We start from the raw sequence: 112500 nt of genomic DNA on the forward strand, positions 1-112500 counted from the left end.
GCAAGGCACATGATATCACACACAAGTAAACAATCTACAGGACTGCTTGTATCACATGATATCACACAAAAGGAAACACGCCGCAGGACTGCTTGTATTGCACATGATATCACACACAAGTAAACACTGTTTACTTGTGTGTGATATCATGTGCGACACAAGCGGTCCTGCAGCATGTTAACTTGTGTGGGATATCATGTGCAATACGAGTGGTCCTGCAGTGTGTTTACTTGTCTGTTATGTCATGTGCCATATAGGCAGTCGTGCAGCGTGTTTACTTGTGTGTGATATCATGTGCAACACAAGCGGTCCTGCAGCATGTTAACTTGTGTGGAATATCATGTGCAATACAAGTGGTCCTGCAGTGTGTTTACTTGTGTGTGATAGCATGTGCAATACAGGCAGTCCTGCAGCGTGTTTACTTGAGTGTGATATCATGTGCAATACAAGTGATCCTGCAGCATGTTTACTTGTGATATCATGTGCAATACAAGTGGTCCTGCAGTGTGTTTACTTGTGTGTGATATAATGTGCGATGCAGGCAGTCCTGCAGCGTGTTTACTTGTGTGTGATATCATGTGCAACACAAGCGGTCCTGCAGCATGTTAACTTGTGTGGGATATCATGTGCAATACAAGTGGTCCTGCAGTGTGTTTACTTGTATGTGATATAATGTGCGATACAGGTGCCCCTGCGGCGTGTTTACTTGCGTGTGATATCATGCGCAACACAAGTGGTCCTGCAGTGTGTTTACTTGTGTGTGATATCATGTGCGATGCAAGCAGTCCTGCAGCGTGTATACTTGCGTGTTATATTATGTGCGATACAAGCAGTCCTGCAGCATGTTTACTTGTGCTAACTTAACATCTAAATGTCCTCCAATAAGCACACAATTTCTTCTTTTTTAGTCGAGTCATTTAAAAAAGGTAAAGGTAAACATGTTAGGCTATAGGCTATTAGGAACTCGCAGATACACAACAAGTAAGCAAAGAATAGCACACAAACTAGACATACAGTACGTATCAATATGTGTCAACATAAACAAGTACCAGAACATTATAGTTGCATACTACTTACACATACAACGTTTCCAAGGCAGAAGCCTATTAGTAAGATTGTAGTAACAAACGTGTCCGCATCATTCAGCGTACCGCTTCATGGGCTTCATCTTTGGCAATGAAACACACATATTTTAAAATGTATTTCCATGAGAGTCACATGATATTTCCTGGAACTGGATAGAAGTAAATTTGTGCATTTCCAAGACAAACAAGGTTATATAACAAGTCTAAATGTATTCTTCATAATACCGTTGTTATACTGTAGCAATAATAGGTCAAGTACTTCTGACGTTATCGTTGCATATCAGACACACTGCAGAAGCTCCTCTGTACATTTCTCCTGGGGTTGGCTCAAGCCTTGCAGGCAGCTGGAGACAATCCCTGGTCTGAACGGTAGAGAAAGGATGGACTCAAATGCCTGGGGGTGAAGACTTATCCAAACTACTACCACTGAATTACTGGGACCACTACAGTTGTCGCCAAAAAACACAATTTCCACTCCACTTCAACTTAAAGACAGCATGAGTCTGTGAGTGTTTGTTGTCTGCTTTGCCAACTTTCTGGTCTGTTGACGGGGGGAGACTTGGCCACGTTGGCGCCGGAGACCGGCTGCTGGCTCTCTGCCACATTGGGGTCCGCATGAAGAGACCGGAGGAGACGAAGAGGAAGAGACGTCCAAGGGCGTCAGGATGGACGAGCTTCAAAAAGCCTTGGCTGGATGAGCATGAGTCCAACATTTCTGTCTCCTTCGTTCATCCTATGGTCACATATGTCTTAGGTCAGCACTGGAAGTCTTAAAATCAGGTGTTCAACTGGATGGATCGGGATGTCCTTCTTTAGCTGCCGTCTTTTTTTTTTATCATATATTGCTGCCTTTGCACCTGTCAATGTTTACCTTTTGTACGCACATTAAATCAACAAAAAATCCTGACTTTGGAGCAATGTTCACGGACTCTAGTATTTGGCTCTCTATTAGATCCAATGGTTTTCTGTATTGGGACCATGGTTTCAGTCCCACCTTGTTCACTGGTCCTCATATGGAAGCTACTTTTCCTTGTTGATGTCTCAAGAAGGGTGAAAATACAAGAAAGAACACACAGACACACACGCACGCACACACACTCATACACACACACTTTTTTGTATTTTTTACCTTCTTGAGACCTTCGAAAAATGCCTACTTCTAGTATTATAATAAAAGTTGTAATTTTACTCAACACAAGTCACAATTTTACAAGAAACACTCAACATTTGTGCAATATTATGATAAATGTTGGAATTTGACTCAATAACAGACGCAATTTTACAAGAAAAGCTTCAAATGTTGGACATTTTATATAGTAATCGGAAATTTACTTGGCAAAATTATGACAAATGTCATAATTTATCTCAGAAAATGTCACAATTTTACAAGAACAAAGAAATTGGCAATATTGTGATAAAAGTCAGAATTTTATGACAAATGTTGACATTTTGCAATAAAAAGTAACGATTTTATATCAAAAAAAATAATTTTACATAAAAAGTAATAATTTTATAAGAAAATACTGCAATAATACAGAAACAAAGAATACGAGAAATTGTTCCCAACTTTTTAAGAAAAAAGTCGACACATTGTGAGGAAAAGACTGCTTTTAGTTATTTTTTTAATTTTATTTTTGTAATTGGTTTTTAATCTTCATCATTTACTTCTAGTTATTACAGTATGTTTCTATATACATATTTATTTATTTTCTAAATACATTTTGCAAAATCCCTGCTCTTTGGGACCACCCTCATTTTGATAGATTTCACCCCAGGGGTGCAAATGAGACATTCTCTATTAGATGCAATGCTTTTCTGTATTGGGACCATGATTTATGTCATCACTTGTTCACACCCCCTCGTATGGAAGCTACTTTTCCTTCTTGATGTCTCAAGAAGGGTAGAAATAAAAGAACACACACACACACACACACACACACACACACACACACACACCCACACACACACCCACACACACACACACACACACACACACACACACACACACACACACGCACACACCTACACACACACACTTTTTTGTATTTTTTTACCTTCTTATGACCTTCGAAAAATGCCTACCTAATAAAAGTTGTAATTTTACTCAATACAAGTCACAATTTTACAAGAAAAACTCAACATTTGTGCAATATTATGATAAAAGTTGGAATTTTACTCAATAACAGACGCAATTTTACAAGAAAAGTTTAAAATGTTGGAAATTTTATGAGAAGAGTCGTAATTTTATTCGACAAAAGTAACTATTTTATCAGAAAACAATCATTTTGGCAATATCATAATAATCGGAAATTTACTTGGCAAAATTATGACAAAGGTCATAATTTTATTTAAAAAATGTCACTATTTTACAAGAACAAACTAAATTGGAATATTGTGATAAAAGTTAGAATTTCTAATACAAATGTCGCCATGTTGCATTAAAAAGCAATAATTTTACATAAAAAGTAATAATTTTACGTTAAAATACTGCAATAATACAGGAACAGAAAAAAATATGAGAAATTGTTCCCAATTTTATAAGAAAAAAGTTGACACATTGTGAGAAAGACTGCTTTTAGTTATTTTTTAAATTTCATTTTTGTAATTGGTTTTTAATCTTCATCATTTACTTGTAGTTATTACAGTATGTTTCTATATACATATTTATTTATTTTCTATATTTTGCAAAATACCTCCTCTTAGGGACCACCCTCATTTTGATAGATTTCACCACCAGGGGTGCAAATGAGACATTCTCTTTTAGATGCAATGCTTTTCTGTATTGGGACCATGATTTATGTCATCACTTGTTCACACCTCCTTATATGGAAGCTACTTTTCCTTCTTGATGTCTCAAGAAGGGTATAAATAAAATAACTCTCTCACACACACACACACACACACACACACACACACACACACACACACTTTTTTGTATGTTTTACCCTCTTGAGACCTTCAAAAAATGCCTACCTCTAGTATTATAATAAAAGTTGTAATTTTACTCAACACAAGTCACAATTTTACAAGTAAACTCAACATGTGTGCAATATTATGATAAAAGTTGGAATTTTACTCAATAACAGATGCAATTTTACAAGAAAAGTTTAAAATGTTGGACATTTTATGAATCGTAATTTTATCCGACAAAAGTCACTATTTTATCAGAAAACGATCATTTTGGCAATATTATAATAATCGGAAATTTACTTGGCAAAATTATGACAAAGGTCATAATTTTATTCAAAAAATTTCACTATTTTACAAGAACAAACTAAATGGTAATATTGTGATAAAAGTCAGAATTTTATGACAAATGTCGCCATGTTGCATTAAAAAGTAATAATTTTACATAAAAAATAATAATTTTACCTAAAAAGTAATAATTTTATGAGAAAATACTGCAATAATACATAAACAGAGAGAATACAAGAAATTGTTCCCAACTTTATAAGAAAAAAGTCCACACATTGTGAGGAAAAGACTGCTTTTAGTTATTTTTTAAATTCTATTTTTGTAATTGGTTTTTAATCTTCATTATTTACTTCAAGATACTACAGTTTGTTTCTATATAATTATTTATTTTTCAAATACATTTTGCAAAATCCCTCTTCTTTGGGACCACCCTCATTTTAATAGATTTCACCACCAGGGGTGCAAATGAGACATTCTCTATTAGATGCAATGCTTTTCTGTATTGGGACCATGATTTATGTCATCACTTGTTCACACCTCCTCATATGGAAGCTACTTTTCCTTCTTGATGTCTCAAGAAGGGTATAAATAAAATAACTCTCTCACGCACACACACACACACACGCACACACACACACACACACACACACACACACACACACACACACACACACACACACACACACACACATATACATAATGCAGGTCATTAGGGATGACAGTGCAGTTGGCAGTTGACTGGTGCTATGTAAAGAATGCAAGGCAGTTTCTCACACCAGGATGTTAGTTTTAAGCTGGAAATGAGGTCCCAGTCATACTGACACTATTTAATTTTTTTTTTTTTTTTACCTTTCCACTGACAAGTTTGGTGTCGGTCAAAAAGGTGACAAAAACCGCTGTTTTTCTAAAAGACATTGTGCTTTTTCTTTTTTCATTTGATGAGTCACTCTAGTGCACAAAAAGTGTGTCATATTCGTGTCAAAGACAAGACGTGACAGCGAAAATCACCCGAGGGCGTGACTGCTGACGTCACAGGCGGTAGAGCTCGGGATGCTGACCGCGACGAGAGACGGGATGGAGTCAAGCCGGGAAAGGAAGAGCAGGAGAAGTTATTGAGAGGGAGAGGAAGCTGTAGATCAAGTGCACACATTGGAGTGACAGTAAGAAAGCGAGAGGGCACGGCTGAGGAGTTGCTGATATTCCTAGGAGGTGAAGCCAAACACAATAAGAAGTGATAAACCTGTTTGACTAACTGACAGCCTTGGGCTGGTTAGTGAAAGTAATGATGGCACTAACAGCTCCCTACACACACACACACACACACACACACACACACACACACACACACACACACACACACACACACACACACACACACCACACCAGGAGTTGTTAAACTGCCGATCAATAAACCAGTAAAGAAACGAGCGATATTTTCCAAATTAGACTAAAAACATTAAAGCTGTAAAAAAGCGTTTTATGACTGTAATACAAACCCCGTTTCCATTTGAGTTGGGGAATTGTGTTAGATGAAAATATAAACGGAATACAATGATTTGCAAATCATCATCAACCCATATTCAGTTGAATATGCTACAAAGACAAGATATTTCATGTTAAAACTGATAAATAATTTTTTTGTGCAAATAATCATTAACTTTAGAATTTAATGCGTGCAACACGTGACAAAGAAGTTGGGAAAGGTGGCAATAAATACTGAAAAACTTGAGGAATGCTCATCAAACACTTATTTGGAACATCTCACAGGTGTGCAGGCTAATTGAAAACAGGTGGGTGCCATGATTGGGTATAAAAGCAGCTTCCATGAAATGCTAATTAATTCACAAACAAGGATGAGGCGAGGGTCACCACTATGTAAGCAAATTGTCGAACAGTTTTAGAACAACATTTCTCAACGAGCTATTGCAAGGAATTTAGGGATTTTACCATCTACGGTCCGTAAAATCATCAAAAGGTTCAGAGAATCCGGAGAAATCACTGCACGTAAGCGATGATATTACGGACCTTTGATCCCTCAGGTGGTAGTGCATCAAAAACCGACATCAGTGTGTAAAGGATATCACCAAATGGGCTCAGGAACACTTCATAAAACCACTGTCAGTAACTATAGTTGGTCGCTACATCTGTAAGTGCAAGTTAAAACTCTACTATGCAAAGCGAAAGCCATTTATCAACAACACACAGAAACGCCGCCGGCTTCGCTGGGCCCGAGCTCGTCTAAGATGGACTGATGCAAAGTGGGTAAGTGTTCTGTGGTCTGACGAGTCAACATTTCACATTATATTTGGAAACTGTGGACGTGGTGTCCTCCGGAACAAAGGGGAAAATAACCATCCGGATTGTTATGGGCGCAAAGTTCAAAAGCCAGCATCTGTGATGGTATGGGGGTGTATTAGTGCCCAAGGCATGGTTAACTTACACATCTGTGAAGGCACCATTAATGCTGAATGGTCCACACAGGTTTTGGAGCAACATATGTTTTCATCCAAGCAACGTTGTCATAGACGCCCCTGCTTATTTTAGCAAAACAGGGCCAAGCCACGTGTTGCAACAGCGTGGCTTCGTAGTAAAAGAGTGCGGGTACTTTCCTGGCCCGCCTGCAGTCCAGACCTGTCTCTCATCGAAAATGTGTGGCACATAATGAAGCGTAAAATACGACAGTGGAGACCCCGGACTGTTGAATGACTAAAGCTCTACAAAAAATAAGAATAGGAAAGAATTCCACTTTCAAAGCTTCAAAAATTAGTTTCCTCAGTTCCCAAACGTTTATTGAGTGTTGTTCAAAAAAAATTGATGTAACACAGTGGTGAACATGCCCTTTCCCAACTACTTTGGCATGTGCTGCAGCCATGAAATTCTAAGTTAATTATTATTTGCAAAAAAAAAATAAAGTTTATGAGTTTGAACATCAAATATCTTGCCTATGTAGTGCATTCAATTGAATATGGGTTGAAAGGGATTTGCAAATCATTGTATTCCGTTTATATTCCAATCTAACACAATTTCCCAACTCATATGGAAACGGGGTTTGTACATTATTATTATTTTGCTGTCAAATCCATCTTTTCACTTCGGTTGTCCCAAGACGGCGCCCTGTAGTGGCTGCTGGTTGCAGGTGCTCTGTGCTCTTGTGTGTCCTCTGTGTTCTTGATGTTTCCCTCTTGGTTTCCTGGGTTTCTGCCTCGGTGACTTCTGCGCTGCTTTTTGGTGCTTCTTTGTGGACTTTTGGATCTTCTTTGGGCCACGGCCATGTTCGGTGAAGAGACCAGAGGAGCAAGGGAAGTACGGATGGACGACCTTCACGCACTTCTGGCTGAATAAGCATGGTTTGGCAACTTATCCACGCGAACAGGACATTGGTCGAGACTCGAGAGCTAGTGGGCAGCCTAGAATGAAGTCGGCTCCCTTGGATATTTCGTTGGGTCTGTTCCTGTCTGTGTGGGTGATAGGGTGGTGTTTTTTCTATTTTGTTTTGTTTTGTTGTTTGTCTATGTGTGCAATATGTGTTATTTATTGCTCCTTTTTTTGGGGGGATGTTTTATTTTTGGAACTGTATGTAGAAATGGCGCTGCTAAAGATGGTAAATTTTTGGACACCAACCGGGCACCGGTTTACATAAAATCCATCGGTGCTATGATACGGTCCCTAGGTTGCACGTGACATTTGTACTTTGTCACTTGGTGTCAGGTCCAAACACTGATGACATCTATTAAACAGACAAGAAGCAAGGAATCATGCAGACACAGAGTTCAAATTGTCTCAAATAAGTAGAGACGTTTTTTTTGGCTGTACTCTAGTTACAGATCCAAACTACACTCTAAAGTCCAGCCCAAGTACTTCCTCTATTTATTTGGGAGGTCCCTGGTTTACATCACTAAAGCTGCCGCTGAAGGAAGGGAGAAATCTCAGCAGCTGCAGTTAGACACAATATATGACTATTATCCATCCATCCATTTTCTACCGCTTGTCCCTATGGGGTTGCTGGAGCCTATCTCAGCTGCTTTCGGGTGGAAGGCGGTGTACACCCTGGATAAGTTGCCACCTCATCGCAGGGCCAACACAGATAGACAGACAACATTCACACTCACATTCACACACGAGGGACAATTAGGGTTGCCAATCAACCTATCCCATGGAGCATGTTTTTGGAGGTGGGAGGAAGCCGGAGTACCCGCAGGGAACCCACGCAGTCACGGGAAGAACATGCAAACTCCACACAGAAAGATCCCAAGCCCGGGGTTGAACCCAGGACTACTCAGCACCTTCGTATTGTGAGGCAGAAGCACTAATCCCTCTTCCACCGGGCTGCCCTATATGACTATTAATGAAATGCAAATGTTATGACACTCGTGATATTGCCCTGTCTCTGCTCTGTCAGCGTCACGGTACTCTATGTTCATGCTTGGCAGTCAGCAGGCCGATTCTGGAAACCAACACTGATACGAGGCGAATGGTTTTGCACAGATAGAAATAGTACAACTTAGCACAATTGATAATAACTATAGCAATGGCCCTTACGCATAAGAGTTGTGTGATAATATATACATAATTATTCTAACACTTGGCAACCACTCCAGCAGCACTGAGAGTGGACTCAGTCAAATTACTTTGGGTAATACTGCAATTTTCATTGCCTACCAAAAAATTGACTGAAAGAAATTTACTCAAAAAAAGGCTGCAACGCGTGTAAAGTAGGGCTCCACTTTTCCCAAAAATGTGCTAGCTTGATGCTAATATAGATTGGCTCTGCCATTGACACGCTACTGATCAGCATTAGTAGTTGTTTATCGCGATTTCAACACCTCCGAATTTGTGAATGAAAACTACAACTAAGATGCACGGTACAATCAAACAGCTGGTGCGTAATAAGTACAATACTTACAGTATTAACACGTTTTAGGGCGCAACAACAACAACAAAAACCCACCATAAACTATACACTACTGCCATCTAACGTTTTGGACTTGCAACTCTAAATGCAACTTAATGTCACACTTGCAATGGAGACTCAGAAATGTGATATTAAAAGAAGACATAACAACTGGACAGCAGTTATCATAATCAGCTCATTTTGAAATATGTTAATAAAAAGGGTTAGTGTGCTAAATATTTTATTATCAAAAACAATTATTATTTATAAACACACAAAAAAGTAGTAAAAAATAGTACCGTTGAGTACCTGTATTGAACGATACCCATCTCTATGTCCTTTGTGTTTTTTTTAATTATTTCTCTTTTGTTTTTTTGTGTTTTTACCTTATCTTTATGGACTTTCTGTATCTGCACTACAACCACAAGATATTCCCACTGTGGGATAACTAAAGACTATGGGCTCCAGCAACCCCGCGACCCCAAAAGGACAAGCGGTAGAAAATGGATGGATGGATGATGTCCTATCATAACGGGGTATTTTTTTTCCCAATCAAGACAAACTTTGTGACATTGCTCTCTGATATGATCTCATGGTGGATTTTTATCCTGTTTATGATGTAAAATATGATGCGTCACGGGTGGAGACAGCATGTGATAATCAAGTGAGCTGCATGGTCACACATCTAACAAGTAACTCCAAAGATGTTTGAACATGAAGGAGTGGTTTCGTCTTGTTGTCGTTCACTTCATGTTAGACATTATAATGAAGGTGTGCTAGACACACTGATTCCTTACGAGCAATGCTCCATTAGATCAGAATTGAAGACCTCTGCCAGGACAATACCAATTGAGTTTAGAAAGAAATTGTATTTGACATGTTGCATTATGGTCGCTTTGTGAGGGGCAAATTTTTGTGTGAAGAAGTATACGTTCAATGTCAAATAATGAATGGCAGGGCGCTTTGTATGAAATGTGTGTCACAAACAAATTCCAAAAATGTCAAAGCCAATCAAGACATTTACATATATATGTGTATATGTATGTATATAAATGAATAGGTAAGCAAATATATATAAACAATAAATGGGTTGTACTTGTATAGCGCTTTTCTACCTTCAAGGTACTGAAAGCGCTTTGACATTACTTCCACATTTACCCATTCACACACACATTCACACACTGATGGAGGGAGCTGCCATGCAAGGCGCCAACCAGCACCCATCAGGAGCAAGGGTGAAGTGTCTTGCTCAGGACACAACGGACGTGACGAGGTTGGTACTAGATGGGAATTGAACCAGGGACCCTCGGGTTGCGCACGGCCACTCTCCCACTGCGCCACGCCGTCCCTATGTATATATGGCACTGAATAGGATATGCTATACAGATATAATGAGTATGATTCAATGTGTATCTATTTGTAAGGTTACAGAGATTCTAGTGTTCTTTTTTGTACTACCATTACTTAATAATTTTTTCCTGTATGTATTTTTTATAGATTTTTTATTTTGATTTTATTTCAATATATGACATGCACTGTACGTGTTTATTTCTTTGTTAAGGGCAATGTTAAAAGACAAAATATTGTATAATTTAGTGAAACCATTGCAATTATATATATATATATATATATATATATATATATATATATATATATATATATATATATATATATATATACACATATATATATATATATATATATATAAATATATATATATATATATAGGTGTGTATGTATATGTATGTAGGTTAGGGCTGTGAATCTTTGGACTCTGCACTATTTGATTCTTGGGGGGTAACAATGCGATTCAGAATCGATTCTTGATTCAAAATCCATACTTTTTGATAAGATTGAGTGCCAGCTTTATGATTAACTTCATTCCTCCATAAAATAGACAGAAAGCTCTGATAAATGTATATATTATTTAAAAGAAAAGTGGTTTTGTTTAAAAACATTCTACCCAAACATTTAATAAAGTCAAATACAAACTACAACTAGAAACAAGAGAAGTATCCAACACTTCTCTTTTCTAAAGTAAATCTGTACAGCAAATATGATCATCTACATCAGGGGTGTCAAACTCAAATACAAAGCGGGCCAAAATTTAAAACTGAACAAAGTTGCGGGCTGAGGTTGAACAAATTAACCTTATAATAGGGACCCAAACAAGTTTTGCATTGAATATTGACCAAGTAAGGCTTATATAACTTTATAGTGACATGCAAAATCCAGTTTCAAATAATAATAATTAAAAAATATCAATGGCATATCAAATAAAATAAAAACACATATTTAATGCCTTTTTTCGGCGGCGGGTTTGAGTTAGGGTGGGGTTTGGTGGTAGCGGGGGTGTATATCGTAGCGTCCCAGAAGAGTTAGTGATGCAAGGGGTTCTGGATATTTGTCCGGTTGTGTTCTCCCGAAATGTGTTTGTCATTCTTGTTTGCTGTGGGTTCACAGTGTGGCGCATATTTGTAACAGTGTTAACCTTGTTTATACGACCACCCTCAGTGTGACCTGTATGGCTGTTGACCAAGTATGGCTTGCATACACTTGTGTGTGTGTATGAGCCGCATATATTATGTGAGTGGGCCGGCACACTGTTTTTATGGAAGAAAAGCGGACGTGGCGACATGTAGAGAACGCCAAAAGCAGTGCTTTTACGACCCGCTCCCAATATTATTGTCCGGGTGGAAATCGGGAGAAATTCGGGAGGGGCACTGAACTTCGGGAGTCTCCCGGGAAAATTGGGAGGGTTGACGAGTATGAGTATTAGCGGTGAATGTGGTGTTACGGCGGCGGGCCAGCTCTAAGGTTAATTTGATATTGCTTCAAGGGCCAAATGAAATTACACGGCGGGCCAAATTTGGCCCGCGGGCCAGAGTTTGACACCCATGATCTACATCAACAATATGATTTTTCTGAATGGCTCGGCAGGGCAGAAAAAAAATATATATATATCCATCCATCCATCCATTTTCTACCGCTTATTCCCTTTTGGGGTCGCTGTCATATATATATATATATATATATATATACACACACATCCATACATACATTTTATACTGCTTATCCACCCCTCAATGCAGGCTTTGCAAGGTATATATAGGCCTTATATATATATACTAATGAATATATACATATATATATATACATGTATACATATATATATATATATACATGTATATATACTGTATATTTTTTTATACATATACATACACATATATATATACAAACCCGTTTCCATTTGAGTTGGGAAATTGTGTTAGCTGTACATATAAACGGAATACAATGACTTGCAAATCATTTTCAACCCATATTCAATTGAATGCACTACAAAGACAAAATATTTAAACTTTATTTTTTTTTGTGTGCAAATAATAATTAACTTAGAATTTCATTGCTGTAACATGTGCTAAAGTAGTTGGGAAAGGGCATGTTCACCACTGTGTTACATCACCTTTTCTTTCAATAACACTCAATAAACGTTTGGGAACTGAGGAAACTAATTTTTGAAGCTTTGGAAAGTGGAATTTTTTCCCATTCTTGTTTTATGTAGAGCTTTAGTCGTTCAACAGTCCGGGGTCTCCGCTGTCGTATTTTACGCATTATAATGCGCAACACATTTTCGATGGGAGACACTTATGGAATGCAGGCTGGCCAGGAAAGTACCCGCACTCTTTTACTATGAAACCACGATGTTGTAACACGTGGCTTGGCATTGTCTTGCTGAAATGAGCAGGGGCGTCCATGATAACGTTGCTTGGATGAAAACATATGTTGCTCCAAAACCTGTATGGACCATTCAGCATTAATGGTGCCTTCACAGACGTGTAAGTTACCCATGCCTTGGGCAGTAATACACCCCCATACCATCACAGATGCTGGCTTTTGAACTTAGCGCCTATAACAATCCGGATGGTTATTTTTCTCTTTGTTCCGGAGGACACCACGTCCACAGTTTCAAAATATAATTTGAAATGTGGACTCGTCAGACCACAGAACACCTTTTCACTTTGCATTAAACCAGCTTAGCGGCGTTCTTTGGTGTTGTTGATGAATGGGTTTTGCTTTGCATAGCAGAGTTTTAACATGCACTTATAGATGTAGCAACCAACTGTAGTTACTGACAGTGGTTTTATGAAGTGTTCCTGAGCCCATGTGGTGATATCCTTTACACACTGATCTCTGTTTTTGATGCAGTGCCGCCTGAGGGATCAACGGTACGTAATATTATCGCTTTTGTCCGGTGATTTCTCCAGATTCTCCGAACCCTTTGATGATTTCACGGACCGTAGGTGGTAAAATCCCTAAATTACTTGCAATAACTCGGTGAGAAATGTTGTTCTAAATCTGTTTGAAAATTTGCTTACAAATTGGTGACCCTCGCCCCATCCTTGTTTGTGAATTAATTAGCATTTCATGGAAGCTGCTTTTATACCCAATCATGGCACCCACCTGTTCCCAATTAGCCTGCACACCTGTGGGATGTTCCAAATAAGTGTTTGATGAGAATTCCTCAATTGTATCAGTATTTATTGCCACCTTTCCCAACTTCTTTGTCTCATGTTGCCGGCATCAAATTCTAAAGTTAATGATTATTTGCAAAAAAAAAAAAATATGTTGTCTTCGTAGCATATTCAACGGAATATGGGTTGAAAAGGATTTGCAAATCATTGTATTCCGTTTATATTTACATCTAACACAATTTCCCAACTCATATGGAAACGGGGTATATATATATATATATATATATATACATATATATACATATGTATATATATATATATATATATATACATATGTATATATATAAAATTAATTTTATATATACAGATATATATACTGTATAGTATGTATATTTTTATATATAAATAGATTTTTTAATTGATTAAGAACCGTTACAAAAAATTGCGATACATTCGTATATATATATATATATATATATATATTACACAAATATATATATATATATACACACATATATATATATACACATATATATAGTGTATATATATGTGTGTGTATATATATATATATATATATATATATATATATATATATATATATATATATATATATATATATTATATACTGTACACATGTCTGTGTCTGTATGTGTCTATTTTGGGTTGAACTGTTAAAAAACGTAATGTTTAATAATCAAACAGTTGTATAAATCAAACATGCTGGGTGTACAAAATAATGAAGTACACTTATTACAGATGACACAACCTATTTGTGATGCATCTTGATTAATTGTGAGTAGCAAACTATATAAAGAATGTGATTGATTACGACTAAGTATTTTATATGTTAGCCAGGCCTAATGTTTTATTAAAAAGCAAATTGCAATGAAAATACATTCTCAGATTATAAAAAACAAGTATATGAATGTTCCCACAAGTTAATTTTTTTTTATTGTTTTTTTTCTCAAACTGTGCACTAGTTCAACAAACGTTTTATTTTTCCATGTAAATTAGTTCCCTTTAAAAAGTCCATTATAACAGAAATTGAACAAGATATATATATATATATATATATATATATATATATATATATATATATATATATATATATATATATATATATATATATATATATAACCTCCTTGCCGTGATTTGACATGTAAGAGATAACAATCTAAGGGTTTCCAAACAATGTTTGCTGCTTCACTGAACAATGTGCTTCATTTTAATCCTAAATCAAATCTCTATGCTGGCAAAACAGGAAAAACGTGTTGCTGGCTTCATCTAATGGTTTCAGTGCTACAACAAACGATTTAATTAAGTTGTTTTTTAAGAGAATGTGCGCCTTTGTTTGCGACTTTTTCCAGTTTGATACTGATGTAACGTTTCCGCCTTGGATTGCACACCCGGGAACCCTCAAAGCAACATGTGATAGGTGTGTCTGTTTTATTTGCCAGGGTCACACCTGTCGGGCGGTGCCGCGGAAGGGGAGTCACCCGAGCGCCGGGCGGCAGAGTCGGCATCACTTGATGAATACACGCAATGGCGGCTGTCAATGTAACATGGCTCTGCTTTTGTGTGACGCTAATACGCGGACTTATTTCTTTAACTTTTCCAATAAGTGAGGAGTGTTCGCGCATGCTGGAGTTTACCGGAGTTTACTAGTCTCGTCCCGCTGGAAGTTGACTTTATTTATTCGAGCTCGTCTATTCCGTGAGCGACATTATGGCGCTGTCCCAGATTCAGTGTCTGGACGAGAACCACGTCAACTTGCGGACTAACGAGTCCAAGCCGGACTTCCTCTACAGCGAGGACCAGAGACTCGCGTTGGAGACTCTGCTCCAGGAGGGCCGGCAGTCCCTGGCCAAGTTCCTGCAAGATCGCCAAATGCGGGGCTTCCTCTCGGACCTGGAGCTGGAGGCTCTCACCGCGGCGCAGGAGCCCTATAATCCGGGCCTGGACCTCTACCCGGAGGGCGCCGAGGAGGACGAGCCCCCGCTGTCGCTGCACTACTGGCCGGACTTGTCGGACATGTCCATCCCGCAGATGGACTTGGGCTGGCCGCACTCGGAGGGTTACCGCGGGGTGACGCGCACCTACGTGCACACGCAGCCGCCGATGGCCGGTGACACGCACATCAAGGAGATTGTCAGGAGAATGATCGCGCAGGCGCAGAAGGTAACAGTTTCATTTATTTTGGGATGCCTATGGTTAACATTACTTTAAAACAGCAAATGTTATGCTAATACAAGGAACCATATTATGGTCAAAGTTACGTTTTAGAACTAATTTACGCCTCTGCTTACACTGTACACTTATTTTTTTTTTTGCCTTAAAGTGAAACAGATCGGATATTTTTTGTCAGTCTAAGGCAGTGGTTCTTAACCTTGTCGGAGGGATCTGAACCCCACCAGTTTCATACGCGCATTCACCGAACCCTGCTTTGGTGAAAAATCAAATGTTTTTTTTTTCAATTTCAAGACAAAGTTATATGTTTTTTTTTAATGGTGTACAAAATGAACCGTGCATGAACAAAACCAACAGTGCATGAAATCACAACAAATTATCCATTTCCTACCGCTTATTCCCTTTGGGGGCGCTGGTGCCTATCTCAGCTACAATCGGGCGGAAGGCGGGTACACCCTGGACAAGTCGCCACCTCATCGCAGGGCCACAACAAATTACACACCTGCAAATCAGTGTAACTTCTGCTATGGCCGTATCCATTATACGCCGATATGGAGAAGTTTTTATTTACACGATGAGTCCATACTTGCCAACCCTCCTGATTTTTCCGGGGGAATCCCGAATTTCAGTGCCCCTCCCAAAAATCTCCCGGGGCAACCATTCTCCTGAATTTCTCCCGATTTCCACAACAATATTGGGGGCATGCCTTAAAGGCACTGCCTTTAGCGTCCTCTACAACCTGTCATCACGTCCGTTTTTCCTCCATACAAACGGCGTGTCGGCGCATTCACATCATTTATGTGGCTTTTACACACACATAAGTAAATGCAAGGCATACTTGATCAACAGCTGTACAGGTCACACTGAGGGTGGCCGTACACACTGTTACAAATACGCACCACACTGTTAACACACACCAAACAAGAATGACAAACACATTTCGGGAGAACATCATCACCGTAACACAACACATCAAATACCCAGGACCCTTGCAGCATTAACTCTTCCGGGATCTACAATATACACCCCCGCTACCACCAAACCCCGCCTACCTTAACCACACACCCCCCCTCCATCTCCGAATTCGGAGGTCTCAAGGCTGGCAAGTATGGATGAGTCGGGTGTGTCCTGACTGGCTCCGCCGAACCCCTGAGGCCGACTCACCGAACCCAGGTTAAGAACCACTGTCTACACTTAGTCCTTTAACCCCTTAAACCAGACCTGGGCAAATTAAAGACCGGGGGCCATATGCGGACCGTTAAGCTTTTCAATCTTGCCCGCCGGACATTCTCAAATATTATTTTTTTAGATCTTTAAAGGCCTACTGAAACCCACTACTACCGACCACGCAGTCTGATAGTTTATATATCAATGATGAAATATTAACATTGCAACACATGCCAATACGGCCTTTTTAGTCTACTAAATTACACTTTTAAATTTGACGCGTATGATGACGTGTGCGCGTGACGTCTCGAGTTGGAGGGGACATATTAGCGCAGCACCACTAGCGGCTAATAGTCGTCTCTTTTCATCGCGCAATTATACAGAATTTTGGACATCTGTGTTGCTGAATCTTTTGCAATTCGTTAATAATTAATATTGGAGAAGTCAAAGTAGAAAGATGGTTGTGGGAAACTTTAGCCTTTAACCACACAAACACACGGTGTTTCCTTGTTTAAAATTCCCAGAGGTGAAGCTTTACTATGGATCAGAGCGGTCAAGCGAACATAGATCCCAACCACTTGTCAACCGGCAGGTTTCGGTGAGAAAATTGTGGTAAAAAGTCGCCTCTTACCGGAGATCAGCGGAACTTCTGTCGTGCTGCTGCTGCCGTGACTAATTCCCTCAGAGACTGGCGTCAAGACACCCGTGGACACACCCCTCCGACTATCAGGTACTATATAATCTCACTAAAACACTAGCAACACAATAGAAAGATAAGGGATTTCCCAGAATTATCCTAGTAAATGTGTCTAAAAACATCTGAATCGCTCACAATGCAATCGCCTTTTTCTGCGACTTCCGGTAAAGGCAAGGCTTTATTATTAGCGACCAAAAGTTGCAAACTTTATCGTCAATGTTCTCTACTAAATCCTTTCAGCAAAAATATGGCAAGATCGCGAAATGATCGAGTATGACACGTAGAATGGACCTGCTATCCCCGTTTAAATAAAAAAATCTCATTTCAGTAGGCCTTTAAGATGGAAAATGTAGCTGCCATTATAATGTGCAGTGATGTTTTCTAATGACCGTAAGGCTTGAACTAGACAAAGTATTTCAATGGTTGAAATCTGCACTTTTGGATGACATACCAGTTACTATGGTCATCTAATCAGTTACTATGGTAATTGACGTCACAGCATCTCAGATGAGGCACCAAGCAGTGTGGGTGGGAAGCGTTTCCACAGATGCGGAAGGAGATTTTTTACAACAAAGTTCTAAAGCTGAGTGATACAGTGGGGCAAAAAAGTACTAGAGAACTTTCGAATGTCCGGGTCAGCTGTGATTCGACTTACCGAAAAAATTTGTCCATTTGTCGAAGGAGAGTCAACGAGAATGTGGGCTTCCATGGATGTGATAAAAAAAGGTAGCGTGTGCTTTGTATTACCTGGTCGTCGTGTGAAAACTACGGAAAACAGGGAATGCATTTGGACTGGCAAAGCAGACTATCAGTTATTGTCCGCAATATATGTCGCGGACTCAAAGTCTAGGTCTAGAGTATATAAAGTCACCAAAACGAATGGATAATAAAGATGAAGGCAAGAAAGTGAGGAGTGTCCTGACCAGCTATCTAGAGCCATAGTTTTATCACATTGTTTACAAGTCTAATAAAGATTTGATTAAATTATGATGGCTCAGGTGTGATTCACTACAATAAGGCCCCACAGCACACTGGATTACAGTTAATTGAAATACCATAACACCGGATATTGTTCAGATAAATTCAATTCAAGAACTTGCACACAAAGCTGACGTGCGCATATTCCGCGCATGCGTATTAGGTCGCGTTGCGCCAGCGGACGCAGGATGGAGGGGTCTTCAACGATGGCATTGTTGTGTGTCGACACGGATAAGGTTAGGTGGGATTTACCCTGGATAACCTAATCCAGTTTAGTGAAAACGGGCCTAAACTAGGGCTGTCAAACGTAGGGCCCGCTGGCCAGATCAGGCCCGCTAATTGGTTTTAGCGTGATGAGTTAGCTAAGTAATAAAATAAGCTTTTTTTTTTTTAACGAAAGAAACTGTTGTTCTAAATGTGTCCACTGGATATCACAATAGCAATTATGTTAGGCAAGCAAACGATTAATAACGGGGCCAAGCAAGAGGTACACAGTGAAGGGTGACTGTGGCTCCGCCTCATCGACCCACATGAGACTTAAAACCTGCTGTTGTATGTCTTCTGCTTCGAACACATGGTTATTTGGCACCCTCGTTGCCCCCAAATGTCTCTGTCAAACACCAGAAAAGTGAACTTGACCCTTTTGAAAAAGTTTACATGTTGTGTTTTTTGTACAATTCCAGAAAGACTGTGACTTAAAGTTTAATCCTGGCTTTGTAGATACACCAAGACCAAGTCTAAGCTCGTTGTGTTTTTGAAGCTGCACCAATTTCCTCAGAATGTTCAACAAATTTGAAGTGTTTTGTCCGGAGGATTATTTGTGTTTTGTAAATCTTCATAATGTGCTTGTTCTATTTTTAGCTAAAGTAAAACAAAGAAAACCACCATAGTTGTCTTTATTTTTTAGTTATCATGACATGATTTTACCATTCCAGCCAATTTTGGGAATAGAGTTTACTCCATACGGCCCCTGAGCTAAAATTACTTTAACACCCCTCCAAAGTGCTTCAAATCGGATCTTTTGGCATCAGATTCAGGCCACGTCAGGAGGTATAGTCCGAATTCGGTTGGAATCTGATCTTTTCAAATGTGACTTCAGTCTAATTAAATGCATCCCAAATGCGACTTTTACGTAATTTTTTTGGGCAAGCTACGTCATTCGTGTGCACGAGGAAAGAGGCAGTCCGCCAGGAAAAGTGGGTACGTCATCAGGACATCCGGTTTCGGAGGGCAACATTTTTTTCTGCGGCAAAATTTTCGGTGCATCACTGGTCAATGGTGCACAAATTATAAGTTAATATATGAAAATATATTTTGATTGCGAAGAAATAGCAGAATTGGCGCTGCCTAGTATATGCTTACATGTTACTATGTACATTGTGTAAGTTGTTTACGTAAGTGAGCTGAATAATAAAACTAACGTAGATTCACGCTGATGTCCTTGACGGCCATTAAAATATTACAACTAGGGCTGGGCGATATATCGATATACTCGATATACTCTGTGCGGTATAGAAAATTAATATGTCGTGATATTCGGGTGTACTTTCTCGCGGAGTTGCTTTTAGTTGCAGACATTACACTGCATGCGTTTCCCACTCTTTCTTGTCTCTCCTTTTCACAGAGACGTAAAACACGCGCACCTTTTTGCATACGTCACATGTGCAACGTCACACGCTCCCACAGAGCAGACAGGTAGCAGCAGGGTAATGTTAGCTGTGATGCTAACCATGTGGTGCGGGTGGTAATATGAGAGACAGAAGATGCAAATCTGGTAACAAATGGAGGAAGAATTAATTCCCAAGAAAAACAGCACGGGGTCCATCGCCTGGCGGTGGTTTGGCTTCAAGTGGAAATATGTTGAACATTTATGCTAAGGTAGCATCATTTGAAAAGTCCCCTGCTAGAGCAGTGGTTCTTAACCTGGGTTCGATCGAACCCTAGGGGTTCGGCGAGTCGGCCTCAGGGGTTCGGCGGAGGTCAAAACACTCATCCTGTAAATACAAACTTCTCCCTATCGGCGTATTACGGAAACGACAACAGCTGACTGATTTGCAGGTGTGTAATTTGTTGTGAGTTTATGCACTGTGTTGGTTTTGTTGTCTGAACAAGGTGATGTTCATGCACTGTTCATTTTGTACAGCAGCAAAAAAAAATATGGTAACACTTTAGTATGGGGAACATATTCACCATTAATATAGGTGCTTATTAACATACAAATCAATCAATCAATCAATGTTTATTTATATAGCCCCAAATCACAAATGTCTCAAAGGACTGCACAAATCATTACGACTACAAAATCCTCGGAAGAACCCACAAAAGGGCAAGGAAAACTCACACCCAGTGGGCAGGGAGAATTCACATCCAGTGGGACGCCAGTGACAATGCTGACTATGAGAAACCTTGGAGAGGACCTCAGATGTGGGCAACCCCCCCCCCCTTCTAGGGGACCGAAAGCAATGGATGTCGAGCGGGTCTAACATGATACTGTGAAAGTTCAATCCATAGTGGCTCCAACACAGCCGCGAGAGTTCAGTTCAAGCGGATCCAAGACAGCAGCGAGAGTCCCGTCCACAGGAAACCCTCCCAAGCGGAGGCGGATCAGCAGCGTAGAGATGTCCCCAACCGATACAGGCGAGCGGTCCATCCTGGGTCCCGACGAGCGGTCCATCCTGGGTCTAGACTCTGGACAGCCAGTACTTCATCCATGGTCATCGGACCGGACCCCCTCCACAAGGGAGGGGGGGACATAGGAGAAAGAAAAGAAGCGGCAGATCAACTGGTCTAAAAAGGAGGTCTATTTAAAGGCTAGAGTATACAGATGAGTTTTAAGGTGAGACTTAAATGCTTCTACTGAGGTAGCATCTCGAACTGTTACCGGGAGGGCATTCCAGAGTACTGGAGCCCGAACGGAAAACGCTCTATAGCCCGCAGACTTTTTTTGGGCTGTAGGAATCACTAATAAGCCGGAGTCTTTTGAACGCAGATTTCTTGCCGGGACATACGGTACAATACAATCGGCAAGATAGGCTGGAGCTAGACCGTGTAGTATTTTATACGTAAGTAGTAAAACCTTAAAGTCACATCTTAAGTGCACAGGAAGCCAGTGCAGGTGAGCCAGTACAGGCGTAATGTGATCAAACTTTCTTGTTCTTGTCTAAAGTCTAGCAGCCGCATTTTGTACCAACTGTAATCTTTTAATGCTAGACATGGGGAGACCCGAAAATAATACGTTACAGTAATCGAGACGAGACGTAACAAACGCATGGATAATGATCTCGGCGTCTTTAGTGGACAAAATGGAGCGAATTTTAGCGATATTACGGAGATGAAAGAAGGCCGTTTTAGTAACGCTTTTAATGTGTGACTCAAAGGAGAGAGTTGGGTCGAAGATAATACCCAGATTTTTTACAGAGTCACCTTGTTTTATTATTTGGTTGTCAAATGTTAAAGTTGTATTATTAAATAGAGGTCGGTGTCTAGCAGGACCGATAATCAGCATTTCCGTTTTTTTGGCATTAAGTTGCAAAAAGTTAGCGGACATCCATTGTTTGATTTCATTAAGACATGCTTCCAACTGACTACAGTCCGGCGTGTTGGTCAGCTTTAGGGGCACGTAGAGTTGGGTGTCATCAGCATAACAGTGAAAGCTAATACCGTATTTGCGTATGACGTCACCCAGCGGCAGCATGTAGATGCTGAAGAGTACAGGGCCAAGGACCGAACCCTGGGGAACTCCACACGTTATCTTAACATAGTCCGAGGTCACACTGTTATGGGAGATGCACTGCATCCTATCGGTAAGATAAGAGTTAAACCATGACAGGGCTGAGTCTGACATAACAATTCGTGTTTTGATACGCTCTAATAAAATATTATGATCGACGGTATCGAAAGCAGCGCTAAGATCGAGGAGCAGCAACATAGATGACGCATCAGAGTCCATCGTTAGCAATAGATCAGTAGTCAATTTTGCGAGGGCTGTCTCCGTGGAGTGATTTGCCCTGAAACCGGATTGAAAGGTTTCACATAGATTGTTAAACGCTAAGTGTTCATTTAGCTGCTCTGCAACCATTTTTTCGAGGATTTTCGAAATAAAGGGAAGGTGAGACACCGGTCGGTAGTTTACCATGAGGTCTGGATCGAGGTTAGGTCTTTTAAGAAGAGGATGAATAACCGCTTTTTTGAATGCTAGGGGAACAGTGCCCGAGGAAAGTGATAAGTTTATAATATTTAGCACTGATGGACCTAATAATACAAAAAGCTCCTTGATAAGTTTCCCAGGAAGTGGGTCAAGTAAACATGTTGTTTGTTTTATTCCATTTACACGTTGTAACAATCCTTCTAATGTTATTTCATCAAAACGAGAGAAACTATTTTGGATATTTGCAGTATTCGCCGTATATACAGTCGTATCTGTGTTACTATAACCCAGTTGTAGCTGGGACGCATTGTCTTTAATCTCCTTTCTAATAAGTTCAATTTTCTTATTAAAGAACTTCATAAAGTCATCTGCCGATAGGGGGGAGCTACTGGAAGGAGTCCCTTGTTGGGTTAGCGATGCTACTGTACTAAACAAAAATTTTGGATCGTTTTTATTAATGCGGATGAGATTTGAGTAATAATTAGTTTTAGCTAAGGTAAGCATGCATTTATAAGTTATTAAACTATCACTCCATGCTTGATGGTGCACCTCAAGTTTAGTCGTGCGCCATTTGCGCCATAATTTCTGAGCTCTAGTTTCTTCAGTAAACCATGGCGTACGCCTTTTTGGAGCCTTTTTTAACTTCAGCGGTGCTATACTATCAATGGTTTTGCGCAGGGCGTTGTTAAAGTTGTTAGTGAGGTTATCAATAGAGCCCACATACTTTGGGAACGGTGCCATTACCGAGGGCAGTAGGTCCGCAAGAGTCGTCGTTGTGGCAGCATTAATGTTGCGGCTGCTATAGCAGTTATTATTATTATTAGCTTGCCGAACATGAGTCTGAACTTCGAATTTTATAAGGTAATGATCGGACATTACTTTAGTATACGGAAGTATCATAACTTTGGAAACGGTGATACCTCTGACAAGCACTAGGTCTATCGTATTACCGCTGCGATGCGTCGGTTCATTTATTATTTGTGTAAGACCACAGCTGTCAATTATAGTCTGGAGCGCCACGCACGGTGGGTCCAATGGGGTATTCATATGGATATTAAAGTCCCCCGTTATAATTATATTATCGGCGTGCGTCACTAGATCAGCAACAAACTCTGAGAATTCACTAATAAAGTCCGAATAGGGCCCTGGGGGGCGGTAGATAACGGCCAGGCACAGAGGCAGAGGTGTGGCAGACTTCATAGAAAGCACCTCAAACGATTTATATTTATTATTTAAGTTAGGACTAAAGTTTAAGTTTTCGTTGTATATTAGTGCAACACCCGCTCCCCTTTTAAGGTGACGGGCAATATGCGCATTCGTATAGTTAGGAGGGGATGCCTCATTTATCGCAAAAAAGTCGTCTGGTTTAAGCCAGGTTTCGCTAAGACCGATGACGTCTCTAATGACCTCATTGACTAATAACGTTTTGGGGGACAAAGATCTGATGTTTAGAAAGCCCATATTATAGGTAGTGGGCTGTTTTAAGGAGTTGTTGATAAAATTATCCGTAGTAGCAATATTAATAATGTTGCGTTTATTATGCGCAGTGTACTTAAAATAATTACGACCATATCTAGGAATTGATATGACGGGAATTTTCAGATTGTCTACTTGGCGCTGCGATAAACTGAACGCATCATAATTTGCCACCTCAGTAGAACGCATGTCTAACTCTGACGTAGTCATAGACACAGCAGAAATTAGTAACATATTGGCTCTTAAATAGTCATTAAAGGCCTACTGAAATTAGATTTTCTTATTTAAACGGGAATAGCAGCTCCGTTCTATGTGTCATACTTGATCATTTCGCGATATTGCCATATTTTTGCTGAAAGGATTTAGTAGAGAAAATCGACGATAAATTTTGCCACTTTTGGTACTCCCTGAAAAAGCCTTTCCTTTCCCGGAAGTTGCAGACTATGACGTCACATGTTGACGGCTCCTCATATATTCACATTGATTTTAACGGGAGCCTCCAACAAAAACAGTTATTCGGACTGAGAAAACGACAATTCCCCCATTAATTTGAGCGAGGATGAAAGATTCGTGTTTGAGGATATTGATAGCGATGGACTAGAAAAAAAAAAAAAAACAGTTAAAAAAAAAAAAAAACGCGATAGCATTGGGACGTATTCCGATGTTTTAGACACATTTACTAGGATAATTCTGGGAAATCCCTTATCTTTCCATTGTGTTGCTAGTGTTGTAGTGAGTTTAATATTACCTGATAGTCGGAGGGGTGTGTCTACGGCCGGGTGTTGACGGCAGTGTCTCAAGGGAGTCGACGGCAGCTATGGACGGCACAAGCTCAGCTTTTATCCGGTAAGAACTGACTTTTGAACCACAATTTTCTCACCGAAACCTGATGTTGACATTTGGTCTGGATTCATGTTCTCTTGACCGCGCTCTGATCCATAGTAAATTTTCACCTCCGGGAATTTTAAACAAGGAATCACCGTGTGTTTGTGTGGCTAAAGGCTAAAGCTTTCCAACTCCATCTTTCTACTGTGACTTCTCCAATATTAATTGAACAAATTGCAAAATATTCAACAACATAAAATACTGTGTAATTATGTCGTTAAAGCAGACGACTTTTAGCTGTGTGTGTGCGTAGCGCTCACACTTCCTAAAACCCTGTGACGTCACGCGTACACGTCATCATTACACGACGTTTCTAAGACGAAACTTCCGGGAAATTTAAAATTGTAATTTAGTAAACTAAAAAAACCGTATTGGCATGTGTTGCAATGTTAATATTTCATCATTGATATATAAACTATCAGACTGCGTGGTGGGTAGTAGTGGGTTTCAGTAGGCCTTTAAGTTCTTAATAATGCCTTATTCGGCATGGTCTTATTATAACCCTAACCCTCTAACCCTGACCCTAACCCTAACCAAATTACTCTAAATTAAGTCTTTGTTACTTAGAACAGTGGTTCTCAAATGGGGGTACTTGAAGGTATGCCAAGGGGTACTTGAGATTTATTTTTTAATATTCTAAAAATAATAACAAATCAAAAATCCTTTATAAACACTGTATATTTATTGAATAATACTTCAACAAAATATGAATGTAAGTTCATAAACTGTGAAAAAAATATACAACAATGCGATATTCAGTGTTGACAGCTAGATTTTTTGTGGACATGTTCCATTAATATTGATGTTAAAGATGAATTTTTTGGGAAGAAATGTTTAGAATTAAGTTCATGAATCCAGATTGGTCTTTATTACAATCCCCAAAGAGGGCACTTTAGGTTGATGATTACTTCTATGTGTAGAAATCTTTATTTATAATTGAATCACTTGTTTATTTTTCAACAAGTTTTTAGTTATTTTTATATCTTTTTTTCCAAATAGTTCAAGAAAGACCACTACAAATGAGCAATATTTTGTACTGTTATACAATTTAATAAATCAGAAACTGATGACATAGTGCTGTATTTTACTTCTTTATCTCTTTTTTTCAACCAAAAATGCTTGCTCTGATTAGGGGGTACTTGAATTAAAAATTTTTTCGCAGGGGGTACATCACTGAAAAAACGTTGAGAACCATTGACTTATAAATATGTTCCCCATACTTAAGTGTTACCAAAAACATAGAACTTTGTCTTGAATTTGAAAAAAAAAAACATTTTTCACTAAAGAAGGGTTCGGTGAATGCACATATGAAACTGGTGGGGTTCGGTACTTCCAACAAGTTTAAGAACCACTGCGCTAGAGAAAGAAGAGTGCTTGAAACTGTGCATGTCAACATCTCTGGCGGGTGCCACACCAACAAAATGCAGAAGCAACTATTTCCACATCAACACAGTATGAAAAAAAAAAAATCAACACAGGAGATAAAGTCCGCAGGAACCTACCACATTTCTGCTTGCTGTACATATCCTATGAAGTCAGACCACTGTTTCAATGTCCATTTCTCAGATAATATAATTGTTGATGCCTGAAGTGCTGATATAGACCAAACCTAACACCCCCACACCAACCCCCTCCACATACCTCTCCCCGGATTGTAAATAATGTAAACAATTCAATGCATATGCTCTGACGATTAACTTGTGTGATGACTGTATTGTGCTGATAGTATGTATTTGTACCATGGATTGATTAGCGTGGACTCCGACTTAAAGAAGTTGAAAACTTATTCAAATGTTACCATTTAGTGGTCAATTGTACGGAATATGTACTGTACTGTGCAATCTACTACTAAAAGTTTCAATCAATCAAAGCGAAGGACATCCATCCATCCATCCATTTTCTACCGCTTATTCCCTTTCGGGGTGACGGGGGGCGCTGGCGCCTATCTCAGCTACAATCGGGCGGAAGGCAGGGTACACCCTGGACAAGTCGCTACCTCATCGCAGGACATACACTATTCAATTTCCTATTATGCAGCTAATTTTTATTTGCCAGTTATTGAAGTATCTTTTGTGACATCATGCACAAAAGTGCACTTCATCTGTTTTTTAAATATTGTAGTGGCGTTCTGAACCAAAAGTACACTTTAATTTAGTGTTGTTTTGATCAGTCACCCTGGTGACATCATGCACAAAAGTGCATGTATAGCTTGTTTTAAAATGTCTCTGACAATCTTGCACTTTCTGTTTTGGAAATTACATGAATGTTTGTGCCACTGCTAAATAATTGTTTAATAAATACAGTTTTGGTAAATTGACTTAGTTGTGATTTCCCTCTCCGCATGAAAGTTTAAAATTAGCATATATAAATGCAGTATGAACAAGAATGCTTTAATGTAGACTCGAATCACCATACTGCTGTGATCATATGCATCAAGTGTTCATTCAAGGCTAAGGCAAAATATCGAGATATATATCGTGTATCGTGACATGGCCTAAAAATATCGAGATATTAATTAAAGGCCATATCGCCCAGCCCTAATTACAAGCCTCCCAAACATATTACACTATACACAGCCGTGGTCAAAAGTTTACATACACTAGTAAAGAACATGATGTCATGGCTGTATTGAGTTTCCATCAATTTCTACAACTCTTATTTTTTGTCATATAGTGATTGGAGCACATACTTGTTGGTCACAAAAAAAATTCATGAAGTTTGGTTCTTTTATGAATTTATTTTGGGTCTACTGAAAATGGGACCAAATCTGCTGGGTCAAAAGTATACATACAGCAATGTTAATATGTGGTTACATGTCCCTTGGCAAGTTTCACTGCAGTAAGCCATCCACAATCTTCTGGCAAGCTTCTGGTTGAATTTTTGACCACTCCTCTTGACAAAATTGGTGCAGTTCAGCCAAATGTGTTGGTTTTCTGACATGAACTTGTTTCTTCAGCATTGTCCACACGTTTAAGTCGGGACTTTGGGAAGGCCATTCTAAAACCTTAATTCTAGCCTTATTTATCCATTCCTTTACCACTTTTGACGTGTGTTTGGCGTCATTGTCCTGTTGGAACACCCAACTGCGCCCAAGACCCAACCTCCGGGCTGATGATTTTAGGTTCTCCTGAAGAATTTGGAGGTAATCCTCCTTTTTAATTGTCCCATTTACTCTCTGTAAAGCACCAGTTCCATTGGAGGCAAAACAGGCCCAGATCATAATACTACCACCTAGGGCTGGGCGATATATCGATATATACGATATATCGCAGGTTTGTCTCTGTGCGATATAGAAAATTACTGTATCGCAATATTCGATTATATGTTCTCACACCATGGCTTTAAGCTGCGTGCATTACATTACTGGCGTGTCTCATTCCTTCTCGTCTGTCCTTCTCACAGAGACGTAAAATAAGCCCTCCTTCTTACATACGTCACATACTGTCGCGCATGTAGCGTCACACGCTCTCGCCGAGAGCTAACGTTTGCATGGCTAACGTTAATTGAGGCAGGTCGAGTTGCTTTTAGCTGCAGGCTTTACACAACAGGCATTTCTCACTCCTCCTCGTCTCTCCTTCTCACAGATACGGAAAACAAGCCCACCTTCTTACATACGTCACATACTCTCACATACTCTGTCTAGCGTCATAGCTCTTGCCGATCAGCAGAGGTGTGGACTCGAGTCACATGACTTGGACTCGAGTCACACTCGAGTCATGAATTTGATGACTTTAGACTCGACTTGACAAAATGTAAAAAGACTTGCAACTCGACTTAGACTTTAACACCAATGACTTGTGACTTGACTTGGACTTGAGCCTTTTCACTTGACATGACTTGCTACTTTCCCTAAAACCCAACGATTAAAAAGTTATTCAGGAGCGCTCCGTATCTTTCATTTTGTACGTGTGTTTGTCAACATGTGTGAGATGACAGCCTGTGCGCTACCTGTCAGTACAACAGCCAATCAAATTACATCATGTTGTGTTCGTCACACAGCATTCATCCAATCAAATTGCAGAAAAACCAACGAAGAAGAGCTTTCAAACAACAGAAGAATAAGTTAAGAAAATTATGCCATAAAGTGTTTCGTTCGGGTATTAAAAGTACGACTTGGTCAACAAAACAGGAATTACCGGAAACAAAACATGCGGTTGGAAGATTACAGACGGAGACGCATCAATTTACAACTTCGTTCGACATTTGAAGTTGCACAAAGAAGGGTAAGTTTTGAATGTAAGCTAGCGTTTATTGGCTGAGTAACGTGACTTTTATTTGCTGTGTAGTTAAATCAGTGAGGCTGTAAACTCACTGCTAACGTTATAACCATAGACATCTTATAAGGGTACGCAGCATCGAGCACTACTGCCTATTGCCGCAGACGAGACGCGGGGCCGCCATCTTGGAGTGGTGATCCGCTCCACTCAGTGCAATTCATTTGGCAGGAGCAATGAACTGTCAGTGCATTTCATACATCTTACCTCACTGAATACCACTTATATTCACGTGTTTTTTGTCATACGTGTAACTATGATAAAGGACAAATGTCTTGGCGTGTTCATAATTTGCTTAACAGAAATAGAATATTCTTATATGTTATAAGTGACCAGACGTCTGAGATCAAAACTGGGAATATAATCCCAGAGAAGGGGAAAAAAAAAGTCAGCTATTTTGAAGTTGAAGAAACAATATGATTAGGTTATATATACATGCATATATCCTACATAAACAATGTATGAATACATTAGATATCTATATATCTTACGGACCTATAGACCAGATGTTCTTAAATGGGGGTACTTGAAGGTATGCCAAGGGGTACATGATATTTTTTTTAATATTCTAAAAATAGCAAAAATTCAAAATCATTTATAAATATATTTATTGAAAAATTATTCAACAAAATATGAATGTAAATTCATAAACTGTGAAAAGAAATGGAACAATGCAATATTCAGTGTTGACAGCTAGAATTTTTTGTGGACATTTTCCATAAATATTGATGTTAAAGATTTCTTTTTTGTGAAGAAATGTTTAGAATGAAGTTGATGAACCCAGATGGATCTCTATTACAATCCTCAAAGAGGGCACTTTAAGTTGATGATTATTTCTATGTGTAGAAATCTTTATTTATAATTGAATCACTTGTTTATTTTTCAACAAGTTTTTAGTTATATTTACATTTATTTTTTTTTTAGAAATAGTTCAAGAAAGACCACTACAATCGTGCAATATTTTGCACTGTTATACAATTTAATAAATCAGAAACTGATGACATAGTGCTGTATTTTACTTCTTTATCTCTTTTTTCAACCAAAAATGCTTTGCTCTGATTAGGGGGTACTTGAATTAAAAAAATGTTCACAGGAGTTACATCACTGAAAAAAGGTTGAGAACCACTGTTATAGACTTTATCTCTGTTGCTGCAACAGCAGAGAGTTTATTCTGTCTTGATACTTTGTATTGATATTTTCTATTACATTCTTCCTTTAAATGATCATGTTTACAGTGATTGTTTTATATGTATTTTTCATGTATGTTGCTTTGGATAAAAGTGTCTGCCAAATACTTAAACATACATAAACACCTGAAAGTCTTTATGTCAGCTAAGACCACCAATCTGTTTCACTGGATTCAGAATAAAACCAAATTCTGTCTTACTCAACAAAGTTAGTATTTGAATATTGTTACTTGAAGACTTATCCGTGGTTACAATAAAATGAGAATGCATCATAATCAATGGTGGCTGGTGAATTTAGTTTTAGGTGGGCCTGAAAGTTTGTAAACCAAATACCTGTAGGGGTGTCATCCTCCCCCAGAAGATTTCTTTGTGATTTTCACATACAAATATTGTAGTTCTTTGCTCCTGCTTAACTCTGTGGTAATATTCTTTTCACAAAATACAACCAATAGTTTGTTAATGTAAATTCTTACTTGTGAAAAGTAATCCTCCAATTCCTATTTTCAACAGTCCGCTCAATTGAGCCGGAAAACGCTGAATACCAGCCCAGCATCTTTGTTTTCTACCTGTCAAATGTTGGTTTAGGCTGCTTGCCGGCTCCTCATCACCAATTCAAGATGGCAGCCAAATTGCTTGCGTCACAGCAGCCAATTCTGCGTCTACTTATAAGATGTCTATGGTTATAACGTCATTGCAAACACGGCGATCTGTTGCGTCCACTGCAGATGCTACCTTATTCATACTTATTGTCAAGTGATTTTTTTTTAAGCAGGGTCGCATGAGGTACCTACACATAACGTTACGTTAATGAATGTATCACACACAGTAACGTAACGTTTAACGGTGGTCAGCAGCACCGCGTATTTTAGCCACCTACAAAAAGACAAACATAGTCAAATAAAGGTCAGTTAAAATGTATACTATATTAAGAATATGTGTACATATTCCATAGAGCCCTGACATCTAACAAGTACCGCACTGTTCATTTTTATGTTCATGTATTTGTTGTTTTTCATGTGTACGCACACATAAACACATACAGTATGAGATGAGATCAATGAGATAAGGTAACAACATGACATAAACTGCTGATGAACTAGTTACAATGCAATATTCCATGGAAATACAATGTTAACACTTTTGTGCAAATAAGTACAGTTGCACTTGTTTTTTCAAATGTGTTTATACTGTAAAGGAATGAGTTAAATGTTTAGAAGAACTGGTTAATTGTGCTATTATGAAGTGCAATGTCAGCACTGTTTTTTTTTTAGTAATAAATACATACAGCGTTTTAAAAGCATACACAATCTGTGTACATATATTAGTCTGTGGTTAAAAATACTTGAAATGACTCGAAACCCAAAATGCAGGACTTGGGACTTGACTTGAGACTTTCCAGTATTGACTTTGGACTTGACTCGGACTTGCCTGTCTTGACTTGGGACTTGACTCGAGACTTGAGGGCAAAGACTTGAGACTTACTTGTGACTTGCAAAACAATGACTTGGTCCCACCTCTGCCGATCAGAGAGATAGCAGCATGGCTAACATTAGCAGAGGCATGTCGTACAAGCAGAGCAGAGCTTGTGACAATACAAGAGAGAGATGGTGCGAAACTTATCACAAATGGAGGAAGAACAATACATGCCCAACATAAAGAGTAGGGGGTCCATCATCTGGCGGTGGTTTGGCTCCAAGTGGGAAGATATTCAGCAGACAACAGCAATATGCTTTTCAATGTATATACTATGATGATTAACCTGTGTGATGACTGTATTATGCTGATAGTATATATTTGTACCATTTAGTGGTCAATTGTACGGAATATTTACTGTACTGTGCAATGTACTAACAAAAGCATCAACCAATCAATGCAAAGTATACAGCAGAAGTGTTACTACTAAAAGGTAGCAACACTAACAATTTGTTATTTCATTTAAAAAGTCACCCGTGAGAGAATGAAGAGTATTTAATACATACAGTTTTGGTCAATTGACTTAGTTGTGATTTCCCTCTCTGCATGAAAGTTTAAAATTAGCATATATTAATGCAGTATGAAGAAGAATGTTTTAATGTAGACACATTGAATCATCATACTGCTGTGATTATATGCATCAATCAAGGCCAAGGCAAAATATTGTCATATATATCGTATATCGCAATTTGGCATAAAAATATCGCGATATTAATAAAAGCCGATATCGCCCAGCCCTACTACCACCACCATGCTTGACGGTAGAGTTGTGTTCCTGGAATTAAAGGCATCACCTTTTCTCCTCCAAACATATTGCTGGGTATTGTGGCCAAACAGCTCACTTTTGGTTTCATCTGTGCCCTGTGCGTGTCTCCACTGGAGTCTGATAAAGACCATATTTTACTTGCAGAGCAGACATTCAGCTGGAAAAAAATGCTATTTCATAAAAAGTCAGATGTGTGCCACTTTGGCCTCCAACCAAAGTGGTACACATCTGACTTGAAACCGGTATAATCAGACACGTATTGTAAAGACGATTCCAGTGATATAAGTATCATTTTCCTGTGAAAAATGTTTGGATTTCAAGTACATAAGCACCCTTTGAGAAAAGAAGAGGAAAATTGAGGAAAAAAAATATTATTTCTGTCAGCAGTAATTGCCACGCAAGTCCCAAAAGAAAATTTGGAAATTCAGGAATACATTTCCTGCAACTTGGTGCATCATTACACTATATTTTACCTTAAGATTTACGCTCATCCACCAACCTATTTTAGCTCTTTTTGACACTCACCTGTCCCGTGTAATGTACCACACTATTTTTATTAAACCATTTACTCACGTTCTTACCATTGAAAATGTAATTTAAAAGTCTATACCATGCATGCAAAGAACTCAGAAAACAGTTCCCATTTGGCCACTGTAAAAAGAATTACGTTAAAACTACAGCAAGCAATTGTTAAATAGCAACAGTAAAACCGTGAAAATCCAACACGCTGCATACCAAGAAACAGTAAATAACCTGAATGACTGGGGGTCTAATTTGTAGAAAACCCATGACTTTACTGTGAAAATAATGAAACATTGTCACAAACATGCAAATACTCTGAAATACTTGGTGTTATTCTGTCTAAGTAAACATTTTTGCAAATTGTACATTCAAATGTACGGCATACCTTTACCTAACTTTTGGCTAACAACATGTTTTCTCATATTTTTGTGGGATTGGGGGGTATATGCTTTACTGTAAACTACATCAAAATGAACCATGCTGTGTGTTGAAGTGTGTTGGAACTGGCATATAAGGCTCATTTTTTTATTAGCTCTCTTGAAGGAACATGTTGCAGAAGGCCGTGTTGTGAGTTGTCCAGTGAAAGGTTGTACAATTACTTTATAGTTAAAATCCTCAGGTACCGCTCACATGTCTCGGAAACACAGTCATTTTGAAAATACTAGTATTGATGACAGAAGGTCCTTGGTTCGATTCCTGGAATAGGGGTTTTCCTGTTTGGAGTTTGCATGTTCTCCCTATGAATGCGTGTGTTCCCGCCTGGTACTCCGGCTTCCTCCCACCTACAAAGACATGCACCTTGGGATAGGTTGATTGGCAACACTTAATTGGCCCTACTGTGTGAATGTTGTCTATCTGTGTTGGCCCTGCGATGGATGGGTTTTACTACGGTTCATTATTATATCGTAACGCCCTTAGTCTGTAGCGTAAATGCTAATGAGCTGTGCGTATGGCTTCTTGAAGCGCTGTCGTGACTTTTATCAACTTTTCACATAACACTTTGGGCGGGGCTAGCAGTAGAGACGCTGCTCCGACCGAAACTGGTAAGGAGTCGTCTCTGGTTGTCTATTGTCACGGATATTTGCGTCATGTTAATCCAGTTAATATGCTCACAGCTGATCACCATAATTGACCTGAAATTAATTACGATATTTGATCACGATCATATCTCCAGCCCGAGTGAACAGCAAAGGTAAGTATAACCTAAATAATCTACCTGAATAACTACTTGAATAAGAGTAAGTAGTCAATGAAAAAAACTACTTAAGTACTAAGTAACTGGTGACTAACTTCTGATTTTTTTATTTTTTTTTATTATTATTGGTAATTGCACTACAACCGTAATGGGTGTGTTTGTTTGTGTGTGTAAGGTAAAGAATGAGAGACTACTAAAGTATGCACTACAAAAGATCCACATTTTACAACTTAGCGAAACATGTTTGGTCATGTTGGTCGTGCAATTCTTGTACGTTGAAATGTGAACATTTCCTCTGACACACATGAGGATATAAATGTTTAGTTTTTTTTATACCTTGTCAGTGAACATTGAAGAGTTATGACGTCATATTACTTTTTACAGTGTGTGGTTTGAGTGCGGTCATGTGACTGCCAGGCTCTGTTTGATTGGCGAAAGGTCACTCGTGCTTGCTTTAGATTGGTGAATCGGAATCAAGAGACAGAAGTGTCTCTAATGGGCCAAAGGAATACTGTATGTCTTGCCAGCAGCAATCAATAGGCTGGAAGTAAACATATTGATGATTGGGGTCGGGTACCGAATTTGTTACTTTTATTGGCACTAACCGAATACTGTCAGTACTACCGGGTATCGATTCACGTAAAATCTAACAGTGCCATATTTCAATACCTTTGTTGCACGTGACGTCACATCTGCTGTCCTTCTAAGTAATGTTGCATTTTTTAACACCAACAAAGAAAGTGTGGCAGTAAGGCTCCACTCTTCCAAACTGTGCTAGCCTTATGCTAATCTATTGTACAATAGATTTGCCATGGACAGGCTACTACTAGTGTTATAATTTTTACATGGTGATTTCATCACCTCCAAATTTGTTCATGAAAACTACAACCAATATGAATGTTTCAATCAAACAGATGATGTGTGATAAGTACAATACTTCCAGTACAAACACTTTGTAGGGTGCAATATAACACATTCAGCTTCATAGAAAAAGCTACTTTTCAGTGCTGCCATCTAATGCCTTGGAAGTACAACTGCATTGCAGTTGAGACTCAAATGGAACAGAAATATAATGAGAACGTTAGCATGCTAGCTTTTTTTTCGCTGGTGTCTTTCATATTATCATGCTAACATTTTATGCTAGCTTTTTTGCTACTCTCTATGTCTACAACAACAAATACTGCATTTTGATATTTCTTCTTACTTTTCCAGTTAAAATTGCACTTTTTTGTCTAATTCTGCAACCATACACCTTAGAGTCATATAACTTGGAATGTGACACGTTTACTGTTAGGGTGCTAATGGTAGCATGCTAGCACTTAACAAGTGTTAAAAACCAAGTTATATAACTGAAGGTAAACGGTTACAAAATCAGCTAAAACAGCTAGCACTTTAATGTTAGCATGCTAGCAAGCTAACTTAAACATGCTAACAGTTAGCATGTTTGACATACCAAGTTATGTCTGTAAGGTGTATGACTTTTGCAGCCCTTTGAGACACTCATGATTTAGGGCTATAAAAATAAACTTTGATTAAATGATTGATGGCTGCAGAATTAGAGAAACAAGTGTAAAACTTGCAAAACAAGGTTTTCCCTTTAATTTTAGCGTGCTAGCGTGCTAACATTGGCACACTGAAAGTTAACAAGTGTGAAATTCCAAGTTATATGACTTTAAGGTGTATGGTTGCGAAATTAGTGATATAACAACATGAAAAAATACAATTGTATTATCAGACAATAACATTTATCAACACACGTACAAAATTCATGAAAATTGGTACTTTTGAGTACCTGTATCAATTCACAGGTACCGGGAATTGGTACCGTATCGGTTCAAATGTGAACAGTGCCCACGTTAGCAAAACAAATGTGGTGTTTCTTCTTCACAAAAATACTCAAGTAAAAATAAAAAGTTTAGGACTACTCTGACGAGTGCAAATAACCCCAAAAGTTACCAAATTAAAGGTAACAGAGTTAATTTAGTGTGTTACCCCCCCACCTCTGACGTTCGACGTACAAGTTTAAAGTGCGAATTCCATTGCTTTTTTTGGAAAATCATTGAACTATTGTGCTCCTCCTCTCATGAGGCAAAATAAACAGCACATAGTGTAGGACAGTGGTTCTCAAATGGGGGTACGTGTACCCCTGGGGGTACTTGAAGGTATGCCAAGGGGTACGTGAGATTTTTTAAAAATATTCTAAAAGAAGCAACAATTCCATATGAGTTGGGAAATTGTGTTAGATGTAAATATAAACGGAATACAATGATTTACAAAACATTTTAAACCCATATTCAGTTGAATATGCTACAAAGACAACATATTTGATGTTCAAACTGATAAACATTTTTTTTTTGCTAAAAATCGTTAACTTTAGAATTTGATGCCAGCAACACGTGACAAAGAAGTTGGGAAAGGTGGCAATAAATACTGCTAAAGGTGAGGAATGCTCATCAAACACTTATATGGAACATCCCACAGGTGTGCAGGCTAGTTGGGAACAGTTGGGTGCCATTATTGTGTATAAAAGCAGCTTGCATGAAATGCTAAGTAATTCACAAACAAGGATGGGGCTAGGGTCACCACTTTGTAAGCAAATTGACGAATAGTTTTAGAAAAACATTTCTCAACGAGCTATTGCAAGGAATTTAGGGATTTTACTATCTGCAGTCCGTAAAATCATCAAAAAGTTCAGAGAATCTGGAGAAATCACTGCACGCAAACGATGATATTACGGACTTTTGATCCCTCAGGCGGTACTGCATCAAAAACCGACATCAGTGTGTAAAGGATATCACCAAATGGGCTCGGGAACACTTCATAAAACCACTGTCAGTAACTACAGTTGGTCGCTACATCTGTTAGGGCAAGTTAAAACTGTACTATGCAAAGCCAAACCCATTTATCAACAATATCCTGAAACGCCGCCGGCTTGGCAAGGCCCGAGCTCATCTAAGATGGACTGATGCAAAGTGGAAAGGTGTTCTGTGGTCTGACGAGTCTGCATTTCAAATTATATTTAAAACAGAGGACGTGGTGTCCTCCAGAACAAAGAGGAAAATAACCATTTGGATTGTAATAGGTGCAAAGTTCAAAAGCCAGCATCTGTGATGGTATGGGGGTGTATTAGTGCCCAAGGGATGGGTAACTTACACATCTTTGAAGGCACCATTAATGCTGAAAGGTACATACAGGTTTTGGAGCATATGTTGTCATCCAAGCAACGTTATCATGGACGCCCCTGCTTATTTCAGCAAGAAAAGTGTTACAAGAGCGTGTCTTTGTAAAAAAAAGAGTGCGGGTACTTTCCTGGCCCGCCTGCAGTCCAGACCTGTCTCCCATTGAAAATGTGTGGCGCATTATGAAGAGTAAAATACGGCAGCGGAGACCCTGGACTGTTGAATGACTGAAGCTCTACATAAAACAAGAATGGGAAAGAATTCCTTTCAAAGCTTCAACAATTAGTTTCCTCAGTTCCCAAACGTTTTTTGAGTGTTGTTAAAAGACAAGATGATGTAACACAGTGGTGAATATGCCCTTTCCCAACTACTTTGGCACGTGTTGCAGCCATGAAATTCTAAGTTAATTATTATTTGCCCCAAAAAAAAATTAAGTTTATGAGTTTACACATCAAATATGTTGTCTTTGTAGAGCATTCAATTGAATATGGGTTAAAAAGGATTTGCAAATCATTGTATTCCGTTTATATTTACATCCAACACAATTTCCCAACTCATATGGAAACGGGGTTTGTATATATATACATATATATATATATATATATATGTATATATACATATATATATATATATATATACATATATATATATATATATATATATGTATATATACATATATATATATATATATATACATATATATATATATATATATATATATACATATATATATATATATATATACATATATATATATATATATATATATATATATATATAATATATATATATATATATATATATATATATATATATATATATATATATATATATATATATAATGTATTGAAAAATAGCAACAATTCAAAAATCCTTTATGAATATATTTACTGAATAATACTTCAACAAAATATGAATGTAAGTTCATGAACTGTGAAAAGAAATGCAACAATGCAATATTCAGTGTTGACGGGTAGATTTTTTTGTGGACATGTTCCATAAATATTGATGTTAAAGATTTTTTTTTTTGTGTGTGAAGAAATGTTTAGAGTTAAGTTCATGAATCCAGACGGATCTCTATTACAATCCCCCAAGAGGGCACTTTAAATTGATGATTACTTCTATGTGTAGAAATGTTTATTTATAATTGAATGACTTGTTTATATTTCAACAAGTTTTTAGTTATTTTTATATCTTTTTTTCCAAATAGTTCAAGAAAGACCACTACAAATGAGCAATATTTTGCACTGTTTATACAATTTAATGAATCAGAAACCGTTGACATAGTGCTATATTTTACTTCTTTATCTCTTTTTTTCAACCAAAAATGCTTGGCTCTGATTAGGGGGTACTTGAATTAAAAAAATGTTCACAGGGGGTACATCACTGAAAAAAGGTTGAGAACCACTGGTGCAGGAGGTCTGAAATTGGCCACTAATAAGGATAGTAATAGTCATCTAACCTTTGATTTTACCTAACAAGGAACGCGCTAATTAGACCTCTATATCTCTAAAATAATATATAATAAATAATAATAAAATAATATACAATAAATAATAATTATAACAAATATGTATCACCGTTACTTATAAGGGTTACAAATACGTATATTTCCAAATCATACACAAACAAGGAGGTCGTGTAAGAGTCTGTCTTTCCTTGCTTTCATTCCAATTGAAAAGATCCAGAAGATTTGATCTTGTCGGTTTTAGGGTCAGAGTACGGACTGAAGTGACTCAGTAAGACAGTGCACCGAGTCTTATTGGGGTCTGAAAGAAGCGTGGAGCTTGTCCTGTGTGACATGAGTGCGCATTGTGGAGACGTGTGACATACAGTCACGCTATGTTTCATACCTTAGCGACATGAGTGGCCCGTCTGGAACACCCTTTGGGCGTTTTAAAAGCTGACAGTGAATACAAACGTAAGCACCAAGCTGTGAGTACGTGGATTAAAATTCCTTCATTAATGTTTTTACCTTTCTTATTTGAACAGGAACCGAAACCTGTGGAACCGCTTGAATGTTGTTTGTTTTAGCATAGTAAACACTGTGTTGTGCTAGGTGTGCACTGTCTGTGTTTTGTGTTTCCCAAGGTAATGATAAGCTAGTTTCTTGTGTGTTTGCATGTACAGGTCATTGCAGTGGTCATGGACCTCTTCACCGACGTGGACATCTTTCAAGATCTGATCGATGCTGGTTACAAGAGGAAGGTTTCTATCTATATCCTGTTGGACAGCACAACAATACCTCATTTCCTGTCCATGTGCCAAAGGGCCAACATGCACGCGGGACACCTCAAGGTATGTATCGTTTTGAAAAAGGATGCACGAGGGGTTGGGCAATATGGCTAAAAACTGTATCACGATATAAGTGTTTTGTATTGGTCCATAACGATAATTATTGATTTATTTATTTTTTGAAAAATAAGAACCAGGAGCAAAATAAAATAAGAAGCATATATATTTTAAATCCAACCTTCCTCTGATTATTATCCTCAGATACCAGGGCAGAAAGGGAATGTCAACACAAGCATGGAAAACACTCAAACAATATAAAAAATATAAACAAAATAGTAAAATCACATTGAACACACAAAGTGCTAAAAAGGAAGATGTAAGAAATGGTTAGTAAAGTGTAAGAAAATAGTGCAAAGTGTGACAAAGTAAAAATAGAGAAACCTGAGAAGATCTATTTTCTGCAGGTCTAGTGCTAGGAAGTTACAGCTGTGCTCTAAAGGGTGAGCACGGCTAAGGTGGTGTGGTATTAGCGGTCTTAGTGGGGACGAGTGCCTTGCATCATTTACAGACCACATTGGTCTGACTACGGACTGTTTTAAAAACTCCCAAAAAGTGCCATAGTGTCCGGGTGACTTTTCCTCTTTTATCCACAATTTCTTCATTTTGACTTTCTCTTCTCACTCCATGCAAAGAATCAACCGCCAATCAACTAAACTTGATAGTTGATACTGTTATCGTGTCACTCCCACTGATTGGTGATCACTTCCTGCGTTGCTCGGCTATCAGAGATGCGAGTGCCTTGCTTTGCAGCTTCCGCTTTCTTCCATCCATCCATCCATCCATTTTTCTACCGCTTATTCCCTTTCGGGGTCGCGGGGGGCGCTGGCGCTTATCTCAGCTACAATCGGGCGGAAGGCAGCGTACACCCTGGACAAGTCGCCACCTCATCGCAGGGCCAACACAGATAGACAACATTCACACACACATTCACACACTAGGGCCAATTTAGTGTTACCAGTCAACCTATCCCTAGGTGCATGTCTTTGGAAGTGGGAGGAAGCCGGAGTACCCGGAGGGAACCCACGCATTCACGGGGAGAACATGCAAACTCCACACAGAAAGATCCCGAGCCTGGATTTGAACCCAGGACTGCAGGAACATCGTATTGTGAGGCAGACGCACTAACCCCTCTGCCATCGCTTTCTTCCAACGAAAAAAAAAATCCAACGTTTTATTGAACACATTTCTTTTTATTAGGATTATGTGTCTATGGCAATATAAATGAAAATCACCCTAAGATGTACTAGGTAAAAAACACAGCTTTGTGATCTGGTCAGCAGACTTAATAAACAATGGCAACATTGTAAGGCTCCAATATTGATGGAACACTAATGTTAACCAAAATACTAAATTTAGAAAAAATGTTTTTTTTAGTTCTGAATGAAGTTTTGTTATGCACAAAGACAATAAATCTTGTTGTTGGTGCTAGGGATGGGGACGGCATAGCTCGGTTGGTAGAGCGACCGTGCCAGCAACTTGAGGGTTGCAGGTTCGATTCCCGCTTCCGCCATCCTAGTCACTGCCGTTTTGTCCTTGGGCAAGACACTTTACCCACCTGCTCCCAGTGCCACCCACACTGGTTTAAATGTAACTTAGATATTGGGTTTCACTATGTAAAGCGCTTTGAGTCACTAGAGAAAAGCGCTATATAAAAATAATTCACTTCACTTCACTTCACTTGACATGGTTTGGAGCATGTGTGGTACCAAGATCATGGGTGCAGATGGCACTGGGGCCAGGGCAAAGGATCTACCTCAGATTCATAGTGACAGCAATTCTCCCCCCCCCCCCCCCCCCCCCCCCCACCCCCCCCTTTTCTGTCATTAGATGACACATCGCCTATAAAACAGATTAATAATGTTAGGTTATTTAGACTAATTTACATTGCAGCGCAGATACAGTCCGGTGTTTGCATGCTATACCCCAATTTAGCGTTAAGGTGTACATGAACGTCGGAATTTCAATCAGGGTGCTAAAAAGACCTGGTAGCTTTGCTTGTGGAAAAGGAGAGATACCGCCACTAAAGCATGTTCAGTAGTTTATTAACTAGCGCTCACAACATGCAATCAAGAAGAGCTGCCATACGTCACTTGGCAACAGACGCCACCTTTTGAAGGCACACACTCACGCACTCTGATCTCATGAAACATCTCTCAATGGCATGCACAGCTACAACTTATCACTTTGTTTTGACTTACTTCCGTCATTTTAAATTAAAAACTTGGACAGGGCTAAAACTCCTTTATAATATCCCTGTGTCCAATGTTTTTGTTTCGATTGAAACAAAAAAAAAAAAAACTATAGGACTGATTAATATTGTGGTGTATTTTATGTTGATTGTATAACAAGTGGTTATAGAGATAGTATACTTATTTTTTTTCTCTCTAATTCAAAAGGTCAAAGCATTAGAAGCCATGTTTATTAAGTTTATTTCATGAGATGTCCAGGGCATACCCTGGCTTCTGGGATAGGTGCCACCACTCCCTCCCACGACCCCATGAGGGACAAGAGGTTGAAAATGGATGGTTGGATGGATATTTGTAAGAACCACAACTGATATATGGTAATATACATGGTATCCTAGGCTGGTAAAAGGTAGAAAAATGTCATACAACCGTAATACAATCCTAACCGTGGATTTTGTGAACCTTTCCACCCCTAGTTGGTGCTACAACACTATTCTCACAGTAATATCATAGACAATATGATATCAACATCATATCTTGGGTTGGGTACCAAATGTAGTACTTTTATAAGTACTGCCCGAAATTATTCCAAACTACCTGGCATTGATTTACATAAAATCAAATGACACCATCGTCTGATACTTTTGTTGCATGTGACGTCATGTCCGGTTGCAGACTCACAAGCACTTGGCTGGGAAACAAGCAGCCAAGCACTCAGAGTGGACTCTGCTGGACTGCCGCTAGGAAATGTTGTTTGCCAATATACCAACAGAGTAAGAAGAAAGCATTCAAAAGTACAGTAATGCTCCACTTTTCAAAGTGTGCTAGCTCGATGCTATTTTACATTGGATTTGCCGTAGACATGCTACGGATTAGCATTAGGGATTTTACATGGCGATTTTAACACTTCCATATTTGGCTATGATAACGAAGATGTGTGTTACTTACAGTATTAACACTTTTTAGGGCTGAACAAAAGACAAGACTGGCAAAGTCTACTTAATAGCAAATTGTTATGCAGAATAATTTGTTCTTACCTGTTGGTACCATTTTTTGTGTATTTGGGATCCGCATAAGTCCCAAAAGGTAAAATATGACAGTTTAAAAAATAAAAAAAATACCACTAAAATTAATTGGTAATCCAAAAGGATCCCAATCATAAACGTGTTGAAAATAGGTCATACATTTTTTTACTTTCAACACTTAAGTCTCTAGATCAACTCCAGATTTAGCTGTCGATTAAGTTTTAATAATTTTTTTCTTTTTGTTTGTTTTATGTTAATTTTGTCAAAGTAAACTTGTTTTTTTTAATATATCAAATGCACAAAGATTTCAATATTTTCTCCAAAAAATGTTCGAAGTGGATTATTTGATGATTGGTAGGGCAATAATAAGTCATAACAATATTGATTTTATTTCATTATTATTTTTTGAGCAATGGCAGTTTTAAAGAAACAACAGCCTGCGTGGCAGCTTTGTGTTACTATAGTGTCAACATTTCAACTTTTTCTGGTTACATTTTCCCTGTTTGCTCTTATATTCCACTTTTTTTCGTTAATAGTAGTTTTAGAATGTGCCGCAGGCCGTGCCATTAGCTGCGGGCTGCAAATGGCCCACGGGCCATACTTTGGACATCACTGCACTATATTATTGCTATCAAATATTTGAGCTTGACAAAGCAGTTAGGGCGTTGTCCCCAGTAATATGTCAGTTTACAAAAAAGTGATATTTCTATCAATTTCTACTAAATGTTTGTGACAACAGGCCCCAGAAACAAGAAAATACACACACTCACAGTGATTTTCATTAGAAGAATTAGCAGAATTGTCTTCAAGTTGGGACATGTGAGACTAAGGCGTAGCAAAACTGATGTTAATTGTTTGATTGAGAAACTATGTATCATCAACTCGCTGCCAAGGCCCCAAATAGATTTTTACTGAAGTGAAAATACATTTATGGAGTGAAACTATTTGTAATCTATGTGTGTGTAATATTCAGTAAAATAACAATATACATAAAACCCTTAAAAAGGACAAGTTATTTATTTGCATTTTATTATATTTAGGAACACAAGTATTTGCTGGGAATGTTTACTGTAAATTGGACTATTTCGTAGCCTTGGTAGTACCAAAATTAGGGCACAGGGCTGTTGCTTGAAAAAAACACAAACACACACACATTTTCTTCTACCATTTGGTGTGCTGGGGGAACGAAAGGCGAGCACAAAGGCAGCCTGACAGACCCTCAGAGCCATCTGCTTCTGGATTGTCAGCAAAACGACAGAAAAGGCCACAGTCTCATGCGGCACCCTGTACTGCACTCTGTAAACCAACACATGACTAGTGAGCGAGGCGCTCTAAGCTTGTTGGCAAGTTTGTCGTTTTTCTGACTGATTCGCTTTTGTGGCTTCTGCCTTAACCAACTCTTAGGCTTCTCACAATTTCCAGCTTTTTGTAGCATTAAGTTTTGTTTACAACATTTTACACTAGCAACAGCGTGAGCAAGATTAATACAGTCCACACAATTAACACAAAACCTTTAATTTTGATGCAGTCTGTTGTCAACGTTTTTCAAAGTTCTTTGAATTATTGTTGATTCTAGTAATGTGCCGATCAATCAGTCAATTCTCGAGAAAAACTGTGTGATTTACGTGTTGCCTGTGGCCGACAGTATTTAATTTTAGTCCCCCGGCTGACAAGCGGCTAGCAACTAAACTGTGTCCCAATACAAAGTGTGGCGCCACTCCCCCAAACTACTTATAATCCACTAAACTGTGTTTTTCTTGGATCTTAAATGGGACCTATTATGCAAAACCAACTTTTTGTGCCTGTTTTCGCGTCTTTGAAATCTGCATAAGTCCCGAAAATGTAATCAAACCATGGAGGCATCGCAGAGATATTTATAAAATAATCTTGTCAAATTCCTTCATATTCTTCCAAACGAATGGTTTAGAATTTACCCAATGTTTTTTTTCCAATTGTGATAACGGGTATCTCCAAATATAGTTCACTATGTAGTCAAAAATCATAATCTGACTCTTAAGTATAATTATCAAATAACATTATCACTGCAGTACGAGGTTTAAAGCCAAAATCAAACAGCTATTAACAAGAAATTAACAAATAGATTAACAGGAGTCACAGATATGATTATATAACAGCTGTTGGTGTATTATCATAGTTAGTAAACAATATGTTATTTTCTACAATTATTTTTTTGTTGAGTTATTGTGTACTGTTGACTTTGTTCTGATCAAATAATTGTATGCAACAAAAGATAATAAGGAACTAGTTTAAATAGTGTGTTGATATTGCTACACTGTCAATAGCACTCACTACAAATGCGTTGAAAAATTGTCAAGCAATACATGGGATTGGTATGAATACCAGTATTAGCCGATCTGACTCACAGAATAATGGTATCAGAATCGGCAGCAAAATAAACCCTGATCAGAACATCCCTAATTGTTATATAACAATGATTTCAAAAATGTTATTTTTCTCCGGAAGGTTAACTGTAAGAGCCCAGTGGTGTTTGACTTGACGGGGTCATGTGATTTGTAATGGTGGTTCTTTGGTCTACATGTTGCATAGATTATGTTTTACGGATCATCTTGTAGTAACTGTCTGACCGTCTCTTCAGGATGCCTCGTTTTGTGGTCGGTCTTATTTATGTGCCATGTTGTAGTTTTTAGTGCTTCCATATGAAATCTACTGACAGTTATAAATTGGAATTATACGCTGCTTTGTATTAGAAATGGAAACAGCGGAGGATGCATGTGCATGTACGAGCCAGTCTGCCCCACAACAAAAGGATAGAAGAAATGAAGGAGCTTATTGACTAAAGTGTCAGACTAAATTTGTACTTTATATGGAGATATCCGCTGATGTCACACTCGGGAAACAGTCACCAAATTGGGCAAATTCCAATTTGCTTGTTTGGAGGATTTTTTAAATAAAAATCTCTACCATGCCTCCATAGTTTGATTTCACATTTTCGGGGATTTTCCCAAATACACAAAAACAGGTAGCAATAGGTAAGAAATGTTGGTGTTGCATAATGTGGCTAATTTAAGGTGTTTCACTGTATTCCTGGTTGAGTCCGCAATCTGTGCAGGTTGAAGGCTGAACCCCATGTGCTGCCTAGATTCTTAGTAAAACAGAGACGTTGTTAGTATCAATCAAAGTCTCTGTCCGACAGGCGTTTCACTCTTGCATCTCTACATGGCATCGCAGTGAGTTTTATGGAGCACAGGGAATTACTTCATAAGTAAGTGCCAATTATGACCAGAAATAGCAATAGTGCTAATCAATCCATCTTGTCATGTCGGCATAGCCGATGAAACGAGGCAAAGGGAGGTGTAACAGCCTGATGAGAGCATTTATAATGAGCTGGAAGTGGAAAAACGTTGTAGAGCAGCTCTTTCTGAAGCTTGGGAATATGTTTATACAAATGCATTTGTGTATAATTGGCCAATTCAACAGCTCATTAGGTGAGTCAGTTTTCAATTGCAGCGACACTGTGACCAGAGCTCGTAAAGTGGCTTTATTTTGCACCACATTCTTCCTTGAACGGCCAAAGACTTCGAAAATGACTTTTGCTGATCGTAACTAATCAGTCAAAGGGATGCACAAAGGGGAAGAGAAACCTGTGAACATAAAGAGAAGTTCCAACACATGACCCAGTGAATCAGACAGAGATAACAAGCCCAAGCTTGAGCTATGAAACGTCTTAAATGCAATGGATTTGTTTTCAAGACACATCACCTCAGAGACTGCTTCCACAGTGATCAGGCCCACACAAATTCTACAATCATTCCAGATCAACAGGAGTGAACAAGCAATTCATTATGGAATGTGGAAGTTTGAAAAGAGTTGAGCCAAACGTCGACCTGTTGCTTAATGTGCAATACAGCAGTCAAATGCTTCAAATCGATTTCTCCCCATTAGTAAATCAGTAAAACAAAACGAACACTGACGTAGGTAAATTCACAGTAGCAGTGGCTATTTAACCAGCTGGAAATAAACAAAAACAGTAGAATTTGATTATTTATGTCCGCTTATGTATAAACAGAGGTGGTTTATTTCCAGCTATTAAAAGAGAATGATGAACAGCTTGTGTTAAAGTCTGCTAACTTCCATCCATCCATCCATCCATCCGTTTTCTGTTGCTTATTCCCTTCGGGGTTGCGGGGGGCTCTGGAGCCTATCTCAGCTACAATCGGGCGGAAGGCGGGATACACCCAGGACAAGTCGCTACCTCATCACAGGGCCAACACCGATAGACGGACAACATTCACACTCACATTCACACACTAGGGCCAATTTAGTGTTGCCAATCATTCTACCCCCAGGTGCATTTCTTTGGAGTTGGGAGGAAGCCGGAGTACCCGGAGGGAACCCGCGCAGTCACGGGGAGAACACGCAAACTCCACACAGAAAGATCCCGAGCCCGGGATTGAACCCAGGACCTTCGCATTTGTTTATACTTAGTTTTAGAGATTAGAATCCCAATATATTTTTTTCTGGTATTTCAAGATTTATAATTTTCAAGAATCAATTAAAAAAAGGCTGTCTAAGCGTCATCGCCCAAAATGAGCGATTGTAACCTAAAAGTTGTTACCATATTTTTTAAACCAAATAATATATTGCAGGGATCAATAAGAATCAAGTATCGTGTCGAATCACGAAATAATTCCGAATCGAATCGCCACCACGTTAGGGCTGCAACGATGAGACGACATCGTTGAGTTTGTCGCCGACAATTATATTTGTCGACAACAGTCGTGATGTCATCACTCATGTTTTTACGGACGGAAGTGGGTCACTCGCAAAAACATCGCCAGTGATAACGTAAAGAGTGAAGATATTTCCTTTTATTCTTGTTCTAAACATGAATACCTTGCTCATTTTGCAAAGCGGACCTTGTTTTTATGGCAGTGCATCTGTGATATGCCAGCATTTAAAGCGGAGACATGATGTCGGACATTTGGAGGTAAGATTGTTAGCGTCTACCTTGCTAGCTAGCTAACAAGAGTGGGACGAAGATGTGTGAAAAATAACTTAAACCAAAGTCAGCCGGCTAAACTGTCTACATCAATTCAGGTACGTTTTAAAGCAGCGTCAATTTGCAATGCAGTAAAAAAGGCACTAATCAAATAGAAAAATCTACATATTGAGTTTAATAATTTTCCTGAGGGAATCAATAAAGTACTATCTATCTAATAGAGTGCTAAAACTGCCAAGAGTTAATCAATAGTCAACATAGCAGTGTGCAGCTTTTTAAACATCTCAAATTGCTTTTCTTTTTGAGGAAGTTAGATTTTGTGTCTTCTCGTTTGTTTTCATTGCTGCTATTTTAACTGTTTTTTTAAATACATAAACAAGGTTCATTTTCTTTTAGCAATTTGCCTTTCCTTTCTTTTAAATGGACATTTTAATAATCATTGTAATTGTTTTAAGAGCTGAATGAGTAGCCCAGCATAAATACATATTTATGAAAGAATTAGTCATCTTCGTAAAAACACATTTAGAAGTCGGTGGAAAAATTATTGCCATTAAATATGTGTACACTTTATTATCCAATGCGTCGACTAATCATTGACTATTTGACTATCAGAATAATCGACATACACCCTATGACTTGTAATTAAATCTTGGGTTGTTGTAAGATTCCCATGCCTATTTGGTATGTACTAGTACAGAAGTTTTTACCCTTTTTGATTTGGGGCCCAACTTTTCTAATACACTCATATATGAACATTGAGTAGGTAATTTTCTCTTACAGTTTTAAAGGTCTAAACTTTGTCAAATGATATGAACCCATGTGGTAATCACTTTTTACACATAAACCAGCACAAAAAACAACAGGGTTTTTGTCAGGCTGATTACATAGCATACTAATCAAAGACGTGACTAAGAAAACCTGATGAAACTGTTACATAAAGAGTAAAAATCTTAACTTTAGTCAAAATGATTTCCTGTAAACATTTTTCCATGGCATTCGCTCCACACTTCTTCTGATTGACTTCTCCTCAGTCAACTGACTATTCAATTACTGCCACACGTGTGAAAGTGTATTACATTTAAATACCGCTGAAGACCACAGCTGAGATACAGATATTTTTAGTTGCCCTCTCGTGGCCTTATGGCTAAGAAACACTATACTAGCATATACTTAGCGGTTTGACAGCCAAGTAGTCGTGATTTGGTGATTTTTGTGGGTTTTTATTTGTACGAAGAATGTCAAACCTTTGATGACTCTCTCATTTTCTTAACATAAAGCATTATGACCAAAAATCTGAGTGTGTGTGTGTGTGTTATAGCACCTTCGGGTACGATGCACAGAGGGGTCAGAGTTCAACACTCGGTCATGCACCAAAGTCAAAGGTCGACTTGGCCACAGGTTCATGTTCATCGATGGAGACAAAGCTGTGTCGGGGTCATTCAGGTCAGCATACTTGATGTGTGTGTATCTGTGTGTGTTTGTGTGACTGTGAGACAAATAATGCGTGTCTAAATGTAATTTTGCATAATCTACATATTTGACAGAGAGGCTGTGAATGTATCCTGTTTTGTATAAATACAATTCTCCTGTTATTTTCTTTTTTTAAGTAGCTCGATTGTGACATCATGTTAGACCATTGCAAAGACTTCAATATGTGGGGTAATACTTTATATCTTGACAGGTACATGATATCTGGCAATTTTGAAACCTGTAAATCAAATTGTCAGCACTTAACTGTCTAGACAGTCTTAAATGTTATTGTCAGCTCTTTTATAATATAAATGTTTGTGTTTTCTAAATGATCTATAGTTTCACCTGGATGTCTTCACGACTGGACACAAATCTTGTCACCGTGATTACGGGACAAGCAGTGGAGGCCTTTGATCATCTTTTTCTCAACCTTTATATGAGCTCCAAATTTGTAGATCTTCGGCAGGTCACCACAAACCCTGAGCCGGCGCCTGACCCTCTCCCACAGCCAGTCACTGTAACCCTTCCTTCCGCGACTATTGCAAGAAAATTGTTCAACCCCAAGTATGCCTTACTGTTTGGGGAAAATGCAAGTCCCTCCCCCTCTGCCATCCAAAACAGCCCCAAAGAGTCAGAGACACCGGATGTCCCAGATACCAAGAAGAGGCGACAAGGAAGGGGGAGTCAAGAACCTGGAGAAGTAGAGGAGTTCATCCATCCGGGACTTATTAATTTAGAGAAGGCTTACTTGATTAACTACCTTCCTACCTGGCCAGAGCCGGACCCACCAAAAGATGTAATTGGGTTTATAAACATCATGGATACAAGCAAACCGACTCAAGTGCATCTGCAACGCTCTGAGAGGTTTGAAACCAGTCAAGCGATCCGGTTCAGCAGTCCTTTCAGCAAGTCCAGTGAAATCCTGCCTGCGGTTGCAAAGCAAAGCGAGGCATCTTTAAAAACTGAGGAGAAGACAAATCCTGCATCATCACAAAACATAATTAAAGCTGAACAGCCTGGATATGACACAGTACAATTCAGGGATCCCACCAGTACCAAAGCTGAGAAACTTCAAGTACTATCATCTGCATTAACCAGACAAGATGACGGTCAACCCACGAAACACACAGCCTCTCAATTTAGCAACGTAGAACGCACTAAACAAACAAAAACTGACAGTTCTAATACCGAATACAGGGCATGTGCGATAGAATCAAATAAGACAGAAGCCCCTCAATTGAAAAGCTCTGTTGATTTAAACTCAGGAACCAAACACACGCAAACTAACACAGCAATGCCACTCATGCAAACTCTTCATACCCAGCAAGATCGCACTTCTGAAAGTGTCACATCTTTAGCTGTCAATAATCCCGCTTCTACAACTAACAGTGTGGCTTCTGATGCCTCTTTGTCCGCAAAAAACACCTCCTCGACACGCTCTGCTCTTACCTCCCGCTTTGAAACCGTCCAACACCACTTATCCTTATCCTCAAGCTCAACTCCTGCAACCCCGACACCTCACACTGCCCATTCAGTTACCAAAGCTGGCGACACCAGCGACGGCCCGGTAACGTCAAACACAGGTACGTCTAATATGCCTGACAGCCTGACTAGAACGAAAGCAGCCGGCCCCAAGTCCACTGGAGAAAACAGGCAACTGATACCTGTAATGCTAAAAAACAGTAATAAAGAAACTGGTGTGCAGAAATATGACAGAAACAAAAAGGACAAAGAAGCAGTAGGAGGAACCCCATGTGTCTCTGCGAACACAAAACAAAGCCAATCAGAGGCCACTTTTGCACCAACTAAAGACAGTACTTCTGATGAGCTGAACTCTGTAGACGGCGGAAGTACAAAGCCACAAGCAGATCAGGCAGCCACAGTAGAGACGAAGACCAGAGCAACAGCACAACCGATCACTCGTTCAAAGTCAGCAAACATTGAAAATGAAAAAAATGCTGACAAAAAAACGTACCAAGTAAGAGAGAACAAACCTCAAAAAATATCATATTCAGAAAAGCCTTCGCTGAGTATGTGGGAGAGGATTCAGGCACAGACACTTGACACATCCAGCAAAGATGTCAAAGCCACAAAACTTCGTGATAATTCAACAAATTCAAAAAAGAACGCCAGAGAAGCCTCCCATGATACTGCGCAGAAAAAAGAACTCTGTCATGCAGTCGAAAAATCCCCAAACTTACATTTGCCAGATGTCCGATCATCAGAGAGAGAATCGTGGTCAACACCGGACTCACCCGCTAGGACTCCAGACCTTCAAACCTCAACGTCAGATATGAGTGATGGGTATCTCTCATCGAAGGATGACTCCAATCTGTCTACGACTTCTGAAGAGTATCAGGAATGTAGCACCTCTCCAAACCATGAAAGGGTGTTTGAAAAAGCATTACAGCAAATCCCCGGTACAACAGACACTCATACCAATAAACCCCAAGCAAATCCTCCTAGTTCAGACAACCCCAGTTTATTTTTCATTGACTATAGCCCTGTGGTTGCTTTATTTGGTACCAAAGACAAGCATATACCGAAAAATGAAACTCAGGCCCTTGATAAGAAAGTGAACAAATTGGACAAGGAGGAAATGAGAAATAAAGACAGTGTTATCCAAAAACTGGATGAAAAGGGAAGGAAATTTAGGTCTGAACGAGATTCCAAAGGGAAGGATAGAAGGAATGGTGAGGAGTCAAAGACAACTAGTTCACCGAAGACCACTGAAAAAGAAAAGGAGACCCAAGCTCAAACTCCTATAAGGAAGCGGGCGTTACATTTGTCAACAACAGGGACACCAGTGCACAAGAACAAGACCTCAGAAGTCAAAACTGAGAAGGCAGGACCCAGCAATGTGCAGAACAGAGATGGCTTAGCCAGACAGGTTGATGGTCAGAAGGTACGAACAAGCCGTCCTACAGCACTGTAAATTATTAAGACATATACATTGATACTGTACTTCAAAACACTTGCATCTCAGATCAAGGTTGTTCATTGAAATCATTTTTAATCTACCCCACCCCCAATAAAAAACAAAAAACAGCACAATGTAACATGCCTTTTAAAAAGAACAAGTAACTTTTAGACAATAAATTAAAGAAAACAAAAAACGGCCACAGTGGTTTTATGAATTAATGTAATAACAGTACAGCATTTACCTTGGAGAGCGACACGGTGAAGTTGGTTTCACGTTGGTTGGTGGATATTTGCCTCCGTAGCTACAGCAGCAGTTCACCCTCAGTGTGCCCCGACTGCTCCGTCATGGTGCGGAGAGCTGGCACGGTAAATGCTGCTCTGAATGCTGGTCATTTATACTTAGGAGCAATGTTCCCTCTAAGGTGCGCGCCTGCACAATTATGTACTGCTCCCGTGTCCTCCGCGCATGAAAAATCTAGGTAGCGCGCAAAATTCTAATCCAAAATCCAACCTAAACACTGAACAAAATAAACACATGATTTATTCACTGCTACGTTGTGAGTTGCAGGTGACAACAAGTGGTCACAACAGATCAAACAATGACGTCTGACGTCGCATCAACAATCATTTTATTAAATAAAACTGATTGATGGATGGCTGTAACCAGACTAAAACAAAGATCAGCAACAATGCTACTATTTAGTAAAAATGGTCACCTTCTGCCATAATTGCACCAAAACAAACTAAGTGTTGTATTGACAGAAGCCGCTCTTTTTCATTTGCGCCAAAATACGCACACTTGGCTCAGCCAGTGATGCGTTTACGGCCACAAAAATCGTCGGACAACTCCAACAACACATATTAACTATAACTGCCAGGTGGACACAATAATGCGGTTCACATGCAGCCAATCAATGTCCTCAACAGCGTGTTATGTGTGCGCGTTGCTGTTTTCTAGGTTAGCTTATAGCAGCAAAACCAGTTAAAAGAGTTAAAGGCCTACTGAAATGAGATTTTCTTATTTAAACGGGAATAGCAGGTCCATTCTATGTGTCATACTTGATCATTTCGCGATATTGCCATATTTTTGCTGAAAGGATTTAGTAGAGAACATCGACGATAAAGTTCGCAATTTTCGGTCGCTAATAGAAAAGCTCTGCCTTTACCGGAAGTATGTGCGTGTGACATCACGAGTTACAGGGCTCCACACATATTCACATTGTTTTTAATGGGAGCCACCAGCAGTAAGAGCAATTCGGACCGAGAAAGAGACAATTTCCCCATTAGTTTGAGCGAGGATGAAAGATTCGTGAATTAGGATATTAATAGTGAAGGACTAGAAGGGGAAAAAAAGAAAAAAAAAAAAGCGAAGGCTCTGGGCGGCGGCAAATTCAGCGTTTCAGATGTAATTAGACACATTTATTAGGATAATTCTGGAAGATCTCTTATCTGCTTATTGTTTTAATAGTGTTTTAGTGAAATTTTAAAGATTGTAAAAGATCGTAAAGACATACCTCCAGGTCGGATTGCTGTGGTGAACACGAAGTGTCTCAGAGAGAAGCCGAGGAGCCAAGCTCACAGCTGCAGGATGACGAATAATCCAATGATTTCTTCGGTAAGATATATATCACAATTTCCCCATCCAAAAACATGCTGGTTGACATAGAAAAAACATGTTCGCTTCACCGCTCCGCTTCACACCAAACAAAGAAACATCGGCTGTGTCTCGGTGCTAAAGGCAGCTGCAATCCATTGCTTTCCACCAACAGCAGTTTTTTGTAGTCTCCTTTATTAAATGAACAAATTGCAAAAGATTCAGCAACACAGATGTCCAAAATACTGTGTAATTATGCGGTTAAAGCAGACGACTTTTAGCCGCGAGTGGTGCACCTGCTAATATTTCCTGACAGTCAGTGAGGTCACGCGTACGCGTCATCATTCCGCGACGTTTTCAACAAGAAACTCGCGAAAAATTTAAAATTGTAATTTAGTAAACTAAAAAGGCCATATTGGCATGTGTTACAATGTTAATATTTCATCATTGATGTATAAACTATCCGACTGCGTGGTCGGTAGTAGTGGGTTTCAGTAGGCCTTTAAATGCTGCATGCTTACTCTTATTTTGGCAAAACAAACAGGCACTACATGTACACACAAACTCCACAATCAGATGTTTGCTTACTTTAGTTTCATATATTAAGAATGTTTATTCATGGATATTAATCATGAAATGCAGTTACTAGATTACACAAATGCTAATAAAAATATAATAATGTATTTTACGGACAAAGGGTTGTACACTGTATCCCATGCTTGTGCTATAGCAAACATCTCATTGTGCAGAATGTGAATGTATTAATGTCAACTAAATGTGATCTCTGAAAGGGGTCCATGTCTCAAATTCTTACATAGTGCATCCCCCACCCAGACATTCAACATAGAGCTCATTAAAAACAAGATTTATTGTTAGTGGTCCAAATATTTTATTTTAGATAAATAATATATATTTCTATAATAAAACATTTAACTTATGTCCGCTTTGGGAAAGTTGTGATGCTTGTGTGGTGACATATTGCTCACATGTGGTCCACTGAATGCTCAGGGAGTTTGTGCGTTTGTGCAGACACGTGAAACACTAGAGGGAATATTTCTTAGGACAGTGGACTTCTACGGTATCTCCTTCCAGCTGATTCTCCGTCAAACACACCATCAGCAGCGTCTCCATATTTTCATACTGAAATGCCTGCCGTTTAGATGTTATTTTAACCCCCTTGAATGGCAGAAAAGGTAGCTCTTGCTTCAGTATGATGCAGATTGGCAGTGCTACACTTGAACTGCCTCGCCAAATAAGAATGTATATCATCAGCTTCTTCTCTGAAGCACTTTCTCCATTCCAATGGTTGGAAAATGAAGATATGTTGATCACTAGCTATAAGCTAATGCTAGCGAGTGAGACCAGGTGGCTCTCACGGGGTTTACAACTCGTTGCTAGTTCAAACAACAAACGGCGCAAGAGCAGTGTTTGGAGAGATGTATGGTCTCAGTCACCTGTTTAAACTCTGCACAACGGCCACTTCACTCATTTTTATTCCATTCGCATGCGAAGAGCTCTCCTGTGGGTGGGCATGTGCGACAAATATGCGCACACATAAAGGCATGACAAATTAAACCAAACTAAGATTTAAATCTGTGCGGTAGTGCTGTGCGTTATGGACAGGAATATACATCCAAATATAGGTAATATACAGTTGAAACTCTAAACATGGAAGTATCGCCCAAAATGTTATTTATGTCAGAAATTCAATGTCAAATGTGAAACTAATACGTGACGTAAACTCATTACATGCAAAGTAAGATATATCAAGCCTTAATTTGTTACAATTATAATGATCATGGTTTACAGTTTTTGAAAACCCCAAATTTTCCGAGAAATTCTATTTGAGGTTTTCATAAAATGTATCATTTAAATATATCAAAAGAAGGCTTGAAATATCATTGGCTTATGTCAATTGTTAGTTTCACCTTGTAAATCTAATTGCTGCAATAAACAAACCTTTGCACTATGTTAACGTGTTTTAATTTCACCCATAAATCATTAGATATAATTATTTCTTAGAATCATATACATACACATATATCTACATATATATACACAACTATATATATATATATATATATATATATATATATACACACACAACTATATATATATATATATATATATATATATATATATATATATATATATATATATATATATATATATATATATATATAAATCTGATGATTGAGGGAACCCCTTGTGAAACAGTTCTGTAGAGATGAAGTAGTCTCGTGATTTTTACATACATACATATATATATATATATATATATGTGTGTGTGTGTGTGTGTGTGTGTGTCTGTGTATGTATGTATGTATGTATGTATGAAAAGAATGCCAATTTTGGTTATCTTTTGTCTATAAATCAAATATTTCATATGTAAAAAGGACAAAACAATTGAAAAACAACAAAGTACTTTTCATGTAAATACCAGTCCTTGTTTTCAAAGGTGTATAGCTCATATCTACCCATATGAATGTGGAGATGAAATATGTAATTTATTGCGAGACTGCTTGTCACTTTGTTCGGCTTGTTCGGTTGTGTTTTTCTTTTCATCACGTTAGTATTTTGTCGCATTTTAACACCAGCTATTTGTATATGGACACAATTAATCGGATTAATAGCCTAACTGGAATAAAATCGCTTTATGTAAACACGGCATTTGGAAAAAATTCTGACCCGATCACACACGTTCAAATCAAAATGTCCTTCCAATCGAGTGGTTAAGGCCGATAGTCATTTGGATTGGAGCACAAACACTTTTTCCTCCTGGGTCAGCTATACTTTGGTGATAGAGGAGGGACTAAACTTTATCGTCTCAGAACGAAGCGATTGTCTTGCTACTGTCTTCTCCATTCAACATTTACAGGAGTATCGTTAAATACTGTTGAGTTTTTTAAGACGAGCAAAAACAAAAGTATGGCCTGGAGCGCCTCGAACTGCTCCATTTCAAAAAGAGAGGTAAAACAAAGATAACAAACAGAAGGAAAAAATGATAAATAAATAACGTGACATTGTCGAACAAGCAGAAATTCACAGAGCTATGTTTGTTTAAAGTGGAAGTCACTGCTTTTTCGTCTTCTACTTTGGTTTCCAGTATGTGCTGCACATGTCAAAATAAAGTATTATGATTTAAAGTCTGATAAATTAAAAAAAACGCACGTCATAACTAGGGGTGTAACGGTACATGTATTTGTATTGAACCATTTCGGTACGGGGGTTTCGGTTCGGTGCGGAGGTGTACCGAACGAGTTTCCAGATGGGCATATTAAGTAGCACCGGGCAGGTCCTCTTTTGCTAGCATGCTAGCGGCGACCGGGCTAGGATAGACTGACCTTACGTCCTCTTTTCACCGGACATGTCCTCTTTTGCGGGACGGTCAGGGCAGAGTTTCTTAAATGCCTCAAATGTCCGGTATTTTGAGTTATGGTTGTGTGTATCAACAATGTACATTCAGGGTTAAGAAGAGGTTAAAAACAAAACACATTATGCGCACAACAGTAGCATTCGTGAGGGAGGGGCAGAGAGCGAAAGAGTTATGATAAACGCGTATGCGTTTCCAGGCTCTGCTTTTTATCCATTGATTTATCAGATTGAATTTTTTATTATCTACAGTAGGGGTGTCAAAAGTGTGCCCAGGAGGTCATTTGCGGCCCACAGCTAATGTTTTAAAGGCCCACGGCACATTCTAAATATACTATTAAAATAAACAAAAACATGACAAAAGTGAAATAAAAAAGCTTGAAGGTTAAATGTAATTTAGAAAAAATTGCAATGTTGACTAGTAAAACAAAGCTGTTTTTTTTTCTTTCAAACTGTCATTGCTCAAAACATAATATTGAATCAAAATCAATGTTATTATGAATTATAGACCTATCCAAGGTTACGATTACTTCACATCAAATATTCCACTAAGAAAAATATTTTTGGTGGAAGATTTAGCAAATTTGGTAAATAAATAACCCAAAAAATTATATTTTGTTGTTTTCTTACTGTACAGAAAATTAACCGAACTGTGACCTCTAAACCGAGGTACCTACCCAACCGAAATTTTTGTGTACCGTTACACCCCTAGTCATAACCAGATCATTTTTTTCAGGGATCCAAGTATACATTAGCATTCTAATCCAAAATCTAATCAAATTAAATAAATTTTGCCCATGTACAGGCAGTGCTAATATCGCAAGCAATGAATCTTTGGCGGCACGTTTAGCAGATTGGCCTACCGTTGTTTGATCTGTGTTTCACTTTTTTTTAATCAAAAACAAAATAATTCCTCTTTTTGGTAAAAAATGTTGTTCGTTTAGCTTCCATTCTGCTCTCGGTCTGTGCAATGTTAACATCCATATTCTTGCCGGCTCTTGACGCAAATTCCTTTCAAGTGGTGTAAAAAAAAGCTCCCACAATATATCAGTGTTAAGTGTTTAATTAGTCGCAGCCCAGAAGTTAAAATTACGATGTGGCTCATAGAGGGATTTCTTACAATATGTCGTACTGTGATATACTGTATATAATCGCACAGCACTACCGTGCGGAAGTACTTACGATGTTTAACTTCAAATTGTGATGTACTTGTAAACCTGTTCTATTAAATCACTAATGGTGACACAAGCTAAATAGTTGTGTTCTTAATATACATTTTCAGTCATTTTAGAACACAACAAAAAGCCAAGAGACAGCTCGTATAGTATGAGCAGTAAGTTGGGGTAGCACTGTATATAATGCATGTAAAATAGGGTTTGACTGCAATGTATGCATCAGAAGCGCGTCACTAATCCGCGACATGACACTTTGTCATTATTCAGTTTTAAACAAGGAGACGAGTGTGTAAAAGTAATGCTCAAAGGCCTACTGAAATGAGATTTTCTTATTTAAACAGGGATAGCAGGTCTATTGTAGGTATCATACTTGATCATTTCGCGATATTGCCATATTTTTGCTGAAAGGATTTAGTAGAGAACATCGACGATAAAGTTCGCAACTTTTGGTCGGAAATAAAAAAGCCTTGCCTTTACTGGCAGTCGCAGACGATGACGTCACAGGGGTGAGGGCTCCTCATGTCCTCACATTGTTTTTAATGAGAGCCTCCAGATGCAAAAGCCATTCGGACCGAGAAAATGACAATTTCACCATTAATTTGAGCGAGGATGAAAGATTCATGGATGATGATATTGATAGCGAAAGACTAGAAAAATAAAAATAAATAAAAAATAAAGTAAAAAAAAAAAAAGGTGATTGCATTTGGACGGATTCAGATGATTTTAGACAAATTTACTAGGATAATTCTGGGAAATCCCTTATCTTTCTATTGTGTTGCTAGTGTTTTAGTGAGATTAAATAGTACCTGATAGTCGGAGGGGTGTGTCCAAGGGTGTTTTGACGCCAGTCTCTGAGGGAAGTCGACCGCAGATACATGGACAGCGCAAGCTCAGCTGATCTCCGGTAAGAGACGACTTTTTACCACAATTTTCTCACCGAAACCTGCCGGTTGACAAGTGGTCGGGAACCATGTTCGCTTGACCGCTTTGATCCATAGTAAAGCTTCGCCTCCGGGAATTTTAAACAAAGAAACACCTTGTGTTTGTTTGGCTAAAGGCTAAAGCTTCCCACCTCCATCTTTCTACTTTGACTTCTCCATTACTAATTGAACAAATTGCAAAATATTCAGCAACAGAGATGTCCAGAATACTGTTTAATTGCGCGATGAAAAGAGACGACTTTTAGCCGCAAATGGTGCTGCGCTTACATGTCCTCTACAGTCCGTGACGTCACGCGCACGCGTCATCATTCCGCGACGTTTTCAACAAGAAACTCTGCGGGAAATTTTAAATTGTAATTTAGTAAACCAAACCGGCTGTATTGGCATGTGTTGCAATGTTAATATTTCATCATTGATATATAAACTATCAGACTGCGTGGTCGGTAGTAGTGGGTTTCAGTAGGCCTTTAATGAAGCATTCAAGCGCACCCTGATACAATAATAATGAATGTGTTAAAGATTGATAGTTTCACATTTAGTGACATTTCACGTCAGTTAAACTTATTGTTGACTTGAGACTCTAAGAATAGAAATAGTCTGTTCTAGTGAAAGATTTTTTTCCTAAAAAAAAAGGGTTTCCCTTCTCCATTTGCAACAATGCTGTTTGGTCTGTTAGCACTGCATTTCTGGCATGACTATAGAAATGTAAAGTGCGCTGTCTCCTTTGCTTTTTGCAGCAGCCTAAAGCAACAGCCAAGCCCTCTCGTCTTGTCTCAACTCCAGTGGCCAAAGAAGAAAAGAAAGTCTCCCACAGCTCTTCACATGTCTTTGACTATTTATCGTCTTTCCGTAAAGCCTCTTCGGAACAACCGCCTTCATAAGCAGCTCAACGCGAGATGATTTTCCGGTAGAGCCGGACAGTTGCATCACGTACATGCGGCAGGGAAAGCCAAAACTTGCCTAAATTCCCAATGTACCAAAAATGCTATTTACTGCACAGGAAAACAGACATGACGGAAGTTTAATTTTTTGCCATCATTGGCTGGTTGGACAACAAAAAACGCTTGAACTACAAGACAAGCCAACTGCCTGCGCCTCAGAACAAGAGTTCCGCTATGAGTGTGAATTCTACTTTCACACCACAATTCGCTCTAGGCCCGGATCCCTAAAGACGATGAAATTGAATACGGTGTTATGTGCACTCCACCCTTCTACCTCCGTTTGACCACTTAGGAGGAGTTCAGTAAAGAGATGAACCTGCTTATGTGTAGCTGTTCACATGCTCAGACTGTCTGACAGGTTATGCTAGACAGTTGAGGAAGAAGATGACACACCTAAGAGTCACTCTCGGTTGTACCAGACCCAAGGTCTATTGTACTGAACACCATTTTCACAAGGACTTTAATTGCCTTCTTGCTTCATGCTCCGGAGGTCTGGGAGCTTCTTCAAGTGCCCAAATATCTTATTTGAGATGTCAAATCAATCCTGTAGAAGTTGGGATTGAATTTATTTAGAGGTTTGGATCAGATAATTAGAATATGCCTTTTCATCAATGTACGTTCACACCGCAATGCCCAATTCAGATGTTTGGTCAAATCGGTGCTTTTGTATCAGGGGTCTCAAACTCAATTTACCTGGGGGCCACTGGATGCAGAGTCTGGGTGAGGCTGGGCCGTAAGTAAGTATTTCTAAAAAAACATATTTTATTTTCAACACAAAATAGAATATAAATCTAAATCAAACAAAAATAGAATCTAAATCTAAATCTAACCAAAATGAGAATTAAGTAATGTGAGGCAATGCAAATTAAACAATAAAAACTGTTATTACTGACGGACAGGTGTCGCGGTGTGACTGCAGCCAGGCACGTAAGAAAACCCTTGTCTCCATGGCAACGTCTCTGTTGCTTTCACTCATTTGCCGCTTTTCCACTAACGCTGGGGTAGACAACCCAGAACGAGGAATGAGCCATTTTGGAGCCAAGTAACAAAAATCGTCTCTGTCTGGTGCCGGAGAGAGAGGAAGGGAGGGCTCGCCGTGGAGTTTACAGTTACGGTAGCACAATTAGCCCCAAACCGACTAACATCACTGCTAACGTGTTACACGTCCGATTCGCCCAGTGACTCTCTGTCTGAGTATCAGCGCTGAGGTCCAGTGCATCACAGTTTTGTATCGTCGCTCAGTCCTTCGGCGGAGTGCTTCGGAAGCTAGCGGACCGCTCGTCACCCCGGCGTCGGGGAGGGAGCGAGAGAGAGAGAGAGAGAGACACACACAGTGACAAAGTTAGAGAGCGAGCAGGCGGGCGAGCAAAGGAGGGACGGAGGGAGTAAGAGCGCGTGCGGGTCTAGTGGAAAAGCGGCAAAATGTTTCTCTGCGTGCATCACGCAAGTGACGTCAATGTTCAGCCCTCGAGAGCCACATACCACACCGTGATTGGTAGATTCCTTCAGCTCTGCACACAATGCTGTCAAGCACCATTCATACAAAACTCGCGGGCCACACTAACATTAAACTTTTATATTATATTATGTTCACACTGCAGGGTAAAATGTCCATTTTTTTATGTTTTTGTTAAATCCAATGTCTTTATTCAGTCATTGAAAAATGCGATGTCTAATGTGAACATGACTTCATGGCATCACATGTGCTGCAGTGTTTGTAAAAATTGCTTCAATTCTACTACGTCTCAGTCCTGGTGGATTTGTGGCAATGTTATGTTGTGCAATCAGAGTCATCATTTTCTGATCTGAATTATTGGGCATAGAAGATTAAGAAGAAAAATGGCTAACACTTTGGCCGCAGTTTGTGGGGCATTAGAATGTCTGCTCCGATGAGCATGTTATTTTCGCATGTTTTCTACTTATTTGTCAGCTACTTACATTGCAACTGACCATTTTGCCAAATAATTATGACGAGTATTGCTATTTGATCATTAATTGGTTGGATGACTGCAGACTGCAGTCGTGTTAGATATACCGTATTTTTCGGAGTATAAGTCGCTCCGGAGTATAAGTCGCACCTGCCGAAAATGCATAATAAAGAAGGAAAATAACATATATAAGTCACATTTTTTGGGGACATTTATTTGATAAAACCCAACACCAAGAATAGACATTTTAAAGGCAATTTAAAATAAATGAAGAAAATAGTGAACAACAGGCTGAATAAGTGTACGTTATATGACGCATAAATAACCAACTGAGAAGGTGCCTGGTATGTTAACGTAACATATTATGGTAAGAGTCATTCAAATAACTATAACATATAGAACATGCAATACGTTTACCAAACAATCTGTCACTCCTAATCGCTAAGTCCCATGAAATCTTATACGTCTAGTCTCTAACGTGAATGAGCTAAATAATATTATTTGATATTTTAAGGTAATGTGTTAATAATTTCACACATAAGTCGCTCTTGAGTATAAGTTGCACCCTGGCCAAACCATGAAAAAAACTGCGACTTAAAGTCCGAAAAATACAGTATATCTGATTTATATCCACTTACGAAAAAAGCTTGGGTGGGATTTGAAAAAGTCTGATTTGCACTGTGACAATTGACATGAAAAACTCAGATAAAGATCAAATGGGCAAAAAAAAATCCAGAATGGAACATTTTCTTAACCAAATTATTTTGTATAGTATATTAAGAAGGAAGACGGAAAGAATGTTGGCTCTCTCAGTTTGTAGGGCATTTGCTTTGATATCTGTTCAGATGATCATGTGGGTGAGGAATCTGAGCAAGGAGTGGTGGGACATTGAAGTGAATTCAAAAACATATTCTTTGCAACTGTTATCTGCTCGTTTGTCGCTTTTTGATGACGCATGAGTCAGATGGACAAGCGTTCAGACTGCAGTCACATCGGGTGCATATCGTCTTTGCAAGAGGGTCGGAGTTGAAAAAAATCGTAACTGTACTATTCACACTGACATGAAAAAAAAAATCTGAAATGGGGCAACACAAATCGGAATGACCTACAATGTGAACAACATAGCCTTAGACTCCCTGGATGGTGTATCTCAGGTTGTGTTCAGACTTGTTGCTCAGCCCTCTTACGTAAAAGAAAGATGGACAGTGCATGTGTTTGCTTGCTATTCACCCTGGCATTTTTAATCAGCAAACCACAAGTTACCAATCAAAAAGCCTATGCAAAACGCTACAGACCGACTGGATCATATTTCCGTGAATAAATGAAGCATTTTTTTAGATTTGAATGACACGGTGTGCACCAGTACGTGTTTTAAAAACATTGCTGTCAGCTGATTATTTTGTTTAATCAGATTACACGTCTGCATTTTGTTCAGAGTGAATTACTGCAAAAATTTTACTTTTAAAAAAAGCCCCAAATATTTTGAAAAAAAATGCAATTTTATTGTCAGAATGTCATATAGTAACATTTTTGTAAATGTTTTACTTGAATACGCGTCATTTGCTAATAGTTATGTCTGAAGTACTGTGGAGGTTTATTTTTAAATTGCCCATAGAGCACACCAGACTCACATGCATTGACCTGACAACTGACTGTAAAGCAACATTGTCATGTAACTGCCCGCAGTTAAAGTAATGTACATTGGGGCAAAAAAGTATTTAGTCAGGCACCGATTGTGCAAGTTCTCCCATTTCAAATGATGACAGAGGTCTGTAATTTTCATCATAGGTACACTTCAACTGTGAGAGACAGAATGTGAAAAAAAATCCAGGAATTCACATTGTAGGAATTTTAAAGAATTTATTTGTAAATTATGGTGGAAAATAAGTATTTGGTCAACCATTCAAAGCTCTCACTGATGGAAGGAGGTTTTGGCTCAAAATCTCACGATACATGGCCCCATTCATTCTTTCCTTAACACGGATCAATCGTCCTATCCCCTTAGCATAAAAACAGCCCCAAAGTATCATGTTTTTCCCCCTTGCTTCACAGTAGGTATGGTGTTCTTGGGATGCAACTCAGTATTCTTCTTCCTCCAAACACGACGAGTTGAGTTTTTACCAAAATGGATACATGGAGGATACAGCAGAGGATTGGGAGAATGTCATGTGGTCAGATGAAACCAAAATAGAACTTTTTGGTATAAACTCAACTCGTCGTGTTTGGAGGAAGAAAAATACTGAGTTGCATCCCAAGAACACCATACCTACTGTGAAGCATGGGGGTGAAAACATCATGCTTTGGGGCTGTTTTCTGCTAAGGGGACAGGACGATTGATCCGTGTTAAGGAAAGAATGAATGGGGCCATGTATTGTGAGATTTTGAGCCAAAACCTCCTTCTATCAGTGAGAGCTTTGAATGGTTGGCCAAATACTTATTTTCCACAATAATTTACAAATACATTCTTTAAAATTCTTACAATGCGAATTCCTGGATTTTTTTTTTCACATTCTGTTTCGGACAGTTGAAGTGTGCCTATAAAGCAAATTACAGACCTCTGTCATCATTTTAAGTTGGACAACTTGCACAATCGGTGGCTGACTAAATACTTTTTTGCCCCACTGTATATACATATGCAAGCAAAATAAACTGCACGATTCATCTGTGTTTACACATGATTTTTGCGGTAATGTTTTGTGATTGATCGCAACTATGACAGCCCTCGTTTTAACCAAAGAAAACAACAAGTGAGAACATGTTAACAGCTTATCTTAGTTACAATTTTACAACTCATAATAAGAAAATGTATTGTTAAAAATGATTACATCAACCAGTGACCATAAACAAATCTGATATTGGCCATAATATATTCACTACAATCATGGGAAACTAATTCCGGTGACTCAGCAGCCCTCGTATTTCGATGTCTTAGTGTTTATCAGCATTTAAATTAATTAGTTGCAAAGAATGCGTGAGATTATTTGATAATTATGATACAATGTAAATATGTAGTTATGTTAACATTTGCTAGCTGCTTCATAAAGTTGTTGTTTTTTTCTAGAAGAATATGTTTTAGTACAGCTGTACAAAAAACAAGGTGGTTTATTATTCACATTCTCTTTAAATAATACCACAATGTAAATAGGATTTTTGAGAAATTGTCTACTAGATATGAATGTGGTCATGGCTACAATATCAAAACTCTTTGTTGTGGTGTTGTCCCCAAGTAGGGAACTGATATGGTACCAATTCCTGATACCAGGGAACTCGACGATACCAATTTGTGTGTTATCAAAATATACATATTTTTGATAATAAATCTAATTTTTCTTTGCAAAATTTAAAAATTAGATGATTTTGATAACTTTCCGAGTCTCATTTAAAGTTGCAAGTCCAAAACTTTGGATGGCAGTAGTGTATAGTAAATGGTTTGTTGACTAGTCAGTTCAGTCTTTGCTGTTGAGTCTTTTGTTGTGCCCTAAAAAGTGTTAATACTGTAAGTATTGTACTTTTTGTGAACCAGCTGTTTTTTTTTTATGTAACATGCATCTTAGTTGTAGTTTTCATTAACACATTTGGAGGTGTTGAAATCGCCATGTAAAATCGATAATGCTAATCAGTAGCATGACAATAGTAAAGCCAATGTATATTAGCATCAAGCTAATGCATTTTCTGAAAAGTGGAGCCATACTTAACTAAATGTTGGAGCGTTTTTTAAGTCAATTTCTTTTTTGGCATTGAAAATTGCAACATTACCTAAAAGTAGTTTTTCTCAGTCGGATCTCAGTGATGCTGGAGTGATTGCCAAGTGTCGAAGTGCGACGAGTAGACAACCCAGGTTCCGTAACATAGCACTGTTGGATTTTATGTGACTTTGTACCTGTTGGACCTGCGGGATTTGGTCGGTGCCAAAAAAGCACGGGATTTGGTACAGATCCTTATCATTATGTTACGTTTATTTACGTCTCTCAATAGATCCATATACACACAGACCAATTGTAACATTAGCAACAGTTACAGATCTCAATTAAGTAGTACTGTTTTTTTGTTTTGTTTTACGGATGTATTTATTGTTCAGAAGTAAATATTTAAAGGGATAACATCCTGACAGGTATAAACAGTTACATTGTATTTGTACAAATTTGGCATCAGGGCTCTCTTCCATTTGAAATTCATTGTGCATTTTACATTTAATGTATATTTAAGTAGGGTCTGGTTTACAGAATGTTCTGTTACTCTATTATTGCTGAAATATATTGTTATTGGCATGATGTCAAAAATAAAAGTTCCCAATGTATTTTCGTCCTTTGTACAAAAAGCCTATTTATATTCAGAATGTTCTTGACAGAAACATCAAGCAGATTGTAAAGACACATGTTCTCCAGATAAAAGCAGGAGCATTTAAAGCTGTGCTAGTTTGGAAAGTGGGAATATGCACAGCCTCTGTTTGCAGGACAAATAAACCTATTGAAGACCTCAATGACTCTTTAATGACTGAAGGATAGTGATGGGAAGTTTGTCTTTTTTTGATTGATTGATACTTTTTTTAGTAGATTGCACAGTTCAGTACATATTCCGTACAATTGACCACTAAATGGTAACACCCGAATAAGTTTTTTAACTTGTTTAAGTCGGGGTCCACGTTAATCAATTCATGGTTTCTTTGGATCGGCTCCCAAGTGGCTCCTCAGATTTTTTGTTACTTAAATTAATTTACTACTAAATTATGTGTAAAATGAATAATGTAAAAACATATGAAATGTAACTAATATATAGTATTTATGTCTTTATATATAAATATATATATATACATATATATATATATATATATATATATATATATATATATATATATATATATATATATACACAGTTGTGATCAAAATTATTCAACCCCCACACAATTTTGGTGTTTTAGCAAGTTGGACATTTATTCCGTATTTTGTTTATAGTCATATCAAATAAAGATGTGTCAAATAGACAAAGGCAACTTAAATTGTAACACTGTTTTTACAAAATACCAAAAAAGGACATTTTGCAGGACCTTCGTCTGCCTCACAATACGAAGGTCCTGCAGTCCTGGGTTCAAATCCAGGCTCGGGATCTTTCTGTGTGGAGTTTGCATGTTCTCCCCATGAATGTGTGGGTTCCCTCCGGGTACTCCGGCTTACTCCCACTTCCAAAGACATGCACCTGGGGATAGGTTGATTGGCAACACTAAATTGGCCCTAGTGTGTGAATGTGAGTGTGAATGTTGTCTGTCTATCTGTGTTGGCCTTGCGATGAGGTGGCGACTTGTCCAGGGTGTACCCTGCCTTCCGCCCGATTGTAGCTGAGATAGGCGCCAGCGCCCCCCGCGACCCCGAAAGGGAATAAGCGGTAGAAAATGGAAATGGATCTCATTAACAAAATTATTCAACCCCCTAGTTACATGCATCTTTAGTACTTACTAGAACACCCTTTGGCAGTAATTACATCCTTCAAACGTGATACATAACCGGACACAAGCTTCTTGCAACGATCTACAGGTATTTTAGCCCATTCCTCTTGGGCAAAGGCCTCCAGTTCATTCATATTCTTGGGCTTGCGTGCTGCAACTGCCTTCTTCAAGTCCCACCACAGGTTTTCTATAGGATTTAGGTCTGGCGACTGTGAAGGCCACTCCAGAGTCTTCCAGCCCTTCTTCTGCAACCACTCTGATGTTGATTTGGAGGTATGCTTGGGATCGTTGTCCTGTTGGAAGGTCCAACGTCTCCCAAACCTCAGCTTCGTCACTGACTTCATGACATTTGCAGCTAATATATCCTGGTAGGAAATAGAATTCATAATGCCTTGAACGCGCTGGAGATTCCCGGTACCTGAGGCAGAGAAACAGCCCCAGAGCATGATTGACCCCCCACCATGGTTAACAGTAGGCAAGGTGTTCTTCTCTTTGTAAGCTTCATTTTTTCTCCTCCAGACATAACGTTGATTCATAGGCCCAAAGAGTTCCAGTTTTGTCTCATCACTCCATAGAACAGTTTCCAAAACCTTTGGGGTTTGTCCAGATGATTTTTGGCATACTGGAGTCTATTTTCTTGTGCCTGGTAGTCAGAAGTGGGGTGCACCTGGGAGTTCTGGCATGGAGGCCTTCATCTCGTAGTGCGCGCCTTATTGTTTGGGACGAAACCTGTGTTCCCCCCTCTGCAATATCCTGTTGTAGTTCCTCAGCTGTTACCCGGGGGTTTTTCACCACTGTACGCTTCAAATACCGGACAGCAGTTGCACACAGCATCCTCTTTGTACCACGCCCAGGTAGTGTGTCCACTGTGCCTTTAGCTTTAAACTTGCGAATTATGCTCCCAACTGTGTCTTTTGGAATGTGTAATGTCTTTGCTATTTTCTTATATCCATATCCTTTCTTATGAAGAGAAATTACCTCCTCTCTTGACTTCTTTGACCACTCCCTGGACTTCACCATGTTGCAAATACACCATTGACCATCTACAAGAAGCTGAGCGTCACAGTCTTTTTCAATCAGTTTAATTGTTGCTCGTTATGTTATAATCACATCTACAGGTGTTTTCAACACCTGATTGAAAATACCTTATTCAAATTCTGTTCTTAAGAGTTATGATCTTCAAGGGGTTGAATAATTTTGTCAATGAGATATTAAGAGAAATGACACTGTTTGATATGTTACAAAATATAATGTAATTCAAGTTGCATTTGTCTGTTTAATGCATCTTTATTTGATATGACTATAAACAAAATACGGAATAAATGTCCAACTTGCTAAAACACCAAAATTGTGTGGGGGTTGAATAATTTTGATCACAAATGTATATATATATATATATATATATATATATATATATATATATATATATATATATATATATAAACATTCAAATTTGGCTTTATTTCAACAGAAAATCTTACTATACAATGAGCATATGTTTCCTATTGCCCTCAAAGAACAATTTTAGAAAGTTAAAATATAAATTAAAGGGCATTGATGGATTGATTGATTGAAAATTTTATTAGTAAATTGCACAGTTCAGTACATATTCCGTACAATTGACCACTAAATGGTAACACCCGAATAGGTTTTTAAATGTGTTTAAGTCGGGGTCCACGTAAATCAATTCATGGTAAACACAAACAGTTTTTTTTGTTGCACTCAAATAATTAAAATTTTCCATAATCAAGAATTGTTTAAGAATGTAATGCAAAATCTTTAACAACATAATATCAAATTATTTATGATTTATGATTGCCAATCCTGGTCTGTGCTTTAAGAAAAATACAAATTATTACTAAAAACAAAACTATCATTAAATGTAGACAGATAAGCCATGTAGCAGGTAAAATACGTCTGTTAAAGATCAAACACAAATTGTAGAAATTTGTTACCAAATTTCAGTTATTTTAATTGCACTAGTTAACAATAGATGGGCGGTCTTAACTCTGCTAATATTTGGCATCAAGTAAAAGCAGCTTTGTGCGTGTCTACGAATCTACATGTAAGGTATCTACATGTTATGTACCTACATGTGCACAGCAGTGGAGCTGGTTAACTTATGAGAGTAGCGTATTTGTTTTTGTGAGAATGGCAACGTGTTGGCTGAATGACGTCAGTGAGTGAGTGGGCGAGTAAAGACAGGGAGAGGTGGCGCATGCACTGCACAGTGGAGTGATGTACGGATTTGGTTATGTCCTGCAAAACTAATAATGAAGCAACAGAATGTCACAAATCAGCGACCTCAAATTCTGACTGGAAAACGTGAAGTGAAGGCTTACTCCCAACAAAAACATTGACCCCGAAGGTAACCTCGGCCCTGTGCTCCTTGACTACATTCTGCACTAGAGCCAAACAGCAGGACATTATTACCTGTCACTCTTTATAACTCCTTGTGCAGATCTGAATGCTTACCATTTGAATGTTTACCTAAGTTTGAAGCAAAGGTGGTAATACTAATCGCCACATTTGGTGAGGCGTGTTTTAAAGCAACACTTGAAGCGCGTTACTTCCTTGTTTAAAGCCTCACCTTCTTTGTTAGTTTTGAAGTTAAATACCTCCATACTGCGCTTCACTGCCCTTATTATAAACCAGTATATTTGTATTGTTTTTGCCATTCTTCCTCTCCAAGATGTTATTGCTTGTATGCACTTTGTGTGTGCGTTTTGACACACTCAACAGCATGCGCCTCAGCTCTGTCGTCACTGCCACAGATGAAAGAACGGTACCAATACTTTTCAAAGGCAGTGTAGTACCGATTTCAATCAATTAATATCCATCTATCTATCCATTTTTTACCGCTTGTCCTGTTTAGGATAACTGTGGGTGCTGGAGCCTATCTCAGCTGCATTCGGGCGGAAGGCGAGGTACACCCTGGACAAGTCACAACCCCATCGCAGGGCCAACACAGATAGACAAGACAATATTCACACTGTTATGTCTAGACTAAGGGGAGGTGACGGAAACTGACACCAGTGGATAGGTATGTTCAATAATTTATTATATATATATAAGTCAATATATAAAATAATAATCAATACTAACAAATAAACTAAGGAAATGAAGTGTGCCAAAACTCAAGAGTGTGTGGTGTAAGACTATGTGTAGAATTTAACTGAAGTGTGTGTTACCACGTGTTGTGTTGGGCGAGAGGAGGAACAAGGCAAGAAGACAGTCCATTGGGCAAGCAGATGATCCAGAGCAGGAGCGAAGAGACAAGATCAGTTTCCAATCTAGAGGTCGAGATCCAAGGGGGCAGTCTGAGAAGCAGGGGAACGACGACAAGGAATGACGAGACACACAGAAACGTCAAACACGGGAACGAGGTAGAATGCCAACTGAAGACTACTACGGCGAGCGATGGCAGGTTGTCCAGGCTTAAGAATGCTTGATAGTCACCAGCAGGTGTGCTGATTACCGGTGAATGCTTGCAGCTGGTGGATGCTGCAGGGCAGAGCCGCACGTGGCGCGTTTCAGGTAAGGGCGAGGTCGTGGGCGTGTCCCATGGTGCTTTCACTTGAGCGCAGAAACAGATGAGCAGCATTGGCAGGTGTCTGAGCCGTAACACACACACTAGTATCGCATTACTTTATTAGTACCCGTATACCGTACATACCTAATATATATATTATTTTCAATAAAAAAGACCCACTTTAATTAGTGAAAAAATACATGATATACCTTAAAATGTGCAATCATGTATATTGAATTTTTTTTTGAAAATAATCTACTAAACATTACATAACTCAACAAAAATATAACTTAAAATGTGCACAAAAAAAACCAATATTGGCATTTATAAAAAAAAAAACAATGGCCTCATCTGTGAGAGTTGGATCCTGTTTCTCCTTTCTCTTATGGTCTGCCTTGTTATGGAGAAGATTCTCTCTAAGGGGACAGATGTTGCTACTATGCACAGTCTACATGTCAAAGTGCAGGTTGTTTGTGGAGCCTGCTCAGTATGACATTTGTACTTTACAAAGTGTGCACGCCGCCTTTCTGGAGTCCAACATTTTAAAATGTGTGTTCAAATTGTACTCCAAATTGTAAAGTGGTAAAATCTTCTTACGCTCCCCTCGTGTCTGTAACCCCTAGCCCCCATGCGCAGTGTACTATCAGTCACACATACAGTACACTGCTACAGCCACACATGTTTACCAATGTGGCTTTAAAAGACAATAGAAAGAAAACACGCTTTCAATCGGGAGCCAGCTCTCTCGATCACTAGCCGGATCCCGTCATTGATTTCAAAGAGTCCGCTCTATTCTGGCTCTTGTTCGGGATGGACCCATCACTACTAAAGGGGTATCAATTACAACACTGTCCACCTGTCGTCTCCAAATTGAAGCCTCAGATTTTTGCTTGTAACGTTTCGACTTCCGAACAAATAAGCAAACCGTATCTCGCTTCATTTAATAATTCATTTCAAAAAGACGTGGAAAGAGGGAGGGAATATTTGTGGAGTTAAAACAAAATAAAAGACTGTTTGCGAGGAGTACGTTAATGACTATGACAAGTACAGACGAATTACGGAAACAGACTTCGTACCCCAGCAAGCTGTAATTGTGATGAGACCGGACTTTTCTAGGAAATAATTGCTAAAGCAGACTTATTTCACAGTGGACAGAAGATCATCTGCTTTTTCAGATGATGTAGTCCTGATGGCTTCATCTGGCCAGGACCTTCAGCTCGCACTGGATCGGTTCCCAGCCGAGTGTGAATCGACTGGGATGAGAATCAGCACCTCCAAGTCCGAGTCCATGTTTCTCGCCCGGAAAAGGGTGTAGTGCCATCTCCGGGTTGGGGAGGAGATCTTGTCCCATGTTGAGGAGTTCATGTACCTAGGAATCTTGTTCTCGAGTGAGGGAAGAGTGGATCAGGCGGACAGGCGGATCAATGCGGCGTCTTCAGTATTGGGAACTCTGTATTGATCTGTTGTGGTGAAAAAGGAGCTGAGCCGGAGGGCAAAGCTCACAATTTACCGGTCGATCTATGTTCCCGTCCTCACCTATGGTCATGAGCTTTGGGTTATGACTGAAAGGACAAGATCACGGGTACAAGCGGCCAAAATGTGTTTTCTCCCTTGTAGATAGGGCGAGAACCTCTGTCATCCAGGAGGAGCTCAAAGCAAAGCCGCTGCTCCTCCACATCAAGAGGAGCCAAATGAGATCGTTCGGGCATCCGGTCAGGATGCCACCCGAATGCCTCCCCAGGGAGGTGTTTAGGGCACGTCCGACCAATTGAGGCCACAGGGATGACCCAGGGAAGACCCAGGACACGTTGGGGAGACTATGTCTTCCGGCTGGCCTGCGAACGCCTCGGGATCCCCCGCGAGGAGCTGGACGAAGTGGCTGGGAAGAGGGAAGCCCGGGCTTCTCTACTTAGGCTGCTGCACCCGCGACCCCACCACAGCTAAGCAGAACAAAATGGATTGTTGGATGGAGAAGATCTACTCTTGTTCAGCAGCGTGACTTTTATGGCATACACACGCACACCCCAGTAAGTGATGCTTCAGTAATCTAAAAGAACTGGTAAGAAAAAGATGTGTATTCTTACTGTACATGATGTGCTTTATTTGTGGCTGCGTTTCCCACCTGGCAAGTTAAATGGAGACAATATTTTGGACTCGACAAAATAGGATGACCTCAATTCTTTGACATTGGCAATGAATCTTAAATCATGGATGACTTCCCCTTAGCAGCTTTGAAGGAGTTCTCAGCACGCTGACTGAGACAGAAGACACATGCCAGCCCCGAGGCGGAACAAGCGAGGACAGATTAACTATCGGAGAAGTTTATCAGCGAGTCTTTTTCACGCTCATCCCTGTCAAGAAAGTCTTATGTAAGCCTGTACTGTTGAGGTACAGTCCCATGATGCTCCATTTCTGTGATGCTCACATCCACACTAATGCTTTTTGGACACTGTTGGGAACAAATATCTATTTTTTTGCAGAACATTTCATTACGCAACAAATTATAACAGTTGAATAAAAGGTTCCCCTTTGTTTCTTTGAGCAACCTTGATGCAGGACAAATACAGTGGGGCAAAAAAGTATTTAGTCAGCCACCAATTGTGCAAGTCCTACCACTTAAAATGATGACAGAGGACTGTAATTTTCATCATAGGTACACTTCAACTGTGAGAGACAGAATGAGAAAAAAAATCCAGGAATTCACATTGTAAGAATTTTAAAGAATTTATTCGTAAATTATGGTGGAAAATAAATATTTGGTCAACCATTCAAAGCTCTCACTGATGAAAGGAGGTTTTGGCTCAAAATCTCACGATACTTGGCCCCATTCATTCTTTCCTTAACACGGATCAATCGTCCTGTCCCCTTAGTACGAAAACAGCCCCAAAGCATGATGTTTCCACCCCCATGCTTCACAGTAGGTGTGGTGTTCTTGGGATGCAACTCGGTATTATTCTTCCTTGAGTTTATACCAAAAAGTTATATTTTGGTTTCATCTGACCACATGACATTCTCCCAATCCTCTGCTGTATCATCCATGTATCCATTTTGGTATAAACTCAACTCGTCGTGTTTGGAGGAAGAAGAATACTGAGTTGCATCCCAAGAACACCATACTTACTGTGAAGCATAGGGATTAGAAACATCATGCTTTGGGGCTGTTGTTCTGCTAAGGAGACAGGACGATTGATCCGTGTTAAGGAAAGAATGAATGGGGCCATGTATCGTGAGATTTTGAGCCAAAACCTCCTTCCATCAGTGGGAGCTTTGAATGGCTGACCAAATACTTATTTTCCACCATAATTTACAAATAAATTCTTTAAAAAACCTACAATGTGAATTCCTGGATATTTTTTTTCACATTCTGTCTATTCTGTCTCTCACAGTTGAAGTGTACCTATGATAACAATTACAGACCTCTGTCATCATTTGAAATGGGAGAACTTGCACAATCGGTGGCTGACTAAATACTTTTTTGCACCACTGTATGCCACTGTTTTATTTGTTATCTTGGATCTGCATGTTTTGGTGATCAGGGGAAGATCAATGGAAAGATAATATATTTATTGTAAAATATAGTCATGACCAAGAGTGCACTGACCTATATATATTTTTTCAAGTTTGATTTTAAGGTTTTACTACTTACGTATAAAATACTAAACGGTGTAGCTCCATCCTATCTTGCTGATTGTATTGTACCATATGTCCCGGCAAGAAATATGTGTACAAATAACTCCGGCTTATTAGTGACCCTCAGAGCCACAAAAAAGTCTGTAGGCTATAGCGCGTTTTCTATGCAGGCTCCAGTACTCTGGAATGCCCTCCAGTTAGAGATGCTATCTCAGTAGAAGCATTTAAGCCCCATCTGAAAACTAATTTGTATACACTAGCCTTTAAATAGACCCCCCTTTAGAACCCCCATCTGCGGTCCCCTCCAAGGTTTCTCATTTATCCAATTGGGTTGAGTTTTTTCTTGCTCTGATGTGGGATCTGAGACGAGGATGTCGTTGTGGCTTGTGCAACCCTTTGAGACACTTGTGATTTAGGGCTATATAAATAAACTTTGATTGATTGATTGATTGACACATGATGTGGCTGAATAATAAACAATCTGAGTATTCCAAGATCAAACACTTCATGAATATGTTAATCCTGATTAATAATACATAGTGGCAGTGAATGAGATCCATTCATCCATCTTCTTCCGCTTTGCAGGGGCAGCATCCCAAACAGAGAAGCCCAGACTTTCCACTCCCCAACCACTTCGTCAAACCCTTCCTGGGGGGATCCTGAGGTGTCCCCAGGCCAGCTGGGAGACATGGTCTCTCCAACATGTCCTGGGTCTTCGCCGTGGCCTCCTACCGGTTGGGTAAATTCCGGCTCAGCCCCTTCTTCACCACGATGGACCGATACAGGGTCCGCATCACTGCAGATGCTGCACCGATCTAGCTGTCAATCTCACAGTCTAATCTTCCCTCACTTGTGAAAAAAACCTTAAGGTACTTGAACTCCTCCACCTGGGGCAGGAACTCATCCCCAACCCTGAGATGGCACTTCACCCTTTTCCAGGCAAGAACCTTTGACTAGGACTTGGAAACGCTGATTTTCATTTCGGTCCCTTAGAGGGGGGGTTGCCCACATTTGAGATCCTCTCCAAGGTTTCTCATAGTCAGCATTGTCACTGGCGTCCCACTGGAATTGAATTCTCCCTGCCCACTGGGTGTGAGTTTTCCTTGCCCTTCTGTGGGTTCTTCCGAGGATGTCGTAGTCGTAATGGTTTGTACAGTCCTTTGAGACATTTGTGATTTAGGGCTATATAAATAAACATTGATTGATAGGTTGATTGGCAACACTAAATTGGCCCTAGTGTGTGAATGTGAGTGTAAATGTTGTCTGTCTATCTGTGTTGGCCCTGCGATGAGGTGGCGACTTGTCCAGGGTGTACCCCGCCTTCCGCCCGATTGTAGCTGAGATAGGCGCCAGCGCCCCCCGCGACCCCAAAAGGGATAAGCGGTAGGAAATGGATGGATGGATGAATGATTGATTTTAGTCCCTTCACACTCAGTTGCGAATTGATCTATAGAGAGCTGAAGATCCTGGCCAGATGAAGCTAGCAAGACCGCATCATCTGCGAAAAGCAGATATCTAATCCTACAGCCAACAAAGCAGATCCCCTCAGCGCCCTCACTGTGCCGAGAAATTATGTCCATAAAAGTTGTAAACAGAATCGGTGACAAAGAGCAGCCCTAGCGGAGTCCAACCCTCACTGGAATTGGGTTCGATTTACTGCCAGCAATGCGGACCAACCTCTGACACTGATCATACAAGGAGCAGACCGCCACAATCAGGCGGTCAGGTACCCCATACTCTTTAAACACTCCCCACAGTAATTCCTGGGAGACTGAGTCAGATGCCTTCTTAAAGTCTACAAAGCACTTGCTGGTTGGGCAAACTCCCATGCATCCTCGAGGACCCTACCAAGAGTATAGAGCTGGTCCACAGTTCCACGACCAGGACGAAAACCACGCTGCTTCTCCTGAATCTGAGGTTTGACGATACAGCGCAGCTTCTTCTCCAGTTCACCTGAATAGACCTTCCTGAGAAGGCTGAGGAATGTGATCTCACAATAGTTGGAATGTGATCTCACGATAGTTGGAATACACCCTCCTGTTCCCCTTCTTCAATTAGAGGAACCACCACACCAGTCTGCCAATCCAGAGGCACCGCCCCCCGTGTCCATGCAATGCTGCAGTCTTGTCAACCAAGACAGCCCCACAGCATCCAAAGCCTTAAGGAACTCCGGATTGATCTCATCGGGATGAGATGTAAGGATGAATACGTGAGAACAGAAGAGTACTACAAAATCCTCCCTTGTTATCTGGAAACATAAATAATCCATAGACTTTGTAATCAAACTTTTTCGATCTGACTAATCTTCATCATTTTTAAAATCCATAAATGTTTTCTATACTGCTTGTCTTAATACATTGGAGCCTATCCCAGCTGGCAACACACACGAGAATTAGCACACTCCACACAGACATGAAAATTCCACACATAGGTGTTTAAACGAAAATTCGAACCCTCAATCTCCTGACTGCGGCCAACATGCTAAGCATTTGACCAATATGCAAGCCATTCTTAAACTCGCTTTTTACAGAACGTTTGTTCTAATGATAGTGCCTGCCATCATTATGCTCGCAGCATGGCTCATGTCAGTCAATGACGGAATGAACGATAAGAACTTTTCTTGATGGATTGCTGACGAGGACGTGAGGAATTGTATGGACTTCTCAGGCTGCAAATAATAATAATAAAAACGGACAATAGAATGTTCGCTTATCTGATGAAAAGACCTCTGAGGATTCTTTTGACCTTAGGTTATTCCCTCTCGATGTGTCCAGGCTTGCCCTAAACTGGTATAATCAAGTACTGGTTATATTTCAAACAGTACTTTGAGAAGTTTAAATTACACACGGTGAACAGGGGTTAGTGCATGTGCCTCACTATACGAAGGTCCTGAGTAGTCCTGAGTTAAATCCCAGGCTCGGGATCTTTCTGTGTGGAGTTGCCTGTCCTCCAAAGACATGCACCTGGGGATAGGTTGATTGGCAACACTAAATTGGCCCTAGTGTGTGAACGTGAGTGTGAATGTTGTCTGTCTAGCTGTGTTGGCCCTGCGATGAGGTGGCAACTTGTCCAGGGTGTGCGCCACCTGATATAGGCTCCGGCACCCCCCGCAACCCCAAAAGGGACAAGCGGTAGAAAATGGATAGATGGATGGATGGATGGATGGTCTTTTTCCAAATGATAAGAGTTTACAACTATAAATACAACATTAAAGGTTCTTATAAAGTTACTGACTTACAACCTTAGTGGTTTTTACAGTTCTTGCAGATATTTTCAAAGCATATTCTCCATATGTTTGAATTAAGTAATGACTTAAAGGGGGAACTGCACTTCACAATCCTTATGTAAGACCAAAACACGTGTTTTTCTTTTTTAATGCATTTTAAATAAACGCGATCAAAAGTAGGCTTGCAATGGAACGGGTTTCGATCTACTCTTCCTATGAAAGCCCTCAAAAAAATATCCAAACACCTCCATTAAGATTGTGAATACATGATGTAAGTATATATGTAATGTAGTAACAGCCACATTTAGAATCACATTTAATATTTACGAGCGCGGCGATGCATTCATTTCCAACAACACTGATTATTAATCACTGCAGACTTTGTGAGAGCCAACAGACATAATAAACACCACTTACTGTACAAGGTCTGCTGTCATGAGGATACAGACTGCTCGAATTTTCATATATTCCCATTTGAAGTGAAAGTTAAAGTACCACTGATTGTCACACACACACTTGGTGTGCTGAAATTACCCTCTGCATTTGATCCATCCCCTTGTTCCACCCCTGGGAGGGGAGGAAGGCAGTGAGCAGCAGCGATGGCCACGCTTGGGAATCATTTTGGTGATTTAACCTCCAATTCCAACCGTTGATGCTGAGTCCCAAGCAGGGAGGTAATGAGTCCCTATTTTATAGTCTTTGGTATGACTTGGCCGGGGTTTGAACTCACGACCTACTGATCTCAGGGGATGAGATTCGTAATACTCGTGAAGAAAAGTGGGGTGAAACCAAGCATCCTTTTCTGTCGTTCTTGCCATTTCCCAGTCTAAATTGGCTGTCTAGGTGTACAAACTTGTCGGAATACGTCCTCATCCTTCTACTATCCAGGTGAGAGGCATTATTTATGATTGAAAATAAACTTCCAAAAGCAAAGAAGCAGCTTACCACTCGATGATGTAAACCAGGGGTGTGAACTCATTTTAACTCAGGGGGCGCATGGAGAAAAACCTGGGCACTCGCGGGCCGGACTATTAAAATCATGGCATTAAAACTAAAAGATAAATACAACTTCAGATTGTCTTCTTTGTATTACTTTGGCCAAAAATAGAACAAACACATTCCGAAAATATCACAACAAAAATATAGAAAAACAACACCGGCAGCGATAAAGTATAGTGGAAAGAAGAAGAAGTAAATTATAAAAATATTTATATAAAATGAATTGTCCCTTTTACTAAATATATTATGAACAACGTAAGAGTTTTTAAGAAAAGTATGTGCAATTAAAACAACATTTTTACTAACTTTAACATTTATTCAAGTGCATTATGCATGTAAAGTGATCAGTGATTGTACAATGTTGCAAAACATTTATTCCCCGTTTTTTTTTAACTTAAACCCATTGTCCTGCATGTTAAAATATATCAAACACATACAAATTTAGAAAGGATTTAAAATCCATTTTACCATTCTGGGAAGCAATTCTAAACACATAAACCGACTCTACACACTTGAAATCTTAAGTGGCAGCTGTTTTAAACAGACATTTGATAAAGTAAATGTGTCCCCTTCCTTGCTAATGCATAAAATATATACATGTAAAAAATAACTCACATACATAACATATATGGCATGCATAGGTAATAATATTTTACTCAACAAAACTCTTCTGTTGTAAATCTGTTACTGACTAGCACTGACTTTCCCAGTAATTACAACAGCAAATATTCAAAGCTGTTTATTGTTATAGTGCAATGTCGAAAGCAGCATTCCATAGGATTTAGTCTTGCCGAGTATTTGCCCCTGAAACTTGGCATCTTTTAGTTTGCACGAGTGCATCAATATCAGTCATCATGTCCTGAGAAGCAGCCAGTTTCAGTATCTCATTTAAGTGCATATGTGTGAGCTTTGAGCAAAGCTTTGTTTTATTATTGTTCATTACTGAGAAGATCTGCTCACAAAGGTAGGTAGTCCCAAACATGGACAAAGTTTTTGCAGCCAGTGCTGTCAGTTTAGGATAGCCTGGTAGGAGATACTTGTAAAATGTGTCCAAGCCCACAGAAGCAAATGTGTCCTTCAATTCTACATCACAACTCAAATCAATGATTTCAAGTTGCATGTCAACGGGCACATCAGAAGCTCTGACTGTGAATGGTGAGCGAAAAACTGCAAATTCTGTCTCAAGTTCGCTAAAGACCTGAAATCGCTTCTCAAACTCCCTCAGCAACCCTGAAATCTTGTCTTTGTACTGTGTCACGTCAGGATTGACGCTTGCTGCGCACACATCTCTGAGACAGGGGAAATGAGCTGGGTCACCGCTTGCCATCTGCCTCTCCCATAACGTGAGCTTTAACCTGAATGCATGCATGCTGTCACAATACTGTTTTACAATTTTTTTGCATCCTTGCAACATTTTGTTCAGATAATTCAAGTGCTCTGCAATAACCATAAATGCAAGGTCCTGCAGCCAAAGTGGACACTGTAATTCCTTAACAGGTTTTCCTTTTTTCTCCATGAATTGTCCGATATCCCCACGTAGATCAAAGAAGTGCTTCAGCACAGCACCTCTGCTTAACCATCTTACTTCAGTGTGGTATGGCAGACCATGGGTAATGTTACAGTCAGTGAGAAAGCTGTCAAACTGAGGATGATTGAGACCTCTGGCTCGGATGAAATTAACAGTTCGGACAACTACCTCCATGACGTGATCCATTTTTAGTGACTTGCAACATAATGTCTCCTGATGCAAAATGCAATGAAATGTCCAAAAATGACATCCCGCATTTGCGGCTTGTACTATCTCTCTGAACTTTGTCACAACACCTGCTTTTTTCCGAACCATTGATGGCGCACCATCAGTAGCCAGGCTTGCGGCGCAGGACCAGTCAACCCCGACACTGTCCAGCGCTCCAACAACAGAGCGGGAAATGTCCTCAGCTGTTGTGGTGTTGGTCATTTGCACCTACCTGAGAAAGTCTCGTCAACTCCACGAATGAATATGGCCAGTTGAGCGACGTCCGTAATATCAGTACTCTCATCAATTGCAATAGAAAATGCCAGAAATGACTCCGTTTTGCGTTTCAGTTGGTTGTCCAAATCTGCCGATAGTTCCGAAATCCTGCCATGGTATTTCTCGTCAAGCTAATATTAGCAAAAGCTTGTCGCTTCTCAGGACACACAATTTTGGCAGGCTTTAGCATACAGTTTTTGACGAACTCCCCCTCGCAGTACGGCTTTGACGCTAATGCTATATGGCTAGCAATTACGTAGCTGGCTTTCACCGCAGCATCACTGACCTCTCGATTCCGGTTCAAAAAAGATTGCTGTTTCCTCACACCCACCAGCATTTCATTTACCTCCTGTTTTCTCAGTTCTCCGTGCAAGCTGTTGTTTTTTTCACCATGCCGAGATTCATAGTGGCGCCGAATACTGTATTCCTTAAGCACCGAAACATGCTGCATGCACACCAGGCACACGGGTTTCTAATTCACCTCCGTGAACATATAGGAAGAGGTCCATTTTTCTGGAAAAATCCGACACTCTGTGTCCACTTTTCTCTTTTTTGACAAAGACATTTCCCTGAAGAGGGTGCGAGAGTAAACAGAATAAGCAGGTAAAGCATAGACCCGACTCAAACACAGCGCCCCTAGCGGACAATATAGGAACTGCAAATTTTAAAGAAAATGAAATTTATTCTTCTTAAATAATGCATGTATTAATGTTTTTATTGATAATATCAATGAGGGATGTTTAATCACTGGTATTTTGAAAGTGTTACTCATATTAAAATTATTTATAAATTCATTTAAAAAAAAAAATAATAATAATAATAAAAAAATGCATATTTATCCCGTGGGCCGGACTGAACCCACTGGCTGTACGTTTGACACCCCTGATGTAAACATTGGCAAACAAACTTGGGATCACAGAGCCGCTATAAATAGTTTGTCTGCGTTAGCGCTTATAATAACAATATCACTAATATGTGTTAATATTGAAGTCACAAAATGTAAATGGAGCATTGTTGCCGGTTTTTGGATAGTTATCGGGTTTTATGGGTGGAATAGAGGACCTCCTATTGGCTCTGTTGTAAGTGCACTTTTTTTTTTACCTTTATTTGCAAGGCAAAATCCATTATTTGCTTCAAAACTGCTTGTGCTTCTTATTTTTGACCCCTGCTGCCCCACAACACATCTCGACATTGGTGAGTCTTTGACGTGAGCAATGTGAAATGGCAAAAACTTGGCATTACACACAACGCCGGCGACGTTCACGGCTATCTTTGCTGTGACTGTCAAGTTGCCAAAGTTTTGGCAGAATAACTTACGATCATGGTTTCAGCACATGAAAGTCTGCTTCCATCTGAGAGGAATTACCGTAATTTCCAGTCTATAAACCGCTACTTTAGTCCAACGCTTTGAACAATGTTGAGGCTAAATTATGCATTTTTTCTGGTGTGACAGAGCGAGTCCATCCCTGAAGCGCTGCAGCACATTCACACACTCTCACACACATACACATGCTTGACTTTCATTCCCTCGCACGTTTTCCCTGCCGCCAAAGCCATTATATTAGGAACACAAGTAATGCCATTTCCCCTCTTTTGTCACTTTCACTTTCACCCATCATGCAATGTTCTGCTAAACCGACTGCGGATTGGTTAAATACATCTTTTTCATGAGCATGTCGCTCACAATGGAACCCAAATATGTTGTTATTATTTTTCTTTATGAGAATAATTTTTTAAAAACATGCTTATAGGCCTTCTTCGTGCAACCAGAAGAAGGTTGTCTAACATTTAAGCTGTTTTGAAAAAGTTTCATTATAATTATTGTACCATTGCGAGAACAGGTTGGAATTGAGAACCATGCTGAATCGAGAATCAATACTAAATTGAATCATTATCCCGGGAATTGGATTAAATCATTAGGTGTCCAAAGAGTTACACTCTCGCAAATATTTCGTGTTACACCGCGGCTATTCGACGTCAAAATATGTACAAAATAAAATTTGTCCCAAAAAATGGTGGCCGTGGCTTAAAAAAAGGTGCACTTTATTACGGTAGCCAGGATGTGAGGAAGTATTTCCACATAGCAGTAGTGATGGAAAGCACGACCACTGCTAAAGCAATGACGCTTGAAGGATCCCCCGGTGCCGACAAATAGAATGCACCCAAGGCTACGATATTGGGTATTACAGGTGTAAAAATGACTATATGGGTGTTGTTAACAATTATTTAAATGGTCATAAAAAGCTTTTTTATGTTCCCCTGTATTAAAGGAACAGAATTTTTGGGAAATTTTGCCAAGCATCCACAATCCTTATGTGAGATAAAAACACACATCTTTTTTCTATGCGTACTAAACAGAGAAAAAAGAAAACTGCTAGTAAGAGCCGGCTAACAATGCAGATACTGGGGATATGATCCTTTTCGCCTTTAAAGCTCTCTAAAACCACTAAAAAATGTATATACATGCTGTAAGTATGTATGGAATGTATTGACAGTCGGGCTGGGCGATATATCGATATAAACGATAAATCGCAGGTTTGTCTCTGTGCGATATAGAAAATGACTATATCGTAATATTCGATTATATGTTCTCACAAAAAACAAGCCCGCCTTCTTACATACGTCACATACTGTTGCGCGTCTAGCGTCATACGCCCTCGCCGAGAGCTAACGTTAGCATGGCTAACGTTAGCTGAGGCAGGTCGAGTTGCTTTTAGCTGCGGGCTTTACACAACAGGCGTTTCTCACTCCTTCTCGTCTCTCCTTCTCACAGAGATGTAAAACTAGCCCCCTTTCTTACATACGTCACATACTGTTGCGCGTCTAGCGTCATACACCCTCGCCGAGCAGAGAGGTAGCAGCATGGCTAACGTTAGCTGAGGCAGGTTGTACAAGAAAAGCGGAGCGGAGCTTGTGACATTACAAGAGAGAGAAGGTCCGAAACTGATCACAAATGGAGGAAGAACAATACATGTCCAAAATAAAGAGCAGGGGATCCATCATCTGGTAGTTTGGCTTCAAGTGGGAAGATTTTCAGCAGACAACAGCAATATGCAAAGTATGCAGCAGAAGTGTTACTACAAAAAGGTAGCAACACTATTAATTTGTTCTTTCACTTAAAAAGTCCCCCGTGAGAGAATGAAGAGTATTTAATAAATACAGTTTTGGTCAATTGACTTAGTTGTGATTTCCCTCTCTGCATGAAAGTTTAAAAGTAGCATGTATTAATGCAGTATGAACAAGAATGTTTTAATGTAGACACATAGAATCATCATACTGCTGTGATTATATGCATCAAGTGTTCATTCAAGGCTAAGGCAAAATATCGTAATATATATCGTAATATATATCGTATATCGCAATATGGCCAAAAAATATTGCGATATTAATAAAAGCCAATATCGCCCAGCCCTAATTGACAGGCAAATTTATAAAAACATTAATTTTTACAATATTTTGGTAATTTTAAGCATGAAAGTAACTTTTTTCCTGGGCACATTGATTTCGCAACGAACACTACGTCTACGACAACAACAAAGAGGGCACTTTTGCTTTCGCTACTACTGATGTCAAACTTTGTGAGCACTTTGAAACATTATTGTGTAGAAATATTGCTGAATGTTTCAAATTAAAACAGGAAACAGTGACTTACAATATCCGCTCTCACTGGGATAATGGGATGGGTGTATCTTTCAGCACTTGTGCTCTCTTTGAGTTGTTAAAGTCAAAATAATCCTCACTCCTCAGATTTAAAAAAAGCTTTTAAATGATGTTGCAATCGTTTTGTACTGCGTTCCATTTGTTAAGGGCCATATAGCATCAAGATTGTAGCTTGTGGATTTTCAAAGTTGACCAATTTCTCATCTTGGTGCCACAACTTTCTACTATACATGTGAGATGTATGATTTATAACCTATCCTAACTCATTTTTGATGGTGAACATAATAAGCAGCTCAAGGTAGCTAGTAGCAGGCTACTTAATAGTGGTCAGAGGAGCAGTGTGAGCAAGGTGATGTATCACTACGCCAGAAAAGTAATTCCTCCTATTCCTCCTACTATAACAATGTGTCTATAGCATGGCTATTAGGCAAGTCAAGGCATGTAAATGGAGTATTGTTGGCATTTTTTTCATAGATCGCCTAAAAATCACAGCAGAGAAAGTGTGAGCCACCTTGCATCTATCTATACTACTATTTTTTTACTATCTCGAAAGCAGATCAAAGAGAAACACGTTTGTCTGTGTTCTACATAGGAATTATGAATGTTGGGCAATTTGTAAAAAAAAATTTAAAAAAATGCAGTTTTTCTTTAATAACCAATTAAACAAAATACACAAAGGATGACTGTTTTTTTGGGTTTGTTTTTTTTGTCCTCACCAGCCACTTAAGGCAAATCATATTGCTGATGTACAGTCTTGGTCAAAAGTTTACATACACTTGTGAAGGACATAATATCATGGCTGTCTTGAGTTTCCAATAATTTCTACAACTCTTATTTATTTTTGTGATAGAGTGATTGGAGCACATACTTGTTGGTCACAAAAAACATTCACAAAGTTTGACTCTTATGAATTTATTATGGGCCTACTGAAAATGTGAGCAAATCTGCTGGGTCAAAAGTATACATACAGCAACATACATGATCAATTTTGGTGATGTAGGAAAGTTAGAGTCAAATCAAATTTGTTTCATGGCATGGCCTCTTAACTTTGTGAGTGATTATGATTGACGACACCCGTTAACTTCTCTGAGGCCATTTGAATAGGGCTCATGTGATGCAGTTGTTAGACTTGGTTACCAACTCGGCAATGGGAAAGTCAAAGGAACTCAGCACAGATCTAAAAAAACAAATCTGTTGTGTTTGTTGTATTCTCCCTGCCTCCTCATCTGGTTTGTCAGTCTTTTTCCCCAGTCTATTGGCCCTCACTAGGCACACCTGCTGCCAATCACGTCCCGGTAGTATTTAAGCGCTTCACCGCCAGCTGGTCCCTGCCGACTATTGTTCCTGAACTCCACTCTGACATGTTCCTCTCGCATTCAGCTACCCTGGTATGTTGCTCTCGTACAATCATGTATTTTGACCTCGTTGTGTTTTTGTTTTTTCTAGCCTCCTTGTTTTGAGGACTAGTTTTGCCACGCTGTGTGCGTCCTGGCCTTATCCCTGCGAGCTTCTGAGAGACTACCTTTGTTATATTTCCCATGGTGTGCACGTTTGCCCCATATTCCTTAGTTACTATTTTGACTTATTAAATATTTTATTTTGTCACTATCGCTAACCTTGCCTCCATTCTCTGCATCTCGGGGTCCACCCTTGAACTATGTATATATATAGATATATATGGCCGTAACACAATAGTCGGCCATGTCTATGGACCTCGCAGAAACTGAACGATTCAGACGGGAATTGCAACAGCAGGCAATTCGTCTGGGGCAACAGGAGGAAAAATTTGGTTTGCTGGGGGCATGTGTCAACGCCATGACTGAACGTCAAGATGCCCGCCTCAACACATTGGAGCAACAGCTCAGTAGTGTACTCACCGCTCTGCAGGCCATGTCTCCGTCCACAGCCGTTCCAGCAGTCCCGCAGTTACCTCCACGTCCAGAGGATACTCCTCCGCCTAATGACACTTCACCAGCATCATGCCCACCGCTCTCCAAGCCAGAGCGCTTCTCCGGCGAGTCCGGTGATGTGCTCCCTTTTCTCACGCAATGTGAGATCTATTTTGAACTTTTACCCGCTTCCTTACCCTCGGAAAGAGCTCGCGTGCCATTCGTGATGACCCACATGAGTGGCCGGGTGTCGGCTTGGGCCACCGCAGAGTGGGTCCGTCATTCACCCGTGTGCGCCTCATACGCCGCCTTCTCCAAAGCCTTAAGGAGCATTTTCCAACATGAGAAGCCAGGGCGTGATGCGGCACGAGCGTCGCTACGTCTGCAACAAGGGCAGCGAAGTGTCACGGACTTCGCTATTGAATTTCGTAAACTGGCGGCGGAGAGTGAATAGTCCACTTCCGCATTGGTGGTTGTATTTTCCCTCGGCCTTGCAGATAGGGTCCGAAGACTAATGATTCCGCTCAAAACTCCCGAGAGCCTCGACGAGCTTGTCGCTATGGCAGTGGAGGTGGAGTCCTGCCTTGTTGACTGGGAAAGGGAGAGATTCCGACGACAAGGGGTGCGCTCCTCGGCGTATTATGGGAGTGGCCATGGAGGACATCAGGTTTCTGCCGCTCCGATACCATTTGTCGATTCCTTGCCGATACCACGAGACGACGAGACCATGCAATTAGGAGGATCTCGCCTCATTCAGGCGGAGAGGGATCGTCGTTTTCGTCTCCAGCTTTGCCTGTATTGTGGAGAGGCCGGTCATCGCTCGAATCGCTGCTCTCTGCGTACATCCCGCCATCGTTCTCAAGCTTCATCAACTCTGCGCACCCAAGCTTCATCACCACCGCGACCCCAAGCTCCACCCACTCGCCGCACCCCAGCAACACAGGTTCCAGTGGCTTCTCCTGCTCCTCTACCGCCATCTACAGGTCAGACTCTGTCACGTCTTCAACTCACTGGCACGCTCACGTGGGATATTACTAAGCACTTTGACATTTGTGCCCTTATTGACTCTGGTTCAGATGACAATTTTATTGATGAAACTCTTGTTAAACGTTTGTCTATTCCCGTTTCTGAATTACACGTATCTAGGGTGGTCCGTTCCCTCAACGGGGGCCGCCTGGCGAGCGTGACTCATCAGACTGAGCCATTAACTCTTAAATTATCTGGTAACCATTTTGAGTCCATTTGTTTTCTCGTCATTCCCTCCCGCTCTGCTCATGTTGTGCTCGGACTTACCTGGCTAACTCAGCATAACCCCCAGATTGACTGGGTCAAGACTAGAGTCGTTAATTGGGGTAATTTTTGTCACACACATTGTCTCCAGTCCGCATGCCCTCGCATCGGGCCCGCACGTATCGTTACCCCGGAAGTCATAGATTTGTCGGTTGTCCCCACTACGTACCATGATCTTAAGGAGGTCTTCAGTAAGGACCGCGCATTGTCCTTACCACCACACCGTCCTTATGACTGTTCCATTAATCTTCCATTAATCTGCCACACTTCCCTCGTCCCGTCTTTATAATATTTCTAGACCTGAACGTGAATCATTAGAGGACTATATTACCACGTCACTCGCTTCGGGTCTCATCCGCCCTTCCAACTCACCTCTAGCCGCCGGATTTTTTTTTGTAGAGAAGAAGGATAAGACACTCCGTCCTTGTATTGATTATCAGCCCCTTAATCTCATTACGATTAAGAATAAGTATCCCCTTCCGCTTCTCAATTCTGCGTTTAACCCCTCACATACTGCCAGATATTTCACCAAATTGGACCTCCGCAATGCTTATCACCTTGTCAGAATAAAGCAGGGGGACGAATGGAAGACCGCCTTTAACACTCCAAAGGGTCATTTTGAATATCTGGTCATGCCTTTTGGCCTCACCAATGCGCCGGCGGTCTTTCAAAACCTCATCAATGATGTTCTTCGTGACATGCTCGATCGTTTTGTGGTCGTTTACCTGGACGATATCCTCATTTTTTCTGCTACCCCCGGACTTCACGTCCAGCATGTTCGTTTAGTTCTCCAACGTCTTCTCGAGAATAGACTTTTTGTCAAGGCTGAGAAATGCGTGTTTCATACTGATTCCGTTCCGTTCTTCGGGTTCATTGTGGAGAAGGGTCAACTCCGAGCAGATCCCGCGAAGATCAAATCGGTGGTCGATTGGCCCACACCCACCACTAGGAAGCACCTCCAAAGATTTTTAGGTTTTGCTAATTTTTACCGCCGTTTTATCCGTAATTTTAGTCAAGTAGCTGAACCACTTACTAAGATTTTTTGTGGACCTCTGAGACACAGAGGTCCTTTGATAAACTCAAGTTGTTGTTTACTTCGGCACCTGTCCTCGTCCACCCTAACGTGTCCACTCAATTTTTTGTCGAGGTTGATGCTTCCGACTCCGGCGTGGGAGCTGTTCTTTCCCAGCGCTCTACCTCCGACCAGAGGCTGCACCCCTGTGCCTTCTTCTCACGTCGCCTGACTCCCGCTGAACGCAACTACGACATAGGTAATAGAGAACTACTCGCTGTTGTATTAGCGCTGCAGGAATGGAGTCACTGGCTGGAGGGCTCGGAGACTCCATTTGTTGTGTTCACGGACCACAAGAATCTGGCATACATCCGCACTGCTCAACGGCTTAACCCAAGGCAAGCCAGGTGGACATTATTCTCCACCAGATTCAACTTTATCATAACCTTCCGACCCGGCTCCCAGAACGGTAAGCCTGACGCTTTGTCCAGGATGTACGCCAGCCCCGAGGAGGAGGTCAAGACTGAGACCATCATCCCTCCTTCACAAGTGCTGGGAGCTATACAATGGGACATCAAGAGTCGCGTGATTGAGGGACTCAAGAAGGTCCCATCTCCTAAGAACTGTCCTCTGGGCCGGTTATTCGTCATTCCTGAACTCCGATCGGAGGTCTTGAACTGGGGCCACAACTCCAAGATCGCCTGCCACCCAGGCATTACTCGTACTGCTTTTCTCCTAGCCCAGCGCTTCTGGTGGCCTACTCTCAAGACCGATGTGATGGAGTACGTTTCTGCCTGTTGCACCTGTGCCCGCAATAAGGCTTCCCATCGGGCACCAGCTGGCCTGCTACGACCACTTCCCATACCCTCCCGCCCGTGGTCTCACGTGGCGTTGGACTTTGTTACAGGACTTCCACCATCTAATGGCAACACTGTAATACTGACAATGGTGGACCGCTTTTCCAAGATGGCACATTTCATTCCCCTTCAAAAGTTGCCCTCGGCACTCGAGACTGCAGACTTAATTACACGCCACATTTTCCGGCTGTGGGGTATTCCGTTGGATGTAGTCTCGGACAGGGGACCACAATTTTCTTCGGCAGTTTGGAAGGCTTTCTGCGATTTGTTGGGAGCATCTCCAAGCCTCTCTTCTGGTTACCACCCACAGACTAACGGTCAGACGGAGCGCACCAATCAGGATCTGGAGGCTGCCATCCTCTGCGTTTGCCACCAGCAGCCAGCCTCCTGGGCGCTCAGTCTACCTTGGATTGAGTACTCTCACAACACTCTCATCAGCTCGGCAACAGGTATGTCCCCTTTCCACTCTGCCTACGGTTACCAACCTCCTGCTTTTCCTTCCCTGGAATCTGAGGTCGCTGTTCCATCCGTGGCTGCCCACCTACGCCGTGCACGTCAAGCCTGGCAGAATACCCAGTCCGCACTGTCACGCACCTCGGAGCGCAATCAGCGTCTCGCCAATCGCCACCGCAGCACAGCACCTGATTACAAGCCCGGTCAGAAGGTATGGTTATCATCTCGGTATTTACCCCCCCAAGTTTCCTCCAAAAAACTGCAGCCACGATTTATTGGACCGTACACCATCAAGAGAGTCATCAACCCTTCAGCGGTTCGTCTTCATCTTCCGGACTCTCTCAAGATCCATCCAGCCTTCCACGTCTCCCTGCTCAAGCCTGTGTCCTCCAGTCCCTTGAGTCCTCCAGAAGTGCCTCCTCCTCCTCCCAGGCTTATCGATGGACATCAGGCGTTCACGGTCAAGGCCATTCTTGACGTGAGAAGAAGGGGCAGGGGTTTCCAGTACCTGGTCGACTGGGAAGGTTACAGCCCCGAGGACCGATCTTGGGTCCCGCGTTCGCTTTTCCTTGACCCTTCTCTCCTCACGGCCTTTTATGAACGTTTTCCCGAGAAGCCAGGTAAGCCGCCAGGTGGCGTCCATTAAGGGGGGAGTACTGTTGTGTTTGTTGTATTCTCCCTGCCTCCTCATCTGGTTTGTCAGTCTTTTTCCCCAGTCTATTGGCCCTCACTAGGCACACCTGCTGCCAATCACGTCCCGGTAGTATTTAAGCGCTTCACCGCCAGCTGGTCCCTGCCGACTATTGTTCCTGAACTCCACTCTGACATGTTCCTCTCGCATTCAGCTACCCTGGTATGTTGCTCTCGTACAATCATGTATTTTGACCTCGTTGTGTTTTTGTTTTTTCTAGCCTCCTTGTTTTGAGGACTAGTTTTGCCACGCTGTGTGCGTCCTGGCCTTATCCCTGCCAGCTTCTGAGAGACTACCTTTGTTATATTTCCCATGGTGTGCACGTTTGCCCCATCTTCCTTAGTTACTATTTTGACTTATTAAATATTTTATTTTGTCACTATCGCTAACCTTGCCTCCATTCTCTGCATCTCGGGGTCCACCCTTGAACTATATATATATATAGAGATATATATGGCCGTAACACAAATCATTGACTTGAACAAGTCAGGAAAGTCACTTGAAGCCATTTCAAAGCAGCTTAATGTCCCAAAAGAGCAACTGTGAAGACAATTGTTTTTAAGTAGAAAGTGCATGGCACAGTTTTGTCACTGCCACGCTCAGGAAGAAAATGCAAGCGATCACCTGCTGCTGAGAGGAAATTGGTCAGGATGATCAAGAGTCAACAAAGAACCCCCAAAAAGCAGGTCTGCAATGAATTGGAAGTTGCTGGAACACAGGTGCCAGTGTCCACAGTCAGGCGTGTTTTGCATCGCCATGGACTGAGAAGCTACCATGCAAGAAGGAAGCCTTTGCTCCAGAAGCGACACCTTAAAGTTCATCTAAAGTTTGCTGCTGATCACATTGGACAAAGATAAGACCTTCTGGAGGAAAGTTCTGTGGTCAGATGAAACAAATATTGAGCTGTTTGGCCACAATAGCCAACAATATGTTTGGAGGAGAAAAGGTGAGCTCTTGAATCTACCGTCAACTAGGGCTGGGCGATATGGCCTTTTTTTTAATATCTCGATATTTTAGGCCATATGGCGATACACAATATATATATCGATATTCTGCCTTAGCCTTAAATTAACACTTGATACATATAATTACAGCAGTATGGGGATTCTATGTGTCTACATTAAAACATTATTGTTCGTACTGCATTAATATATGCTCATTTTAAACATTCATGCAGAGAAGGAAATCACAACTAAGTCATTTGACCAAAACTGTATTTATTAAACAGTTATTAGCAGGTGACTTTTGAAATGATGCTACATATTAGCAGTAATGCTACTTTTGGTAGCAACGCTTGTGCTCCACATTCGACAAATTAAAGTTATCTATTTGACATATTCCCGCTTGAAGCCGAACCACCGCCAGACGATGGACCCTTGCTGTTTTTCTTGGGAATTAATTTTTCCTTCATTTGTTACCAGATTCACACCTTCTTTCTCTCGTATTACTACTCGCAACACTCCGCTAACATCACAGCTAACGTTTGCCATGCTGCTACCTCTCCACACCGGGAGGGTGTATACGTATGTGACGTATGACGTTACAGTATGTGACATGTGTAAGTTTGTGTGCTTGCTGTCTGTGAGAAGGACACACAAGAAGGACTGGGAAGAGCCTGTAGTGTAATGCCCGCAGCTAAAAAATAACTGCGTTAGAATGTATACTCGAATATTACGATATAGTAATTTTCTATATCGCACAGGGACAAACTCGCGATATATCGCGTATATCGATATATCGCCCAGCCAATACCGTCAACAATGGTGGTGGTAGTATTATGCTCCGGCCATGTTTTGCTGCCAATGGAACTGGTGCTTTACAGAAAGTGAATGGGACAATGAAAGAGGAGGATTACCTACAAATTCTTCAGGACAACCTGAAATCATCAGCCCGGAGGTTGGGTCTTGGGCACAGTTGGGTGTTCCAAAAGGACCATGAGCCCAAACACACGTCAAAAGTGGTAAATGAATGGCTAAATCAGGCTAGAATTAAGGTTTTAGAATGGCTTTTCCAAAGTCCTGACTTTGGAAAACCCGACACATTTAGCTGAAATGCACCAAATTTGCCAAGAGGAGTGGTCAAAAATTCAACTACAAGCTTGCCAGAAGTTTGTGGATGGCCAAAAGCGCCTTATTGCAGTGAAACTTGCCAAGGGACATGTAAGCAAATATTAACATTGCTGTATGTATAATTTTGACCTAGCAGATTTGCTCCCATTTTCAGTAGACCCATTATAAACTCATTAAAGAACCAGACTTCATGAATGATTTTTGTGACAAACAAGTATGTGCTCCAATCACTCTATCACAAAAACATTTGAGTTGTAGAAGTGATTGTAGACTCAAGACAGCCATGACATTATGTTCTTTACAAGTGTATGTAAAAATTTGACCCCGACTGTAGATGATCATATTTGCTGTACAGATTTACTTTACAAAAGAGAAACGTGGTATACTTCTCTTGTTGCCTTATTTGTATTTGACTTTATTACATTGATTTATATTATTGTTTGGCGCAGCCGGACCGGAGCAGCAGGAAATAGAAAGAGAAATAAAGGAAGACAGAGGGGGAAATTGCAGACACAATAGGGGGATAAGACAGAGAGACAACGACAACAGCAACAGAACAGCATCGGCAAATCCGATATGAACAAGTATGTTACGAAGAGTAATACCAAAGAAGCACTTAGTGAAGTAAATATTATTAACACAGAAATGACAACGAACATTATTACACTACAAATGGAGCAAAACCAAAACCAATAGAAACAGCACTATTGATAATGAATAATAATAATAATTATGTCTATTATCAACAATACAATTGTTTCAAATGCAACAATACATATGTAATGATAACTTGAAATACAAAAGATAAATGGAGGGGAAGAAAGAGAAGCGAACTGTATGAACCTTGTATATTGTTATAGAAGAGGGGCAACTGTAGCGCACTACATTACAAAAAATAATCGAATGTAGCCTTACAAAATGAAAAGAGTGTTATTTAAAATAGTGTAAAACTGTTGCATTATTACACTGGGAGTTCCTAATACTAAACAATGCATCTGAATCAGACGTAATGATGGAGCTACGTACATTTACAGCATTCGGATATTCGACAATAGTTGCATCTGCAAATAAAGGACTATACTTGGTGTGTGTCTTGCTTGCATGCATGTTGTCTGCATGCGAGCACTACATTCTTGTCTGGGCTGAAGGGTGGAGCCCGGTATGCACGGAAGGTATTTGCTGGGACTGACGAAGGACAACTTGAAAGAAAAGGACGGTAAAAGAAATAGAAGCCATCTGTTATCAAGTAACAGCTTGTGTCAAACCTGCAGAGTGAGGATGAACAATCACACGATGAAGTTTCATTGTCTCTTTACTCAATAATGCCATGTTCTTAAATAGTGCACCACACACACACACATCATACATGTGTTGTGAGTGTTTTGGTTGTAAAATCTTAATTGAGATTTACATTGGAGCCTCCTAAGATAACTATACTTAAACATTAGTTTTGGTGATAATAGAAACTCACAAAGTAGCGTCAGGGACAGTAGTGTCCAAAATAAAAAAAATTCAGAATTCAGTAAACGATTACATTTCTAAACACTACCTTTTTATTACATACAACATTTATATTAATGTCAATAGTGCAAAATAATTACACAAAAGCAAGATCTACTGTTGGCACCTTTTTTCTGAGTTTGAAAACAACAATAAAAACAACTAAACAACGGTTTTGTGATAGAAAAATATAGTTAATCACTGAAGTATACTGATATAATATTTGCATCGATTTGTTTACATTCAAGAGCTCTAGCTTTGCGGTTAGCTATGCATTTTAAAACCCTTCTACATTGTGTGGTGTAGCATGTTAAGCTATTGCTCCAGTACCCCAGTGATAATGCTACAGTTATTTTCCTGCCATGGACGCAGATAGTGATTTAGAAGCTGCACTGTGGAGGGACATTAGCCGCTGGCTTGCTATTAAGAATGCTACATTGCGATGAGGACACTGTTGTTAGCCTGTCACTGTCAAGTTTGCAAAACACTGCCAGAATGCGTCAAGATGCATTAATAATTATAATAATAATAATAATAGATTTTATTTGTAAATAGCACTTTACATTGAGCAAACAACCTCAAAATACTACACTGTATTAAAAAAAAGAAAAGAAAAGAATGATCATTTTAAAAAAGACAATAAAAAAATAAAAACTACAACAGCCTAATAGCTAGAACCAGTATGCATATATCTATAAAAAGGCACATTAGGGCTGGGCTATGTGGCTGAAAACTGTATCATGATATAAGGGTTTTGTATCAGTCAATAATAATAATATTGACATGACCTATTGACAAAAGGATCAGGAGAAAAATATATTAAACGTAAAAAATTGTATTTGAAATGTAACCTTCCTCTGATTATGACCCCTCAGCTATCAAGGCAGAAATGAAAGGAAATGTCAACACAAGCATATAAAACGAACAATGTAAAACACATTGTAAAATCACGTTAACAGCTTAACAACACGCTTTTTAAATGAAGGTGCAAAAATAAGGAATATGTTACAAATGCTTAATAAAGTGTAAGAAAATAGTGCAAAGTGTGAAAATGTAAACATAGAGAACTATTTTCTGCAGGTTTAGTTCCAGGAAGTTACAGCTGTGCTCTAAAGGGTGAACGCCTGAGGTGGTGTGGTATCAGCGGTCTTGGTAAGGACGAGCGCCTTGCATCATTTACAGACCACATTGGTCTGACTACGGTCCCTTTGCAAAAAAAATCCCCAACAAGTGCCATACTGTCCAGGTGACCTTTCCTGGTTTATCTACAATTTTTTTCATCCTCTTCTCATGCAGTGCAAAGAATCAACCGCCAGACAACCAAACTTTATCGTTGATATAGTTACCTGATTGGCTGTTAGCGTGTCACCCACTGATCAGTGATCACTTCCTGCTTTGTCCGGTTACCAGAGAGCGAGTGCCTTTGTTCAGGCAACCAACCTTGCTTCCATACTCCTCGCTTTCTTCCGATAACGAAGGAAAAAAATGTATAGAACATTTTATCGCACACATTTTTCGTTCAATTCAATTACATGTCTATGGCAATACATACTGATATCATTTTATCGCCCAGCCCTAGTGTAGATTGTGTGTTCCCCGCTACCCTTATCGGACTGTGTGATAGCGGTCTCCGGAATACATGTAGCATGCAGCACACATGTAAATACACATTTAGATAGCAACCATCCTCTCTCCCTAAGACCATTTATATGGAGATCAGAGACTTGGCTCCCCAGCAGGCACACACCAATACACAAATACATGTACACCTACACACAGTCCAATATGGTGAAAAGAGCACATCATAGCATTTTTAATGCAGGGATGAGCCATAATGTCCACACTGAGAAATATCCACACAATAAAAAGTGGTCAAGGTTTGTGCCCTACAAAGATGCAAAGACAAGAATGAGCCAAAATTGTCATTGTGACTTCATCTATTCAACTAAGCGCTCCAAGTGCGCATCAGGATAATTCCAGACATGTGATCATCCTTTGGGGGGATGACACACACACACATACACACTGATTAAGTACAGTGATTTCCTCAGATAAAGAGGATATGAATTAGGAGGCTAGTGTGAGCGTCCGCGAATAAGAAAGTTGATCATGACATCCATGTGACGTCGAGCCCTTCTGACACATAGCATGAGTCACGCTTTAATGAGTGCGCTGGCTTTCACTCAGTCCTGTGGGTAATTAGGTTTCCAATTAGCCTGCTGATCATATCCTCACATGTGTCACTTCAAATGTGTCCACAGCAAGGGTGAACAGAAAAATGAAGATGTTACGTTTTATGTCGACCCATTCCTCAGGCTTTGCTTGCTCATAAGGACGACGATGGCGCCCTCTTTCAGAACAGGAAGCAATTGAAATGCACGTCCATTATCTGACTTCTCAGCAATAATTCTAAGGACAGAATTTCTAGGGGCAGTCAGGACGTTGGGGGGATCCAGATTGGTGGCTGCAGGATTAGGTCTCTGTGTTTTGCAGATGATGTGTTTCTGATGGCTTCATCTAGCCAGGATCTTCAGCTCTCACTGGATCGGTTCGCAGCAGAGTGTGAAGCGACTGGGGTGGGAATCGGTACTTCCAACTCCGAGTCCATGGTTCTCACCCGGAAAAGGGTGGAGTGCCATCTCCGGGTTTGGGAGGAGACCCTGCCCGAAGTGGAGGAGTTCAAGTACCTAGGAGTCTTGTTCACAAGTGAGGGAAGAGTGGATCGTACGATCGAATGGCAGATCAGTGCAGAGTCTTCAGTAATGCGGACGCTGTATCGATTCGTTGTGATTAAGAAGGGGCTGAGCCGGAAGGCAAAGCTCTCAATTCTCTAGAAAAGTGTTTTCAGAGTTTCCCTTACATTGGCCTAAAAGTGGGGGTGTGGTTAGGGGCGTGGCTATGGGCGTGATCAATTTAGCATCACATTTGTTGCTATGATACATATATTTATAAACATACTGGGAGTCAAATATATTGTACATACTAACACACATATACACACACACACACCAATTATTCATAAATACAAACGTACATACGTAGGTACCTACACTCCCACATACATACACAAATACAGTACATACCTACATATTCCAAGTTCGTCCATCTACACGCACATTCACAGTACTAACATACACATACTGTACATATACATTCACTGTACAAACATACATATACACATATTGTACATATACATTTTCTGTACAAACATTCATATACACATTCTGCACATATACAAGTACATGTACATACATACACTCATGCACATAATTATATTTCATCAAACATATATCAATGTTGTTGCCCCAGGGCAGTGGTTCTCAAATGGGGGTACGCTTACCCCGGGGAGTACTTGAAGTCATGCAAAGGGGTGCGTGAGATTTTTTAAAAATATTGTAAAAATAGCAACAATTCAAAAATCCTTTATAAATATATTTATTGAATACTACTTCAACAAAATATGAATGTAATTTCATAATCTATGAAACAAAATACAACAATTCAGTGTTTACAGCTAGATTTTTTGTGGACATGTTCCATAAATATTGATATTAAAGATTAATTTTTTTGTGAAGAAATGTTTAGAATTAAGTTAATGAATCCAGATGGATCTCTATTACAATCCCCAAAGAGGGCACTTTAAGTCGATGATTACTTCTATGTGTAGAAATCTTTATTTTTTATTGAATCACTTGTTTATTTTTCAACAAGATTTTAGTTATTTTTATATCTTTTTTTCCAATTAGTTCAAGAAAGATGACTAAAAATGAGCAATATTTTGCACTGTTATCCAATTTAATAAATCAGAAACTGATGACATAGTGCTGTATTTTACTTCTTTATCTCTTTTTTTCCAACCAAAAATGTTTAGCTTTGATTAGGGGGTACTTGAATTAAAACATTTTTCACAGGGGGTACATCGCTGAAAAAAGGTTGAGAACCACTGCCCTAGGGTAAACGGGGTAACATATGGCACACTGACAAAGCTTAACCCATCGTTACTATAACAATCTACAAGATTAATATAGGTTGCCTCTCTCTCTTCCCCGCCATCTTTCGGTATTCCTTTTTTTCTTTTCTTCTATCTCTCTAGTTTTCATTATGTATATGTATTGTTGCATTTGAACAACTGTATTGTTTACAATAGAGGTAAACTATTGGTATTGTTCATGATCAATAGCGCTTTTTCTATTGCTATTTGTATTGCTCCAGTTTTAGTGTAAAAATGGTCATTGTCATTTCTATATTATTATTTATTTCACTAACTGCTTCTTTGCTATCACTTTTACGATCATATTTGTACATATCGTATGTGCTGGTGTTGTTCTATTGTTGTTGTTGTTTTTGTTGTTATTGTTGTGTTTGCTGTTGTTATTTTTGTCTCTCTGTCTAATCCCCCTCTTATCCCCACAATTTACCCCTTTGTCTTCCTTTTTTCCTCTTTCTATCCCCTCCTGCTTCGTCCCGGCTGCACCAAATGATAATATAAATACATTTAATAAAGTCAAATTCAAATAAGGCAACAAGAGAAGTATCCTACACTTCTCCTTTGTAAAGTAAACCCGAACAGCCGATATGGGCATCTACATCAACTATATGATTTGCCTGAGAAGCTGGAAAGGACAAAAAAAAAAACAACGAAAATGTATACATGCATTTAAAACAAATCTGTTATCATTAATTATAGCATGAACATATATTTTCATCTTACATAGTGTCATATTGCTGCTTATTGTACTTTTTTTCCTAGGGATTTCTAGCAATTCTTCCACAGTCTTTCTTTATGAAAAACAACTGGCAACAAGTCTAGCATCTATTATAGACAGTACTGGTGTTTAGACACTCTTTATTCATGTCGCTCCATGTCCGTGATGAAAAGAGATCTACACTTGCTTCGCGCTGCTAGGAGCCTTTCTGTCCTGACATCTTAAATGTTGAATATCGCTGTCCGCGGGTATACTGGGATACATTAAAGTACTGTACACGCACATCACGGACATGCTGCCAACAATCCAGACAACCCCATGTGTTTGGAATACATCCCCAGAACATCTGGTATTGGCAGTGCTGTTCCGGTCATCCAATAACTTTTTTCCGGCAGCCAAATTTTCGGTGCATCACTCGTCAGTAGTGGAGGAATAAAAAACTAGATTTATCCACTGTACTATAACTACCAGCTGGCGCTAATGTCAATGTTAGTGTCTTATGGTGGTAATTTTTCCCATGGTCTTTAAACACACCGCATTGGCGGAAAAGGAGCAAGTGTTTCGGAGTGAAACACGAAGACGCGCGTGCACGGAGGAAATACTTTTTGTAATTGGGGCCAGCTGTTAGCATTTAAATTCGCAATAAAAGCTAAAGAGAGTGTCGAACTTTGTGTTTTCTTCTAGATACTACAATACAGTATATTACTTAGTTTTGTTTTCACGTGAAAACCCCTCATTTTTAAGGTGTGGCGGCTAATATGTTGCCAAATAGATTGAGTGGAAACCCTGGTGATTGTAACAGTATTTGTCACGGCTAAGAATTACAGGTGGAAAAATTATTGATTCCCCAATGCATCATGATTACAACGTGGAAGATTCATTAATTGTTGGACAAATGTCTCATATATTGATTATATACCTGTATGTTAAATTAAGTAATACAGACAGTTCTAAAATGCAGCTAATTTGTCCGCAAAGTTAGTTCTTTGTTTGGTTCCTAACTAAAGATGGGATAACCATTAGTTTATTTTTCACCATTATTGTGTTAGCTGAGTTAGTGCAGACACATACGGAGGCGGGAGGAGGATAGGACAAGCTATGCTAGCCGCGGCGCAAAGCTAGCTCGAATGTGAAGTAGTGAAACAAGAAAAGAATACATGCTATGTATATTTCAACAGAAAGCTAATAGTAAAATTATACCAGAGTAACCGGCTAAGAAAAGGAAATGTTATATATATATATATATATATATATATATATAAAACACATATATAGATACATAAATGCATACATATATATAAATATATACAAACATACATATATATAAATATACAGAAACATACTTATAAATATATGTATAAATCCGTATATATATATATATATATACACATACATACATATATAAACATACATATACATACATACATATATATATGTATATAAATATACATATACATACATATATATATATATATATATATATATATATATATATATATACACACACACACACACACACACACACACACACACACACACATACAATGCTGAAGAAACAAGTGCATGTCAGAAAACCTACAAATTTAGCTGAACCGCACCAATTTGTAGTTGTCAAAAATTCAAGCAGAAGCTTGTGGATGGCTACCAAAAGTGCCTTATTGCAGTGGAAATTGTCAAGGGACATGAAACCAAATATTAACATTGCTGTATGTATACTTTTGACCCAGCAGATTTGCTCACATTTTCAGCATTTTCAGTAGCCCCATAATAAATTCATAAAAGAATCAAACTTCATGATTTTTTTTTGTGACCAACAAGTATGTGCTCCATTCACTCTATCTCCAAAAACTAAGAGTTGTAAAATTATTGGAAACTCAAGACAGCCATGACATCATGTTATTTACAAGTGTATGTCAACTTTTGACCACGACTGTAGATCCATCAATAATCGATTTATAATCAAATTGTAATTGTAATCGAATTGCGAGGGGCCCAAATATTTCTATCTCTACGAGGGATGTGACGATAAACAGTAATAATAATAACCCCGGTAAAACTGCCGAAAATAATCGAAAAACCGAACACTACAGTTAATGACCACACTTTGATAAAGTTTTGGACCGACTAGCGTTAGCTCTATAGCTATCGTAACTGCTGACATGAAAACAAGAGGCATTAACATATTTCCCTATGAAGAAACATCATAGCCCAATATAAACTTATACAAGCACATTACTGTCTGGATAAGTAAGATGGTCACTTTAACATCTGTGCCATCTAAGCACTAAGTGGTGGATCTATACTCCATACTAGTCGTGGTGAAGCAGACACATGTGTCTTTAACAGGAAGTGAGCTTGAGCGACGTCACATAAACCGAAAGTAAAGAAAAGTGAACATCCATTTTTAATTCATTAAAAAAACATTGTAAAATGTGTACTAATTAAAATGGAACAAGAGTAACATGTTTAAACGCTGAAATAAAAATAATAGGGCTGTTAAGAAGCCAGAACAATTTTTAATGCTAAGAAAGTATATTTTTGTTTTATTTTTATTTTGTTTTTAATAAAACCTGGTTAAAATATGTCAGTGTGTGTATGATAATTTTTTAAGCACATTCAACACGATAATAATGGTGATATGAAATGTTTATTCACTACATTCCCAAAAGTATTTGGCCACCCATCAAAATGATGAGAATCAGGTGTCCTAATCAGGTGTATAAAATCAGGCACTTAGGCATGGAGACTGTTTCACAAACATTTGTGAAAGAATGGGTCGCTCTCAGTGATTTCCAGCGTGGAACTGTCATAAAATGCCACCTGTGCAACAAATCCAGTCATGAAATTTCCTCGCTTTTAAATATTCCAAAGTCAACTTTATTATAAGAAAAGTGAAGAGTTTGTGAAGTCAGACACCAAGTGGTAGGCCACGTAAAATGACAGAGAGGGGTTTCTGCACAGTCAGTTGCTACAGAGCTCCAAACTTCATGTGACTTTCCAATTAGCCCACGTACAGTATGCAGAGAGCTTCATGGAATGGGTTTCCATGGCCGACCAGCTGCATCTAAGCCATTGTTCACCAAGTCCAATGCAAAGCTTGGGATGCAGTGGTGTAAAGCACGTCGCCACTGGACTCTAGAGCAGTGGAGACGCCTTCTCTGGACTGATGAATCACACTTTTCCATCTGGCAATCTGATGGACGAATCTGGGTGTAGAGGTTGCCAGGAGAACGCTACACGTCAGACTGCATTGTGCCGAGTGTGAAATTTGATGGAGGAGGAATTATGGTGTGGGGTTGTCTTTCAGGCATTGGGCTCGGCCCCTTAGTTCCAGTGAAAGGAACTTTGAATGCTCCAGGATACCAAAACATTTTGGACAAATCCATGGGATGGCACTTGAAGTTCATATGCGAGTAAGGGCTGGTGGCCAAATACTTTTGGCAATATAGTGTATATCCTTACATCCCGAGTCAAGACAACGCATTAACGCCATGATGCTGAACTAAATAGTGCCCTCAAACGAAAGCAAAAGTGCCCCCTACCATGCCAAACAGGAAACAGAAGTGCAAACTAGAAGTAGAAAACAGGAAATGAGGACGGAACACAGGACTGCAGTGGAAATACTGAAATCTAAATAAGATTAAATAAGGGTGATATTTGCTTATTTGGTGTATGATAAGATAATTCTTATCAGCATATAATATAATTCTTCTCACTAAGCAGATTTTCTGGTAGAGTGTTTTACTTGTTTTAAGGGTTTTGATCCTAAATGATCGCAGTAAGATATTACAGCTTGTTGCTGAGATTTTATGACCTATATTGAGTAAAACATGCTTGAAACTACTGCGATGAGATGGCGACTTGTCCAGGGTGTACACAGCCTTCCACCTGATTGTAGCTGAGATAGGCACAAGCACCCCCCGCGACTCCAAAAGGAATAAGCGGTAGAAAATGGATGGATGGATGCTTGAAACTAGAATATCAACTTTTGCAAAGCTGTGTCATCAACACACACAAGTATAAACCTACTTTTTATGAAATAATAATTTCTTATTTCGAACATGAAAAATAAATCATGACTTTGACACAATTGTGTCCCATATTAAAACAGATGACGGCCAAGGGGACTTTGCTGTTTTATTTTCAATGATACAATAGAAAATACGTACTCGTATAGTAGTGCAGTTGTTATTAGTGAGAATATACTTCTTTTAATTAATTTTTGGGGTTCATTGAGGTTAGCTAATTTTACTTGTTTTGGAAAGTCTTGGCAAACCAAATGTTCTTGTTCTATTGGCAGGTAATTTTGCTTAGTTCAAGTACCCCCTAATGTTTGTATTTTTGTCTTCTTGTTTTTGAACACTGGATTTTTGCAGTGTGTAGAGAGGCTGTCAAAACTACAGCATTACTGTTTCTAAAGGATTGATTTTCTTTTACTTCAAGACCAAAACGAAGATGCTGATGTCAATGAGCCTCCACATGTGTGGCATCCTCGGACCAACGCCAGAATCCTCACGCAGAGAACATCTTTTACTTGCAGGTGGTGCGTTGGTGACTGCAGCCGGTTTATCCAAAGACACAGAAAGCGCTGAAGCGGCATTAAAGCAGTCCCACTCCCAGACACCAATATTTGTGCTGGCACTGCCACACACACTTTAGCTTCAGGCTTCCCACAATTGTACACTTGTATATATCCTAGTGGGTTCAAGCAGCTTCAACTTGTGTGCATTCTGCGGCCTTCATCAGCAAGTATTAAGTCCACATGTCCAAATGTATTATGTGGCACAGGATGAAACAGTGAAACATCCTACATCAGGGGTTTTCAAAGTTATCCAAGCCAAGGACCCCTAACTGGTGGAAAGAAGGAGCAAGGACCCCCTATTTAAATATCTGACGTGATGATGATTGTATTTTACATTCACTTGGTCACAAAGGAACCTTGTTAGTGTGCAATACCAACAATAGTCAAAAATAACAGTATTGTACCGCAAATGTGCTAATCACTAGCTGACAACTAAAGCGCTAACCACTAGCTGGCAACTAGTGCTCTAAACGCTAGATGGCAACTAGACGGTTAATTACTAGATGCAACTAACGCACCATTCACTATCTTACAACAAGATTGCTAATCGGTAGCTGGTAACACAACGCTGAACAATAGCTGGCAACCAGAGAGCTAATTGCTAGCTGAAAACTAGCACACTGATCGCTACCTGGCAGATAGAGTGCTAATTATGAGCTGACAACTAGGGTGCTAATTTGTAGCTTACAACCTGCACGGTAATCGCCAGCGGGCAGTTAATGCACTAATCGCTGGCAGACAACTAGAGAGCTCTAATCAATAGCTGACAATCAGAGCGCTAATTGCTAGCTGACAACTAGAACACTGATCGCTGCCTGGCAACTAGAGCACAAATTACTAACTGACAATCAGAGCGCTAATTGCTAGCTGGCAACTAGCACACTGATCGCTACCTGGCAACTAGAGCACAAATTACTAGCTGACAACTAGGGCGCTAATCGTCAGCTGGCAGTTAATGCACCAATCCCCAGCTGATAGCTAGGGAATGAACTGTTTTCTGGCTACTAAAGCACTAATCATTAGCTGACAACTAAAGCACCGATCACTAGCCAAAAATGAGAGCACTTAACATAAGCTGGCAACTAGAGCACTAATTACTAGCTGACAAGTAGGATGCAAATGTCTTGCTTATAACGTGCACGCTAATTGCCAGCTGTCAGTTAATGCACTAATCGCTAGCTGACAACTAGAGGGTGCTAAACAATAGCTGGCAGCCACAGCGCTAATTGCTAGCTGACAACTATAGCACTAATCATTAGCTGGCAACTAGAGCGCTAATTACTAGCTGACAACTAGAGAACTAATCACTAGCGGGCAACTAAAGCGCTAATCGCTAGGTGACAACTGGCGCGCCGATCACTAGCAAAGACCTAGAGTGCTACTATTTAGTTGGCAATCAGAGGGCTAATTGATAGCTGACAACTAGCACGGTAATCGCTATCTGGCAGTTAATGCACCAATCACCAGCTGACAACTAGAGCATTAACTGTTTTCTGGCTACTAAAGTGCTAATCGCTAGCTGACCACTAAGGCGGACGATCACTAGCCGACAACTAGAGCACTAATCATTTGCTGGCAACTAGAGCGCTAATTTCTAGCTTACACCTAGCACGCCGTTCACAAGCTGAAAACTAGAGCGGTAATTGCTGGCAATTAGCGCACTGATTGTTACCTGGCAACTAGAGCACTAAATACTAGCTGACAACTAGGGTGCTAATTACTAGCTTACAAATAGCACGCTAATCCCCAGCTGGCAGTCAATGCACCAATCGCCAGCTGACAACCAGAGCATTAACAGTTATCTGGCAACTAAAGTGCTAATTGCTAACTGACAACTGCCACACCAATCACTAGCTAACAACTAGAGCACTAATAATTAGCTGGCAATCAAAGGGCTAATTGCTAGCTGACAACTAGCGCACTGATCGCTAGCTGGCAACGAGAGAGCTAATCACTATCTGACAGCTAGGGCTCTAATTAATGGCTTACTACTAGCACGTTGATCGCTAACTGGCAGTAAATGCACCAATCGCCAGCTGACCACTAGAGCGCTGATCACTAGCCAACAACCACAGCGCTAATCATTAGCTGGCAAACAGAGCGCTAATTGCTAGCTGAAAACTAGCGCACTGATCACTACTTGGCAACAAGAGCGTTAATCCCTGGCGGACAACTAGGGTGCTAATTTCTATCTTACAACTAGCACACAAATCACCAGCTGGCAGTTAATACACCAATCGCTAGCTAACAACTAGAGCATTAACTGTTGTCTGGCAACTAAAGCGTTAACGCTAATCGCTACTTGACAACTAGCACAATAATCTCTAGCTGGCAACTAACGAGCCAATCGCTATCTGACAACTAGAGCACTCATTGCTAGCTGACAACTACAGTGCTAATCGCTAGCTGACAATTAACTCATCAACCGTTAGCTGTCAAAGAGAGCGCTAATCGGTGGCTGATTACTAGCGCACTAATCGTTAACTATGTTAAACGCTAACATAAATACAAAATAATTTTTCATGTTATTTATTCACATTTAAGAAGATGATTGTGTGCAGGCTCAATGTTCGTGTGTATTTAAAGACATTCACAATTGTGAAAAAAATGCAGCGGCAAATATTTAAAACATTTTAATTTTTTAAACCCCGAAAGGTTGCAGACTCGCTGTTGAGAACCTTGCTCCTAAATGATGATATAAAGTATGCTTGGTTGACAAACATATGTAAAAATGTGATAATTCATGTTTTAAATGTATTCAATTTGTTATTTTTCACTAAACAAATTATATCAAACATTTTTAGCACAAAAGCTGCATTAAATTCAACTTAATTGGAAATTTTAAAAAGTACAGTATTTTCCAGACTATAGAGCGTATCAAGCCGCACCCACTTAATTTTAATAGAAAAAAATATATTTTCTAATATTAGCCACAGTAGACGATAAGCCGCAAATACTGTATATACATTGTGAAATTAGTTATTTATACAGAAGTATTTTGTAAATGTTTATCTACCTTATTTGTTTCCAAACGGTGTCTGTAACACGGCAGTAAAACGGCTGATCAAACAAAACCCACTCGCTACGGAAGCTAGTTTAGTTTAGTTTATTAAGGATCCCCATTAGTCTACACCGCAGTGGAGACTATTCTTCCTGGGGTCCAAGCAAAAAACATCACAATCACAAAACAAAAAGATTACAATGCAGACATGATCAAATAATAAAATGTTGTATTGCTAAAATAGCAACAAAAAAGAACAAAAAAACAATAACTTTGAGTTTACATAATAATAATGTTCATACCAAAGAAAAAAAGAGCAATATAAAAATAGATACATATATTTTTGCGGAAAAATCTGCTAAACAGACTCAATAACTCCATGGTGAAGTTTCGATGAATTTACTGAGGAAACAATACAAAAATAATGCCATTGTAAGTTAATAACACTAACCCATACGCTCGTAAACGTGTTACCATATTGGCTAATGCTAACGACGCTAGTTTGACTACATTACGATAACACGTACAAATATGCATGAAAACACTCCTATACAGACATCACACACGGGACGCTTTAGTAAGTAAGAATTGTTTTAGATATATTGTAAAACTTACAAACTTTGCTTGGAGTGATGAATGAAGTATCCGGACGAGTAGAAACGCGATGGACGATTAGAAGACGGAACACACTTGTACTTCCAGTTGAAAGTACTAAACAGAAGGAAATACTGTTGACATTTACCCCGCGGCACCTGCGGTGAGCGAACTGGTCCAACAGATGGCACCTTAGCACAAACAATAATAACTTTTCAAAGCCTCTGCTTGTGTTTTATAAAAAACTATTTGCATTATGGCCATCAGTGAACAAAAATCCATAAATTAGCCGCACTGTTTTAAAAGCTGCAGGGTATAAAGCGTAGGAAAAAGTAGGGAATTATAGTCCTTAATTTAGGGTATAAACATTGTTTCACATAGATGAAAAAAGTGTGATCATTGAAATTTAGGCCTCCATTCATGCACACCTACTGTGTTGCAAGTGATGGCCAAAGTTTTACCCCCATTCCTCGATATGACTTGACATTTCTCACACAATTCCATGTTGAGTGGCTGAGACACGGAGAGGTGACAGTAATTAGTGCTCGTTGCATATGAGAGGAACAAGGAAGGAACCAAACTGCAAACGAGTGTAAAAACATTCAAAGTCACCAACATGGACGTTTTGCTGGGTTTTTTTAAACTTGTAGTTCAGCTGCACTTGATTAACAACAGGAAGTGTCTCGCACGCCCACTCACACATGAGCGGGAGTCATCTTCTGACAAGTGGAACACTATTGCTTTCCTAAGTTGGATGACAAACACACAAATAAACAACAACGCCAGCAGAGATATATTCATTTGCAGAGTACACAAGTGTACTGTATCATCTTGAAAGGTGTATCTTATTTTGTCCTTGTATAACTGAGCAAAATATTACCTGTCACTATGATGCATCGTCTGCACACAACCATCATACAGTAGAGATATTGTTAAAATAACTTTCTGATCGCAATCAAAACCAAGCTTTAGTTGTCTCTTCTTCATTAACTCTTGTCGGGATGGAATGTTTTCTGGGAAAAAAATCGGAACCACTCTGTTCTGGTTTTAGAGTAAGTTGTGTTACTCCTCAGTTTGGAGTGTGTACGTATGGAGGTCCATTTGTGTCTTTATTATGAAAGCTTTTTTTGACAGTGAATTTATGTAACTGAATATTTTTTACATCAACTTGAGTTGACAATTTCATTGAATAAAATTGTCAGCAAAACAAATGTGTTTGAAAATTCAGTGTAAAAAAATCTGTGTAAAAAAAATTCAGTGTAAAAAAAATTTGTATAAAAATTCAGTGTATAAAAAAATCACTGTAAAAAATGAGAGTATGGAAATTCAGTGTAAAAAAATCAGAGTAAAAATGCAGTGTATAAAAATTCAGTGCAGAAAAATTCAGTGTATAAAAATGTAGTCTAAAAAAATGAGAGTATAAAAAATTAGTGTAAAATGTTTCAGTGTAAAAATATTTCAGTGTAAAAAAAAATCTGTGTATAAAAAATTCTGTATATGAAAATTCAGTATAAAAATTCTGTGTACAAAAATCCATCATCCATCCATTTTCAACCGCATGTCCCTTAAATCAGAGAGAAAAAAATCTGCATAGAAAATTCAGTATAAAAAAAAATCAGTGTATACAAATTCAGTGTAAAAAATCAGTGTAAAAAATTTCAGTGTATAAAAATTCACTATAAAAAAATGACGGTGTAAAAATTGAGTGTAAAAAATGGGAGTGAAAAAATTCAGTGTAAAATATTTCAGTGTAAAAAATTCAGTGTCTAAAAAAATATGTATAAAAAATTCAGTGTATAAAAATTCAATGTACCAGAGTACTGCGATGAGGTGGCGACTTGTCCAGGGTGTACAACCCGCCTTCCGCCCAAATGCAGCTCAGATAGGCTCCAGCACCCCCCGCAACCCCAATAAAGGGACAAGCGGTAGGAAATGTATGGATGGAACATCAGAGTATAAAAACTAAATCTATAAATAAATTACTGTAAAAAATTTAAAATTCAGTGTAAAAAAATCAGTGCATAAACATTCTGTGTACTCCCAAATGTTTTTCAATGAAATTGTTAGCATTATTTAATGTTCACAAAATTCAAACACCAAAAAAGTCAGTTACATAAATTCGGTGTCAAAAAAAACTTTCGTGGTAAAGACACAAATTGAGCTACTAATGAATTCATAATTCTGCTCTGGGGCTGTGCGATGAAACACTATTAATGTATATACCACGATAGACTCATAATATTAATTTAAAAAAGCTTTTGATAAAACATTATGAATATTAATAAAATTATTTAAAAAAATTATACAGCTGTAAATGTTTTTTCTTTTTTATTTGAAGAAACCGGAAATTATGAAGGAAGCATCTGAACAAATGAGAATTGAATGTGGAATTCCAAATGAGGATTGGATGTGGAATTCCACAAGGTTTGCTTTTGGGACCAAAGTTGTTTATATTATATATTACTGATGTATGTGAAGTTTAAAAGTGTTTGAAATTTGTATTATTTGCGGAGGACACCAACTTTTATAGTTTGGGACATGACTTAAAAGCATTATCAAATATTATTGAAAAGGAAATGATTAAATTTAGGAGATGGTTTGATGTCAATAAATTATCATTAAATGTAAAAAAAAAAACTACATTTATGATTTTTGGTAAGAGGAAAAGGGAGGAAACGCTCAAACTGTCAATAGATGGAATTGATAATGAAAGGGTTTCTGAACTTAAATTTTTAGGAGTTTTAGGAGATGACGGTCTGACGTGGAAATCTCATATTGCACATGTACGGAAAAAGATGTCTCAGAGTATTTTTATATTAAATAAGGCAAAATATGTGTTGGATTACAAGACAATGCGTATATTGTATTGTGCACTTATATTGCCATATATCAGCTACTGTCTTGAAGTGTGGGAGAACACATATAAGAGTAACATAAAGGCCTTGTATCAACGACAGAAAAGAGCTATAAGGATTATTCATAAAGCCGATTATCTAGAACACACTAACATAGTATTAATTAATTCTGGTTTATTGAAACTACAGGAGCTAATAAAGTCAAAGACATCATGTGTTATGTTTAAAGGCCTATTGAAACCCACTACTACCGACCACACAGTATGATAGTTTATATATCAATGATGAAATCTTAACATTGCAACATATGCCAATACGACCGGTTAAGTTTACTAAATCGCAATTTTAAATTTCCCGCAAAGTTTCCTGTTGAAAACATCGCGGAATGATGACGCTTATGTTGACGCGTGCTTGTGATATTGGTTGGAGCGGACATTTTATCCCAGCACCACTCACGGCTAAAAGTTGTCTGCTTTAATCGCATAATTATACAGTATTTTGCACATCTGTGTTGCTGAATCTTTTGCAATTTGTTCAGTTAATAATGGAGACTATAAAGAAGAATGCTGTTGGCGGAAAGCGGTGGATTGCAGCTGCCTTTAGCAACCAAAACACAGCTGGTGTTTCTTTGTTTGTTGTGAAGCTTTAATATGGAACAGAGCTGTCAAGCAAACATGTTTCCCGACCACATGTCAACCGGCAGGTTTCGGTGAGAAAATTGTGGTAATAAGTTGGCTCTTACCGGAGACATCTGCGGAGCTTGCGTCCTCCTGCAGCAGCTGTCAAAAAGGCAGCTGCGACTTTCTTGGCTCCTCCATGGCTTCCATCAGAGACACTGGCGGTCAACACACCCCTCCGACTTTCAGGTATGGAATTATAATCTCACTAAAACACTAGTAACACAATAATCAGATAAAGGATTTTCCCAGAATTATCCTCGTAAATGTGTCTAATAACATCTGAATCGCTCTCACTGCCCTAGCCTTTTTTCTTTTTTTTTTTCCTAGTGCTTCACTCTAACTTTCCTCATCCACAAATCTTTCATCCTCTCTCAAATTAATGGGGAAATCGTCGCTTTCTCGGTCTGAATCGCTCTTGCTGCTGGTGGCTATGATTATAAACAATGTGAGGATGTGAGGAGCCCGACAACCCGTGACGTCACGCGCACATCGTCTGCTACTTCCGGTACAGGCAGGGCTTTTTTATTAGCGACCAAAAGTTGCAAACTTTATCGTCGATGATCCTACTAAATCCTTTCAGCAAAAATATGGCAATATCGCGAAATGATCAAGTATGACACATAGAATGGACCTGCTATCCCCGTTTAAATAAGAAAATCTTATTTCAGTAGGCCTATAAAGTTAAAAGTAAAACATTACCAGCAAATTTACAAAAAATGATTGTCATCACTTGAAGATCATAGAAGAAAAGGTCATTTCAAACATCAGTATTCAAGGAGAACTTTAAAACAAATATGTATATCAGTGGTGGGGGTTAAACTATGGAATTCTCTTTACAATGAGATAAAAGCATGTAGAAATATATTCCAATTAAAAAAAAAGACAGAACAATTAGATCATATGGATAGCTGTAAGTGTCTACATTTTGCTTTATATTGATTATTTTTCTTATTTTTTGTCCTGTTTTGTATTTGGTTTGTATCATCCCGAGAGGTGTATATTACTTTTTTTTTGTTCGGTTTGGACTTCATGAAGTTTTGCACTTGTTTTTTTTTTTTTGTGTGTGTTTTTTGTTTGTTTTCATTATATTTGGATGTATTTGTTTGGTTTGTATGCTTCTGAATCAGAGCTATCCATTAAGTAAAACTACTTATTATGTTGAAGGGGGCAGGAAATATAAGATTTTTTTCATCATGTTCCTTCTCAAGCATAGGTGT

At 39.4% G+C, this 112500-nt stretch overlaps 1 protein-coding gene across 3 annotated transcripts; it reads left to right on the forward strand.

Annotated features, from left to right (window-relative positions):
- Positions 1 to 15088: 15088 nt before the first annotated feature.
- LOC133556177 (protein FAM83G-like) lies at positions 15089 to 63393 on the forward strand. Of its 3 annotated transcripts, XR_009807466.1 has the most exons (6): positions 15089 to 15821; positions 39907 to 40074; positions 49582 to 49706; positions 50073 to 52638; positions 54176 to 54270; positions 60475 to 60613. XR_009807466.1 is itself a non-coding variant. In XM_061905849.1 (5 exons), the coding sequence occupies exons 1-5, from the start codon at positions 15369 to 15371 to the stop codon at positions 60616 to 60618; spliced, it is 3456 nt and encodes a 1151-aa protein (XP_061761833.1). In that variant the 5' UTR covers positions 15092 to 15368; the 3' UTR covers positions 60619 to 63393. The 3 variants fall into 3 exon arrangements, 1 of the variants encoding a protein (XP_061761833.1); XR_009807465.1 differs by having other exon boundaries at positions 15090 to 15821; positions 50073 to 54270; positions 60475 to 60529; XM_061905849.1 differs by lacking the exon at positions 54176 to 54270 and having other exon boundaries at positions 15092 to 15821; positions 60475 to 63393.
- Positions 63394 to 112500: the final 49107 nt, after the last annotated feature.

The sequence above is a fragment of the Nerophis ophidion genome, linkage group LG07, assembly GCF_033978795.1.
Source record: "Nerophis ophidion isolate RoL-2023_Sa linkage group LG07, RoL_Noph_v1.0, whole genome shotgun sequence".
Taxonomy (NCBI): Eukaryota; Metazoa; Chordata; class Actinopteri; order Syngnathiformes; family Syngnathidae; genus Nerophis; species Nerophis ophidion.

Excerpts from the sequence above, each read along its gene's own strand:
- LOC133556177 (XM_061905849.1), top strand. The coding sequence starts at position 15,369 with ATGGCGCTGTCCCAGATTCAGTGTCTGGACGAGAACCACGTCAACTTG. Across the intron at positions 15,822-39,906 it reads TGATCGCGCAGGCGCAGAAG|GTCATTGCAGTGGTCATGGA; the intron begins GTAACAGTTTCA and ends TTGCATGTACAG. Across the intron at positions 49,707-50,072 it reads GCTGTGTCGGGGTCATTCAG|TTTCACCTGGATGTCTTCAC; the intron begins GTCAGCATACTT and ends AATGATCTATAG.